Here is a 144,179-nt window from a genome sequence, read left to right on the forward strand (position 1 = left end):
CGATCACATGAAACTGTTGACACACTGTACCACAGCCTGTCAAACATCTGGCCCTCTGATCTGTTAAGATTGACATAAACACACAAAAGACACAAACATTCAGAGAAACCTTTTATCTGTGTATCTGGTTGCACAATGCAACTGCAAGTCCGAGTCGTATTTCTGATTCCCGAGATGCTGCACAGGGCTCTGAACAAGTCCTCTGGGATGGCGCTAAAAACCAAACCAGATGGGTGAAAACAATTCACAAAAGAACATATTCTCCATGTGAAATTGGGACATTGTTGGGGTTTCATCTCCTATAACTGGATACAGAAAACAGCTGGTTTTGGTCTCTGTTGCTTGCCATCCTTTATGTTTATTCTTTGTCTTTCTCTTCAGGTGCATTAACGTCATTCAAAGAAATACCAGGGCTTTTTTACATTTATGTTTTTTGTCTTTTGGGCTGAACTTACCATGATAGAAGAGGCACAGGTATTTCTAAAATCACGGTGGCATATTGATTAAATTAGTTTTATTCCATTTTATTAAGTACACATCATTCCCACATTTTCACTTCAATGCTTTAATGTACATATGTTTGAATAAGGAATTTTTATAATAGACTTTGCAGGCGTTTTGAGTCTATGAGAACACTGTGGTTAGGGGCCACAGTATAACTAACCATTTCAGTGTTTTCTTAAGTTTATAGTCAAGTACTGAAGATTTGGCTTCTCGAGGCTTTGCAAAAAAAAAAAAACAACAACAACTTCTGAGCAGCACACTTGATGCTTTGCTGAAGATGCACAATTTGTACGGATATAAATTCTTAACTTCATTTTCAGAGTCTCATATAACAAAAACGTATGCAAGCAGCGCAGGTGTAAAAAGTAACATAAATAATAAGTGCATTCCACGTATGTGTTGTGATGTGCATATTTTATCTTTCAGTATGGCTTTTTTTAATGGCTCTATAGAACCAAACAAAACTGTTGTTCATCACCTGTGCACTAGATGTCCTCAGCGAGTTTCTCACCTCTTTTGATTATTTGGCTTTCTGTGCCATAGCTTCACCTGCCTGCACACCTGTTCCTGTCTCCTTTTTTCCCCAATGTGTGGTAAAGGGATTATTCTGCTGTATGTGCTAGGTTTGTGTCGTAAAGTTCTCTTCTTAATTTATGTTCGCTGCAGAAAATTTTGTTTTGCGTAAGATTAGAGTTCATTAAAACTCTGGCATTGTATGAATACATTCACCTACAGGTGTTGTTTCTGTCTGATTCGGGCTGTGTCACTTGAAATTAACAGACTCAGTTATGTTATCCCAGCTTTCATATAAGTGAAGGGGTCAGATCAGGGGAAATAAATGAACATGATATAGGCTGAGAAAACCCTTAATGTCTTTCTAAATAGTCTTTATTCATCTTCAAGATGAAGAGCCCAACATTTCCATACAGCAGTTTTGGAAATCATTCACTGGACTACAAAATTCTTGTTTTGTAAAGGTGGAATTAATCAGTCTCTATATTCATCTATTTTTTACACAGCAGTGCAACCTTCTGGTCAGAAGTGGTAATTCATCATTAAAGCACAATCATTTTGTTTTCTTTTAGAGTATAATATTTACAGAGAATATGAAGACAAATGTATCAAACATTCACATGGATTTTGGAGCAGATTGGGACTTAAAAAAAAATAAAAACTAAAGAGTTACAAAAAAAATGGTCATGTAAAGGTAGTCATTTTGACGATTCCACTTGCCATAACTTGACAACATTTGCAGTAATTTGTCCTTTAAAAAAAACAAGAAAAAAAAACAAGTTACACCATGTAAATGATGTTTTGTCTATCTTTGTAGTCGTTTGTGGGACTGGTGGTGTTTCATGTAACATGAGCGCCCTCTGTTGGAGCCCTTGTAGACCTTGCCAATGTAACCTGTGTGTCACTGTTAATCTGCACTCCCACCTGGTTGACAGTAAGTTTAGCAAAGACAAAAAATGAAAGATGCCAATGTTCAGACTAAGAGGTTAACTATCAGAAAGCAGAGAAGGTGTTGATGAAGGGTGTGTCATTTTTCCTGATAAGTTATGAAATAACTCTGATGCCAACACACTTACATGTGGTCAAATTCTTGCGAAAGTGCAGACAAATTGAGTAACATTTCATGTTAATCCACACTTACTGTCAAAGAAGTTGATCTTACAACATCTTTTACTTCACAGACATTGCCCAAGTCCAGGCAGATTTATTTATACAGCCACATACTGTATCAATAAACATGTTAAACTATGTATACAAGTTTTATTGACACATTTTTTGATTAACCATGAAACAAACACACAGTTCATAATGGGAAAATGGTGACAAAAAAATAAATCAGTAATAAAACAAAAATGCTGTCAAATTATTTAAATGTTGAGTTTCCAAATTTTGTGTTTAGTTCAAATAAATCTAAAATTGTGTACTGCAAATCTATGAGACTGTTTTTCCATTGTACTACTTCCACTCAAGTTTCTTCTGGGTCGAGCATAACAAACACACAAACAAACTAGCAGCAAAGCTCAATCGTACCTTGTACGCAGGTAAAAGGAAAGACACAAACACACAGATGAGAGAGAACAAAGAAGAGGGACTGCATCTCCTGGCTGATGAAGATTTGAACCGAGGACAAAGACAAAGACACGCCAGCGAAAGCCACTGGTCTTGAGGTGGCTCCTAAACCAGCAACAAAAAAACTTAATTGAAAAGACCAGAGAGAAAAAGAGAAATGAGACAGAGAAGCGGCTCTAATGCTGCGGTGCAAACAAAGAATATGCTCCAAAGAGATATTATGAGGAGCTAATGATATGAGGGACCATGTATAAGGCATTTCAGAGAGCACTGCTTTCTGAGGCACTACAATGGATAGAAATCTGAGAGGAGGATTTTGTGTGAGAAGTGGTCAAGGAGGTCGAGGTGGTCAAGGAGGTCGAGGTGGTCAGCCAAGACAAAGAAGAGTAATATCTGATGAAATCAGAGCTACAGTGATTGACCATGTTTTTGTCCATGGTGTGAGCATGAGGGAGGCCTGACAAAGGGTACAACAACCAAACATCAGTAGATTCACTATGTCCACCATTATCCGAAGATTTAGAGAAGAGAACAAGTAATTAACTTTTTTGACATTATAGTATGTAAATGTTGACAGCAATTACTGTATGACTTTTTTTTCCTGGTGTGGATGAAGTCCTGTGGCTGGACCAAGTATGGAAGCATGATGCTGTGGCTTAGTAATGCACTTCTCATTTGTATATTTTTGTACTTTATTTTTACGTAGGCTTACTGTATACTGCTGAAGTGCTAAATGCACATGTTTTTTGTTTTGCGACATGCATTTAGCCTAGAGTGTACAATAAACATTTATTTCTACAGCTTCATGTCCTGAGCATTGTGTTTTCTATGTAGTGTTTAGTGATTGCTCAGTAGTGTTTTTAATTTTAACTGACTCGGGGCACAATTTGACAACATAGTTGGGGTTTGAGCACAGATTGAACTGTTTTGAGGTAAACGTTTGGTTTTGCAAGAGGAGTCCGAGGTTTTCTGAATGTAGCTTGACAATTGGGTTTTGTGTTCACAGTTTAGAGAAAAGGAGAGCAACTTTTGAGAAATGTGTCTTAGCAATCGGGAAAAACTGTAATGGACATGAGCGTCTTATGACTACTCTTTCACACTGCAGGTCACACCTACCCATTTCCACACTGCTGGCAGAAGCTGCTTTGTAAAGTGTCCACCAGTAGGCTATTAACTAATTCCATTCATACACACCCACATGCCACTGATGAAGCAGCAGAAGCAACTCGGATTTAAGTGTCTTGGCCAAGGACACATTGGACATGTGACAGCAGGAGCTGGGGATTGAACCTTCGATCCCCATCATCCTCCATCATCTCTCCACTTGAGAGATAATGGACTACAACACCTTAGCCACAGTTGGCCCTGATGATTAAGTTTGATTGTAAAAGCCTCAGCAGAGTCAGACTGTACAGATCAAAAGATTAAAAACAACATTTCTGCTTGTCATTTTGGAGTTCTTGTTTCTTGACCAAACGGCTGTTTATGTTGAGCAACTGATAATAATCAGCTTCTTACAGCTTGTAGTCTGTTGCTTCCTTTTTGAGAAGCACAAATAATATAAAGATCTGCATGTGTTTCTAACTCTTCACTTGATCCATCATGGACAAAACTGTGCTGATGATCGTGCTGAGTCTGCACACTCTGCTGCTCATCTCAACCTTCACTTCTTCTGAGGCAGCCGCTCTGGTGACAGATGATCAACAACTCCAAGTTCTGCAGCTGGTAAGAGGATTCACAGCTGGTCATTGAGTGTGGCGAGTTTCTTTTGATTCACTGAATGTTAACTGATGGAGTTGTTTAAGTTAAAATGATGACTTAATACAAATGGGAGGCGTTTAAGGTTTAGGATCGGACTTGACTCTCTTGTATCCTATGTTAAAAAACTGACTTACACCATCCTAGGAGTGAGTCGATCAATGATAAATATTGTGCTTAGTGAGCTTCAGCCACAGAAGGGATCACGACAAATAACTATCATTATTTATAATTATATAATCATTTTAAAAATCAATTAAACCGGAAGAAATGTGATCACAAATTAAAAATGTCTTACAGCATTTGACAAGTATCAATTTGTTTGGAGATCATCAATGTTTTTTGTTTTTTTAAGATGAAGAGACAAGTACATGGCAGGAGAAGAAACTACGGACCTTTTAACAATAGCTGGAGACCAGGAGCTTCTTCCCTGCTCCGAGAGATTCCAGAGATCCCAGCACCTGTGTTAACCTTTCCACCACCCAGGTAAGACATTATTCTCTTACTTTATTCTCAAAGCAGCTGTGAAAACACAAATGGTAAACAATGACTCATTTTATGTAACTGCACTCTCTCTCTCTCTCTCTCTCTCTCTCTCTCTCAGGTCTCCTGAACAGGTGGGTGAAGTGAGTGATGGATTCACTCGTCAGTGATAAATATTGTGCTTAGTGAGCTTCAGCCACAGAAGGGATCACTGGTGACAGAACTGAACTGCTGCTCCACAAAGAAACAAATCTTCTTTTAATCTCCTCTGATGTGTCATTTTGTCTTTTCTCAGACGTTGGCCTCTCTGCGTTCATAGTTTACAATCATTTAACAAAATCTTAATCACTGCTACCTCAGCATATCTTTGAGAAAGTTCTATAATGTTGATCAACTATATGGAGAGGATGACATTTGGGCAAACATCATGAGAAAAGACTGGCATATACTTTTATTAGATACATTTAGAAATGATGTTTAACTAAATGTAACCCCGGTGGAAATAACTAAAAAAAAAAGTCAGTTAACAGTTGCTCGATGTTTTGTATGGGGGTTATTTGTAGAGGACAGTATTGTAGGAAATTGATCCGAACTTTAGACAAAAGTTTTTCACAATGTAATTTCAATAAATAACGTTTTATAATTATAAAATCATTTTAAAATCAATTAAACCAGAATAAATGTAATTACAAATTAAAAATTTCTTTCTATAGCATATAATAAGTATCAATTTGTTTGGAGATCATCAATGTTTTTTTGTTTGTTTTTGTTTTAAGGTGAAGGGAAGAGTACATGGCAGGAGAAGAAACAACAGACCTTCTCACTGTAGCTGGAGACCAGGAACTTCTTCCCTGTTCCAAAATCGTAGAGGGAAGCCAGTACCTGTGTTAACTCATCCACCTTCCAGGTAAGACATGATTCTCTTAAATCATTCTCAAAGCAGCTGTGAAAACACAAATGACAATCAATGACTCATTTTATGTAACTGCACTCTCTCTCTATCTCTCTCTCTCTCTCTCTCTCGCTCTCTCTCTCTCTCTCTCTCTCTCAGGTCTCCTGAACAGGTGGGTGAAGTGAGTGATGGATTCACTCATCAGTGATAAATATTGTGCTTAGTGAGCTTCAGCCACAGAAGGGATCACTGATGACAGAACTGAACTGCTGCACCACAAAGAAACAAATCTTTTTTTAATCTCCTCTGATGTGTCATTTTGTCTTTTCTCAGACGTCGGCCTCTCTGCGTCCATAGTTTACAATCATTTAACTAAATCTTAATCACTGCTACCTCAGCATATCTTTGAGAAAGTTCTATAATGTTTATCAACTATATGATGGAGAAGATGACATTTGGGCAAACATCATGAGAAAAGAGTAATGAATATTTAAATGGTATATAGTTTTATCAGATAAATTTAGAAATGATGTTTAATTAAATGTAACCCCGGTGGAACTAACTAAAAAAGAAGTCAGTTAATAGTTGCTCGATGTTTTGTATGGGGGTCATTTGTAGAGGACAGCATTGTAGGAAATTGATCCGGACTTCAGACACATTTTTTTCACAATGTAATTTCAATAAATAAGGTTTTATAATTATAAAATCATTTTAAAATCAATTAAACCAGAAGACATTACATAACATTACATACAGAATTACGAATTAAAAATGTCTTTCTATAGCATATAATAAGTATCAATTTGTTTGGAGATCATTAATGTTTTTTTTGTTTTTTTTTAAGATGAAGGGAAGAGTAGATGGGAGGAGAAGAAACTACAGACCGTCTCCCTGTAGCTGGAGACCAGGAGCGTGTTCTTCTTCTCATCGAAAGAGTTCAGAGATGCGAGCACCTGTCCGAATCCTCCACCTCATCCACCACCCAGGTAAGAGATTATTCTCTAACTTTATTCTCAAAGCAACTGTAAAAAAAAGCAAATGGTAACCGATGACTCATTGTATGTAACTGTACTCTTTTCTACCTTCCTCTCTCTCTCCTCTCTTTCAGGTCATGACAAACATCTTCCTTAAACTGATATTCATTTTCTATCTTGTCCATGTAACCTGCAGTATTTGTTGTGTTTAACTTCTCTCTGCTAGTAACAATTTGGAGTAGATGACGCTCACTGCTGTACTGAACAAAGTTGATAATATTACTCAACAATTTGTCTTCCATCTGCCCACACATCACAGTCAAATGTGCTACTGAATGAAAACAAACGTGAAAAGAATTCCTTCTGTTTTACCTGGTTCATGTTTTCTCTGCCTCAGTTCTGCACAGTAATGTGTGATTAACAACAAACTCCTCTTAACAGAGCATAGATAGATTATAAAATGCTGGGCCCTGGGCAGTGGGCGAAATAATGTTGATCGAGTCACAAACCATTGCTTTTGGTCTGCAGGGTTGCAATGTTGAAAATGCCAGAAAAGATAATGCAATTTGATGAATTTGTTTTGCAATTTCAATGTTTTGATAATCATTTAATCCATTTCAACCAATCATATAATCACAACTGCTTTTGTTTAATCATACGTAAACACATATTCTTGCAAGCACTGTCTTTCTCTTCTTTTCTTTTGTTTGGTTTGATGATTTACCCCTAACAATGCCTCTTTTTTTCCCGTTTGTTTTAATTGATGATGTAACCTTGATGATGGATAAGTTTTGGTACACAATATGCAGTGACAAACCACATGCACGCTTATGAGAGCATGTGGTTTTATGATGTACCGGTTTGAACTTATGAAAGGCGAAGAAGTTCATGAATGACATTGTGGTGACTTCTGGGTGAGCGGTGTCTAGATGTGTGATCTTTTAGTGGTCTCTAGGTGTAAATGTGACATCAGTGAGGCAGTGGCAGATGCACCTGCAGGATTGGACATACTTACACAAAGGGCACACTTCTAGTTAAACATCCACGTGCACATGTGTGCATACACACACCCATACACAAACACCCTCACTCAGACAGGTGGTTGTTTCAAAGGTTGAAGACAAAGAGACAGATTGGCTATAAAAAGGCTTTGAAAATGTTGATCGAGAGTCTTTTTGACTCTTGCCAACTGACTCCATGTCACTCTGAACGAAAAATTCCCCTTTTTGGGGACTTAGTCTCCAAGACCGAAACTTTTGAAAAAATGTAGAGTTCAGGCACTTGGTTTTAAACTTTTTCGATCTTATTTTCAAGTTTTATTTTTTCCTTTTATATTTTTTTAACATTAACGGATTTGTATTGGAGTTTTAAAAGACTGTCAGATTTTTCACCTTTTTTTTTAAATTTTCAATAAAATTTCATAAATCATCCAAAATCATCTTTTTTTTCTGATTGGGTTTCTTCACAACGCCCTGAGAGCCTCGGAGGTAAGCATGGACCCACCACACCACGGCACACAAAAGAAACAGATTTTTACACCTCCTAGCATAGAAGAACAGTAGAATGGTGGCTGTTAAGGGGTTGGACCATAGACTGGTACCTATTATCCTAGGGGACAGATATTTTTAGGCAGTAAATCCAGGCTACGGTCAGATGGACCGTTTCTCCTTGTCTGGGTTTTAGGCTAATAGGGTGACCAAACGTCCTCTTTTTACGTCCTGTCCGGGGCGTCCGGGTTTTTTTTTTTATAAAATCGTGAAAATGTCCGGGGCTCACTGTCTTTCATGGAACCATCAAGTTTGTACTTAAATTGACCGGCGCAAAAAACTACGGTAGCTACTTCGTTGCGTGACGTAATTCTCGAGAGACTGCTTTGTGGGCGGCTCTGCGACGTGCACGTGCACAGAGAACAGCAGACAGCGGCAACAGAGCTGACAGCGGAGCAGCATTGATTGCACACAAAATGCCGAAGCGTGAGTGCAGCTTCACAGATGAACTACAAAAACACTATAAAACACTACAGCAGCTACACAGCTACAGCAAAGAGGTGTCTTGCAAAGACTTTTATGCTTATTTGTTGAGCAACTGGAAACTGCTGGGAAAGACCAGTTCTGCAGAAAATATGGATGGGCAGACAAGGAGGATGAAGAAGAAAAGTAGGATGAATAAGACAAAAAAAATGATTAAAAGTAGATCATTTTTGTTTGTTAAGTTAGTATTTTTGTGAGCATTTTTTCAAATTTATTATTTATCTTGTTACCTTGGAAAGGGAGATATTAAAAGCTGTATTTCCTAACACAAAGAGTTCATATTTTCACATTATTTGAAAAGAGAGCTATTATTTTGTTACAGGTAGTTACATATTTCATTTGATTTCATGACATAAGTTACATTTGCACCATTGAGGCATAATAAATCATGATCATAGACCTCTGAGAAGCCTGTCTGAATTTGTGTCTCATGGCCGTCCCGAGTGTCCTCTTTTTTGGAAATCAAAATATGGTCACCCTATTTTAGGGGATTTTAATGTGAGCGCCAATCATCTAGGAAATAGTAGACTAGAGGTAGGTAAGTAGGTAGCCCTCTGAGTTCTAGGCAATAGTAGACTAGTTAACTACAGCAGGGGAGTTCTTCTAATAGCCATAATAGGATTGTGCCCCTTTGTTTTTTTATATATATTTACCCATTACATGTGCGTCAAGGACGCGCAACAGCAAGACTAAGCAGTTTCCTGCCAAACAACCAAACTAACAAACATGGCTGTAATTACTGAGGATCTGCATGAGCTCTCCCCTGAGTTGATACCACATATTTAAGACCTGGCAGAGCATGTTGACGCTGGCATTTAGGACCCTGAACATGATGCTAGCAAAGCAGATGGATTTATTGAAGTTCTTTGAGTTATTTCTGCTCTCTGACCAAGATGTTGACTAACGAGTGTTTGCAAACTTAGAAGAAGTTCTCCAGCACTTCCCCTGTAGGCCTACTGGGCCACAACACCCACGGACCAGGGTGCCTGGCTTTAGACATACCAACTGCAGTTCTTTCGCAGCATTTCTGGTGTGTGGGCTACCAGCGAGTGAAATACAGAGAGGTTTGGAGTTCCAAAAAGGACAAACAGAAGGCGCTTGAAACATAGTGGCCTTAGGTATTCACAGCTAAGTTCATGGCTTTTATTAAGATTATTGCTTGGACCAAATATTAAGTTGGCTTGGTTAAATGTTACATTTAACTTAACACTTTTTTAAATGAATGACATCGCCAGGACACTACTAATAATCTTAATAAAAGCTTCAGCTGTAAATCTTAGTGGGAATGTGGAGGATCAGACAGAAAGGTTGACGCTTCCTCAATACTTGTTTTCATGACTCTGATAGTTTATGAAATAACTCTGATGCCATCACACTTACATGTGGTTTCTTGACCACACGGCTGTTTATGTTGAACAACTGATAATAATCAGCTTCTTACAGCTTGTAACCTCTTGTGTGATCACAATATATCTGCACATACAGCCTCACACTTTTATTTAGCCCTTAATGTTTGGTTGTTAACAATAAGGCAGCATTTCATTAAAAAAAAAAAAAGTTCATTTCTGAGATTATTACAAAGGTATGGCGTGAAAATTTTCCATCGGACGTCTCCCTGATGATGTAAAATCGTGGTGTCCTGTTGCTTCCTCTTTGCATACACGCACATGTTAAGCACACATAATATAAAGATCTGCATGTGTTTCTAACTCTTCACTTGATCCATCATGGACAAAACTGTGCTGATGATCGTGCTGAGTCTGCACACTCTGCTGCTCATCTCAACCTTCACTTCTTCTGAGGCAGCCGCTCTGGTGACAGATGATCGACAACTCCAAGCTCTGCAGCTGGTAAGAGGATTCACAGCTGGTCATTGAGTGTGGCGAGTTTCTTTTGATTCACTGAATGTCAACTGATGGAGTTGTTTAAGTTAAAATGATGACTTAATACAAATGAGAGACGTTTTAGATTTTGTTTTAATTTGTATTTAAAATATTTCTGTTCGAGTTTGGGAAATAAAAAATCTGAGAAGTCGTTTTCTATGTTTGATCATGCATTGTTTGCTCTCTTTTTTAGAAGGAAATTGCAGAAGAAAGAGTACCAAACTTTCGGTTCAGGGGAGGTTGTTCCCGAAGAACCGGAGCATGTAGCCCTTTTGGACATGTAAGCATGCTGTCCCTTGAATTAAATGTTCAAATCACAGTCTGGTGAAAACCAGTTGGGATCTTCATGGATGTAATGAGGCATCTTCACACTCTTTTCTGCTTGCAAACATGTTCTACTCCACTTATTTGATGATACTATGAACAGGTTCAAATACAAAATGAAAATCTTCTGGTTTTGTGTAAATGGGCAACACAGGCGAATGTGGAAGCAGTTTGTCATTTTAAATTCAGTGCCTCTTACTCTTTCTTTCTCTGTTTAGCGCCCCACTCCTCGAGTTCCCGACTACAAACAACTTCTTCAGCATATTAAGGGGAAAGACAGCACTTAGACATGATGGAAGCAGACAACTTCACTCACGTTTCCAACGATCAGAAGCTTGAAACAAGCGGTTATAGATCTGCTGTGCTATTTTGAAGATTGGAAATTTTACACATTAATGTATGTTGCATTCGATAAATGTTTGATCAAGTTAACTGTGAAAATGTGTATTAAAATAAAAGCTTTGCAATCAGATTATTTTTTGGGTTTGGTAATCTTGACTCTCTTGTATCCTCTTTGGACATTTATATAAATCGAACAGGATGAAATTATAGCTAAAAAAATGCTGCTGCTATAAGAACATTTCTAATTTCACCTTTGTTCTTAATACATCAAGGTTCTTGGCACAAGATGTAAATTCATATTCCCATCCTTGATATAAAAAAAGCAAACTGATTTACACCATCTTATGAGTGAGACAGTCAATGATAGATATTGTGCTTAGTGAGCTTCAGCCACAGAAGGGATCACTGATGACAGAACTGAACTGCTGCACCACAAAGAAACAAATATTTGAATCTCCTCTGATGTGTCATTTTGTCTTTTCTCAGACGTCGGCCTCTCTGCGTCCATAATTTACAATCATTTAACAAAATCTTAATCACTGCTACCTCAGCATATCTTTGAGAAAGTTCTATAATGTTTATTAACTATACTGTATGATGGAGAAGATGACATTCGGGCAGTCATCCTGTTTTCATAAGCAGCTCGTTTTCATATGTACACTGCTGAAAATATCTAGATAATTTCAGGACGACAACGTCATTTGTCAAAATAAAATGTGGTGGTGGGGGTTGCATGCAGACAATGTGAGCCAGGGTCAGCTGTAAATCTAAGGGGGAATGTGGAGGATCAGACAGAAAGTTTAGCTAATCAAAGGTAGAGAAGGTGTTGAAGAAGGAAGTGTCAGTGTGTTTCATTTTTACGTACATCTTGGTGTTTTTGTGTTTCTTGATGCTTCCTCAAAACTTGTTTTCGTGACCCTGATAGACTCTGATGCCAACGCCCTTACATGTGGTCATATACCTGTGAAAGTGCAGATAGATTAAGTAACATTTTACATCAGACCAAACTTGCTGTCACTTACTGTCAAAGACGTTTGTTACAACATCCTTTACTTCACAGACATTCTCCAAGTGCGGGCCATTTTATTTATGCAACCACACATAAAAAAACAAGGTAAACAATGTAGGGAGAGCGGGGTAATGTGGGACAGCGGACAATGTGAGACAACCCCTGTATCTAGGCAACAGAAGACGGTAGTGGTCATGTGACCATGATATTTTCAAGTCCTTCCCATTCCACACTTGCCAGTTAGAAAAAGTCGGGGCTGGAGCACTGATAAGTATGTTGTTGTTGTTTTTTTCACAAAAATGTCTTTTTCACATGTAGAAGTAAATTTTCTTGCTGAGAACAATATTAAGTGTTGCGCCATAGCAAATAGCTTCAGGTAGAAAAACTTATATCATACAAGTTGATGAACTTCCAACATGTACAGTCATGTACTTGATGCCAGTCAAAGATTAGCCTGAATTGCTAGTGAGGCTGTTCTTTCTAGAAAAGTGGCTACGGGGTAAAGTGAGACATTGTCTGTCTGCAGAGTATGAGGCTTATGTTATCCAGGTGGGTCTCGTCTGTGTCCGTCGAGTCCAAGGCTAACCTAACAGGTTCTGATGGTCCTATGTTCTGGGCCAAATACTGTACAAGCTGGTTCTGACTATGCGTCCATGTTCTGACCCAGAGGCTGTGTAGGCTATTAGCTGGCGTTGATTGCCCTTCATGCTGATCCCTAGACACCAATTGTTCTGATACCCACACTGTGAAGGTTAATTCATACATTTTGAGTCATTATGTTGTATTTCATTTACAGTCGCCTACTTTGAAACGTTTTCGTTGTTTAAAAATGCTTATTTGATGCCAAGACTGTATACAAGCTGGTTCTGATTGCCCTGTGCTGACCCCCAGACACTAACTGTTATGACCCCCACACTGTCATTGTTAATTAAAACATTTTGAATGAATTATGTTGTATTTGATTTTAGCCTACTTTTGATCATTTTCAAACATTTAAAAAAAATGCTTATTTGACCAATTCCCATGATTGTGTTTACTAGTCCAACATTAGTTTGGGAATGTGTGGTTGTCAGTCTAGTTTTTATTGCTACAACATGTGTCCTTATGGTAATTTTTAAGTGGTTCACTTTACCCCTTTCATTTCTCTGGTCTGTCTCAGTTTACCCCGATGGTGGGGTAAAGTGAGGCGCATGACCACTTTTTTTAAGAACAATTATATTTCCATGACCCTTTGACCTAAAGACATTCTGATTATTTCCATAGCGAGGACACATCCTGAATTATTGGGAAATGTGTTAATATTACTGATACATCATTTTAGCTCAGCTCGAGGGGAGCAAATGTTAAAAGTGTATCACATTACCCGCTCTCCCTATACAAGTTTTATTGACACATTTTTGTTAATAAAACCATAAAACAAACCAAAAACCACAAATCAAAACCTAACCAAAACATCCACACACATTTACACTATTACAAAACACTACAAATGTGGCGTATTCTGGTCACACAAAGGCAATGATACAAGGCTGTCCATAAGTTTAGGACAGATAAGAGATCATCTTTAAGACGGATTTAAGGCACAGATCACAAGATTAAAAACAACTTTTCAGCCTGTCATTTTGGAGTTCTTGTTTCTTGACCAAACGGCTGTTTATGTTGAACAACTGCTAATCAGCTTCTTACAGCTTGTAGCCTCTTGTGTGATCACAATATATCTGCACATACAGCCTCATACTTTTATTTAGCCCTTAATGTTTGGTTGTTAACAATAAGGCAGCATTTCATTAAAAAAAAAAAAGTTCATTTCTGAGATTATTACAAAGGTATGGCGTGAAAATTTTCCATCGGACGTCTCCCTGATGATGTAAAATCGTGGTGTCCTGTTGCTTCCTCTTTGCATACACGCACATGTTAAGCACACAGAATATAAAGACCTGCATGTGTTTCTAACTCTTCACTTGATCCATCATGGACAAAACTGTGCTGATGATCGTGCTGAGTCTGCACACTCTGCTGCTCATCTCAACCTTCACTTCTTCTGAGGCAGCCGCTCTGGTGACAGATGATCGACAACTCCAAGCTCTGCAGCTGGTAAGAGGATTCACAGCTGGTCATTGAGTGTGACGAGTTTCTTTTGATTCACTGAATGTTTACTGATGGAGTTGTTTAAGTTAAAATGATGACTTAATACAAATGAGAGACGTTTTAGATTTTGTTTTAATTTGTATTTAAAATATTTCTGTTCGAGTTTGATAAGTGAAAAATCTGAGAAGTCGTTTTCTATGTTTGATCATGCATTGTTTGCTCTCTTTTTTAGAAGGAAATTGCAGAAGAAAGAGTACCAAACTTTCGGTTCAGGGGAGGTTGTTCCCGAAGAGTCGGATCATGTAACCTTTTTGGAAAGCATGTAAGCATGCTGTCCCTTGAATTAAATGTTCAAATCACAGTCTGGTGAAAACCAGTTGGGATCTTCATGGATGTAATGAGGCATCTTCACACTCTTTTCTGCTTGCAAACATGTTCTACTCCACTTATTTGATGATACTATGAACAGGTTCAAATACAAAATGAAAATCTTCTGGTTTTGTGTAAATGGGCAACACAGGCGAATGTGGAAGCAGTTTGTCATTTTAAATTCAGTGCCTCTTACTCTTTCTTTCTCTGTTTAGCGCCCCACTCCTCGAGTTCCCGACTACGAACAACTTCTTCAGCATATTAAGGGGAAAGACAAGAAACATGATGGAAGCAGACAACTTGACTCACGTTTCCAATGATCAGAAGCTTGAAACAAGCTGTTATAGATCTACTGTGCTATTTTGAAGATTGGAAATTTTACACATTACAGTATGTTGCATTCAATAAATGTTTAATCAAGTTAACTGTTAAAATGTGAATTAAAATAAAAGCTTTGCAATCAGATCTTTTGGGGTTTGGTAATCTCTTTGGTAACTCTTTTGTTGGACAATTAAATTAACCAAGATAAATTATAGCAGCAAAAATGCTTTTGCTAAGATATGAAAAAAAAAATCATGATTTCACTCTCTCTCTTCACAAAGGTCCTCAGTGCAGGTCTGAATTCATTTTTTCGTCCTTGATTAAAGAAAGCATACTGACTTACACCATCCTACTGTATTTATCTCTGGTCACCTGCAGAGCTCTAAAATCATTCTGTTCTAAGAATCAATAAAACCTGTTAGAGTCAGGTTCTCTCACTCCTCTTAAGGTAAAGTAAGGCTTCACATCCAAAGACATCAAAGCTGGGGAAGTTGACTCATAAGAAAGTGATCTCACATAAAATGACCTTAGATTTAACTCTCATGTTTACTTCATTTTGTTTTGTTTTTAGCTCGAGAAGAAGTCAATGTGTCTCAAAAGATAGAAGTCGAAGATGTGTTGTAAAAATTCAGAACAATTTCTCAAGTCCTGTTCACAAATATCATTGGATAAGACATGCCTTTTCTAACATATTACTTTAAACATTGTCTCACTGCGAAGTGTGTAAAAAGAAAATCACAACATGAATCAACTGAGAGCACAAAAGTGAAGTTATATAACGTCTCTGTTAATCTGCTGGTTTATTTAAGTGATATGATCAGTAAATGTCCAAGGAGGGACTACAGCAGAGGAAGCAGATTTATCAGTTTAACAAACCAGAAGTCAACATTATTGGTGTAATTTGTTTGTGATAGAACAATCCTTCTTGAATTTTTCGTGTGCGTGCGTTATCTAACATCTGCATCCACCCTTTAGTTGCCTTTCCTCTCCACATGATTGTTGTGTACGACTGTAAGAGTATAAAGAACCCTCAGGTTTCAAAGCAGAATCAAAGTCTTCACGTCTTCAGTCATGGACAGAACGGTGCTGCTGGTTTTGTGTCTGCAGGTTTTCTTGCTCATCTCAACCTTCACTACATCTGATGCAGCCGCACAGTGGACGGATGCTGACCAGAGTCCTTATCCGGTAAGAAAATCCTCTGACTGTGACGAGCTGTTATTCATAAAGTTAATATCTTTTACAGGTTGCCCAAAATATCAAACATGTTGCTAAAAGAATTCTAAGAGACGAAAGCTGGTTATGCTTCAAGATTACAGATTCAGCTGATCGAATGTACAACAGGGTTGTTGGATGACATGATAATTAAAAGAAGATGTGCAGGGGGAGACTGGGTAATACAGTTGTGTATTCTATGAAATGTTGAATTAAATTACAAAATACAGATATCGGGAAAGTTTAAATGAATCATTTCACGTCGCGATGTGAATGATTCTGCATCGATGCAGTGATAGAACATTATCGATTGTAGCCAACTTTGTGTGTAGAGTTTTTCCAGCCCCAGCTCATTTATTTGTTTTGGTTTACAATGTCAATTCATTTATGTTGACTTTGATTTGTTGATATTTATCCGACTGCTTTCCTTTACTGATGAAAACGTAGCCACGTGCAGTAATATGGAAAACTGAGGATGCATTGTGATTGAGTCAGGGAAGATGCACAGTCCTGATGTTTACAAGGTTAAGACTTTCTAAAAAACCTCTTGATCTTAACCATCCAAGTTAAGATCAAATCATGTTCTTCTGATCATCATTAAATAAATTAAACCATCTTTAAATGTGATATTAACATTGAAAGACTTTTTGATTGTTAAATATAAACTTGTTTCAATGCTGTTCTTTTTAAACACTCATTTGTTACCGACCTGATTACATTACAACTTCCTTCCTTGTAAATCTCCCATTAAATTTACCCTGTAACTATTTCATTGACAGCCCATTAATACGATAGAGCCAAACTGAGCAGGAGCTGTACAACTGTTTTTCTAATTCATTATGGTGTGCAGTTAATAGATAATTCATATGTTGAGGTATTGCTGTTACAACTTGTTGCAGGCTGAGAGAGGATATAAGCACAATGAAAGAAGATTTGGAAACAGACGCAGATTTCAGGGTCAATGCAGGAGAGATGGTTCATGTGTAAACTCAGGAACCGAAACGCTGGATGCTCCGCCTCCTCCTCCACCTCCTCCTCCACCCAGGTAAGAAATGATTCTCTTACTTTATTCTCAAAGCAGCTGGAAAAAGGCAAAAGGTAACCAATGACTCTCTCTCTCTCTCTCTCTCTCTCTCTCTCTCTCTCTCTCTCTCTCTCTCTCTCAGGTCTCCTGAACAGGTGGGTGAAGTGAGTGATGGATTCACTCGTCAGTGATAAATTGTCTGCTTAGCAAGCTTCTATCTGTTAATTGTTGCTTTATGTTTTGTATGGGTGTCATTAGTAGAGGACAGTGTTGTAGGAAATTAATCCGAAATAAAGACTTAATCATATTATCATTTTAAGATCAATTAAACCAGAAGAAATGTGATTAGAAATGACAAATTTTCTACAGCATGTAATAAGTATCAACTTGTTTGGAAATCATGTTTTTTTCTAAAGATGGAGGAAAGAGTACAGGGCAGGAGAAGAAACAACAGACTCTCATCTTACTGCAGCAAGAGACCAGGAGGATGTTCGCTTTTAGGGTCAAGGGGTCAAGGGATCCCAGCACCTGTGTTCACTCCTCCACCTCCTCCACCTCCTCCACCTCCCAGGTAAGAGATTATTCTTTTACTTTAGTCTCAAAGAAACTGATGGTAGCCATCGACTCATTTTATGTAACTGCACCCTGTGTTTCTCTCTCTCTCTCTCTCAGGTCTCCTGAACAGGTGGGTGAAGTGAGTGATGGATTCACTCGTCAGTGATAAATATTGTGCTTAGTGAGCTTCAGCCACAGAAGGGATCACTGATAACAGAACTGAACTGCTGCACCACAAAGAAACAAATCTTTTTTCTCCTCTGATGTGTCATTTTGTCTTTTCTCAGACGTCGGCCTCTCTGCGTTCATAGTTTACAATCATTTAACAAAATCTTAATCACTGCTACCTCAGCATATCTTTGACAAAGTTCTATAATGTTTATCAACAATTCGATGGAGATGATGACATTTGTGTAAACATCATGAGAAAAGACTGGTATATACTTTTATTAGATACATTTAGAAAGGACTAAATGTAACCCCAGCTGAAGTACCGTAAATTCCGGACTATAAGCCGCTACTTTTTTCTCACACTTCGAGCACTGCGGCTTCTACTCCGGTGCGGCTAATGCATGGATTTTTTATGGGGGACAATGAGCTTCTGCCGCAAAAACATTTGACTTCGTCACGTCGGATCTTAATATCAGTCATTTTGCGCTTCATGCACGCACCCTCATCATGGAAAACACACGGAGAAATACATATGATGCAGCTTTCAAGTTAAAGGCGATCGACCTGGCTGTCAAAGAAGCTAACAGAGCTGCTGCACGTTAAGATGACACTGACAGCGACAACAGAGACTGAGGAAGTGAGTAATGAAGTCATTCTGAGGCAGTGAATGGATGGACTTTTTCTTGTGAAATATATTACGGTCATCTTTTTCATCAGCCGTGTTACAGACACCGTCGGCTAGGCTTCGTATTGTAACGGTTCATGTTGTAAAGTCAGTAGTTGATAATGTGTTCATAATTCCGATTATGTGGAGAGTCAGTGAATGCACCAGCGAGAACGTGTTGAGTGGCTGTATGAGAGAACGCTGGGGGAGAGAGTTGGATTGTTACGGCAAATTATGTGTTGCTCTCCGCTGTAAACGGCGTGGTCACGGCCGACAGTGATCGGATTATTAAAAGTTATTATTTGAACGCTCTCGTCGTCCTTTAACGTCCGTACGGACGCTACAGTATTTGCGGATGTTACCGGTAGCCTACGTCTGTGTAAATAGCTCTTGTTATAGCGTGGACACCTGCGGCTTATAATCAAGTGCGGCTTATATATGTACAAATACATTTATTTACTTATTTTTAGCCGGTGCGGCTTATATCCAGGTGCGCTCAATAGTACGGAATTTACGGTATTAAAAAAACTGTTCATTGCTGCTCTATGTTTTATATTGGTGTTATTAGTAGAGGACAGTATTGTAGGAAATTAATCTGAACTTCAGACACATTTTTTTACAATGTCATTTCAACAAATAGCTAATATTATTTATAATTATATAATAATTTTAAAATCAATTAAAGAAGAAATGTGATTACAAATTAAAAATGTATTTTTACAGCATTTAACAAAAATCAATTTGTTTGAAGATCATCAATGTTTTTTTGTTTTTTTCAAAAGAAGGAGGGAAGAGTACAAGGCAGGAGAAGAAATTACAGACCATCTAACTGTAGCTGGAGACCAGGAGCCTGTCGCCCAGGGGCAGTGCTTCCATGGCCTATGTTTACTCCTCCTCCTCCTGTCGAGTAAGAGATCATTCCTCATGCCAATTCAAACATATCTAACATGTATAGACACATAATATGAAAAGTGAATGAAAAGAGTCTATAGACAATATAAAGAACAAGACAATTTAATACTCTGATGATTTAAAAAGGCAGGTCTTCCATCTGCCCACAGATCACAGGAGATAAAAGGGAGATCTAACATTTCCCCCTGCATGAATGTTGTTGTTTCAGTGAACCTTTTGTCATCTCTAATATCAAAGCTACATTATTTGAAATGTATGGACTGTAGCATCTGTACAATGGGGCAAACAGACTAACCACTTGACCACCAGCCATCCAATTAATACATATTGTTGCTTTAAAAGAAAACATTATCAACAGCTGTCATTGGAAAATGCTAAAAAATGAAAGTTAGAGACAGCAACAGTCAGAGCAGAGATGATTAAATGCTAGATGTTTTTTTTTCCTTTCTGTAATCTTTGTCTTTCTTTCTCCCTTCTCCAGAGAAGACTTCATGCCACAGCCGATGTGGTAGATCAAATCCCTGTTGATCCACTCAGCAATTTTGGAGCGATTTTAAAAGAACTTAAATGTATTGATTATGTAACGGCTCCGACATGACAAACATACTGATCTTATTTTTCTATCTTGTCCAAGTGACCTGCAGTATTTGTTTAACTTCTCTCTGCTGTAACAAGTTGGAGTAAATGACTCAGAAAATGACTCTCACTGCTGTGCTGAACAAAGTCAATGTAACACAACTCCACAGTTTGTCTTCCGCCTGCCCACAGATCACAGTCAAATGTGCTACTGAATAAAAACACACATGAACAGACTTCCTTCTGTTTTACTTGCTTCATGTTTTCTTTGCCTCTGTCAGTAATTGGTGTTTACCAACTTTGTTGTATTTGGCCTTTTTTCCATGGTAACCCTGTTTACATAAGCCGTCATTTTCACATATGCACTGCTGAAGATATCTCGATCATTTCAGGAGGACTGCTACAGCTATTCTCGTGACCTGGCTGTTTATATAAGTTCACAGCTGAAGACTATCAGCGTAAAATGATAAGGAAGGAAGTAGCTACAAAGTCTGCTATATCAGTGGTTTTTAACTGGTCCAGCCTAAAGACCCACCACTGACTCCTTTATAAGAGTCCTGAACCAAATTTATTTTCCAAACAATCACATTTTATTGAATTAAAAAAGTGCAGTTTTGACCTTGGATGGCATGAAACATGTGATGGAACAAAGCCAACATGCTTAAAGAGCGCTTAATAGACTTTTTACCACTTTTTTTTCTAATCTCGACCCACTGAAAACAGCTCTGCGACTCACCGTTGGGTCCCATTGAGAACCACTGCGTTTAACGATGCTATGAGAATATTTGCCTTCATATCAATGTTACATGTAGTTTGACGGAAATACAATATAAACACAGGAAAAAACATTTGGAAGAAAAATTCTTTTAAACCAAAATGTTGTATTGAAAGTCATTATAAATAATTAATTCAGTGTTTAAAGGATCATCAGGGCCTTTATTTTGAAGGCATTAAGTGTGCTGTCACAAGTGCATGCAAAGCAATTTGGGGTGCGGCTACATTTTGGCCACCTAATATCTTTGGGCTCCATTGAAATAGAAAAGATGATTTAATAATCCTGCAAAGGGACACACATACACACACACACACACACACGAACAGGGTCCTGTGGACATGCACTCATAGAGAGATGTCAATGGCACTACTAGTAATGTACGAGTATAATTATAAATCCAACTGTCATCATGATAGCGTGGGAGTGCGTGTGCTTCTGTGTGCATCAGATGAAACAGATGAGCGAGCGTACATGAAGGAGAGCTTGGTGTTGTCTTCATTCTGAATACAACGCTTCAGTTTGAAAAGTGGAAACGATTTTTGTGAACAACTTGTTGCAAATGAGCAACAGTGAAACGTTTAGCTCCTACACTATGTTGATGCAGATGAAAAAGTCAATTTGAGAAGATCTGAGGAGGGAGTTCAGAGGAGGAAACAGATATATCCATTTAACATACCAGAAGTCTATCAGGGTTTAGATAGTTTGTGATTAAACAACCCCTATCTCATATTGTGTGTTGAAGCTATCTGTTATCTGAAGACACCCTTTAAATAGTTTCCTGTTTCTCCATATTAAAGAAGTCCTTATATAAAGAGACCTGTGTTTCTCAGCTGTATCAAAGTCTTCAGATCACTCATACACAGACTGTGCTGCTCGTCTTGTTTCTGCAGCTCTTCCTGCTCTTCTCAACCTTCACTTCTACTGATGCAGCCACCGTGAGGACAGAAGAAAATCCTCCTCACTTCATAACAATGCCTCATTTCATGTCTTAGTGAATGAATCACCATAAGAGCATATTGTTCAACTAATTCAAATAATGTGATGATGCAATATATATTCAGTAAAACAATTTAACCCTATCATCCTGCTTTAGTGGAGATTACAATTAGTTGGCCAAATGTTCAGCATTGTTTTATTTACGAGTTAATTTATTGCTGCAAATACATTGTGCTTGAGTATTTTTATTGGGAAGAAGGGATTGTATAACAAGAGCCCACATGTAAAGATGTTTAATGTCATTTCTTCAAATGGAATTCTTAAACATAATTCATCAATTTTAAAATAGAGGAAACGTAACAAACGTAATTTCAATAAGAAGATGAAGCACTTTGTAAAAATGTCCTGATTGAGGTACTGTCAGGTAGTGTATTCGACCCCTGACTTTAAACTTAAATGTACACATCAGTGAGAAGACGGGAGTGAGTGATATTTGATGTTCCAGGTCAAGATAATAAAAAAAAGAAGATACCGCCATCCACCATAACCAAGTGTAAAACTTAAAGTGCACTTATTTCTATCGTACAAAAATTATTATAAATAATAATAAATATAATTTCTATCGTACAAAAAGTCAACAGAACCTTCCAGATTTTACATCTCTATGAAAAGTTCAATGACTTCCGATTTCAACATTTGATTAAACTCTACCATCATTTGCTCCAGGGCAAAGGAAGTTATATGAAGTCATAAGTTAATTTTTTTAATGTTTATTTTAGTGAGTATAATTAACAGTCCCAGCTAGAGCACAATCTTCCTCCTCCTACTCCTCCTCCTACTCAATACAGCGAGGATATAGATTTATTAGAAGGACATAATTGGTTCTTGGTTTTTGCAGCCTCATTGTTTTTCTTTAGAAATGGTTGATGGTTACGACCAGAAATTCAACAGAGAAAAATGATCTAATCACTGTCACGATACAGATACATCATCAGTTCACAATAAAGCTCTTTTAGGTCTGCTTCCTTCATACCCTCTGACCCTCATCAGTCAGAAGAGTACAGGGACTGATAATCTTCAATCCCAGGACCTTACTGTCAGTTCATTTAATGACAGAATGAACTGAAACTTAACAAACCTCTCTCGTTTGACACTTTGAAAAGGGAAGTTAACTGACTTGGAGGCAGAGACATCTGGCTGTAGATGTTGAAGTGTATTATACTTGCGACACAGTATGATACGAACAATTATGTGAATTGTAACTGTGCTACTAAAATGTGAACTTTAGTAAAGCAATTTGTGTTCTTAAGGAAGAGTTTGGTTTAACACCAAAGAGCCTGAAGTGGAGAATTTGAGGTTAAAGGCTCATACTCCTTCCTTGAGAATGTGTAAGATAACAGTTGGGTATTGTTTGGATGTAACATAGATGATTGACTCATAGGGTGTAGGAAGAGATACAATAAAAGAAGTTACCTCTAAGTCTCTGTGCTGCCCAGAGAAGATAAAGGAGGGCAGGATGTGGACGATGATGTGGACTTAAATGCTAACTGTTGAACTAAGTCCAAAGTAGGACATAAATGTGCGGATGTTGCTTTGACCAATGCTGTATAAATACTAGTCTCTTTCTTTATTAATGAGGGATCACAATTGGCTGATGACTCTCCCAGGTACCATGGCTTACCTGGACTCATGCTGTTTCTTGACTTTGTAAAACAACTTTTTATACTATCAGCAAGTCAGTGTCAGCAGATATTTTTTTCATCATCTACACATCTTCGTCAAAGGAGGAGAAAATACAATGTTCTTCCTGGTGTGTTTATGGAGGATTCTGACAAACATTTACTACTCAGATGTGTTTTTTGTGACTTTCAATTGCCCAAAGATTTATTTCTTCTGTATTTGATGTATTTTTGTATTTCTATGTTTGGCTGCTCATTGTCTGTCTCAAACTCTGTTTCTTGTGTTGCTGCTTGTTTTGTCCAAGACACTCTTGAAAAAAGAGGTTTTTAATGTCCATGAGTTTCTCTTCTTGGCTAAATAAAGCTGAAATAAATACAAATAAAAATAAAGCTGTGTGGTTCAATCACAGTGTTTTACTGGCCTGACAGCGGACTCTACTGCCCCAGACAATATAGGAAATACAGTTAGAGACAAGACATGAAATATAACAGAAATTTATGCAAGTTTGGAAATTACTGAGGCTGAAATGTGAGCATTTGATGGTGTGATATTCAAAGCAGGTCCAATGAAACTTAATGAAAAATACATTTGTCAGGGTTTGGTTCAAAAGACATGTTTGTGCCGTCTTATTAAGACATGTTAGACAAATAGAAAACACTTTTAATTATTTACTGCAGATTGAAAACTATGCTTCCACAATGACGGATGTGTTCAGTTTTTCAAACTTTTTCCAAATCCACTCTATCCTAAAAGTCAAATCATCTTCAAGCAGTTACCACAACGATATTTCTCTTGAATTTATTGCAGGAGGGAGTTTAAAATACAAGGGAAGTTAAACGGAAAACATTTCTTCATGCCTCATTGTTATTACACTGTGCACTTCGATGAATCCTGGTTTTGCTTCCTCTTTCTCAGCATTTAAGTAGTTTGTTAGCAGTCAGACCTGACAGATTTTTCAGTCGTCAGGTCTTCAGTCATGAACAGAACTGTGCTCATGGTCGTTTTGTGTCTGCAGGTTTTCCTGCTCATTTCATCCTTCACTACATTGGATGCAGCCACACTGAGGAATGATACTGATCAGAATCCAGTAAGTAAAACCTTTGGCTGTCAGAATATCAGTTTAGATAGATAGATGGATGGATGGATGGATGGATGGATGGATGGATGGATGGATGGATGGATGGATGGATGGATGGATGGATGGATGGATGGATGGATGGATGGATGGATGGATGGATGGATGGATGGATGGATGGATGGATGGATGGATGGATGGATGGATGGATGGATGGATGGATGGATGGATGGATGGATAGATAGATAGATAGATAGATAGATAGATAGATAGATAGATAGATAGATAGATAGATAGATAGATCCTATTTATGTGGATGTACAGAGTGTAACATTCTCCATACTAACTAAACTAAACGTAAATGGGTTTGGTAATCTTGACTCTTGTTGAACGATTAAATTAACCAAGATAAATTATAGCTGAAAAAATGCTCCTGGTCACTCTTCACAAAGGCCTGAACTAAAAAAAGCTGTTCATTGTTGCTTTATGTGTTGTATTGGTGTTATTAGTAGAGGACAGTATTGTAGGAAATTAATCTGAACTTCAGACACATTTTTTTACAATGTCATTTCGACAAATAACTAGTATTATTTATAATTATATAATCATTTTAAAATCAATTAAACCAGAAGAAATGTGATTACAAATTAAAAATATCTTTTTTCAGCATTTAACAAGTATCAATTTGTTTGAAGATCATCAATGTTCTTTGTCTTTTCAAAAGAAGGAGGGAAGAGTGCAAGTGAAGAAAAGAAGTTACAGACCATCTAACTGTAGCTGGAGACCAGGAGCCTGTCGCCCAGGGGCAGTGCTTCCATGGCCTATGTTTACTCCTCCTCCTCCTGTCGAGTAAGAGATCATTCCTCATGCCAATTCAAACATACCTAACATGTATAGACACATAATATAAAAAGTGAATGAAAAGAGTCTGTAGACAATATAAAGAACAAGACAATTTAATACTCTGATGATTTAAAAAGGCAGGTCTTCCATCTGCCCACAGATCACAGGAGATAAAAGGGAGATCTAACATTTCCCCCTGCATGAATGTTGTTGTTTCAGTGAACCTTTTGTCATCTCTAATATCAAAGCTACATTATTTGAAATGTATGGACTGTAGCATCTGTACAATGGGGCAAACAGACTAACCACTTGACCACCAGCTATCCAATTACCGTAAATTCCGGACTATAAGCCGCTACTTTTTTCTCACACTTCGAGCACTGCGGCTTCTACTCCGGTGCGGCTAATGCATGGATTTTTTATGGGGGACAATGAGCTTCTGCCGCAAAAACATTTGACTTCGTCACATCGGATCTTAATATCAGTCATTTTGCGCTTCATGCACGCACCCTCATCATGGAAAACACACGGAGAAATACATATGATGTAGCTTTCAAGTTAAAGGCGATCGAACTGGCTGTCAAAGAAGCTAACAGAGCTGCTGCACGTTAAGATGACACTGACAGCGACAACAGAGACTGAGGAAGTGAGTAATGAAGTCATTCTGAGGCAGTGAATGGATGGACTTTTTCTTGTGAAATATATTACGGTCATCTTTTTCATCAGCCGTGTTACAGACACCGTCGGCTAGGCTTCGTATTGTAACGGTTCATGTTGTAAAGTCAGTAGTTGATAATGTGTTCATAATTCCGATTATGTGGAGAGTCAGTGAATGCACCAGTGAGAACGTGTTGAGTGGCTGTATGAGAGAACGCTGGGGGAGAGAGTCGGATTGTTACGGCAAGTTATGTGTTGCTCTCTGCTGTAAACGGCGTGGTCACGGCCGACAGTGATCGGGTTATTAAAAGTTATTATTTGAACGCTCTCGTCGTCCTTTAACGTCCGTACGGACGCTACAGTATTTGCGGATGTTACCGGTAGCCTACGTCTGTGTAAATAGCTCTTGTTATAGCGTGGACACCTGCGGCTTATAATCAAGTGCGGTTTATATATGTACAAATACATTTATTTACTTATTTTTAGCCGGTGCGGCTTATATCCAGGTGCGCTCAATAGTACGGAATTTACGGTAATACATATTGTTGCTTTAAAAGAAAACATTATAAACAGCCGTCATTGGAAAATGCAAAAATACAACAACAGTCAGAGCAGAGATGATTAAATGCTAGATGTTTTTTTTCCTTTCTGTAATCTTTGTCTTTCTTTCTCCCTCTCCCTTTCTCCAGATAAGACTTCATGCCACAGCCGATGTGATAGATCAAATCCCTGTTGATCCACTCAGCACTTATGGAGCGATTTTAAAAGAACTTAAATGTATTGATTATGTAACGGCTCCGACATGACAAACATACTGATCTTATTTTTCTATCTTGTCCAAGTGACCTGCAGTATTTGTTTAACTTCTCTCTGCTGTAACAAGTTGGAGTAAATGACTCAGAAAACGACTCTCACTGCTGTGCTGAACAAAGTCAATGTAACACAACTCCACAGTTTGTCTTCCACCTGCCCACAGATCACAGTCAAATGTGCTACTGAATAAAAACACACATGAAAAGACTTCCTTCTGTTTTACTTGCTTCATGTTTTCTTTGCCTCTGTCAGTAATTGGTGTTTACCAACTTTGTTGTATTTGGCCTTTTTTCCATGGTAACCCTGTTTACATAAGCCGTCATTTTCACATATGCACTGCTGAAGATATCTCGCTAATTTCAGGAGGACTGCTACTGCTATTCTCGTGACCTGGCTGTTCACATTAGTTCACAGCTGAAGACTATCAGTGTAAAATGATAAACATAAATGAAAAAAACCAAAATATAAGGAAGTAGCGACAAAGTATGTTATATCAGGGGTTTTTAACTGGTCTAGCGTAAAGACCCACCTCTGACTTCTTTATAAAAATCCTGAACCAAATTTACTTTAGACAGACAGACAGACAGAGAGAGAGAGAGAGCGAGCGAGCGAGCGAGAGAGAGATAGAGATAGATAGATAGTGTCATGTTTTGGTTTCTGTGTGCCTTCCCACGTGTGTTTGTTTTGTTTTTCCCTGTCTGTCCACTCCCTCTGTGTTTTCCCTTCACCCCTTAAGTACTCATTGGTTTCAGGTTGGCTCACAGGTGTGTTCACTTCAACCAGCTCATTATTTAAGCCGGCTCCCTCCATGCTGCCGGCGCCAGATTATTGTTCTTCCCTCAGTGGTTTGTACTCTCCGTGTCTTTACCAGTTATTTAGTGGCTCTGTGATTGCTCGTGTTTTTCCCTGTCGTGTTTTTTGACCTTTCGTGTTTTTCCTCCCTCTCGCTAGTTTCCCAGTCCAACACGAGGTTGCAGGACGGGCAGGTCGTCTCGTTTGTCTCGTCTCGTTTGTCTTCATCTGGCTCTACTACACGCGTGTTTTTGGATCACCTTCGAGTCACATTTTTCATGTTACACATTTAGAGTCACATTACATTACTTGTACACATTATTGTCACTTTAGATTTATGCTACACATTAGTGTCACTTATTTTCTTGTACATTTATTCACCGTTGTCTTAATTATTTAATTAATTACTATAAATTATTGTTCGTTGATTCAGTCTCTGAGTCGTGCGTTTGGTTTCAATTCTGAATCGTAACAGATAGATCCTGTTTATGTGGATGTACAGAGTGTGACATTCTCCATACTAACTAAACTAAATGTAAATGGGTTTGGTAATCTTGACTCTTGTTGGACAATTAAATTAACCAAGATAAATTCTAGCTGAAAACCTCGGTGCAGGTCTGAATTCATTTTTTCGTCCTTGATTAAAGAAAGCATACCGACTTACACCATCCTACTGTATTTGTCTCTTGTCACCTGCAGAGCTCTAAAATCATTCTGTTCTAAGAATCAATAAAACCTGTTAGTCAGGTTCTCTCACTCCTCTTAAGGTAAAGTAAGACTTCACATCCAAAGACATCAACGCTGGGGAAGTTGACTCATAAGAAAGTGATCTCACATAAAATGACCTTAGATTAAACTCTCATGTTTACTTCATTTTGTTTTGTTTTTAGCTCTAGAAGAAGTCAATGTGTCTCAAAAGATAGAAGTCGAAGATGTGTTGTAAAAATTCAGAACAATTTCTCAAGTCCTGTTCACAAATATCATTGGATAAGACATGCCTTTTCTAACATATTACTTTAAACATTGTCTCACTGCGAAGTGTGTAAAAAGAAAATCACAACATGAATCAACTGAGAGCACAAAAGTGAAGTTATATAACGTCTCTGTTAATCTGCTGGTTTATTTAAGTGATATGATCAGTAAATGTCCAAGGAGGGACTACAGCAGAGGAAGCAGATTTATCAGTTTAACAAACCAGAAGTCAACATTATTGGTGTAATTTGTTTGTGATAGAACAATCCTTCTTGAATTTTTCGTGTGCGTGCGTTATCTAACATCTGCATCCACCCTTTAATTGCCTTTCCTCTCCACATGATTGTTGTGTACGACTGTAAGAGTATAAAGAACCCTCAGGTTTCACAGCAGTATCAAAGTCTTCACGTCTTCAGTCATGGACAGAACGGTGCTGCTGGTTTTGTGTCTGCAGGTTTTCTTGCTCATCTCAACCTTCACTACATCTGATGCAGCCGCACTGAGGACTGATGCTGACCAGAGTCCAGTAAGTTAAAACCTTTGACTGTCAGAATATCAGAGTAGATAGACAGATATAGATAGATAGATAGATCCTGTTGATGTGGATGTACAGAGTGTAACATTCTCCATACTAACTAAACTCAACGTAACCTCGGTGGAACTAACTAAAAAAAACTGTTAATTGTTGCTTTATGTTTTGTATATGTGTCATTAGTAGAGGACAGTATTGTAGGATATTAATCTGAACTTCAGACACAATTTTTAACAATGTCATTTCGACAAATAACTATTATTATTTATAATTATAAAATCATTTTAAAATCAATTAAACCAGAAGAAATGTGACCACAAATTAAAAATATCTTTTTACAGCATTTAACAAGTATTTGTTTGAAGATCATCAATGTTCTTTGTCTTTTCAAAAGAAGGAGGGAAGAGTGCAAGTGAAGAAAAGAAGTTACAGACCATCTAACTGTAGCTGGAGACCAGGAGGATGTGGCGTAGGGTCAATGCTTCCAGGGCCTATGTTTACTCTTCCTCCTCCACCTCCTCCTCCTCCTGTCGAGTAAGAGAACATTCCTCATGCCAATTCAAACATACCTAACATGTATAGACACATAATATATAAGTGAATGAAAAGAGTCTGTAGACAATATAAAGACCAAGACAATTTAATACTCTGATGATTTAAAAAGGCAGGTCTTCCATCTGCCCACAGATCACAGGAGATAAAAGGGAGATCCAACATTTCCCCCTGCATGAATGTTGTTGTTTCAGTGAACCTTTTGTCATCTCTAATATCAAAGCTACATTATTTGAAATGTATGGACTGTAGCATCTGTACAATGGGGCAAACAGACTAACCACTTGACCACCAGCCATCCAATTAATACATATTGTTGCTTTAAAAGAAAACATTATCAACAACTGTCATTGGAAAATGCTAAAAAATGAAAGTTAGAGACAGCAACAGTCAGAGCAGAGATGATTAAATGCGAGACGTTTTTTTTTCCTTTCTGTAATCTTTGTCTTTCTTTCTCCCTCTCCCTTTCTCCAGAGAAGACTTCATGCCACAGCCGATGTGGTAGATCAAATCCCTGTTGATCCACTCAGCAATTTTGGAGCGATTTGTACCAAAATTGTAACACAACTCCACAGTTTGTCTTCCGCCTGCCCACAGATCACAGTCAAATGTGCTACTGAATAAAAACACACATGAACAGACTTCCTTCTGTTTTACTTGCTTCATGTTTTCTTTGCCTCTGTCAGTAATTGGTGTTTACCAACTCTGTTGTATTTGGCCTTTTTTCCATGGTAACCCTGTTTACATAAGCCGTCATTTTCACATATGCACTGCTGAAGATATCTCGATCATTTCAGGAGGACTGCTACAGCTATTCTCGTGACCTGGCTGTTTATATAAGTTCACAGCTGAAGACTATCAGCGTAAAATGATAAGGAAGGAAGTAGCGGCAAAGTCTGCTATATCAGTGGTTTTTAACTGGTCCAGCCTAAAGACCCACCACTGACTCCTTTATAAGAGTCCTGAACCAAATTTACTTTTTTTCAAACAATCACATTTTATTGAATTAATAATAGTGCAGTTTTGACCTTGGATGACATGAAACATGTGATGGACCAAAGCCAACATGCTTAAAGAGCGCTTAATAGACTTTTTACCACTTTTTTTTCTAATCTCGACCCACTGAAAACAGCTCTGCGACTCACCGTTGGGTCCCATTGAGAACCACTGCGTTTAACGATGCTATGAGAATATTTGCCTTCATATCAATGCTACATGTAGTTTGACGGAAACACAATATAAACACAGGAAAAAAACATTTGGAAGAAAAATTCTTTTAAACCAAAATGTTGTATTGAAAGTCATTATAAATAATTAATTCAGTGTTTAAAGGATCATCAGGGCCTTTATTTTGAAGGCGTTAAGTGTGCTGTCAAAAGTGCATGCAAAGCAATTTGGGGTGCGGCTACATTTTGGCCACAATCCGACATGACAAACATACTGATCTTATTTTTCTATCTTGTCCAAGTGACCTGCAGTATTTGTTTAACTTCTCTCTGCTGTAACAAGTTGGAGTAAATGACTCAGAAAACGACTCTCACTGCTGTGCTGAACAAAGTCAATGTAACACAACTCCACAGTTTGTCTTCCACCTGCCCACAGATCACAGTCAAATGTGCTACTGAATAAAAACACACATGAACAGACTTCCTTCTGTTTTACTTGCTTCATGTTTTCTTTGCCTCTGTCAGTAATTGGTGTTTACCAACTTTGTTGTATTTGGCCTTTTTTCCATGGTAACCCTGTTTACATAAGCCGTCATTTTCACATATTTTCACATTTTTACAATATTTTTTGTATTTCTATGTTTGGCTGCTCATTGTCTGTCTCAAACTCTGTTTCTTGTGTTGCTGCTTGTTTTGTCCAAGACACTCTTGAAAAAAGAGGTTTTTAATGTCCATGAGTTTCTCTTCTTGGCTAAATAAAGCTGAAATAAATACAAATAAAAATAAAGCTGTGTGGTTCAATCACAGTGTTTTACTGGCCTGACGACGGACTCTACTGCCCCAGACAATATAGGAAATACAGTTAGAGACAAGACATGAAATATAAAAGAAATGTATGCAAGTTTGGAAATTACTGAGGCTGAAATGTGAGCATTTGATGGTGTGATATTCAAAGCAGGTCCAATGAAACTTAATAAAAAAATAAGTTTGTCAGGGTTTGGTTGAAAAGACATGTTTGTGCCGTCTTATTAAGACATGTTAGACAAATAGAAAACACTTTTAATTATTTACTGCAGATTGAAAACTATGCTTCCACAATGACGGATGTGTTCAGTTTTTCAAACTTTTTCCAAATCCACTCTATCCTAAAAGTCAAATCATCTTCAAGCAGTTACCACAACAATATTTCTCTTGAATTTATTGCAGGAGGGAGTTTAAAATACAAGGGAAATTAAACTGAAAACATTTCTTTAAAATGCTTGCATCATTGTTATTACACTGTGCACTTAGAAGAATCCTGGTTTTGCTTCCTCTTTCTCAGCATTTAAGTAGTTTGTTAGCAGTCAGACCTGACAGATTTTTCAGTCGTCAGGTCTTCAGTCATGAACAGAACTGTGCTCATGGTCGTTTTGTGTCTGCAGGTTTTCCTGCTCATTTCATCCTTCACTACATCGGATGCAGCCACACTGAGGACTGATACTGATCAGAATCCAGTAAGTAAAACCTTTGACTGTCAGAATATCAGTTTAGATAGATAGATAGATAGATAGATAGATAGATAGATAGATAGATAGATAGATAGATAGATAGATAGATAGATAGATAGATAGATAGATAGATAGATAGATAGATAGATAGATAGATAGATAGATAGATAGATAGATAGATAGATAGATAGATAGATAGATAGATAGATAGATAGATAGATAGATAGATCGATAGATAGATAGATAGATAGATCCTGTTGACGTGGATGTACAGAGTGTAACATTCTCCATACTAACTAAACTAAACGTAACCTCGGTGGAACTAACTAAAAAAAACTGTTCATTGTTGCTTTATGTTTTCTATGTGTGTTATTAGTAGAGGACAGTATTGTAGGAAATTAATCTGAACTTCAGACACATTTTTTTACAATGTCATTTCGACAAATAACTATTATTATTTGTATTTATATAATCATTTTAAAATCAATTAAACCAGAAGAAATGTGACCACAAATTAAAATTGTCTTTTTACAGCATTTAACAAGAATCAATTTGTTTGAAGATCATCAATGTTCTTTGTTTTTTTTTCAAAAGAAGAAGGGAAGAGTACAAGGCAGGAGAAGAAATTACAGACCAACATCTAACTGTAGCTGGAGACCAGGAGCCTGTGGCTTATCGCCAAGGAGTTCAGGGCGTCCATGGCCTATGTTTACTCTTCCTCCTCCTCCTCCTCCTCCTCCTCCTGTCGAGTAAGAGAACATTCCTCATGCCAATTCAAACATATCTAACATGTATAGACACATAATATAAAAAGTGAATGAAAAGAGTCTGTAGACAATATAAATAACAAGACAATTTAATACTCTGATGATTTAAAAAGGCAGGTCTTCCATCTGCCCACAGATCACAGGAGATAAAAGGGAGATCTAACATTTCCCCCTGCATGAATGTTGTTGTTTCAGTGAACCTTTTGTCATCTCTAATATCAAAGCTACATTATTTGAAATGTATGGACTGTAGCATCTGTACAATGGGGCAAACAGACTAACCACTAGGCCACCAGCCATCCAATTAATACATATTGTTGCTTTAAAAGAAAACATTATCAACAGCTGTCATTGGAAAATGCTAAAAAATGAAAGTTAGAGACAGCAACAGTCAGAGCAGAGATGATTAAATGCTAGATGTTCTTTTTTCCTTTCTGTAATCTTTGTTTTTCTTTCTCCCTTTCTCCAGATAAGACTTCATGCCACAGCCGATGTGGTAGATTAAATCCCTGTTGATCCACTCAGCAATTTTGGAGCGATTTTAAAAGAACTTAAATGTATTGATTATGTAACGGCTCCGACATGACAAACATACTGATCTTATTTTTCTATCTTGTCCAAGTGACCTGCAGTATTTGTTTAACTTCTCTCTGCTGTAACAAGTTGGAGTAAATGACTCAGAAAATGACTCTCACTGCTGTGCTGAACAAAGTCAATGTAACACAACTCCACAGTTTGTCTTCCGCCTGCCCACAGATCACAGTCAAATGTGCTACTGAATAAAAACACACATGAACAGACTTCCTTCTGTTTTACTTGCTTCATGTTTTCTTTGCCTCTGTCAGTAATTGGTGTTTACCAACTCTGTTGTATTTGGCCTTTTTTCCATGGTAACCCTGTTTACATAAGCCGTCATTTTCACATATGCACTGCTGAAGATATCTCGCTAATTTCAGGAGGACTGCTACTGCTATTCTCGTGACCTGGCTGTTTATATAAGTTCACAGCTGAAGACTATCAGCGTAAAATGATGAGGAAGGAAGTAGCGGCAAAGTCTGCTATATCAGTGGTTTTTAACTGGTCCAGCCTAAAGACCCACCACTGACTCCTTTATAAGAGTCCTGAACCAAATTTACTTTTTTTTTCAAACAATCACATTTTATTGAATTAATAATAGTGCAGTTTTGACCTTGGATGGCATGAAACATGTGATGGAACAAAGCCAACATGCTTAAAGAGCGCTTAATAGACTTTTTACCACTTTTTTTTCTAATCTCGACCCACTGAAAACAGCTCTGCGACTCACCGTTGGGTCCCATTGAGAACCACTGCGTTTAACGATGCTATGAGAATATTTGCCTTCATATCAATGTTACATGTAGTTTGACGGAAACACAATATAAACACAGGAAAAAAACATTTGGAAGAAAAATTCTTTTAAACCAAAATGTTGTATTGAAAGTCATTATAAATAATTAATTCAGTGTTTAAAGGATCATCAGGGCCTTTATTTTGAAGGCGTTAAGTGTGCTGTCAAAAGTGCATGCAAAGCAATTTGGGGTGCGGCTACATTTTGGCCACCTAATATCTTTGGGCTCCATTGAAATAGAAAAGATGATTTAATAATCCTGCAAAGGGACACACATACACACACACACACACACACGAACAGGGTCCTGTGGACATGCACTCATAGAGAGATGTCAATGGCACTACTAGTAATGTACGAGTATAATTATAAATCCAACTGTCATCATGATAGCGTGGGAGTGCGTGTGCTTCTGTGTGCATCAGATGAAACAGATGAGCGAGCGTACATGAAGGAGAGCTTGGTGTTGTCTTCATTCTGAATACAACGCTTCAGTTTGAAAAGTGGAAACGATTTTTGTGAACAACTTGTTGCAAATGAGCAACAGTGAAACGTTTAGCTCCTACACTATGTTGATGCAGATGAAAAAGTCAATTTGAGAAGATCTGAGGAGGGAGGGCGGAGGAGGAAACAGATATATCCATTTAACATACCAGAAGTCTATCAGGGTTTAGATAGTTTGTGATTAAACAACCCCTATCTCATATTGTGTGTTGAAGCTATCTGTTAACTGAAGACACCCTTTAAATAGTTTCCTGTTTCTCCATATTAAAGAAGTCCTTATATAAAGAGACGTGTGTTTCTCAGCTGTATCAAAGTCTTCAGATCACTCATACACAGACTGTGCTGCTCGTCTTGTTTCTGCAGCTCTTCCTGCTCTTCTCAACCTTCACTTCTACTGATGCAGCCACCGTGAGGACAGAAGAAAATCCTCCTCACTTCATAACAATGCCTCATTTCATGTCTTAGTGAATGAATCACCATAAGAGCATATTGTTCAACTAATTCAAATAATGTGATGATGCAATATATATTCAGTAAAACAATTTAACCCTATCATCCTGCTTTAGTGGAGATTACAATTAGTTGGCCAAATGTTCAGCATTGTTTTATTTAAGAGTTAATTTATTGCTGCAAATACATTGTGCTTGAGTATTTTTATTTGGAAGAAGGGATTGTATAACAAGAGCCCACATGTAAAGATGTTTAATGTCATTTCTTCAAATGGAATTCTTAAACATAATTCATCAATTTTAAAATAGAGGAAACGTAACAAACGTAATTTCAATAAGAAGATGAAGCACTTTGTAAAAATGTCCTGATTAAGGTACTGTCAGGTAGTGTATTCGACCCCTGACTTTAAACTTAAATGTACACATCAGTGAGAAGACGGGAGTGAGTGATATTTGATGTTCCAGGTCAAGATAATAAAAAAAAGAAGATACCGCCATCCACCATAACCAAGGGTAAAACTTAAAGTGCACTTATTTCTATCGTACAAAAATTATTATAAATAATAATAAATATAATTTCTATCGTACAAAAAGTCAACAGAACCTTCCAGATTTTACATCTCTATGAAAAGTTCAATGACTTCCGATTTCAACATTTGATTAAACTCTACCATCATTTGCTCCAGGGCAAAGGAAGTTATATGAAGTCATATGTTATGTTTTTTAATGTTTATTTTAGTGAGTATAATTAACAGTCCCAGCTAGAGCACAATCTTCCTCCTCCTCCTCCTCCTCCTACTCAATACAGCAAGGATATAGATTTATTAGAAGGACATAATTGGTTCTTGGTTTTTGCAGCCTCATTGTTTTTCTTTAGAAATGGTTGATGGTTACGACCAGAAATTCAACAGAGAAAAATGATCTAATCACTGTCTCGATACAGATACATCATCAGTTCACAATAAAGCTCTTTTAGGTCTGCTTCCTTCATACCCTCTGACCCTCATCAGTCAGAAGAGTACAGGGACTGATAATCTTTGATCCCAGGACCTTACTGTCAGTTCATTTAATGACAGAATGAACTGAAACTTAACAAACCTCTCTCGTTTGACACTTTGAAAAGGGAAGTTAACTGACTTGGAGGCAGAGACATCTGGCTGTAGATGTTGAAGTGTATTATACTTGCGACACAGTATGATACGAACAATTATGTGAATTGTAACTGTGCTACTAAAATGTGAACTTTAGTAAAGCAATTTGTGTTCTTAAGGAAGAGTTTGGTTTAACACCAAAGAGCCTGAAGTGGATCATTTGAGGTTAAAGGCTCATACTCCTTCCTTGAGAATGTGTAAGATAACAGTTGGGTATTGTTTGGATGTAACATAGATGATTGACTCATAGGGTGTAGGAAGAGATTCAATAAAAGAAGTTACCCCTAAGTCTCTGTGCTGCCCAGAGAAGATAAAGGAGGGCAGGATGTGGACGATGATGTGGACTTAAATGCTAACTGTTGAACTAAGTCCAAAGTAGGACATAAATGTGCGGATGTTGCTTTGACCAATGCTGTATAAATACTAGTCTCTTTCTTTATTAATGAGGGATCACAATTGGCTGATGACTCTCCCAGGTACCATGGCTTACCTGGACTCATGCTGTTTCTTGACTTTGTAAAACAACTTTTTATACTATAAGCAAGTCAGTGTCAGCAGATATTTTTTTCATCATCTACACATCTTCGTCAAAGGAGGAGAAAATACAATGTTCTTCCTGGTGTGTTTATGGAGGAATCTGACAAACATTTACTACTCAGATGTGTTTTTTGTGACTTTCAATTGCCCAAAGATTTATTTCTTCTGTATTTGATGTGTTTTTGTATTTCTATGTTTGGCTGCTCATTGTCTGTCTCAAACTCTGTTTCTTGTGTTGCTGCTTGTTTTGTCCAAGACACTCTTGAAAAAAGAGGTTTTTAATGTCCATGAGTTTCTCTTCTTGGCTAAATAAAGCTGAAATAAATACAAATAAAAATAAAGCTGTGTGGTTCAATCACAGTGTTTTACTGGCCTGACAGCGGACTCTACTGCCCCAGACAATATAGGAAATACAGTTAGAGACAAGACATGAAATATAACAGAAATTTATGCAAGTTTGGAAATTACTGAGGCTGAAATGTGAGCATTTGATGGTGTGATATTCAAAGCAGGTCCAATGAAACTTAATAAAAAAATAAGTTTGTCAGGGTTTGGTTGAAAAGACATGTTTGTGCCGTCTTATTAAGACATGTTAGACAAATAGAAAACACTTTTAATTATTTACTGCAGATTGAAAACTATGCTTCCACAATGATGTGTTCAGTTTTTCAAACTTTTTCCAAATCCACTCTATCCTAAAAGTCAAATCATCTTCAAGCAGTTACCACAAGACAGACAGACAGACAGACAGACAGACAGACAGACAGACAGACAGACAGACAGACAGACAGACAGACAGACAGACAGACAGACAGACAGACAGACAGACAGACCATCTTCAATCATTTGTTGGAAGATAACGTTTTATTTTTTTGTAGGGGAACGGGAGAAATGGCAAAAGCAAACAACCATCAAACTGCAGTAAGCACCCTGGAGCATGTTCCCCGGTAAGACTTTGTTTCGAGCTGAAATCTCTGAGAGTCTAAATCTCAATCATCAGGCGCTTAAGATCATTACGGTCAGATTTCAAGCACTTTCTTATAGGTTAAAAGTCAGAGGTGGTGGTGTCGATGAAATGTGACGACCCGAATGTTTGCTGGTCTTCTTCCTCTTGAGCCTTGTGTTTAATTGTGACAGTAAGGAGGCTGTAGCTGGTTTCTGGCAGCTTCATTCTTTTGTTCATTGACAGATACCACCAGACATCTAACGTATTGACCTTTAAAAGTTGTATAATTACCCACGACTTCAGGAAGTAGCAAATCCAATGAATTAATGTCATGTACCAATTATAGTTTTGTCCTGTTAATACATTTTTCCTGTTTTTCATTCTCTCTAGTTTCACAGATTGTGAGAAGCAAAAAACCTCCAAGCATGACACCTTCGCAACTGATAAACACACCCTGAGCTCTCTACTTGTTGCTGCTCATCAATTATGACCCCAGAAAAGATCTCAGCACATTCATCAAAATATAAAATATACCTTTTCTGAAATAATGAAACTGATTTAATCAGTCAGTGTTTAGTTGTTTACTAACTGTCTGCTACATATTTAGTCATGATCCTGCTTCAGTGTTTGTTGAAGTGGATGTCCTGGGTGCAGATCCTGTTTATGTGCATGTTAAAGTGTGACATTCTCCATTTATCTAATGAAAATATATTGGGCCCCAAGTTTTTTTTTTGTTTGTTAAATATTTATAATTAAAAGAATCAGATGCATACATTTGGAGAGTCAAAGTAATAGTTTAACTACACTGACATTATTGAGATGGCCTGCCTCTGTATAAAGGCGAAAACGTCTTACACTCACTGATTAATGCTGAAATGTAATTCAACTTTTTTGTTTAGAGTGTCAAAAAATAAAGAGAGTTGCTTACATTTTGTTTGCTCTTGACATTGGTTGGTGTTATAGTTTTGTGTGCTCTGCCTTGGTAAATAAAAAACAAACATGAAGCAAAATATCTCTTTATCCTCTATTTTTACATACCTCAATGGGGTGAGTGTCTTGCCCATATGTTGCTCTCAGGACAGCTGAGGATCGAACCCTCAACCTTTAGATTGAGAGACTACGACTCTACCTACTGAGCCTGGCACCTCTCCAGCAGCCAGACCAACTTCTATATGTCAGTCCACATCGGGTTCCCAAACCGGACTGGGGTACTGCCCCCTATATGTTATAAGTTATTTAATAGATCTTTCTGTTAAACACAGTCCAGCAGAGAACTTTAAAGGTACATGTGTTCACAGTTAAACAGTTAAGAGGAAAATAACACAGAATATATTTTAGCCAAGCTTTGTAACTCTTACTTGTCAGGGTGCTCTGTGGCCTTGTATTCACCTCTCACTTTATTTCTTACATTTCCAAATCAAACCCAGAGGAGGTCTGGTTGGCCTGGTCGGGAACTGAAAGCGTAATAACAGGAAATATCTGAGGGAAAGAAACAGATGTTATCACTCTGATGAGAAAAAAACATCCACCGCCTCCTGGTGTGGCATTAAGATCCACTTGTTGTGTTGTAAACATTTTGTTCTGGTGGGACTATTTTTATATAAATCATGTTGTCCAGAAGGAGTCCAAAACAAAAAGGCTATATTGTGTTTGAATTTGTAGTTCAGGTCAAACAAACACACAGTGAAGAAGACCGTTTTAAAAAAAAAAAATATCATCATAAATTCTGACTGTTTCATAAGAAGAGATAATATCTATGATGATTCTCAAATGAAAGAAGGTCTTACTGATACTTACAGCATGCTAAAGCATGACTCTGGGCGCCTTAAGTAAAGTGAGGTCATTAAAAAGGATATTTTTACACATCTATAAGGAGTTATAAGCAGTAGGGCGTATTTGTTGGCTAAAAATGCTTCACACCATTAAATCAAGTTGTAGTCATAATGGCTTCTCTGCACATTTCTAAGGGCTAAAGATCAATGCCTCAATGTTCATGTAACAGCTCTCATCTTCATGTCTCCTGATAGCCAATCGCCCTTCAGGAACAAATAAAGTTGAGTTGATAGCAAGATAAGCACACAAACTTACAGCCTTAATTTAGATTAATCAGTCCTCTATTCCAAATCTCTACCACTTTAGCAGTGTCTCAGAAGCACATAGGCTAAGTGCTTTCATCCATCCTCACCCCCTCACTTGTTGCATAGCAAGAATAAAAATATTTTGAATATCAATTTTTGTATTCGAGATAGACAGAAGACGTTCCTTTCTGCAAGCGTTTTTCTTAATAATATCTGCTCGAGTTTTGATGAGTTGTATATGCAATCTTGAGATGCGCTATGTGGCCACTAGATGGAGTCAGTCCCGTTATAATAGTTGCAATGCTGATCAGTGCGTTTGGAGTTAAGTTCTCAGGACCTCTTAAAACTGACTGAAGGAAATACAGTATTATCGCTCTCTGTATATTAAATGGTTGAAAACTGAGTGGAAATTTATAGAAGCAGGATATTGTTGAGAGAATAAACATATTCAATGGATCAATGGATTTACTTTACATGCTACTGAGAAACAATGACACAACAGATACTTCTGTGCTCGTTGTATGAATACTGCGAAAAGATACTTTATAAATCCCGAGAAGAGAATTGATATTTTTTTTAACACACGCACTTATGGATGTAGAGTTTTATTTTGTTCATTAACATATAAAAAACATATAATTAGATCTTTAACAAACATACACAAAGCTGGTGGCTCGACTAAAGTGCGTTAAATATACATGTATGGCTTTTCAAGGTTATGTAAAAAAAAAACAACAAAAAAAACCAAGTGAAAACATTTCTATTTTTTGTGTGCATTTTTTCTATTCTACATTTGACTTAATTTCACTTTTGTACGTACAGTACAAAACTACTATTACTTGTATTTTGAATAATAACTTGGTTGTAAATGAAATATTTATATATTTTAAGTCGGAATTTTAACTTAAAGTAACAATCACTACTCTTTTTATGACATGCATGGAATCCCCCCCCCCCACAAAAAAAAACAAAAAAACAAAAACCAAGAAGCTATTTTCAGTAATTGAATGTCACTGACTTGTTGTCAGTGTGATGTCATCAATTGCACCTTAACATGCTTTAAAGTGTCCTTGTTGTAACCTCATATCGTTTTGGTTAGATGGATGGATCAATATGTTCTTTTCTGTCTAGCCACTGTGACACCGCTTGTTTACTGGTCAGGACAGGGAAGTACCTGGAATGATTGCAAACAGAAGGTAAATATAGTAAGAACATTTTTCTACAAAAACAAACTATTTGGGAATGTGTTACTTTCCTGCATTACATTCTCTAATCCCTCCCCTTAACCCACTTAAAGTAAGTCTATAAAGACGTGTGAAAGTCTTCAGGTCTTCAGGTCAGCAGTCATGAACAAAACAGTGCTCCTGGTTGTGTTTTGTTTGCAGGTTTTCCTGCTCATCTCAGACTTCACTTCATCTGATGCAGCCGCTCTAAGGTCATTTGATCAACAGCATCAGTTTGTTAATATGGTAAGTGCAGGAGCTTTTCAGGTGCTGTTAGAGCTTTGATTTATATTTATTATATTTGAGTCTTCTTAAAGACATGTGGCAGGGCTGTGAAACATACAGTGATTTGCTTCTGTGTTTGATTCACAGTCACTGTGGAGATGAAAAGGCTACTTTGAAAAGTGTTACTGCTAAAAATATGATGTTTCTCTGTTAAAAATGACACCTTTCTTTGTTCTTCTGTTGTCACAGATAAAACACAGAGATCGACGATATGTGTCCAACTGCATTTGGAGGCCAGGTGCATGTGCTTCCTTCTCCAAGGTTAAATTATTTACAGTATTATAAGTGCAACAGCCTTACAGAACTACTAAAGCTCTTAAGTTAATTTGCAGTTGAACACCGTCCTTATATCTAACAAATAATGTGTTCTTATATCACAGGAACACCCTAACTTGAAAAACAACACAAAGGATGCAAAGGTAAACTAGATTATAATAAACAACAAATAAGTGAGGTTAAGTGTGTAATACCAGTCATGTGCAGTTAATTATTCTAAAGATAAATAATAAAGTAAGATGATCCCACCTGCTCTGGGTATTTCCGAGCCCTTGTGAGTCTTATGCTGCTGGTTGGGCTGCTTTCATTACCAAATCTACAGACAGAAAAAAACAACAACAAAAAAAAAACAATAACCAATTAGACGTTAAAGTTACTGTTTTGTTTTACTTTTTGTTTTCTTGTTTTTAAAATGTGCTGAATTTAGAAACTTCTTTTGAAACTCTCTCTTTCTCTGTGTGCTTTCAGAGTCCGGGTGACATAGACCTTGAATTGTTAAAATTGAGGTTTGTGTTTTGGCTTTCTGAAATGTTAAACATTTAAATAGCTTTTCATTTTACTGATTTGTGTTTTTCTAATTTCAGCGTCATTCATCAACCCAATAACTTTAATTCAAGACTGGAGGTCAAAGATTTAAGACACGAGAGTCAGCCCTGATGATATCTCCTCTTCATTCCTGCTATACATATATGCAAAAGCTCCCAACATCTGTATAGTCTAGCGCATCATGATACTGTATCATATGGAAATGTGTTTTTGCAGCTTTGTTGCAACCTTGTCACAAGTTTTAAAGCAAAGGAGAAATGAGGCTACACAATCGACAAACACAACATGCTTTTACCATTATTACTGTGTTAGTTGTATGTTCAAGATTTGTTGCTTTGTATAATCTGTATTATCTTCATGCCTACATGATAAAATAAATAATTCAAGAAGAGAAAAAGGGCTATATGCAGCTAAATCTAAGAACATGTAAACAGAAAATGATTCACATTCCTGTGGTCTTTAATTGCTGTGAGCTTATTAACATGGGTGTGGATGCAAACTTAGAAACACACCACATGTTCAAGCTTGTTGATGCTGTACGAAAAAAATCTTAAATACTGGCTTAAGCCTTCAGTCGATTCCTGTTTCTTTTTAATGTGCAGAGATCAAAAGTCTCCAATAACATCGACGTTTGACAAAGTTCAGGTTTCACTTGCAGGAGTTTTGATGTTTGGTGTAAAGTTTCTTGTTGCTCTGCTGCTAAAGTGTTTTTGTGTCAGTGAAGACATGCTGATGCTTATTTAAAGAGCAACATATTTTTCTCAATAAACACTTTAGACAAATGAGTTTGTTCTGACTCAGTCTGCGTTTTTTTTCTTCTTCCTCCTTCTATGTTTTCTCTCTGAGTCATCTCTCTCAGAAGTATTTAAAATATCTCTGTGTGTGTGAGGCTACAGAACTCAGCTGGATTTCAACAGTCAGACTCTCAGACCGAAGAGGAACAGCCGTGATTGAAGGTAGGACTGACCGCTCAAGGGATTATTTGGGTGTATTCACACTACAGTCAATCCTATTGTATACTGATGTCCTATGTTAACATGAACATGTAACTTTTGATTTAAGATTAAATCGGACTTTTGGACAACTGCCAATGTGTTATTTTTAACTTCGGGTAAAGTCAGACTTACATTTAACTAGATCAACGTGGGAACAGGTTGTAGCACTTTTTTTTAGCAATTCTGTCTTGCTTTATCTGATTCATGGGGAAAATAAGAGGACAGCTAAAAACTAATAACAGTACGTATAAAGAACTTACATTACACCATTGATGTCAGTTTTCCTGTAAGTTTTTCTTCTGCTGAGAGCCATCAGTTCACACCTGCTGATATAAAACTGTTACAACCAATCATCATTAGAGCAGTAAAGGATGACAAAACTTAAACATAATAAAGTCACTAAATCAATCGCACATTTATTTTTCATGGATTCATTAAAGTCCAGGTCAGTGCAGACCTTTATTGTCCCTGGAAGGGAAATATAATTCACAGCAGTGGACAAAAAAAACCCAGATAAAAAGACATAAGATAGTGTAACATAACCTGATATAATACAACCAAGAAAAATAAAACATGTCAGTGTTCATTATAGCAATTTTTTATTGAAAATGTAATGAAATGTATTAAAAATTTCACTGGAATGGTAGGATTATAAATAAAGTGCTATCGTGCTTCTTGAAAGTGCTTGTTGTATCTCTTGGCTCTGGGCAGCCAGTCCTCCAACCAGAGGGGAGAAGAACACATTCCTCCAAGAGAGGATGGTCAGAGCTGGCCAAGATCGACTCATTGCTTTATTGTCTGTTCCAGACATCTAACATTTTACTAGCTGTTTTAACGATACTGGAAGAAAGATTTTTGTTCTGCACTGAAAGTTTACCCATACTACAAACTAAAACAAAAGGTTAAAATGGACTCAATAAAAGATCGGTAGAATAAAACTATCAGTGTCTTATCCACATTAAAAGTGTTCATTTAGTGCAGAAAGTAGAGTCTCTGCAGGCGTGATTATGATTCATGTCAATCCCTGTGCCCAGGTACAGTTAATTGGGAGGTAAATCAGATCGTTTTCATGTAGTGTATGTAGTTACACTCTAGATGACTAAACTGTTGATCGTGTGCAGATTTAATCACTTTTAGCCGTCACACTGTTTTTACAGTCTTTCTGTATTTCTCCTGTAACGCACCTCATCAGGCTGTGTTTACTCATGAAGGTTGTTTGGACTGCAGGCTGAACAGAGTGCCTGCAGACAGGATTCAGGGCAGAAATGTCAACATTGCTTTATACACACATGATGAGACTAATTGCCCAGTACATTTACAGCTGGGCAGGTAGGTATCATCTCTATCCATAATAACATAGAACTGAATTTCACCACATGAAAAGAATGTTCTTCTGATTTGTAGAGGACTACATGAAGTAGCAGAAAATGGGAAGAACAACTTCTTCCCAAACTCAGAGGCAGAAGAAACTTAAGAAAAAAAAAAAAACAACCTCAATCAGATACCCACATAAAAACATTGAACAGCACGGTAGTTTGATGGTGAAATATGGAAGATTAGAAAAGCAGGTTAAAGGATTATTTGATGATTGTATGCACATGTTTCTCTGCTTAGCGCTACTGATTTGTTGATTGATGTTTTATTTCTTGATTGTGTGTCTTTTGTTGTGTGTCTGAAACTTTTATGATGCTGTCTTGGCCGGGACTCTCTTGAAAAACAGATCTTGTATCTCAATGAGAATATTTTCCCGGTAAAAAGAAAAACATGTCCAGTAATGAATAAACAGTTAAGAAATATACCAATATCAATAACTTCAAATATTAAATTAGTTGAGTTTTCTCAGAGGCTGCAGTTTCTTAATTAACTTTTCTGTTTGGGGACATTTTCTTATTATTTTCTTTATTTACTTTATATTTCTTATTATTTTTTCTTATGCATAACACAACACTTTTGTGGTTGTTAAATTCCTGCAGAGGACACAAATCTTTCAGTTTTCAGCATCTGCAACTGTGGGAACTGCCCTTTGGACGTCAACTCACACAAATCAAACAGAAAAGGAACAGTTCAGGTCAGGACATGATATCTCCATGTCAACACACTGACGTTATCACAGAACAATAATTAGTCAGAAAATCTCTTGCAGATGGCAGTGGTTCAGCACAGTACAGCGATAGCAAGCTTGTATTGGGCAATTCAAGGGAAGATCAAGAGGAAGGAGGAGGGGTGGTGGTTAAGAAAAGTGGGTTTGTGCTGGTCAATACTTTGAGATATTATTTTGTTTTCTACATTGCAGAACAAATAATGATACCACTGCATGTATTGTTACTGGCAGTTGTTACTCGTGGATGCACTTCTTGCCAAAATAAAGAGAAACACAACTTTAAAAACGCAAATGTGTTAAATTAAAAAAAAGTATTCATTATTGTAAGCACATTATTTAATGAAATGTACATTAAGGATGACAGACAGCTAATTCCATGTCCTCCCTCACAGTTTCATCTCAGGAAAATGGAAGTCTCGGAGGAGGTTGACTACTTTTACCATGAAAACATCAGCTTCAACTTCAGCTATGAAGACTACCCCGCCCTCTGTAGGAAGGGTGACGTCCGTTCCTTCGCTGGCGTCTTTCTCCCCATCATGTACACTGTGTGTTTGGTGGTTGGCGTGGCAGGAAACGCTTTAGTCGTTGCCGTCTACGCCTACCACAAACGCCTCAAGACTATGACAGACACCTTCCTGACCCACTTGGCTGTGGCTGACCTACTATTGCTCTTCACACTGCCATTCTGGGCTGCTGATGCAGCAAGGGGCTGGGATCTGGGCGAGGTCGTTTGTAAGATTGTTTCTGCCTGCTACACAGTCAACTTCACCTGCTGCATGCTGCTGCTGGCTTGCATTAGCCTAGATCGCTACTTTGCATTAGCTAAAGCGCAAGGGAATGAGCAAAGAGGGCGCTTGGAGAGGATGTTCAGCAGAAGACACTGCTGGAAGGTGTGTTTGGTTGTTTGGATGACAGCTGTCTTCCTCGGGCTTCCTGATCTGATCCTCTCAGAAGTAAGATGGTCGTCCAGTAGGAGCGTCTGCCTGGCTGTCTACCCTCCGTCAATGGCAGGAGGCGGGAAAGCTGTTTTGGAGATTGTAGAGGTGCTGCTGGGATTCCTGCTTCCTCTCATCATCATGGTGGTCTGTTACTCCAGAGTTGGCTGGACACTCAAAGACCTTCCGGTTGAGAGCAGAGGAAAGAAGTGGAAAGCTCTGCGTGTTCTCCTGATAGTAGTCGGCGTGTTTGTGGTCACCCAGCTGCCGTATAACGTGTTGAAGGTGTATCGAGCGATGGATTCGGTCTACATCTTAGTGACGCACTGTGGGACGAGTAAAGTGTTGGATCAGGCGGCGCAGGTGACAGAGAGTTTGGCCCTCACTCACTGCTGCCTCAACCCCGTCCTCTACGCCTTCATGGGATCGTCTTTCAGGCAGCACATGATGAAAGTGGCGAAGAAAATTGGTGAGAGGAGGAGGAAGAGGAGGAAGGAAAATCCTGCAGTGGAGGAAGGAATGGAGATGTCATTTAACTCCCATAGTGTGTCCCAAGAGACAAACACCTTCTCAATATGAGACGGGTATAAGATGTGTTCTTCAATCACTTTTTATAGCAGCACGAGTGGAAATCATTTAGCTGTAGTTATTTTTAACAATCTCACTGCATCTAAAACAATGGTTGGTCTCTGCCTGCATTCTGAGCAACAACGATCACAACAACTATTATAATTGATGATGTGAGGAATACGAACGTCTGTGCCAAATTTGATGGCAACTATAAAGAGGGGCCAATCAATCAGCCTATCAAACAACTCTATGAACCCATCAAGAAGCATTTTGTTGGAGCAGATTAAACATAAGTGACATAAATAAAATGTGGCAGTGGACAAAAGCAATCACTCATAAGAGGTAAAATATAAATACTGAGCAGACTGATTGGGGCGAGTAACTAGAAGGACCAGTCTTAGAAGCATTTACATTTAACAAAAAAAAAAAAAAATCTGATTGCAGAGGGGAACAAACACACAAAACACACAAAATATCCTGTTTGCAACAGAGAAAGCTCATTTAGCACATATATTATACATGTATATACGTATATATTCCCAAACACTGTTCAGTCTGTGTATGCGTTTAACAACAGAGGCTCTCAATGACTCAACACTGAGTAAAAACATCAGGGATTATTAGGCGCACCAAAATTTAATTTAGTTTCTGTAGAAGCTGAGTACTCTGTTCCCCCTCTAGTTTTTGCTTTTTTTAATTTAAGTTCAATTTGTCATAGACTGACCACTGCTGTTAAACAGACCCCGATCCAGAAGAGACATGTCATTTATCTTTTCATGCATAAAAAAAGGAAATCAATTAATTTCTCTTTTAAAAGTTGAATTCAGAAGAGCCACAGCATGGTTGACCAGGATTATTCACAAGCTCAAAGACAAATATACTGTGGTTCATTTGGCCCCTCCCACCAGATCTAATAACAGCAGCCATTCCTCTCCGATATTTTCAGATGTTTAGATGTTCATAAGTTAAGGTAAGGTATAAGCGTGAATATGATTAGAAGAGTCTTTGACATTATTTTTAAGATGTTACTCATACTTGTTAAAATTAAACAGTTTTTGGTTTATCCAGGAGCTAACTGTGATCTTTCCAGGATTTCACAATAAACCTTTGACTCTTTCCAGGTGCTTACACAGAACAAAGTACAGAGAAGATAGAATTCAGAACTCGATACCTTGCATAAACACAAGTCTGAGACAGCAACTTGCTCTACCTGCTCTCAAACAGCTGGTTTACAATAATCCTTCTACTGTATCTATGAGCTATGCTGCTAACCCAGCCTGTTCTTATTGTCAGGTTTACAAATAAATTCTTATCAACTGCACCAGCCTAAACCAGATGTAATCAACATGCCTACACCCACACTTTAAAGTATTTTTTTTATAGGATCCATTAATAATTCTCCAAATAAACATTTGCTGTCGGCTCAGAGACTTTTTTTTGATTTTCCTAAATTTTAAAGAGAACTAAATTACTTGAAACATTTAAGTCTAAATGTGGTGTAATTTGTAGTCTAATCTTGAGAGATTTATCTCCCTTAGATGAGGGAAAGTCACGGTTTTGTTGTATCCCAAATTCTTCTGAACATCTGAGACAAATTTCCTGCTTCACACTGCACGTGATGTTCTTTGGCTTGTAGCAAAGTCGTCTCTTTTAAGATTAGCTTCCACAGACGTAAGGGGCCTGTAGAAAAGAAACCCTATCAGAAGAGATGATCATTCAAATTCTTTATTAAATATTCTCAAGTAAATGTACGTTTCTTCAATTGTTTTAATGGGGGTCGCCTGTCAGCAGCACAACCAAATTATTATTTGTCACAGTGTCTAACACAAATGTTTGCACTTTCAATGTCCACTGGCTCTTAACATATTCAGAGGCTCTTACACTGGGGGAAAATCCTATTTATTTGGTTTCTTTTGTTTTCCTGTATTCCAGCTGGGACAAATCAAGTTCTTTACAAAGAGTTGCTGCAGGTCAGAATCTGGCTCATGGTCAGTCTCATGTGGAAACCATTTGAAGTTTTCCATCTGTTAACTGAGCATGTGAGTCTGCTAAAAAGAAAAAGGTGTTTCAACTTGGAGATGAACTGTAAACTATTGTTTGGTAAACCAAGTCTTCCGAGTACATTGACGTCATTCTCTAAATCACTTAACTAGAATCATTATTTTTCTGAAAGGAATAGTTTGGAATCAAGAGTAATCTTTTTATTGAAACACTTTCAAGAAATATGCTAATTAAAATTACAGAAAAAAGAAATTCCTTGTATCAAATACTATACCAATACAAAAATGGCACTTACAGCTCTCGATTTCAGATTGTTCAAAAATATATTTAGGTTTAGATAATAAATTAAGGCAGTCAACTAGCATCAGAATTAACAAACTAGAACAAACTATTATTTTTAAATTAACTAAAAAATATTTTCCCAATCAAATGTATACCTTCATTACAAGATATCAACTTAAAACAAAAAAAACAACAAAACCCCCCCCAAAAAACTCAACAAGGCCATAAACGGCAGTGCTACAATAATTTAAAAAAGAAAACTTGCATGGCATTACACGAGAACAAGTTCACAAAATGTAAACAAAATACTCACTTTTAAATACAATACAGCTTTTGATAAAATATAAATGGTTTGGTTAAGTTTTTTACACAATTAACTCTCAAAGTAAAGAAAGTGACATATGTACATAACCATGCACATGTTGTGAATTACTGTTAATATAAACTCAAGCACAACAGCCACGAGCTGTTCATTAACTACAGAAAATAAAAAGGTCCAGATCTCATGTTTCCAACCGATACAAAACAATATAAAAAGGTATTTACATGCATAACAGAAGTAAGAGGGATTTTGTGCTGGCTGCCTTCCACTCAGGCATCGGATCTCTCATGAAGCATGCAGATATATTTACTCAGGAAACCATAAAAGAAACACTAAACATGACGACTCTGGCCTGCATGAACGTCTGCATCTTCTTTTTACAGGCACTTTGTTTGACGTTGGCTGAGGGGATAAAGTCAGTACACTAAAATTAAGTTGTACGGCAATATTATCTTATCTCAATAGTGGAGAAGCCCAATGTGTGTAGAGGGATTTGAGAGATGATCATTTTATGTATGATTTATCATCTGTGAAAGTGGAACAAAAAAGGGCTTCAAACTTCCCTTATCTTGGGAAGTTTGAAACTTCCCAAGATGCTATTAGTATACAGCAGAGGCTCTGTTTGACTTCAGTAATCGAGGATCTGCACATCAAAAAGGTCACACACTCCCTCGTTGTCATCCAGGTTGAAGTTGTAGTACATACCTGTTTGAGGATACAGGAGAAATAATGTGAAAATAGAAACCGAAAACATGTTTAAGGCAAAGACAGACAGAAAGACCATGGGCAAGTTTTTTTTTTTTTTTTTTTTTTTTTTACAAACTCGCAAGAGAGCTCCAGGGAAGGCAACAACAGTCAACCGATGAGACTGACAAACTGTGGATTGGATTGCATTTACATTTTGCTAAGACAATCTCTGATCCTTGATTTGTGCCGGCAGTAGATGAAATTCTACTGCACCATCAGATAAGGTAATTCTGATACTCTGTCTACACATCATTTCGACTAGAACATGTCTTTGTCTAACCTCCGGGGAGAATATGCTAACTCCACTCAGAAAGGCCCCAACCGCCGGGGGAATCGAACCAGGAAACTTCTTGCTTGGAGCCAATAGCATTAACCACGGCACCTGCAGCCTTTAATCAGCGTAACCCTCAGTGTCACTTTATTCTAGTGCTGACTGGCAGGGTCAAACTGGGTCTTTGTTACGTGTACGCAGTCATTCCAAAATAATGCTTTGCCAATCTATAATCTCACAGCACTGCTGTTATGGCTGTAAACTCTTCCAATGGTTCGATACACGTTTCTGTAAATATTTGCTGACATACAGTAATGTAAATAATTAGAAGGTAAACTAAAGCAGGTTAAGACGCTCACCATCAGTAGACATGAGCTCATCAATCAGGTCGACAGCTCCTACAAGACAAACAGAAACTTTTATAACCTATGGAACATAAACTCAAATTAAGTAGCATATAGAGAGATTGGATTATTAATCAACATTTCACTGCTCCAATTACTGAAGCTAGAGATAAAACCTCTCACCTTAAACAGCTGGAGGCCTTCAATAACTTCAATATGTTTCAGCCTCAAATGAAAAAGCAGAATAAACTGATTTCTGTTTTGAAGGACTGTGTTTGCGTCCCCGTGCCATACCTTCTCTGTCGTCCTTCATGTGGTCTCCGGCAGTATTAAGCTTCAGCAGGCTGCTCACTTCTAGAACAGACTGGAAGTCCGAGTCCTCCAGGTCCAGCTGATGCTGCTCAAATACGACTGATGACTGACTGTGACAGTCTGCAGTGAGAGTGGGACGTCAATGAGAGCACGAAGACGCACAGGAAAGCAAGCTGAATAAAACGTACAAGTACACACAGGTCATCTCTGATTGGTCAGAACTTTAAGTTTGCCTTTACTATTAATAACTCACCTAATCACACTGAAGCATCAGCTCAGTACCTGTAAACTAATAAAATGTGTCCAACAAATATTCCTCTTTGACCAGACTTAAGCTAAAACCTCTTGGCCAAAAAGTCATCCGTAGCATAACTGTGATATTTATTTAACAGTCAATAATTCATCAGTATATTTTCACGGTGCTGCTGCTCATGTGACTTCATGTTTCACTTTAACAGTGCTGAAGCATCGTACCAGTGACTCATCATTTTCTTATAAGCCAGAAACCGATTAGGAAGTGCTGAGTTTGTTAAAGATACTGGAAGACGACAACAGAATTGTATTTTTAGCAGGTTCCCATGACTCGATCAGGGAACAAACACAATCTTGTGGTCTGGGGTGCAAAACTAGGCAACGTTTCAGAGGACCTGTTAAAGTGCCGTTTGATGAGTTATTTATAGGGAGCTAAAAAATTAATTTAACTTCTGCAGACTCTGCAAGTCATTATGACTGACACATTAACACTCACACTTTGTTTCAAGTAACATAATACTCACATACAGGTTTTTTATTTACATTTCCTTGATAGACAGCAAGCTTAACCTAACTCACATGACTTGTATAACAGCAGTTTTTTTAAAATTATGTATCTCCAGGTTTAATTTCCTGATCTTCAATTCTAAGTTATTGGATTTTTCTGAACACAACACAATTGTGTTGATGTATATCTGCTTATAAATCGTACTTCTTTTGTAACAGCAGTTTGCATGAAGCTAAATACGAGGCATGTCGTGCTTGAACATAACTGTATGTTGCAGTTCCAATGCTCTTGCTATTTTCATGTCAAATCTAATTAACTTCAGCTGGACCAACAGCGAGGAATACTTTTGGAAATAAGCAGTCATTTTTGGAGGGGGGGGGGGGGGGTGTGGTTCAGAAACCACAACCTCCTCTGGATTCATGTGCGCGACGACTCTTATGGTACACAAACCAAAAGTGATACTGTACATGTCAGCTGTAAGTGGGAGCAACATCCTGTGAGTCATTGGGTGGAGGATGTTTATTCAGCGTGATTTCTGGAAGGAGCTTTGAGGAACGTAGATGAAAGAGCGTGATAGAGCATCGAGGTTAGTGTAGGACAAGGCTTCATGCAAGGGAAACCGTTTCTTTAACAGACAAGGGATTCTTTTATATGTGGAGCTCTTTCATTGTTTTTGTTTTTTAACTTTATTTTAGAATAAATAATACTCACTAATATTTTCTTCATTTTTATACATTTAAAAAGCTCCCATAGGGTTATGGTGAACACTTTTATTCTGATTGTGACAGATTTTCATGTTTGTGGAAAACTTTTCTATGCACAAAATATTTGAGTCTCAATGTTACTTTAAATGGACTCTGACTTTTGTTTTTGTGTTTTTTCCGTCTTTATCTCGGAGATGGGACAGTCGATAAGAGTCGGAAACGACATGCAGGAAAGGATACAAACAAGATCCACTCGCTTCGAGGTCAGCAGCCTCTGGACTTGGAACTAACTACCCGATACAGCCGCCTCTAGAGGTTTACGATGATGAATTGCAAAAACCATTCCACAAAAAAAAATCTATCAAACAAAATAATTTCACAGAACGTAAAAAATATTCCACAATGCAAATATCATAACATATCTATATATGGTTTTGCTTTAGTTTTTGAGTTTCATTTCTTTCTTTCCATTTAATGAAATGTTTTTGCCTTCCTTTATTTATTTTTGTTTCATTCAATATTATAACTTTTTCTTCTATGCTTCTGGTTATTGCGTTTCGTAAAATGTGCATTTTCTCATCCAGACTGGTTAAGCATTCGTCTCCCGTTTTCTTCTCAGTGCACACACTAACAGTCTGTTGTCCTCCTCTTCTCTTATTTTGTTTCTACATCTGCTCGTTGATGACATCAAATGAAATCATACGATATGAGATCATATAAGATGGCACACAGGATACTCTGAACATGCTGCAGTGTGAGTTCACTAGTCAGTCTCTTACCTTACCTTAAAGAGGAACAAATATTTAAAAGTGGTTTTGCTTACCCATCTGTACATCTGGAGGGCTGGATGATGGCGTCAACACTTCGTGTTCTGGCAGCACCATCTGGTGGTCTGAGCAGAGAGAGTCCTGGCTGCAGTAGGAAGAGGTGGTGTTGGAGGTCGAGTACTGTGACGAGGTGAGAGGGAACCTTTGCAGGCTGGCGGGGGTGCTGGGCGGAGTTGGCATTGGACAGATGTCGTCAGTGGGGGGAACAGAGAAGACCACAGGGGCTGCTGAGTCCGAATCTCTGTTGATGAGCATGACCTGGATTGGAGCCGAGTGACTGCGAAGGTTCACCTGGTACTTCTTCTGACCGCTCTGACCCTGAGGAGACAGATCAAGGACAGAAGCAGAAGAAGAATCATTATCAAAGCAGTTCAAACATCACATCTTCATGTTTACAATGGAACACATGAAGACATAAATCACAAATAATGATTAGTTAGCATGAGAATAAACAAAAGTGCAACAGATTATTTAGACATATTTAAACATATCTGGCCTGCCATTGAAATCTTTTGGTTCAAATTACTGCTCTCTTGGAATTATGGCCTGCCTTGTGTTAAAATCAAACTTTTAATCCCCTCACATGGCTGCAGGATTTATGTCTTCAAATCAAAAGAGAACTGGCGTCATTTATTTTGGGATGTTGGCCAAAGTCTGGATCGAACCTTTGGCCTGAAACCACTGAGCCACTGGTTTTAAAGCACATACCCAACAGCCTGCACAGGGTTAGTGTTAGGGTTACCTCCATCAGCTTTGAAGAAATGACCCACCATTTCAGGTAGTGGAACCTCCAGCTGAGTCCCAGCAGGAGCCACCACGGCGAGAAGAGTGTCTCCGCTGAAGGCACTGCAGATGTCTTCATGAGTCACAAATTTATATGTGTGGAAGTGTTAAGGAAACAGGGAGCACGTTTTCTCAACGGAGTGAAATGGAGACAATGAAGTCAAAAAAACAAGATTGAGTGTCAGGATTAAACCTGGCTGTGACAGCACAATAGAGAATGACAAAAGCAATTAGATTCATAATCCTTCCTTTGTAGGGTTTTCTCTCTGCAATATGCAAAGACGGTGAAAAGGGATCAAGGAGGAGATTCCCCCCCCCCATGTCCGTGAGAATGAATGACGCCCCATTTGGACTCGAGTTACAAACTGTGTGTTCCAATCCACACCAAGAGGCATTTAATGGGAACAACATCAAATGTAAATCCTTCAAAGTGTTTTTTTTTTTTCCCCTTTTGCTCTTACATGACATCCAGACTCAAGTTACTATTTGGAGTCATGGGATGTGTCCACTTTTAATTTGTCTCAACATGACATGTTACATCAAAGTACAGTCCAAATTAAAGACAACTATTCAAAGTAAAGAACAGTACACTGAACAATATTGTTAAATTATTACAAGCAGAATAAAGGATATGTACTGGTGAGGGGATTGTGGTTCAGCTGCTTGATGTTCTCCTCTAGCCATGCCTTCTGGTTGTCCAGTTCTTTCTCTTGGGCCTCCAGCTCAGAAATTTGGCCCTTCAAAACATTCACCTGCTCCTGCACCTCCTGAGTTTGGCTGCCTGAGTTCTCTCCCCTGGAGCCGGGGAAGGTTACACATAAAAAGGTGAAAATGCGAGGTGTCAATTCAGATGTAAACTATTAAAGTTTTCTCCTCCTCATCATTATTTGCTCTGTATTTGTTACATTTTGGCAGGTCAAAAGCCAACATAAAATTTCTGCATGAATCATTCAGCTGATGTTACTTTTCATGTGCAAGTGGTAAACTCCACAACTTTCAGAAACTCAACAACACTGAAGGCTTTTTAAATTCAAAAAGTTGGAAAAAAATAGAAAATGATTTGTCAAACCTCCACTGGATTATGTTCTTGTTTTTCTTTTCAATCAACCCCACGCCTTCCAGCACGTTGGTGATGTCGTATATCCTCCTTTTCTGCCTCACTGCTAAGCTGTCAGCAGCCTGTTCATTCACACAGACATTAAGTATATTAGCTCTTGTTGACAAAATGAATCACTTTTAATAGGAGGAAACCTCATGTTTATTTTGCAAACATGTTGAGAGGTGGAATAAAAAAAAAAAAAGAGAGAGACTAGAAATCAAGGATTAGGCAAATGAAGCTGCACAAACAGAAAATCAAACCCTTTGACAGAAGAGGACAGTTACACAATAGCAGAGGAGGAAAGTGGTTGGAAAAGGGTCTAAGGACCCTGCTGTGTAAACATTACCCAGCTTTGGCGCGCAAGGAGAGAGGGAAAAGTACTGATCAGACAGTGAGATGAAAAAGAAGGTATATTTGTGGAGGACACTTCAGGTAGGTCTAACAGAGTCCCATCCACAGGTCAAAACAAGAGAGCTTAGTAAGAGCGCTTTACAGACAGCTTTCCCACCTCATGGCAGGATGGAGACTTTCATAAGCCCACAATTAAGACTAATAAAGACAAGCCAATTGTCCGTCAGCTTCTTGATCATGTTTTTACTTCAATCTGACACTGTTAAATATTTCTATCATGACTTAGTAAGCTCCAAAGGGATCAGGAACCGGTTTGCTTGCCAGCCAGACTGGTGTCAGACTGTGAACAGAGATAAAATACTGTGGTTTCCCACAATACACCTCCTCTGGGGATCTCCCTTATCATTAAAAGAGGGTTTCAAGGGACCTGGTTATTAAATTCACTGTGATTTAATGAGGCTAATTCTCCTTTAATCCTCTCTAAAGAGACTTAATAATATATGCTGCTCAAGACACTTAATTATAATCTTATGTCGTGTTGGCCAATGACTTTAAAAGGTTGATTTTTTTTTCTACCTCAAATCAAAATACGAGATGATTAATTGAGTTTATTTCATGTGAATAAAATACAACAACAGAAAGCTAAATTACCCTCTGACAACTAGTAAAGCTGCTTCACTGCTTGTTAGCTTGTAAATTGACGTTTTTTAACCCACAAACGAAGACGCGAGGGGGGTTAATGGCGGCCAGTTTGTCCACCTGTTAAAAGGATCAATGCACCTGACTGGCTCCCTGGCAGCCTTCTTTGTTCACTTCCTTTAAGAAACCCGTTAAATTGTCCCCCCACAGTAAAACCCCACACACGAGCACGACGCCTGCCAACGTTGTTTCACTGACCACTTTCAAATCAAGGACGCCATCCTTCGCATCTTGAAGCAGACTGACAAACTTCATCGTCAGGAGCCCCAAACTTTTCTCATGGCGACTCGGTGTTGAGCGAACAGTCTCCGTGGTTTCAAACTCCATCTTCTTTCTATGAGAAAGGCAGTATTTTTTTTCTTCTAATTAGCTTTCTGTGTTCATCTACTATAACAGACTTTTCTTGACTTTCATTTCACTTCTCTCGTGTCCTCAGAAGCTCGACGGCGGACAGCGATACCTGTACGGCTTTTAAATCAACGAACGTTACGTTAGGGTACAGTTGCCACGGCAACCCTTGTTCCTAACGTGCCCTCACTGTCAGCGACGCCCCTTCTCAAATTGACCCCGCCCTCCCTTTTCAACCCGACCGGTACCTTCCACAAGCACTTTTTTCTACTTTTTCTTTTGTACATTTTAACTTACGTTTTACATTAGTCACAGTGTTTACTTCATCAAAGGCGATCACATCGCTGGTTGTTCTCCTCGCTCCTCATTTGAATAGATAATGATTAACTTTATTGATCCTCCAATAGGGGAAATTTAGTTATAGCAGCTCAAAAACAGTCAAATAAACAGTATCAATAGCATAGCAAAAATATAGCAAAAAGTAAAAAACAAACAAAAAACCCACAGGTACGAGCATGTCAACATTAATTAAACGAAGAAAAGCGCTAAGTACACTACACGGATCAGATATTATTAGAAACACACAGTGTGTAGCATTAATGATTATTATACAGTCATGTGGTGGTGATACTGTTAAACAGCCTGACTGCAGATGGAATTAAGAACCTGCGATAGTGCTCAGTCTTGCAGGGTGGGTGTTTCAGTCTGCTGCTGAAAGGAGCTCAGCCCACCCTCCCCTCCAATTTATGTTAACACCATTTTAAAGACAACGTTTAAAAAAACAAATCCTCTTCAAAGAATTTATTTTAAAAAAATCATGATACGTTAAAATAAATAGAATCAACAACAAAAACTTTGTACAATTCTGGGTTGCTTAAATCTGTTCTTTGCCGTAGCTCCTGAGAAGAAACCTGTCCAGTGTTAGAAGTCTTTCAGTACACTTGTAAGACGCTTCATTTTCTCTTCCATCATTCTCTTGTTAGTTTCTGTCTCCTCCAGTAGCTGACGCATTTCCCTCTCCACTTCAAAAACCTGAAGGAGACATAAACACAGATCAATAATATTGTTCAGTACAGAGACCTGGAAATAGTTTGTTTTCATATCGGAGCAGTTTAAGACTTTCAAAGGATAAAGTACAAGAAATCACAATGATGAATGTAAGTTAAAACAGAGTCCAGTTTCAGACAGGAAATTGCCAAAATGAAAAATCAGTATGACAGGTTTTTTTATTTCCTCACATACACCTGAGGAAACAAAATCTATCTTAGTTATATGCATAGATTTCTTGGAGATTTTAAAGAGGATCACTGGAGATTAATGATCAGTTTTGTCAAAATAATTTTTAATGAAAAATCTTTGTCATAATAATAATAATTAAAAAAAACAGAGTTTCTTAAACAACAGAGCCATTAGTAACCAAATAAAATAAATCTAGTTTGAAGCTCAATGAAGGAGGGCACACATGACATTATATACATGACATTAGACTTGTGTCAAGTATCAGACAAGACTAGTTCAATCCGAGCCATGATCTAGATTTACTTCATCCATCCATCCCAAAAGAGCACAGAGGAAAAATATTGATTTACTGATGGTTTAATACAGCTGCTTGATGCATATTGCCGCAATCGTAACACAAACCTTTCAACATCTTCTGTTCATGGTCAGTACTAATTCCAGCTCCTTGAAATCAAATTATCCTTTACAGAACATGACCACACAAAGCAGGCCATTCTTGGCTGTGTTGGTAAAACTCCAAATCCTAAAGCTGCTCCTTTCCCAGTGTGAGCAAGTCTGTCTTAGTAGTCCAACACTACATGCCTTTGAGTGAGAGTCAATTCTTCTCAGTTACCTGTAGGGAAACGATGCATTACCTTCTGATTGGCGTGCTCAATCTGTTTCTGCTTTTCGTTTGCCAGTCGGAGCAGCTGAGCTTGATGAGCAGCTTGGCAGGATTCCAGTTGTCTTCGAAATGCATCATCAACACACCGTAACTTCTCCAATGCAGTTCTGCCAGACAGATGACATAAAGCAAACATAATAAAGCATCTTGAGGATGTTTAAATGATCAGCCTGCCAATCAATCAATCAATCAAGTGTATCCCGAGACACTTTCCAACAAGCATGTGCATATATATATACACATACATATACATATACATATATATGTATATATAAGCACGCACTCCTGTTTCTGTTTTGACTCACACATATGGGCCAAATCACTTAGGTATTATAACATTACAGCTGTGACTCTTTAAAGTTCTGTATCTTCTTGGTTAAGGATGGAGATGGAAGAGTTTTCTTTTTTTACTGTTAGCTTTTAAAGACTTAAACGTCTACTTTTTTAGGATTGTAAACTATGTATTTTATTATCTTTTTTGACCAAGGACATAACTTGCCTCTCCTCCGCCCTTAAGGAGAGCTGCAGAGCTGTTCTAAAGTGTTTCCACTAGGTGAACAATAACGGGACAAGCACATGATCACATGCTCCCATGCACACTCAGATAAAGAATGAAAAATCACTTGATTTTATGGTACTTTTTGTAAAAAGATAAAATACCACAATGTTTTCAAAAAGCTCATCTAGTGTATGCTTTGGTCTCAATTGGGTGATGTAAATATTACTCTTTCATTTTAGACCAAATAGTGAGAATTCTGTACTTGTGTGCTTCTGCTGCTTTATCTCTCTCCTCCAGGAGCAATTGTTCTTTGGAATCAAAGTTCTCCTTCATCCGCTTCACCTGGCTCTCCAGCCGAGTGAGCAGTCCAGCCTTTTCTTGCCACTTCTTACTGGAATCACTAAGAAAAAGAGAGACAAATTCAACTTCAGAAGAACTGTGATAAGCACAATTAATAGCGAATACTGAAGGTTTGGCTTTCATTTGAAGCTCTATAAAAGTAAAACATTAATTTATGCTATTAAGTGAAAATGTTGCATTATTGTATCAATGACACTCAAGTATAGAAAACAATGCAGCAGTTTTTTAGCAGGCATGTCTGTGTTTTTGATATAAAACTTGCCTGTAAACAGTTTTGACCTCTGCTAGCTCTGCCTCCTTATCCTCCAGCTGCTGTTTTAAATCCTCTTTGCGTAGGCTCAGATGCTCCACCTGCTCCCTCAGCTCAGCTTGCCGAGCAGTTTCCTCCTCCAGCTGCTGCTGGAACCTCTTCTGGCTCTGCAACAGCTCCTCCCGCAGCCTACGGATTTGATCATCACGCTCCTGTAGGGCCTAAGACAGCAGGAGTGTATACGAGATATTACTCCAAGGTGAGGCAGATAAAAGCAGGATAAGATTGACAGATGTTACAATTAACATTCATGTGGAATTCCCCTTGGAAAGAACACAAATGGGAACAACGATGAGATTGTTGATTTTTAGAAATCAGTTGACCACCTCTTTGAGTTTGCGTATGGTCTCTGTCTGGTCATCAATGATTTTGGATTTGATTTTCAGAGCATCATTATCTCTCTCGCTGTGTTTCTTCTGAGTGTCCAACTCCGTGCTCAACACCTCGATCCTGGCCTCCAGGCGTCCACGGTCCTGAGACAAGGATGCTCCTACAAGAAATATTCATCAAAGTGTTGAATTGATTTTGTGTCTCATGATAGCACTTAAAATCAAACTCTACTTCTCGTTTTTTTGGTTTATCAGTACTGAAATATTTTGTTCTAAAATTCTAAAATTGTATTTTAAGCCTGTTTTCTTTTTCTTTGAACTTTCAATATTTTTTCATTATTAGGCTTTAAGGTAAACTGACTTTTTTGGTTAAGTGTGTTTCTTCCAAATAGCCACTAGATGTCAGACTTTACTCAAAACAGCTCCAAGTACAGAATTAAGTACCGGTATTCTTCTTACTCACTCCAAAGTCAAACCATAAAAATGTAAAGTGTGGTTATCTTTTCCTACAGCCATTAAGAAGCTAACCCCTGGTTAATGCATTATCTAGTTAGATGGATCCAATGGAAGACCTGTGCAAGTGTTAGTTGATTTTCATATGTTTCATGCAATATGAGGTTAATTTAAAGTAAAAAACAAGTTCCCCCCTGGATTTTTTTTCCACCTTGCTGAGCGAGCTCCTGACCCCAGATCCTCCTTTCTGCTCTCAGACCATCTATCACCGACTCCTGAGCTGTGAGCTGAGACAACAGTCGAGACTTGTCTTTCTTCAGCAACTCAAGCTGCAGGCTGAGACGCCGGTCCTGCTCAACCTCTGCTTCCAAGGAATGCATGCGGCTCTAACAAAGAGACAGTATGACAATGATCATCGGCCATCTGTCCCAGACGGAAAGGCAGCAGGACAATTGTGCATTCCTGATGACTACAGCAGGCTGGGTATGAACATTTTTTAATGGGCAAAGGAATAATGCCCAAAAGTGATTATCTCTACACATCTCCCTGAAAAAGAAAAACCCATCTTAAAGGAGATGGCAGCACTAAAAAAATCAGTTTGATCTCTCTCTCAACTGTTGTACCTTTAAATCAGTCACAGCGTCTCTCTTGGTTTTGATGAGGTCAGAGATGCGACTCTTCTGTTCTTTGACCATGGCTGTAAGCTCCTGCACCAGCGAGCCTGATTTCTTTTCCCTCTCCTGGGACTTGGTGAGTGAAGCCTTGACCTCCACAAGCTCTGCAGTCATCTGATCACAGGCCTCCTTCACCTACAGAGGCAGAGAGAGCACGTGGAACTGAATGTGAATGAGACATCTGGGACAGTGAAGGACTCCAAACATTTACTGGCTTGACAATTGTATCAATTATTTTCCCATTCCAGGTCTGACAGACAATCTTTGACAGTTACAGGTTTAGATAAAGAAATATTTCAAACATTTCAATGACTTATTGTTTTTTGGACAATTTGTGTTTTGTAAAAGTCAGACGTCACTCACAGTACAGTAGAAGACTGTGCACGCTTCAGTAATCAAGACGAGATTACATTTCATGCACAGGAAGAATATAAGCTTTAACCACAACAAAAATGTGTCGATTGATAAAGATCCAATCTTTTTGGAAAGTTTTCTTCCTGTGGCAATCACAGAGTACTACACCGTGATGATCTTATTCAATCTCAGCTTTCATCATGCTGAAAGAAACCCACAGTCCTGCTAGATTGGGTTCAATTCCACTTTAATCATATTCCCTTTCTTACAGGACACAGTCGTCAATTTCCAGATGGTCTGTGCAGAAGGGGAAAGATTATTGATTGATTACGGTTCATTTGTAAGGTAAGTTTCTATGTTTAAAGCAGACCTCAGAGAAGCGAGCGGCCTCGATGGTTAGCGCCATGCGGAACTCGTCCTCCAGAGCAGCGTAATGTTTCCTTCCTTCAGCCAGTTTGTCCTGTAGCTCCGCCTCCCTCTGAGCCAGTCTCTGTTCAACTAATGCAACTTCTTTGGATACTGCCTCATGGAAATCAGCCCCACCAGGCTGCAACCGCAACTCCAGTTGTTTTCTGTGTAACAATGCAAACAAAGATGGCACATTAAAATAGGTGAAACACGCTTTACAAATCCTAAGACTAGTTCACGCTGTATGTCAATGGTGTGCTATTCAAAGGCTTCGTCTTTCTCATTGAACAAAACATGGCTGAGTCTCATTGACGTTTTGAGATTAATGATTGGGGTCGCCATATTGTAAAAGCTATCTCCACCTGTCGTTTGATCAATCTACCAACAGGAGTTGAGAGGAGGAGTTGAGGTGGGCCTTAAAGTGACAGTAAACGAAAAAAGAAATATCGCTTGATCAAAAAATATATTTTTATATACAAGACTGTGAACATGTTTGATTTCAAAATGGGTTGTAATAGAGTTTTCTCTATTTCTTGGCCAGCCTCAAGTGGACACTTGAGGAAGTACAGTTTTTGCACTTTAGCATTGGCTTCTTTTTTTTTCTTTTCTTTTTTTAACGCCTGAGATTGCTGCTTCATGTTTCCTGTGCTTAGTGTTTTAATGTAGAGCTTGTGAGGAGGAACAGGTTGACTTGTCGACTAACTCAGGCTTCTGGGGCTTCATGTGTTAAAATTTGGAATCCATTTTTTTGAAAACAAATGTCTCCAAACACTTCTTACTGAGAGCCTACTGTGAAGTATGAAAAGGAGAACATTTACGGCAGGTAATAAAGTTTCATGGTTCATTTGGGCACTTCTTTTGATTGATGGCATTGCTTGGTAAATTTGCATAGCAGCTTAATACTCAAAAAAATAGTCTATGAAGCTTCACCCGATCTATCTTGTTCTGGTTTAAACTGATGTTTGATTGACAACGCTCATTTTGATTCTTATACTTTTTGGTGCACAATAAATACAGCACACACTTAAAACCAGTCTACCAGTCTAATTTACTCAAACAAAATCCCACATTTAGAAGCATCTCATATGAAAAGTATGGAGCCCCTTACACATAGAATTCAGGAGTACCTGTGCTCTTGTTCTCTGCATGCCAGCAGTTCATGCAGCTGCTGTAGTTTGTCTTTATGTTGACGCACAGAGGCTCTCTGGATGTCCAACTCTCTCTTGAGTGCGGCTGCCTTGTTCTCCAGCTCCTGCTGTCGTTTCATCTTAAGAAAGAGACAATGTTTTACAGCAGCCTGTCACATCCTGTTAGAGCCAAATGACCCTGTTTGGCCATATCTTTACTCGTCTACATTTATTTATTATGCAGGAAGGCAAACAATATTATGAAAAAATGATGGGCTTCACAGGATTTTAATGTGTTCAGTTGTATGTAGAGACTGCATGTTTACCCCTGTATGCATCTAAACAAACTAGCTGTACCAAATGCTTTGTGCACTCAGGCATACTAAACCAGCTTCTGTACCTCCTCAGCCTGCCTGCCAGCCCTGAGTGCTTCTCCACTGGCGATGCTTTCCTCCAGTCTGCACAGTGAAGTCTTATGTTGTTCTTCACTGCTGCGGGCCTTCTCCAGCTGCTGGGTTAGAGACTGACACCTTCCCTCCAGCTCCTCAACACGAGTCTGCAGCTCAGATCGCCCTGATCGCTCCTTTAGCAACATGTCTTTCAGCCTGAAAGGGGAGAAAGCACGTTTTTTTATTGTGCATGTAAATTGGTATGCAACCAAAGCCAAGTATGGCATAACCCTCCATCTTTTATTTCCTGCTATTAAAATATTACAGCTTTTAAAATTGAGTGAGTGTCACATGAGAGATGGGAAAAAAGTTTATCTCAAGGGGTGAGAAAATGATAATGTGGAGAACATTGAGAAAGGGGCAACAGCAACACATACAAGGGCAACCTGGGGAAAAGAACAAAACAAGAGAGGAGAATTCAAGACACACATTACAACTATGAAACCTAAAGAGCGTGAGACCACCCACAGTATGACAAGTCACCTCTCTGTAATCTATCTCCTGATTAATGAGGGAGTTAATAGAAGCAGGCACGTTCTGTGTCATTAGAAAGTGACAGTTAAGATTGATTCATGTAATAATGCTGACATGTGCTTGTCACCAGGCTCTAATCACAACCGTAATGCAGATTTATCTAAGCAGGGCGTGATGCAACCAAGAATAATGTGCATTATAGCTGCATATGGCTCTATCTGTGCAGGGCAGGAGGAAGAACCCACACAGAGAAATGCTTTCACACAAGTGTAGGGAAAGAGATAGTCATATTTAATTATGGATAATTACAGCCTCTGGAATTTAAATACAAAGCATTAAAAGCAGGAAGGATGCGTAGGCTAATGATCTTTATACTAAGTAGCGTTATTATCACAGACAACTGCAGGCATGCTTTAAGGGTAATGGAGCCAGATCATTTCATGAGAATTCATGGGACCAGCGATGACGAGAATTTTAATGGTGGGATGGATACTCATTGTTCAAGAATAAAACAGGCAGTAGGACCGGATCTCAAGAGAGCCAAAACAAAAGATGAAGAGGGCAAAATGAGAATCCATTATGCATTTGACTACTAAAATCCACAGAGACACTTTCACTTATCCTTTTTCCTCATAATATCTGCTTTAGAGATAGTGAGCTGATTCCTGTGGAGTTCAGAGTGTGTCCTCTTGCCTGTCAGTGGTGTGCAGGGCCATGCTCTGAAGGTCCTTCTCCTCGCTGACCTTTGTCTGCAGGCATTTCAGATCTTCTGTTAGTTTCCTCACAGCCTGCTCAGCCTTCCAACGCCTCTCCCTCTCCTGGTCTCGCTCCTCCACAATAGTCTGAATGGTACACATATGTTAGCATGGGGGTAGAAATAGGTGAAATAATCAGCCATCTATGACCGGCCAGCCACTACAAAAACATATATGCTCTATGGGAGCATAGACACAGAGTAGGGCCACTCCCCTCCAGAAATGTGAACATGACCTTTTTTTCACACTAGATTCAATTATTGAAAATAGAAGCTGCCAGATATTCAGCAGGTGACCTATGCATGCAGTACCCTGTAGGTTTCTTCGTCCTCGGCCGATTTTCTTCCCATGTCGCTGGAGGTCTTGGCAGCTTTCAAAGGTACCCTCCTTGTTGGACTCCCGGCACTGCAAGCCTTCTTTGTTGCCCCCACAGCAGACTTTAAACTCCTCTGTTTAGGATTCTCCTGATCGCTGCACATAAAAAAAAAAGTAAAAAGTATTGAGTCAGCTGTGTTATTGATTAAAGGCCTCTAGCTAATGTCTGGCTCTATAAAGGTCAAAGCAGATTACTTCTGCAGGTAGGCAAAGTTTGAACAACTTCGAATTGAACTCGGGCCTAATAGAAGAAAATCACCTTGCTTTTGATGAGGACAGCCTGGAGATTACTAAAGTTAAATTACTGAACCCTGAGAGCACGTCATCAGCAGCTGATGAAGTAAGATGAGGGGGTTGACCACAACGGTGTGGCCATTAATCACAGGAGTGAGTAGACAGTTGTAATTTCTAACAGAGAGTAGGAAAGTTTATCACATGGCTGAGAGAGGAAAATTGAACACTTTTAACCCTTTAGATGAAAGAGACAAAGAGTTTTGTAAAAAAAAACAACACACCTGATATTTTATCACAAATCGGCGGAATGAAAATAAAAATACCAATACAACACGTTATTATTTTAGGCTTTTTCAACTCCTACATGTGAAACATTTTTTTTTGTTTGATGACTTTTGTAAATGTATACATGTAATAGTTACATCTTAAGCTAAAACTCCCTGCTTGTAATTTCGTATCTTAAAGTGCCTTCAATCTTTTAGCACTGTTGATTATTAACTTATATTAACAACCTTTTGGAACTTTGCTTGGTATGTATTTGTTTACTATTACAAAATTAGGTTGTGCATACATAACAGAGACATAAATATGTTTCTTTCCAGAGTCTTTAACTTGCCAGATGAAATGTGTTTTAGTGCAGCTTCACCTGTCTGATCGGCAGCTCTTCGCCCCCTTAGAGTTCGCCTTTGATTTTATGTTGCTGTGATGCTTTGGGATCCTCGTGCGTCTCCTGTTTTCCTTGCCGCTGTCACACTCACTCTCTGATGTGCGATCTGTGTCCTTCTTCGCCTTCCGTACCGTCACCACAGGATGAGCAGAAGTACTGGATTTGTCATCTGCAGGGGCCTGGGTTAATAAAGCGGGAAAAAAAAGTCACAATATTGGACAGGAAAAAACATTTGACAGCTTTTATTTGTCTATATGTTGGAAGAAATACAAACAAATGGCTAAATGTAAAGACTGCAGCTAAAGCTTAACATTAACACCTGCAAAATCAAAAGTACATGTTTGCTTTTAGACCACAAATATTAAATCTAAATTCTTATTGGCACCAATGGACATGTTTAAGAACAGTGTTCTTTTGTGGAATTGTTGCAACATAGCATAGCAACATTTATGTTTTTGTATGTGGTTTATAACAGAGATGACCCTTATGTGGGAGGATCCTTAGCTAGTGTCGGCTTAATACTATGAGTACCTGACTAACATGTTCAGCACTTACATGTTATATATCATCGCACAAAAATAAGTTATTGGTGTTGAATATGCACCTGCTGGATGAGCTGGGACACCTGGTGCTCCAGTTTCCTGATGCGTCGTTCATTAACAGGGTCTGCCAGATCAGCCTCAGTGGAACCAAACGGCTGGAAGCTCTGCCGACCCGGTTGTGTGACTGGATCTGGGTTAGCTTCAGAGGCAATCCTCTGTCGAAACTGGCTCAGCACCTTATCGATGCGGGGTGTGGTGAGAGGAACCTCCCCTCTACCCTGCAATGAAAACTTCTATTACCCTTTTTTTTACATTTCAATAGGAACATTTCCTAACTTCAGTGTGACACTCCACTGCAGCTCGTTGACTGACTCATGTGAAAAACAGATGGATAATGCCATCTGGTGCAACAAATTTAAACGTATAAGTAAAGACAGAAGATTTCACTATGATGGTATAATAACCTTGAATAGCAAAATATTCCAGCAATTCACTTTCAAATGTGAATTTTCTATACACATGAACTACGTGGGCTTCAGAGGGATGGATGACCAGCACAATCACGTCACAGCTTCTTACAAACATGTTTGACGATAAAAGAACATAGTTTGGCTAAGAAAAAGAAACGATGGGCTGCATGTTGGAAAGAGCAGGACTTGGAGGACTCGTTGGTGTCTCTGTAAGAGTTTTTTTAGATACAAAATACATTTGAACAATGAAAGACTACTATTATTTATCTTCTTTGTCTTTAGCATTAGAGCTATTCATGAATACTAATTTATAGTGATTTCCTGCACACGCTCATATAAACGGAGATTCTGTCATTTTCAAACATTTCCCAATTTGCTTGGACTATTTTACAAGATTTAACCTCATATAATGTATTCCCTTATTAAAACACCTACTTTTAGTATAGTGTGTCTTTTTAATTCTATTCGTTTGTGTTACAAATGAATGTAGTGAATAAACTGTGTTTGGAATCTTCTTGGAGTATGTGCGCACCGTTTAATTCTGTTGCGTTAGCTATGTGTCTCTTGCTGAATTTACACTTTATCAAAAGGGACTCCCTGCTCGAACAAGAGTTGCTCATTGGTAAACGGGCATCGCTTCTTACTGCTTCGTTGTTACTGGTATCTGAGGACAGTAGAAGGTCCACATAGTCCTCCAGTCCTGGGATATCACAGGGACTCCCTAAACTTTGATGGGGACGATTTCCCAACCGGTCCAGTCCATCCAGAGCAGAGATCTGTGGTAACGACTGCAGAACAATCTCCCTGTAACCTGCAGACAAACACACACCATTATTCAGTATAATCACATAAGGAGTTTATGACCTGGATATAACATCTGGTGTTGTTGTGGTTTTGTTGCCTTAAATCAAATTATCTTAATCTTGTTGTAAAATACTGGATCAGATCTGATATGCTCCACCCTCACCCATCTTAGTTGGCTATGAAGTCCCTCTCTTCCAAACCCATGTCACTAACATCTTTGGTACACTCTCTCCATCAACAGTCCATTCTCCCGCTAGGTTTAAAATATAATTGTCAAAACTACCGTAAAAATTTTGAACCAATTTAAACCTAATTTTAGTCTGCATATTTTCTCAACATCTGCTTCTTTGTCAGCTAACCCTGGGTTTCTTCCCTCCATATCTGATGGGGCTTTTGGTGGAATCTTCCAATCTTGGCATTCAACTCCAGGAGCTGGAGTTCATTTTTTTCCATTACCTACAAGCTTGTAGTTTTGCTCACAACACATATGCCCTATGTCCAAACCTGTCGATACATGCCTACTGTAAATACTTTTTTTTATTCAAATCCCAGTCATGAGAAAAGGCATGATTTCACATAATTATAATTCAAGCCCTTTTCCTCAACCTCTTTGAATATGGTTAGGGCTCTCTGGGAGGAGGAAGAGATGATTTCAGATGAGCTCTGGAGAGGTATTCTTAAATGGGTGCATACCTTATCATTATGTGCCAGCATTGGTTTAATCCAATGTAAATTGCTTCACCGCACTCACTGAGCTACGGTTACTCTCCAAGATTTATAACACGGTTGACCCATACTGTGAGAAATGTGGACAGATGCCTGTAAACCATGTCCATGTGTTCTGGTCCTGCACATCTTTGTCTAATTATTGGACTGCAATTATTAAAAGTCTACAGGAAGTAACGAGGACATTTCTACAACCTGATGCTGTGACTGCCTTATTTGGCATCTCTAAGGTGACCTTACCCAAACCACAATCAGATATAATAGCTTCTGTTTCTTTATTGGCTTGAAGCTTCATTCTGATGACGTGGAAATCACCAACACCCACCTCCCATACAAGAGATAAAACTCGAAAGAATGTAATCAACATGAAAAGGATCTGTGCTCTGCGCTCAACATCCTCACATGCTCTATCGATGCGGCTCATCTGATGAGAAATGAGCACAGCTAATATAGACGTATCCACTCATATTGACAGCATGGGTTGTAAGAATGCTTTTAAGTATGCCCACATGGACTGAAACACACACTTTCAACACTTACTGCTGTGCATTAATCATGAACATGAAGATAAGGATAATGAGTTCAGAGCATCACAACATTTTCACATTAATAAAAGCTGCCATCAATCCAATTATGAAGAGACAAGAACACAAGATCCACAAAGAGATAAATGGACCACAGTGTGTGCTTGACTACCACTCATTTTCATTCCGATTGTTATTACAAGCACAACACAGGGGATTGTTATCGGCATGCTGTTGTGTGAGAGAGTGTGACTCATCAACAACAAAGGAGTGAACAAAAGAATCAGCTTATCACACACAATGAGGATGAGGTTGATAACTACAACGCCTTTTTAAATATCAAGCACATCAAATCTTTCCCAAACACAGAGCAATCTCAAACAGGGTTAGAAACTGTCATGTTCAAACTGGCTTACAAAGTACAGACTATATATATACTGTATCTATATACTCTATATTAATGTAGAGAACTGAGTCAATAATGTTGAATCTGTCACTTTACACTCTATTTACACGCTCACATTACAGACTATCAGACTTGGGAACACTGATCAGATCAGTATACAGCCCTTCAGAAAGTCCCCATTTTTATCAATTTAAATAAAAAGATGGATCTGATATTCTCAAGTTGATGTAACCACTTCTGACTCTTCATCTGATTATTGTCAAAAATTTACAGGACAGATATGGGTCTTAAAGTTCAAGCTGGTCTCAGATGCTCTCCTCGTGTCTTACCTGATGACCTACACACAGGGTTGTCTTTGCCATCCTCTCTCAAAATGACCTCCCTTAAATTGTGCAATCCCAGCAGACACTGCAGGAGGTGGTCGATGCTGTCCACATTGTTGCCATGGAGACTGAGGTGCTTTAACTTAAAGTCCGGGCCATGAAGATACAATAAGCCTAAATGACACCACCAACACTGTCAATCACCAGTTGGGGTATTATTTGAGCATATACACATTTTAAAACAAAGACTGTTCAGGTGCTTATGAACTCACCAGTGAGGTTGTTTATCTGATTATAGGACAACTTTAAACTTGTGAGGTTCACAAGGCCGTTCAGTCCTGAGGTAAAGGGAGGAGACATAAACAACTGAGTGATTTTACAGCCCATCATGTCAGGCTAAAAACAAAACACAGTAATGAAGAATTATGAGTTGGAGAACACCCATAAAGCTGCAACACTAAGTCACAAACTATAATGGTGACTAATGACTCACCTTCAACCTTGTTGATTAAGTTACATGATAAATTTAGAGTCCTCAGGGAAGTGAGGGAACTTAGACCCTCAATCTTAGAAATATAATTGGAAGAGAGGTCTAAGTGCCAAAGGTGCCAAGCTGACGTCAGACCTTCGATCCTTGGGATGTGATTGCAATGTAGATTAAGCGATGTTACAGTGGGACTTAGAGGGACATCTCGCAAACTGAAAAGAAAATAAGGAAGTGAGGCAATAAACTCACCAGACAAATAAACTCACATAGTCCCATTACCACTGCTGTAAAGTATTTCCTACATTTTTTTTCTTCAAGAAACATTTTTAGTAAAATAATAAACGTCAATTATTGAAACAGTTAAACAATGCTTGAGCTTGTGAAACCCCACAAATCAGAAAAATGACCATCACAAATTGTGTAAATGTGTTTCATATGATTCAAAAATATGAATAGAGGACAAATTAATATACTTCTGTTTTGTCATGGGTTGGGTTTAAGATCTTGTTTTTTCTTTGCAGATGGAATGGGGTATGTGTGTGTGTAGGTGTGTGTGTGTGTGTGTGTGTGTGGGGGGGGGGGGGGGGGGGTAATTGTGCTAAAAATCAGTATAGTTAAAACTGTTAATATAAAGATTATTACAACGGCCGTGAATAGATGAAATAGGTTACTTATATGAACTTTACCCACAACCACACTGAGAATTTAGGTTTTTTTGTTTGCTTTGCATTGCATTGGATTTCATGTATTAGCCAGTGAAACAAAGTTGTTTTATCAAAGCCCGGCAATGCAAAACTGAACTACAAAAACAGCTGTAGTTAGTAAAAACAACTTTTACCTTGTTATATTCTTGTCAATAAGACTCAGCTCCTTGTCTCCCATAGCAACGACATCGAGCTGACGTTTTACTCATCAACCGTTTGTGCTGTGCACTCTTTTATGTAAACGCGTCAAAGCTCAAAGTTAGCACAAACAAAAAAAATAAAAATAAACATGTTAATAAAAACTAACCACATTTGACATCCCGCTACTAACAATTATTGGATGCAGCAAGCTAGCATGTTAGCAAAAGTTTGACACCGCTCAGGAGGCAAACTTATCCCGAACATTTAAACGGTGCGTTACTTTAAAGCAGAATAAGCAAGAGATGCTTTTAATATCCAGTTATAGTCCTTAAAACAACTTTTATAAGTTGATAAAAGCTTTTGTTGTTGTCGCCTGCGTCGAGTTGAATCGACCGCGTACAGTGTCTAAGTTCCTGTTTACGTGACGTAGTTAGCGGCAACATCCGGGACAGTTTTACTTCCTGCATCTGACCTGTTAGTAGTTTGTGTATGTTATTGTTGTATTTAGTTGAATGAATATGTCAGGATGTCCACAATATACATGTATATGTGTAAGTCCAGAATATAATATACAAACGTGTTCTGAATCAGAAGAGGGACTAAAGAAATCAATGTTAGTTTGTTCTTTAACTACTTATTAATATGCTTTTATATGGCTTTATATAGTTTGTTCAAAGTAAAATTAATAATACATACACATGTTTTCAGAACATGAAATAGGTCAGAAATTATAAGCAATATACGTTGTTTGTATTACCCCATTAAACCAACAGTAAATGTAAATTTTTTGTGCTTTGCAGAAGTGCTCATGATGGATTAAGCCGGGTCCTTGTAATATAGCAATAAGTGAGGACCTGCTTTTTGTTAGTGTCTTGAGATAACACCTGTTATGAATTGCACTGTTGTGTCTTTTAAAGACTCGAAATACTAAATGGTAATAATTGGGAGCACTACAGACTGATATTATTTTTCAGATCTATTTTTGTTTCAGGTGTTGGACAATCTCCACATTTGTTGTGATACATTCCAACATGATTTTTTAATACCCTCCCTTTCCTTTAGACTGAGTATACTCTTCTTTCACATTCAACATTCCTGAATTTGTAAAACAAGTCTTGACGCAGGTTTTGCATCAAGACCATGACTTATCAGGTGAATTAGAAAAGATCCTGACCCCTATTATTATACTAATTTCTCCAGCAGCTACGGGCTCGTCATCACAAGTTAAACATTGTCCATATTAGAGGAGCTAAATGACTGATCATTGTACTCACAGGAAGCTAGCCAGCAATGATAGAACCAATTATACCTACAACCCAGCCAGCGACCCTCCTTAACCTGTGCAAATGATGACCTGGTGCTAATGAAGTGAGTGAAATACTAATGCCATCTGCTGCACCACCAATTATCTCTCATAGGCCGGAGTTTTCAAGGGCACTGTGTTAAAAAAGAGATGAAAAATCTCACAGCTAATTAGAGCAGAATTAATGTAAAGGAATGCTATAATTACTGGAGTGCTATTCCATGTCTTTATTTCTGCCTCCTACTCCTAATTTGTTAAGACCATCATTTAAAGATGGAGAACAATTCACAGAAGTCAAACTTCAATGTCAGTCCCCAGCCTGTTGGATTCAAAGACAGTTAGCTGACCACTGCAGTAACGATTTGAGGTACTTGCATGTTTACTTTTAAGTTGAATGAATTGGAACTCCTCTGGTGGAAACAAACTTCTGAGTTAATGAAAAATCTTTAGATCCTTAACTTTACTTCTTACCCCATTTTAATTTGTCTTTTAAAAATGGAAGGTCTGAGTCCTGTAGTGAAACATTATTCAAGACTTCTTAAGGGTTGGTGAAAACTATCATATCTTTGAGATTATTTTCCTACTAAACCAATTGTTCAGATAATAAGCTGTAGTTGAGCAAAATAGTATAAAATGGTAAAAGCAAGAACAGCAAGAACAGAACAAGTACCTCAAATGTGCACCTACTGTAGGTTCAGTACTTTGAGAACACGTTACATTTTCTGTATCATCTATAAAAGCTGTCTATCCTAATATTTTTTGAGAAATGTCTTTCAAAACAACAAGTGACACCCTCATGGTGTCACTAGAGGAAAATACATTCATCCCTTTAAATAAATTAGTATTCCTTTGCTGACAAAGGACTGTTCAGAAGTTAATATCATAAAATAATCTATCATTTAGTTGTTGGGATATTTTGGTCTGGATTAAAGTTCTGCACTGACCACCTAAAGAAAATACATTTGTATTTATAGAGGAATGTTGCCAGAAAATCAAAATCTACTTTGGAACTAGAAGAAAAGTTTAAATTTTAGTTTGGTAGCAACGTTCAAACTCTGCTGCTCATGCAATGCTGCAAATAAAAATTTCAGTTATGATAACTTTCAGTGCAATAATGTTGATGTTTTTCACAGAGAAGAAGACTGCAAAAGACACGCTGTGTGCACTATCAGGCAGGCAGGGTGTTTTTTGGGGGGTTTTTTTTGGGGGGGGGGGGGGGGGGGGGGTGTTCCGTTTTTTGGGAGGAGGAACGGGTTTATTTCAAAATCTGATGTCATCCAGAGCTGTACAACAGATGCAATGAATACAAATCATCTATAACAGCAAAATTTTTAACATGCCAATAATAAAAAATAGTCAACTTATTTTAGATAATTAAACACAAGCAACTTATGAACTGAATTACCCCCTGGGGACAAATAACGTTTTTTTAATTGAATTGAATGATTTAACAAATGATATGCTTACAAAACAATGTGGAGACAATGTGAATAAATTAATTATGTACAAATCAGCCAAATGTATAGCAAAAGCAAAAACACATACATGTGAAAGAAATCCTGTTCCTCTTACATTCATATTTAGCTCTCTGCCGGCTTCACGGCTGGTCACAGTTTTCACAGAAACAGAAAAAACAAACATTTGCAGTACAACAAAGGATATCCTGGTTGATCGTGTTGTTGATCATGTTACTGTATTTTTATTCACAATACAGATCTGTTTATATCATATTAAGCACACAATTTATTGTCCATGTTTTTCAAAGAGGCAATATGTTTGAATGGGGGATACTGATTTCTCTGTGCAGTGGATCTTGCAGTAGTCTGGAGATAATTTCCTAACCAGCATTTGGATGAAGAAGTACTGTGTTCTAATGAGGCAAACTAGCAACACACAAGTTTGAGAAACTCGTCTTCAGCTGCCAGCCGCTCCCGGCATAGCTTTCTTAATTTCAAATACACCCTCTTGATGAAGAAGGTTTTGCTGGTATCAGTTCTCCCAACTTCTTGTCCAGGTAGTCTTTACCAACTTGAAAAAAAGAAGAAAAGAACAGAAGAAATTGTGAATATATATATATATATATTTTTTTTTTAGTCAAGTTTCCAATTTTTAGGTTCTTTATTTGTGTGGTCTTTGACCTGAGTGGAAAACAAAAAAGGTGTTGAGGCTGTGACAAAAAAAAACAAAAAAACAATGCTCTTGACGTCACCTGCTACCTACAGTTAATTATACATTCTTCCTAACGATCTATCTCATTTAGAGCGGCAGACAGTATGATTTCTGTTATCGGGCACTTGAGAAGAGGAAGAAAGGAAATGTCAGCCAAGAGGCAAATTCAATCTCAAAGCTATTTGTTCGTACAAAGTAAATCACATAATTTAAATGTTCTTTGATGGAAAATGCAAACTCCTATCTCTGCAGCTTGTCAGACTGTCGTCACTGATAATCTCAGAGATGCTTTTCATTACACAGACAATGACAAGGCATTAAGAGAAGGGGAGAAGGCTCTGCTTGATCATAGAAAATGTGAATTTACTGTTTTAAGTTCATGTTCATGTGAGGGAACTGTTGTCCAACAATCTAGCCTACAATATATAGCCTATTCAAATAAATATATAATAAAGATATGCTGCGATGAGCAGAAACAAAGTACTTACCTTTCTCAGTTGTCAATGTCTGATATGTGGTTCTCTATCTGCAATTCAAAGATAGAAACATCGATGAGATACACATTTTAATCCATTCTTACAACTGGCCACTTAGATACTGTAGCGTCCTTTTAACTTACTTTCCTTTTGAGCTAGCTAGCTAAGGTTAGTATATCAACTTTAAACAGTTGGCTGTCACTGTCAAAGTGAAAACATCTGCAAATACTTCAAAATGGTGATGAAAACCGGACTATTTCTTGGATGGGATTGACTTCTCGGTATCTGACTTTTTCTTGGATGGTAGTAATATTTTTGTGGTTATCTGGCAAATACTTTGAGGCAAAAATTAAAAACCCATCATCCTGCTAGAAGGTTTCAAACACAAGGTTAATATAGTAGAAGACTAGTAGATGGATTTTGTTATATTCATCCACATACTCCAGCTAGTTCTTCTTCATGTTTCCCTTGTTTCGACTAAGCTAAGCACACTAGATTCAAATTGTAGCTTTAGTTTTGCTGAAGACATGAGTATAGTATAAATCTTGTAATTCCACACCCAAAAGGGATATTTCACAAATTGTTGGACTACTATATTTGTGCCAAGAATAATGACTTTATTCTTGTCAAATAACACATGCACTGCATGCTACGTTTCTGCAAAAGAAACCACTTAAGGAACTGACCAATACTGAGCAGTGTAGCAAGAGGCATGTCATTAAACCAGACAGAGATGTTTACACACCGTCAGCCCGCTCACTACTTGTTCTGACTGTAAAAGGCTGCTTGGCTTGCTCACCATTTCACTGGTGCCTTCATCTTCATAGTCGTCTTCTCCACCGTCTGTCATCTCCCCCGCCTCCACTTCAGCTGCCCCCTCCACTTCCTCTTCACCAGAGTGGTCTACTGCGTTGCCATGGAGACACTCACACATCTCCTCTTGTTTCCTCTGCATATCTGAAGAAAAGAGAGAGAGCGATGAACAGAGAACTTGACAGCTAAAGTCTGAGCTTGATCTTTACTCATCTCTTTTTCTAGGTCATTCATAAAGTTTTAATGTTTTCTGTATCCCTCTGCCTTGTGTGGGACTTTCATTTCAAACCTCTACATGTCTTCCCCATTTGTATGTGTATCAGTTTGCATGCAGAAAAATCCTCCCCTCCCTTTGCTGTCAAATCTTACCCCCTTCAGAGCGATGTTGTCTCTCAATCTTCTCCAGCCTTCCGAGCAGCGAATCGATCTTGGTTTTGATCTGTGACAGCTCCTTTTTGATTGTTAGGAGCTGGTCCGTCTTCACTGGAAGCATGCATTAATAAAGAAAGAAGGCATAGTTAATGTGATGTCTGACAAGGAGACAGCAGACACCATATTTCTAACACTTGTCTGAGAGCAAAGTTCACTACCAGATGTTTGTCTATGGTACAATAAGTAAAATGATTGAGGAGCTGAAGAAGTTTTAGGAATTAATTTTATTATTTAGATTACTTATTGGGGGTGTAAGTTGAGTAGTAACAGTGAGTGAATAGAGCAGTGCATGACAACAGTTGTAAAATTTACCAGTTTTACACTACTTTGATTTTACATGAGAATCTTTGGTCACAATCTTTGGTCACAATCCTATCTCTTAAAAGCATAAATAACAAACAAAAGCAGGGCCAAGAGATAAAGGCTGAAAGTGAGTTTGAGTTTAAAAGTCACAGACACTTTTCAATTACATCCAGTCTTTGTGCTAAGCTAAACTGACCTGCAGTGATCATTCAAATACAAGACAAACAGAAGATCATCTAAAGTTCAAAAAGAAGGCCAATACGCACATTTCCTAAAATGCTAATCTTGTCCTTTAATTACCATTGATTAATTTACTGGGCAGTATATGACAGTATATGAACTCAACAATAAAAATGTATCATGCTGAAAGATACTGAGCAGCAGAATCAGAGTTTGGACATATGCTGACCGTAAGTCTGATATTAATACTCTTTTTAAAATGTTGAAATATGTAGCGGGTTGACTGCTGCCTCACTTGGTTACTAACTTTTTTCCAGATCTTTCTTAATGCTACATGTATAGGGCTGTCAATTACAGCAAAAAACAACAACATGCTGACCAAATAATTAAAGTTGGGGGTCATAAATCCAAATAAACTGGCCATTTACAAATTGCGCTGAGGTGAGGTTAGCTGGCGAGCCTCAGTTAAACAATTGGTGATATAGGAATTTTAATTGTGGAGATACAGAAACAGCCCAAATACTTTAAAGACAGAGGATCAGACTGGTTTCAAACAAACCTCCCATTTAGCAAAACAAAGACAGCTGTGAAATAACGAGTTACAGATTTTACCTTGAAATAACATGGTCCGGCTTAAACAATACAGCAGCTTATAACCTGCAATACTATTTGGATTTATAAAAGAGATAATAAGATGGATGACAATAGTAACCTGATCTTTTTTTTTTTTCACAGAAGCACTAACTAAGCAGACATGCATCTTATTCACTCCGAGCAATGTGTAGTGAATAATTAATCACAAAGTTCATCAGCAGCAGTGATAAAAGATGTTGGATTTTTGAAGTCATATTCTAAGATAAAAGGTGTTCCAGCTTTTGTGAAAGAGAAGATGTGCTGTTTCTTTGATCTCTAAATTTTGGTTAGATTCATTAAAAAATGAAAATAAACAAAACTATAAATGATTAAATACATTGTTTTATATCGTTACTATAAATCTGGCTGAACGTGTTTATTGGCGTTGCTGCTGGAAGTATTTTGCAGAGAGATTCCATCACTCATACTAACACATAAGTATACCCCAAGTTATAATAGACAAGTTTAATAAAAAAAAAAAGAAATATATATATACATATATATATATATATATATATACATATCTATATATATATATATATATATATATATATATATTTTTTTTTTTTAAACAGAATGAGAAAAAGTAAAGGATCAAAAAGGGGAAGCTATTGAAACATACGCTTGGGGGCAGTTATTGAAGAACCAACATTCAGAACTCGAGAGGACGAATAGGAGGATGAGGAAGAGGATGAACAGGCCCTGACAGGAAAGGAGGATTTGGCTCTGCGTGTTGAAGGGACAGCTAGCCGTGAGCGTTTGACAGGAATCACAGCCCGAGTCGGTGGCACAACACGACCGTGGTACTCAAAGAGTCTAAAACACATAAAAGATAAAAAATAATGCAGTAGGAAAACAACACATTTCTCAAAGATTCATTACAGTCGTTTTGTGTCATCAGGCTGTTGTTTTTCTATCCAGTGGTCACATTTTGGGTGGGTGGGGAGGGGGTGGCAAAAAGCACTTACAAACCACTTTATAGACAAGCTGCAAAATATGTTTGAATGAAAGTGGTACATATTGTACAACGCCACAACCCTTCAATCAAATCATTTCTCTGTTCTCTACGCCACGCCAAAATAGCAATAATGAGTCAAAGCTGAGGGATTGGACTTGCAGTGATACTGCAAAGTAGAGGAAGTAAACAAAGCAGTGAAAGTGTCAGAAGGAAGATACATATTTTGCCTCACTGGTGCAAATGACCAGCCAGGGGACTATCTGACATTCTGTACTTGCCTATGTGGATAAAAGCATCATTAGTAAGCCCAGCAGAGGGAAATAAAAACCTCCCCAATATGACATTCATTATTCCTATGATAATGTAGTTACTTTGCCTCGGATGGAAATGGGGCCATTGTGCTCTGAACTCATTTTGTTTCAAGTAGTGAAATTAAAGGAGGATTTATATGAAGAGCAAAAATCAGTAAAAAGCCAGCTTGCTACGCAATTTGGGAAGTTACACATCACAGGCAGTTTTATTTCCGAAGTATTAGTTTCACATACCTGCTGTAGAAATCATCTCTGTAGTAGTCATAGTCAAACTCATAGCCACTGTTAACACAAGAGAGACTTGTATTATTATTCTTTCTTCTGTTTTAGTGTTTTACTATGAGCTATATAGCCTACATTACGGTTTTTTTTAACATGGAAAGCCCTGACACATAAACAGGCAAAAAATATTTTACACACATAAACTAAATTATGTTCTTTTGTTAGTTAAAGACGTAATTACTAAAATCTTAAGCATACTTTTTTATCTATACTGTAGCCAGTAGCCATTTAGCCCGTGTTAGCCACAGCTAGCCTAGCTCTTTCAAATAAGAATTGTACATATCAGCAACTCTAAAGCTTGAAATATCACACTGAATGTTTTTTCTTTCACCTGCTCAAAGCCAAGTGTACAAAGAAAACCTTGCAGTTCATGGTTAGGCTTGTTTATGAACTGTGGTATTCCCGGGCTAAGAACTGAGTTAACTAATCAGATTAGTTGTAGCCTGCATTACATTACAGATAAGGAGTGGTAGCTATTTTTTTTACCGACAGCTCTGCCAATAAGAAAATACTGTACATGTATTCAAGGTATTATCCCCTATTTTGTTAACATTGCTAGTAGCCTAATAGATAAATGGGTTAGTATGAGTTAACTCTGGCACAGATTACAGTATGCCCATAGAATTACAACATCACATTTTGTAACATGCTGTTTGTTTACCAAGGCTAAACCAACAAGCTTCAAAGTTGCCATCAATATGAGTGTGGTATTAAGTGACCTAAGTGATTGAGGGTATTTCAATTTTAAAAAGATATCTAACTATTGCCTGCAATATAAAGCAGCTATTAGCCAATTAACAAAGTTTAGCATTGCTAAGCATAAACACTGAATAGGCCACAGACAGATCGATACAGAGGCACTAATAGGGAATTGTCAGTTTTCTCCAGAAGAACCAGGTCCACCAGTGAGGATCACAAGATGTTTTACAGAAAGCAAGAGTAAAGACAAAAAGTAGGTCAGCAAAGCAACATTTTACGGTCACGGTGTGATAACACATGTTTAACTCTGACCTGTAAAGGGATGAGAGAGGCCTCTTGGAGACGATCTTAGGCCTGTATGGTTTTGGCTCACCTGCCATGTTGATGTCTGGAATCAGAACACAAATCACTGTAAAGTTTTGTTCCAGGAATTATTTAAAAACATGGATTTAGAAATAATGTTTTTTTGGACAACAGCTAAATATCCTTTTGATATTCAATGGCATATATGTGGGTGAGCTGTCAAAGTTGTTTCATGCAGCTCAAAAATATATATATATTACAACAATCTTGTCAAAATTGCATGTACAATTATGTACAAACAAATACTGGTTACGGATTAATCCATGAATTCCTTATATATATATTAAGCATTTGTTACTTTGGGTTCAGTGGAAAATATAGACATAGGGAGGCCTTGTTCATACTTACCTACTGTATCTTTAAATTAAGACTAGAACTTTTGTTAATGAAATCAAACTCTCTGTAAGTATTTTTTATGTACAGTATGTAATTCAAGTCAGCTTTCAACAGCTGTGTCTGCACAAGCTGGTGCAGAGTAAATTCCGTTTTCCCAGCAATGCAACACATAACAATTTCAAATCCCAAGTGAAAGAAGTACATCACACCAGGAAGTTAATCATCCTGCTATGAGCAGAATGTGTTCCAGCCTCCTTCAGGAGCACTGCAGTGCTTGACAGCGTGATTTTTAAGGGAAGGCGCCGGACCTACATACAGCATGCTTCTGTCTTGGAAGGCAAATCAGCTATTGTTCGCAGTTAGTAATGCCATTTTACTTTTCACAGATAGTTTGGTATTGTCTGAACACAGGACTCCAATGTGGTTCTTCTGACTTCACATATTTCAACACAAACCCAAGAGCAATTTAAAGACAGAACGTATCCCTCCCTTTGAATTAAAAAGATAACACTCTGCATCCATTCTCATTTTTTTCTTTGGACAAAAGAAACGTATAAAACTCCACAGAGCAACTTTTGGTGTCAAAACTTTTGGGAAATGAGTGACACCTACTATTAGAGGATTCTCCTTTGAGAGGAGGATGAGGGTGCGTGGTGGGATTACAAGAAGAGCGTTGCTGACAAATGCTTGAGAGCTGCTTCCTCTGAACCACTTCGCTGACAAAAACACATCAAATAAACTTCATTCTGTCTGTCGAATAAATATCACCTCTTGGATAACCTCGCTGTTTTTTAAAATTTATTTCCAAATCTTAAAGGAATGGATTTCACCAGGGAAACTTTCCAGGGCTGCGTCTTTGCAACCAACTCATTGGTAACATGCAGAAGGTGTCTTAATAGGCTATGCAAGAGGAGACCAGAATGATGAGATTTTACATGACCTCACTTTTACATTTTCATGAGAACTACAGCAACAAAACTAAAGGAGCAACAACAGATCCAACAAGACTGTAAATAATAGTGAAGCAAGACCCTAACCTAACCTAGCCATTGGTTACTGCAGGGGTTTTTTGAATTTCCGTTGGTAGCAGTCACCATGGTACCATGTCTTCACCTAAATTTAAGTCAACTCATAGAGCTAAAGCTGAGGCAGGTTTTAAGCCTATTGACGACCATTTCATTGTGCCTGTCCATCAGTCAGGTCAGACTGTGCAGCAAACTATGCAGCTTTATCTTTCATAAAATGAAAACGGATACATTTCACCAAACACTCAACACAAACAATGTTTAAAACCCGGCTGTTAACACGTTAATTTCTGCTGTAAAAACAGGCATTTTTGAATGGGGACTATGTGACTTCAGAGTTTTTTGGAGCCGGTCTCCAGAAGACACTGGAGGAGTTGTTTGTATTTCTGCTTGTATTTCATGGCTTACACTTTCAACACTGGAACCTGCTGTTCGTCTATAGTATCAGAAATGCTCATTATTTAAAACAAAAACCATGCTGGGCACAGTGACTGTTTGGTACTCAGATTGAATCTTTTAGTTGGCATTTGGCAGAGGTTTTTGAGTTCTATGGGATGAGACTAACCAGGGAAATTAATTCAAAAAGCATTGAATCATTGAGTGATTCCCCTTCAGTCCAATTACTTGCGGAAAAAAAGCAGCAGAGGTTGCTGAGAGGTGGAAAATGTTTTGAAAACTTCTTTTGGCGACAGTGACATTAGTTGCTTAAAACATTGTTCTTAACATTTTCTGTTTAATTAATTCAAGCAGCAAAAAAGAAATCCACTTCAAAAGCATTAGCAAACCTGTGTGACTTATCTGTACGCAGCACACGGCTCTACACATGACTGACAGTCGATTCTACCTGCCAAGATCCACACAGAATTACACCAGTCTGTTATCACTGTTCACTTTGCCTGCTTTATTTCTCCTCAAACTCAATCAGCCTTGAGTGGTGCTCAAGGTCATACACGGAAACATAAACAAATATCAAACACTGAAGCCCACACTGACAAAGCGGGATCCCTGTCTGATGGATGAATCACCCTCAACGGCTTCATAAAGTTGTACAGATAAAATAGCAGCTTTGAACCAACTGCCTTGGGGATGATGCAGCAGCAAATGTCATGACAGGAGCTCAAGTCAAGTCTTAGAGTAAGCGTTGCAGCCTGAACCCTTTTTTCCTTGACGACTGGTTACGATGATAAGTGTACCAACTCACCTGATTTGATTAGACTGAGGTTTTAAAGTTACAGGACGCTACAGGACGTGGTTGCTATAAGTGACAAGTTGTTGCTACCATCTGTCTTCAAACTCGGCTAATTAAGTCACGGAACTGAACATCTGCTTGTTTTGTTGTGCCTTAAGGGGTTTTTTCACAGATACATAAAATCAATCATAAGTCTTAAACATATGGACCTACCCCTTCTGATTATAGCTGCCCTTAACTTAAAGGTAATGAGCATCTCTTTCTGTCTAAAGTAATTTAGCTCAAGCAGTAAATGCAGTATACTGCATGTCTCACTGCATAAGACCTCTGATTTTGTCTCTCAAATATTTTCTTTCCCATATTTTTACTGGGGTAACTCCATCTGTATCTAGCTCGTCCAATTTTTTTGTCTGCAGATTACCCATGTTTAAACCTCGCTCTCTCCTTTCCCTCCTCAATCCTTCTCTAATGGACTAATGGATCGGAGATATATGAGGAAATCACAGGGCCAGCTGTGTCATTATCATTATCAAAACGCAGCAGGAAGACGTGACGAATATTTCATATGAGAGGGTTCTTTCCTTTGCTTCCATACTGGGGTCATCAAAGACAGAAAGAGTACTAAAACGCACTCTCACACCAACACCAAACCCTACACACTCCTGACAGACACACACACACACCGTCTCTGATTAATTACAGTTATTATAAAAATCATATACAAAAAAATTGCATGAATATGCATGTGCGTGTGTGTGTGTGACTGTGTGTGTATATTTATGTTTAACTATACAAAAAGTTGGGCCTGGAGAAAAAAAGAGACTGTGTTGCTAAGCAATAGCCAGTTAGGACCTGGTTGATACTGCAAACTGTGAACAGCATTACATGGAGGAGGGAGATAAAAAGTTACTTTATGCTGGAGCCATTATGAGCAGAAGAATTACACAGACATATTCATAGAGTGCATAGAGAAAGACAGGTTACTTTGAAGCACTGTTTTATCCTCTCAGCTCGCTTTTTTATGAATGATTTGAATTTACTGCAGTCAGATGACGTTGTGAATTATGTTCGACAGTAAAGTGCTGGTTGAAATTTGAAAATTGTGGTGATTTCTGGGAGTTCTCTCTGCAACTCCAGTCCCACCCTGATGAAAACAAACTCCAAGTTGAGCGTGGTCAAGATGACTAAAACCCAGAATATGTTTACAGACAAGCTAATGTGTCCAAGTTTAATTTACGTTAGATTTTTTTTTAACTGCATACAGAAACAGTATGGCATCTTTCAGTAGTAGTTCCCAATCCTGAAGTTGTTGCTACGACAACAATAAACGTGTCCGTCGTGGCGGATGCCCCGATAAGCCACATCCGTTACAACTATAAAATGGAAAAAAGGATATCTCTTGTTTTGATAACTGAGGTAAACCATTAACTAATAAATATAACATTGTTTTATACATTTTTTATTGTAAATTGAAGGTAAGTAGATTTTCAAATTAAAAAGACAAATTTATAGTTTTTTTTTTACAAGAATTCTGGTTTTTGAAATGATAACAAGCAAACAATTACAAAAGACTGTAAAATGGACAGTTATTAAAGTTGTCATTTTAAAGTCCAGAATTAACTCAAGTTTGGTTTAAATCCTCTTTGTGGCTGAGCTGAGCTGTAAAAGTCTTCAGCATGTTGTTGACCACAGTGGATGACTTTTTCACTGAGAATCTAATTATCATTGTTTTAATTAATAATTGTTTGAATGCCATCATTTGCCTGGTAAGTAGAGCTCCCACTGTTTGTCATCTAACAGATGAGGAAAAATCTGATGATATTTTCTCCCTAAATGATTTGCTGTGATGAGTATGCAGTGTTTTCCTTTTCCTTTTCTGGATTTGTGGTATTCGCTTATATGCTGCATTTTTGTGGTTCATGTACACCATTTTGAGGACATCTATGTTTTGGTACCATGTCCTTCTTTTGTAAGTCAGACCATGAGCTGAAGGTGCTGCTATCACTCTGTCTCTCTCCTCATCTATGTACCACATAAAAGCATCAATCTCAGACTTTACTGCATCTTAATTTAATTAAATTTCCTCTATCCTAACGTTGTGGCTGAGTTCAGTTACAGCTTTATCCATCCACTGTTGGATCTTTTAGAAATACAAAAAAGTCAAAAAGGCACGCACATAATGGTAGAAGGATAAGTGCTGGGTGCTGCACCAAAGATCAAAGAAAAATAGTCCATTAAATTTCATTTATTGGAGCAACTTCTGGTGTGCGGACTCAGTACTTTTTTCTATCCTTTTCGAAATATTATCATCCGCACAGGTCCTCTAACACAGCTTGGCTTCATTCATATTAACATGTGCTAAGGCAGATGCTTTAGCTCATAGCATCCTTAAGCACTTTGCCCGTGGAGCTGTGCACAAGACATTTTAATAAGAGCTGGACTTGGATACAAAAAAAAACATTGACTTTGAACTATTCTGCTCTGATGAATAAAACTGAACGACTGCTTATGTTCAGCTTCCTTTTTAGCAAGAGCACACAATGTATTTTATTTCATGCCTTTTTCCATTCAATTTGGCCTTTTAACTGCTTTTTGCTGGCCTAATGGATGTTCAGTCAGGCAGATGAAAAAGATTCCCATTCAGTATTTTTGAGGGCGCTCTGACTGCATAGCTTGCATTTTTTCACCAGCACATGAAGCTGAACAGACAGTAATAATGTTACACATCTTCTTTTAGTAAATGCTTATGAAGCAGGCAAGCAGTCTATGTATAGGTAATGAAGCAGCCCTCTGAGGAAAAACTGACCTCCTTAGGTTTGGACAGTTGTGTTTATTAAAGCTCAGCTGTGTCTCCACTTGGAGCTTCTTCATCCTCCCAAATCATCTCATTGAATACTTTCCTCCATAAATATAATTCACTAAACTAGTTCAATTTAGCTGAAGAAAAGAGACGAGAAAAGGTGTTTCCTCCATGAACTAATCCCGAAACATAATCTTTGGCAGGCAGAGGCTCACTAACTGGCACAGAACAAACTTTGAGAGCACATCCTGAGGAGCAGGTGAGCAGTGTTTGATGAAGAGATCATCCAGGCGCCCGTGTGAATACAAATGTGCGACTAAAAAGACATCCAGCGTGACAGTGATCGCAGATTCAATCTAAGCTGCGTACCAGCTCCCCTGTAAATCTGACAGGCAGGACTTGAATAATCTTTGATCTCGGCTCAAGGGCACCACGGCCTCTGCTTTTTATTACGCCCGAGTGTGTTTTCTCGAGCAGTGCAGGATGAGTGACAGGCTGAGAGGAGAACGTGTGAATGGGTATATGCATTCACGAGCTAATGATCTACTGCTTTCATTATCTTCTGTCACTGTAATAACAAATATACACAATCCATGAACTCTTCAATGAAGAGTCTATAAAACATGTTTTCATAAAGTACGTCACAAAGACAGACTTTTACATACATTCATATAACGCAGAAAGATAAAGAGGCTGTAGCCTAGAGAATTTTTAGTATCGAAAAAATGACTAATTTGCCATGATGATTTTTTTTTTTTAAACTTCACATTTAGCAATCCAGAAAGCAGCGATATTTTTTTCTCTTCTCTTCTCTGCATTAGCAGGAAATAAAACACAAACCATAAATTATAAGGCAATGTTTTTCAGGAAATGCCCTTGATTGTTACCATGGACTTAGCACAAAGTATGGGCAAATAACACTTGAACGTTTTAATCCTTCATTATTTATATTTGTGTTAAACTGTCAAATTTATATTCGACTGACCTTAAATCAAAGGAAAGAAAGGCTAACACCCCCGGCTGCTCTTAAAGAGCTTTGCGAAACCTTCCTCTGTATGAGCACGCCTGAAGCTCATCAAGGTTTCACTCATATGAGCAGAATGAGCATTCTAACCACTTTTTATGTGTATGCCTTTTCTCGTATCATGTTATGTTTAGTTAAAATTGGATGCTTTGCCACTTATTGAAAATAGAAAGAAAAAAAATCAAGTCTCATTTTGTCACAGGCAGTAGGATTCAATTGAACATTCTGTTGCTATGGTGATCCCTTCTGTTGAAGTTCTTTGGTACACCCCCTCAGCTAAAGGTAGGGGGTGGCCCTGGGATGCTGGAGCTCTCTGTCCAGCCTCTTAAGGTGGTAAAGAGAGGTTTCTACTTGACAACCCCGGTGGTGTCCTGACTCTTGCTGCCACATACTGGAGTTGGAGGGCCATGATGGGCCATTTGGTAGGGTAGGTGGTATCAACATTGTCACTAACTTGAACTAGCATGTCTGTTAAAGGGGCAATGCTGTTTGAGTTGGGCCATAGGTGATGAATCTTTCTGGGACAAAGGGACATTATTGGGAAAAGGGGTCTCTTCACTGAGCATGTATCCTTTCATTAGGGCACACTTATCCTGGTTTTATTTCAAACTAACATTTCATAAAAATCAAATTAAAAATTTACATTTTCATCATTGCAGAACAATATTAAATTAAAATGGTATTTTGAAAAAAAAAAAAAGGTTATCTGTATCTGTGAGAACCCTGTAAGTGGTTTTACTTGGGATTAGCTTGAAAACAGCTCGTCGCAGAGACTCTGTAAGAAAGAGGTCGGGTTGCATTGAAGTGACAATGACAGTTTCTCTAACTGGTGTGATTTTTTAAATTGGTTGGTTGCTGTTTTATATCAAAAAGGATTATTCATTTTGACCAGTTACAATTCACCAGATGGAGAAAAGGAATATGAGTTTGAACTTCAAGTGTGTGTTGCTCTACAATACTCCACCTAAGAAATGCAGAGTAGATGAAATGTACCACGATGTGGAACAAGAACAAATGTTGTAAATGCAGGAAATATAATGAATTATATTATGTCACCTAGCGGACCAATCACAGGGCCTGCGTGGTTGTGACTCATACATAGTTACATAACTTTGTCAACTCTCCATTAGCTTAATGTACATAAATATATATATATATATATATATATATATATATATATACACCCAGGCCACACAGCGTCTAGAGTGAAGTATGTTCGACTGATTCCTATCATTAGAGCTTTAAGGCTTTAACAGTTTTGTTATGGTTGAAAGGGACTTTTAGATTAATTACTCAGCCGCCTGTCCTTATTTAATGACTTCCTTGTACTTTGCTCTTTCGCCCTCTGAAGGAAAATGGTAATTTGGCGGAACATAAATTTGGCAGCCGGTCCCCAAGCTCTCTGAGCTCCGAATAAAATTATTTTAATAAGACCTGCTGACTGTGGTCCATTAGGGAGAACTTAATGTGGGATTGTTAAATTTGGGGGTTGACAGTGTTTCATATATCACATTGGGATTATTAACTCTCAAGAGGAGCATCTTTAGATGCAGAATAGCATTACAAAAGGGATACATCTTAACATCAGTAAATGTAGATTTTTGCATTAATCATAATGAGCATAGTGCTGAGGTTAACATCATTTAGTCTTCCATCTCTCCTAAGCTGTTAATACATTTTTCTTCCTTTTCGGGTTTTCTTTTTCTTGTGATGAAACTATGTGCCCCTTTAGTGCAACACTTTGAAACATTTTAAGCCCCTCGGGTTAGTTCATCACTTCAACCTCAACATAAACTGTAAAAACTCGACGAGAGGCTCGGAAACCAGCCAGCAGCAGTCACCTGCTTCAAACCACTTGTACATCTGGGCTCAAGCCGGACCTCCCCATCTGTGAGGTGACCGTAGAATAGAAACACTGAGCAGAAAACACAGAGCAGAGTGACAACAGGGAGCCACAGCATGACACATCTGCACTGCATTTTGTATCACTGAGTCACAGTTTCTATAGGACTACTACAGTAAATAATTGATTGTGAAAACTTTGGAAGGCACAACAACAGTCATGAAAATATAAGTTCTGATCATCAATCAAAACATGGAGATTTAAAAAAAATATGCATGATTCGTCAGTGTTATAAATTTCAATTTCAGATCTTCAATCACATCTCCTTCCAACCCTTTCACGTCCACAGGTGCACAGCACACCTGCAGCTGCACCACCTACTGAACTGCATCAGAGAAAGCCACCACACAGTACAGACAGTGTTTTTTTTTTAAAAACTCACTACCACCATTTTCAGTTTATAGACCTTAGCTACCAAGTAGATTTGAATAAATGATGTGCATGGGCTGCAATCTCCTGCTTCCAATTAGTCATCAGTAACTTAAATTTCATTTTGCATGCATGACACTATCGATGACACAATATTCCAAAGTGAAACCAAAATCTTCAATAATTTACGAATGTAGACATAAATCCCATCATGTAGCCTATAGAGAGAAGCACAGAGGAGATATAGTACAATCAACTGACAAGGCAAAACGAATTCACTGCAAAGCTGACATCATATTTCACGTGTATTTTGGACATTAATGAGTAGCAAGTTTCTCAAAAATCATCCCTGTAATGGAAGACAATAACAGAAAAGCTTTCAGAGTTTGAAGTAAATGAAACATGCCACACAAATAAGTCAGAAGTATAGCTTCATTAACTGCGCGACATTAACTCTTTGTCGTCATCAGTGATTGACGGCTCTTACTCACATCTGTGGTTACGACGCCTGCCTTTAAACATGGTCATACCAAACGGGGAAATAAAGGATGTCAATTCTTCTGTAGCCGAGACGACTTCGCTTTCACTTTCTGCCTTGCTCTCTCTCTCCCTCTCTCCTCCAAAATGCAGTCCCACCGCCGGTGTGCACCTCCAGCTCCTGACTCAGAGCAGAGCCGCTTCAGACTGTACCATTAGTCAAACTGGTCCAGGGGGAGCTCTCTTTTTACATTCTCCTCCAAGCCCCAAATACAGGGGCAGAATCTATGAAGAATTACAATGATAAAGCTCACGCATGATGTTTTTCCAACTAATCTTTCTCCATTTAGATAACACGTGGCAGGAAAAGCATGAATTTAAAGCTCGTGAGGAGTTTTGAACTGGCTATGAAAAACACTGATATAGCCAGTTTTGTTTAAATGGTTTTTTTTAAGCAAACCGGAAATGAAACAGAAATATTAACCTTATGTAATTAGTTTGCCTATTTGAAGTTGCCGAACCCTCTGCGGTGGGTTGGTGTCAGATAAAACCTCTGTTCACTTTTTCAATTGCACGGATTTTCAATGAGCGTTTCATTAGACTTACTTATACATCAGTCCAAAGCTCAGAGATTGATTTAATATCGAAATAGTTGGATATTAATAAATAGACAAATAAGTATTTTGATGGTGAGTTATTGTTATTTTGAACATAACACAGAGGGTATGAACTCAGTGTACCCATGGCAGCTACTATTAGAATATGAAATACATTGTGCAATATATTTTTAAGTTACAACTTAACAACCCGCATCTGTCTGTTTATTACTATTCACACTGTCATATAATATCAACTATAAGTTAGGATGGCAGTGGAATACATAACATGTAGTTTTGTTTGGACAGTTGTTGAAAGTATTACTATTTTTATGAGTTACATTTTTTATTTGCACATACATTCAGCTGCATGAAATCTTGATAACTGAAAAGAAAGACGTGTCGTAGAGTAGAGGAATAAACGGACTACAGGATTCTGCACAGGGCTGCAGAGGAGAGGAAGAATATTCACACGTTTCACGTTTTACAAATGTGAATATTGTGTTCTAAGCAACTTGTCATTTTGATGGTGACATTACATTTTTTTACAGTGTTCAATTGTAGCCATTGTTCAGATCTTATGAAGAGACAATTCTCCAAAATCCAAAAGGTTATTTGCTCGATTTTTAGTTAAAATAACAAGTATATGAGAGTATATGAATAAATAAATGCATAAACGGAAATTATCTATGGTTCATGGGATTAATGTGCATTTGTTCAGAAGACGTAATGAAAGTGAGAGAGAGAAAGGAAAGTGCTGTGTTTTGTACTATTAAAAAGTCTAGATAAAAATGTCTCACTTAAAAGCCTGTCTTGCTTTATGATCCTCCCAGACTCACAAACTGTCTGTATAAAATTAACAACAAACCTTTTTGAGAAAGTGTGAGAGGCGAATGATTCCTGTTTGATATTCATGGATCAGCTTAAAAATACATCCTACTTTTCATTCTGATAAAACCTGCATAAAGTCGAGTTCGACCTGACATGTCTTCTGTACTTTTTCTTTCATCCAAAGGAAAGGCAAATCAGCTTCTTATTGTCATCGTCTTTTTTTTTAATTAAAAGTGGATGGACTGTGGACTTAAGTGACAGACTGACGTGAAGAGCAGCCGAGAGGGAGGAAGAAGCTGCTGATTCTCCAGCTGTTTCAGAGCCTGGGCTCCGCTGTGTGAAGCCTTGTAATTGTAATATCTAATTACACTGACACAGAGTTCTCAGCTGTCTCACATTCACTCTGATGTTTTAATCGTCCCTGAGCTTCTTTTATCTCGAAAATAAAGACAAGAAACTAAAAGCTTTTGAAATATAAAGACTGAGTGTGACACATTAATTATTTCAAGGCCTAGTCGCTTGAATCAAACGCCAATATCCTCAAACCCCTGTCTCACGTTGGCTTCTTTGGAGAAATTTTGAAAAATACATCTTTAAATATTTGATGTAGGCAGAGAAACAGACATAAACCATGCTCTATGTGCTTGCTCTTTTGGGTTTATCTTTATCCTCATTTTAACCAGCAGCAAGAGTGGCAGCGGCAGCTTAATCACCATCATAACTTTATATATAAAACAGCCCAAGTGTCAACAGTTTCCAAGCTGCACAAACAGCACAGACACACTCTGAATAAATTCAACTTTTAATGCCACATAAACAAAAAACATTTCATTAAGTATTCAGAAGTACATGCAGTCTATTCCTGTATGAGTTTGACTACTGAGGATATAAATGAATCATACATGCTGAGGGAGGATTAAATATGTCCCAGTTATGATGGTGCTGCCCTCACTGCTTTCCTTTCAGCACCATCTAGTGTTCATGCAGATGAAACATTCATGTATGCAGTAAGGAAAAAAAGAAAGACTGCAGAGCAGAAATGTGATAACATTTCAGTTACCTAAGTTAAGTTTAGAAGTGGCATTCAATGAATATCAAGTTAACATTTAGATAAAGATGACCTTTAATTCTCAATTAATGTTGCACAATTTGAATCTGGGTTCCCACATTTAAGAACCTTTTAATTGATTGGTTGACTTATTTTCTTTTTTTAATATGTTGCTAAAATAAAAGACAGATAAGTGAATTGATATGGAAAACAAGTTTAAAAAGCTGAACGGTAATGTGAACTCTAAAGTAAATAGCACATGTAATAAGATTTATTCCTCTCCCTTATTAAACAGATCCATAGTTTACTCTCTTATATTGCTGTTTTGGATGACAGACCTGCAAACATTGTTTTACTTGTACCTATAAACACCTTTCCAAAAAGTTGTCTCATGTTTTAAGTCTTGTCATCAATATCTTAAGAATGAATCAGAGAAGAGATCAGCTTTTGCACCCTTATGCATGGAGACCTTGAATAGATGAAGTGTACATTGTAGTAAGATTTTCAAGCAAAGTGACATGAAATATTAGATTTATTCAATAGTCTTCAAAAGATTATTATTGGGCCTGTGTCACCGATTATTCCTGAGGAAATAATTCAGCCCTCCATTATCACATCCAGGTGAGTTCGTCTATTTACTCTTTAAACATCCAAAGTACTCTACATTAATATGAGTCTGTATTAACCATGCGTAGTTCCATCTTAACTATGGGAATCTGGCTTTTGGATACGTTGAAACTGATCTGGTTCTCTGCAGTAAATGTTTCAGCCACAGAGAGACGCTCAAAGACCAGCAGACAGCACTCACATGTAAACACTCTATAACACTTTCAACAGAAGATGATTAGGAAGCAGATCACACCACTCTCTGATTGTAAAAAATGACCCTTAAAAATATCAATACATCTTTGTCCAGATTTTATCCACAACAGCAGAAAGTAAAGAATGCTGAGTCGGAGAAATAATAACCCTGCTTATCCCCAGCAGATATCTTCACATCCCCAGCATCTAAGTAGCTGCTGTCTGAGGCCAATAACAGTCTGATTGAATGTCACTTTTATTTGCATGAACTACTTCTAAACCATTGTCTCTGCAATCCAGTCATGTCAAAAGGAATTAAATTGAGTAAAGCAATCTCTGGAGCTTCGTTCTCTGGCAGGCGATTCAATCTACTCAGGTGTGAGACGTCCAGGTCGCTCAGCAGCCCGAACTGCATGCTGGGTACTTAGGACTTCAAAAGGGTTTACGTCTGACCCTCCCTCCTGTCACAAGTCATGCCTTTAAACAACCACCCTGAGAATTGCCTCCTTTTGGTTGTAATCAAAAAAAAAGGAATGTGTTCGAGGAAATATCAAGAATTCATATCTTGTGCAGGATGCACTCACCTCCGGCGTTATAGTCCCTGAGCCTAATCAAATACAAAGTTCATGTTTAAAAGATGATGACCAAGAGGGTTAAATTTCACTGAGGCAGCAGAATAAAGTTAAAAAAAAAACTAGAGTTCCAAAGCAGGGTGAGATATTACCATACTGTAGGCAGCTTTCATATGCCTCTGACACTTATGGTGCAAATCAGTAGACAGGATTTGTGTGTGCATGTGGGTGCACGTGTGTCCACAGACAATATAAGAAGTGCAGCTGTTAGAAATGCAATATGCAATGCCATGCAAAGGAATATTTAATTTGGCTATTGTATAAGGCAATTATCTATTTGTTTAGAACTCTCGTTGCTGTTATATGAAGCATGTGCAGGTGCAACTGATAAATCCTTTTCTCTGCACACCCTGTTGTTGTTGTTATTGTGTTTCTCAGGAATCAAAATATTGTTTCAGTTTGTAGGTGCAGGTAAGCTTCTTTAAGTGGATGCACTGATGCAGAGAGGACATGTGAGATGTTGACACTAATGTGAATATTCCTGGAGCTTTGAAATAGCAAACACGGCAGTATTTATGAGTATGCTTTATGTGTCAGTGATCAGCTCCCATTAATGAGCAGCCTTAACATGCAACCTTGCACTTAGCTCATTTACCTGATTTCCATATTTTAACATTTGTAGAGCTTGCTGTTCACAGTAAGAGCTCCTGTGGTGCTTATAAATATAAAACATTTCTTCATGAAAGTTGGATTAGATGAGTAGTGGTACATTGTAACCCATCGGGAATAAAGAAACATTGGGCAGGTAAGTAGCTCAATTTGTAAGAAAATGTGGCTGCTGTTCCTCTTCCTAAGGTTTTAAAAATGACAGCAGTTCGACAAGATTAACTAAACTTCTTTATATGAAGAAAAGTAAATGTATGTGAAATTTGAGCAATAGTCCCTAATTGAACTCAAAAATTGTGAAAGGGAAACTAAACATACAGAGGTTTTCGGGTTGAAACTTCGCAGAAGGTCATCTTGTAATCTGTGATGAATGTTCCCAGTGAGATAAATTTGGCGAACATTTGTTTCAAACCTTTCTGACAGCTTATCATTCTTTCCTTATCTAAATTGTGATCTTGAAAGAATTTTCCATATTCTCAAGGTGATGTTATTCTAACTAACAAAATTACACTCCCCCCAACACCTCCACCAGAACAGATACAACCTCCAGTGACAATCCATCCCCCCTCCCCCCCACCATCACCAGAGACCAGGTGAGCAAGGAGCTGAAGAGACTCCGCCCCAGGAAGGCAGCAGACAAGACAGACAAGGTGTGTCCCAGGATGCTAAAGGCCTGCTCTGCTGAGCTGGGGGAGCCACTTCAGCACATCTTCAACATGAGCCTGCGGCTCGGGAAGGTTCCTGTGCTCTGGAAGACCTCGTGCCTCACCCCTGTCCCCAAGAAGAAGAACCCCAGTGAGCCAGGCGACTTCAGACCAATCGCTCTGACATCCCACGTTATGAAGACCTTCGAACGGCTGCTGCTCCAACACCTCAGACCCCAGGTACAACACGCACAGGATCCCCTGCAGTTTGCATACCAGGCAAAGGTGGGCGTGGACGATGCCATCCTCTATCTTCTACACAGGGCTTACTCTCATCTGGACAAAGGGAGCAGCGTGATGAGAATCATGTTCTTTGATTTCTCAAGCGCTTTCGACACCATCCATCCCCTCCTACTGAGAGACAAGCTGACCGAGATGAGGGTGGACTCGCACCTGGTGAGGTGGATCACAGACTACCTCACAGAGAGACCACAGTACGTCAGACTGAAGGACTGCACATCTGACACTGTGGTCAGCAGCACTGGTGCACCACAGGGGACTGTGCTCTCCCCCGTCCTGTTCACCCTGTACACCTCTGACTTCCAGTATAACTCTGAGCTCTGCCACATGCAGAAATACTCGGACGACACTGCGATAGTTGCTTGTGTCAGGGATGGACAGGAGGAGGAGTACAGGAGCCTGATCGAGGACTTTGTGTCGTGGTGCAGTGCCAACCATCTGCAGCTAAACACCTCCAAGACCAAAGAGATGGTGGTGGACTTCCGAAGGAACAAACCACATCTAGAACCTGTTTCCATCGGCGGGGTCGACGTGGAGGTGGTCAGGACCTACGGGTACCTGGGGCTGCAGCTGGATGACAAGCTGGACTGGTCGCCTAACATGGACACTACCTGCAGGAAGGGACAGAGCCGTCTGTACTTCCTGAGAAGGCTGGGGTCCTTCAACAAGCTGCTGCAGATGTTCTACCAGTCTGTGGTGTCCAGCGTCCTCTTCTACGCCGTGGTGTGCTGGGGAGGAAGCTGCAAGAAGAGGGACGCAGCACGCCTGGACAGACTGGTGAGGAGGGCCGGCTCTGTGGTGGGCACAGAGCTGGACTCACTGGTGACAGTGGTAGAGAGGAGGTCTCTGGACAAAATGCTCTCCATCATGGACAACACACACCACCCTCTGCACAGCACCTTCACCGGGCAGAGGAGCATGTTCAGCGACAGACTGCTGTCACAGTCGTGCTCCACGGACAGGCTCAAGAACTCTTTTGTCCCCCTGGCCATCAGATTGTGCAACACTTCACTGTCACGGCAGGGAAGAAGCGCACGGTGATCCCTGGACTCTTTTTTCACTTTTTTCTCATTCCTCATCTGCACTGCTGACCTCAGAGTCAGCCCCCAGTTGGACACTGTAATGCATATTGATAGTCACCTTACTGAGCACAGGTCACTTTAAAGATAATCACCCTAATCATGTCTGGTTTCATCCTACTCTTGTGTTATGCTACATCTGTAATGGTTGACATGATCACCCTAATTAGGTCAAGTTTCACTCTATTGTCTTCAACACTTAATGCTAATCTGCTCCTCAATAGTTGGGTACTTAATGATGATAATCACCCTAATCACTCCTGGTTTCACCTTATTGTCTAGGACACGTAATGCTAATCACTGCTCCTTTAAGTTGGTGAGCCAATTTACATTCCTGCATTGACTGTTTAACGACTGTACTCACACCTCTGGCACTATCTCAAACACCTCTGTACATGCACATGTAACTAGTTTCTAGAAGGTCAGCACTTTGTTTCTAAGGCTCTTTAACTGTTTACAGGTCTCTTTTAACCAGCACATGTTTTTCTCTCCTCACAGGTTATGTACATTATGCTATATAAGTTTTAAGTCTAATTGCTAATGCTAACTGCACAGGTTTAACATATAATTATGTTTATTCTTAGTCACATAGGGGCTGCTAAATCTTGTTTGGGGGATTTTGTATACAGAGGGGAGGGGGGACAGCGGGTGTGTATTGTAACTAATGTCTTGTGTCCTGCCTGTCTGTATACTGCTACTGGATGCCTTGAATTTCCCTCGGGATCAATAAAGTATCTATCTATCTATCTATCTATCTATCTATCTATCTATCTATCTATCTATCTATCTATCTATCTATCTATCTATCTATCTATCTATCTATCTATCTATCTATCTATCTACAAACAATAATAGAAAAAGTTTTAAATCTGTAAGAAACTTGAGGTGGAAAAGTTCATTGCTGCACCTATAAAACAAAGCTAAAGCTTTGTTCAGACCTGCAGCAAGTTTCTGAGTCCAGTTCACTAAATGTACTGAAAGATTATGGGTTATCAATTTCTACAATAATAGTTCCTGACTTCTATGATTATGTATCAAATCAGTGTGAACACACAACTCAGCCAAGCAGTCTCACCACTCCCACAGGAAAAATGCATGGACCTGAGCAAACACATGGTGGAATTGCAGACGTGACCCCTGAGAGCTCTGATTCATATTTAATGAGAGAGTAGGGCTCGGGGAAGACTTTTATTTTCTATGAGAGGAGGCTGTGGACTAATCAATAAGTAATATAAGGAAGATTTACAGGGATCCGCTGTAGGCCCTGAGGACCTGACTGTTTCCTCCATGTTTTTCTCTGTCTGTATAAGTTTAAGTATGACTGTCTGCCTGTCTATCCAAGTTTCAGGATGTCTGTCTGTGTCTGTCTAGCTTTACATCATTCATACAAATGAATCCATGTATTTTAGCAACAATGCATCTTTCTATCATAATATATATCATTTTTTTTTTTTTCTGATCAAATGTAATTTTGCCCTGAAGATTCCTCACAGAACTTGAGTCTATAATCGCTCAGAACCAGATGGCAGCCTGAGGTCTGCTGGTAATATTGATCAAAATGAGATTTGACCAATTTTTGTTTGAAGCAACAAACTTAAAAAGTCTCCAACAGATTCTTCTGTAAGTTATTTACAATCTTATATAAAATTATCTTTTATTAATGATATTGATCTTTCTTTTATGACACCTCCCTGGCTTTCACTGTCCTTCATGTTTAGTTTGTATTTCTTTAAGAATCTTGTTCCATACACAATGCACTCTACAAAAAGAATAAAAAACACTAAAGCATTTCTAACACTTCAGATTAAAACTAAGAAACTACAGTGTACGTTCTGCTTTCATATTGGGTAACCATGCTTTTTTTTTGAGAACAAGAAAAGAAGATTGGAGATTAGGGAATAAGTCTTGTAGGTATGTGGCATTAACCCGTCAGAAACCTGCTTACAGCAAAGTAATACCCTTGGAAAGGGTAGTCGAGCTGATTTTTCAGCAAAACGGATCTATTCCACAATACATTTAAAACATATACTATGTTGTGAACTACAGAGGTTACAAGGTTTTTCCATTAGCGTTACTGTAAGGTCGAGGGGGTTGTCGGTACCTATGGGCCAAAGGTTCAGGTCTATCAGAAATGAGCACCACATTGTTGAACTGTACGTCTCCTCTCACCTGTCACGTTCCATGAGGTTAAGCATTATGTCACTGCTGCCACATGGTGTTTTTATGCATGTGAGGAGATTGTAACATGGAACTGCTGCTGTTGTGTGATGTCATGTAGTGTTTTTTTATGTCTTGTTTTTTAGTAACTGCAGGATGGAGTCCAAAATATCTTATCTTAATCTACCTTTGCATGCAACTCTGTGCAGACTGCAAGCTAAGAATTCAAAGGACTATACATGTAGTTAATCACTGATAATTCCAGTTAGTAAGTTGTATCCATAGACAGTATAAAACATCACCCATTAGATTCTGAAGATACATTTTGAAGCCTAACAATCTCAACCTCACATCCAACTGACTGGAAAAAGCAACTGGCTTCATTTTTCAACGCTGTAGGCTGCCATTCTGTTGTTACAGAAGAGTACATAAGACTGACAAAGAATGGGCCAGACTTGAAGGTACAGTGACCTTTGACCACAAATATGCAATTACTTCAGTTTGGAGTCCAACTGAATTTTTGTGCAAATTTAATGAAGTTCTCTCAAGCTGATTCAGAGATATCTCATTCACTAGAATGTGACATTCAAAAAGACCCAAACACAAAGCCTCTGGCCCCAACTGCCTCTCGTGTTGAATCTTAAAAAAGCGAACGCAAAACTATCCTGAAGAGGTCTGAAAATGTTTCTGCTGTACACTGTTAATTAAAAATAACTTGAATGATTTAAATCCTCATAATTTGCTTGACAGCTGAAAGCCACGAAACAAACTGATAATCTGCACGAGGTTGATGATGAGCTGCTTCACGGCAGATCTTTTGCCAGTTTGATCCTCTTCCTGTCATTTGTATCAAGATTAACTGTGCTACTGCAGTGGTGGTGGGGTCTTAAAAGGTTTAAAGGGGTTTATGTGCATGTTTTAAAAATGATGATGAAATGTTGGGGAAACAGTGATTACCTTTAATGATACATCTAACAACCAAAACTGATAATAGAACAACACAGGGGAGTTTTTATGTGCTTTCACAGGATGAAAAACAAGTGACAGAATGCGGAAGAGACGAGTCTTCTCATAAAGGAAGTCCAGTTTGAGGCTGTAAAATAAAGAAGCTCCCTTTATACATTGTTGGTAATGTGTAGTTTCTTTTTGAGTTCCTCTTCCATGCAAATATTATACCCACATATTCACACTGTATATCATAGTAAAGAGCACATTTGAACATGTTTACCCAGTGGTTGTCCAGCGATGACCCTGGTGTTCTCCCCTGCCACGGCGGCCCTGGCGTTCCTCTCACTGGCGTACTGAACGAAGGCGTAGCCCTTGTGCACTGAGCAGCCCAAGATCTTGCCGTACTTGGCGAAGAAGGCCTCGATGTCAGCCTTGGATACCACGGCTGTGTTTAGGTTGCCAATGAAGACTCGGGAGTTGAGGGAGCGCGGGTCATTCTTGTTGGTCACGTTGCTGGTCTGGGTCTTCCCAGTCATCCTAGTCCTGCAGCAATGCCTGCTGAGAGACACAGTTGCACAGTGCTCAGAAAGCCTGGAAGGTTAGACGGTGGAGCTTAAACACAGAAAGACAAACGGAGAGGGGCAGAAGGAGGTAAACACCAGTCTGAGCAAGAAATGTTGGCGATCATTACAGGGTTTTTCACTTCTCTTTGTTTTGAATAATCCACTTAAAACATGGCTGGATGGTCAGAACAAAGAAAAATGCTTTCTTATTTCTGAACAGCATTTGAAGACTTCTTTTAACTGCTCCAATTTGCCGCTAACAGGTTTGATTTATGGTTTATAAAAACAGAAAGGCTATAATCTATGTGAAGACTGAGAGGCAGAGACTACTCATCTTTTACAATGTAAATATTTCTAATGAAAGTCAAAAACGGCGCAAAACGTGTATCACAATTTCTCAAAGTGCATCTTCAAAATGTAGTTGCAACTAGTGATTTGTTTTAATTACTTGTCATTATTGTTCTCTCCAATGATTGACAGTCTTGAAACAATTATCCACCATAGCGACATCAAACTTTTGTTTTCAAATGTCTTTAATCTTAAATTCAGAAGAGATGGGACATTGTGTAAAATGTAAATTAAACAGAATATGATTTCACATTGTAATCCCATATTCAAATGAAAATAGCACAAAGACAACACAACAAATTAGAATTTAATGAACCCCTTCACACCGAATCCAAAGAAAATACTGGAGCTCGCACTAATTACCTACAGTATGTCAGATTATTAAAGTGCCATAGAGTAAGTAATTTGTGTGCGCCAGTATTTTATTTTTTATTCTGCCTGTGTGAAGGAGTTCTTTGAATTATATTTGAAATGTCTAAGGTCTTTCTCTGAAAGCAACAACCTCCACCGTGTTGAAGATCAAGAGGTTTTTTTTCTACTTTTTCTATACACTTTTTCTTAGAAATGTTATTACTTTTTAAAAATAAGACAAGATTTTAATTTTTTAAATGTAAATGTTCTTTATCTGTGTAAAGCCCACAGGCATCCACTTCATAAGTTCTTGGAAAAGCATGCAAAGAAACAAAATATTTGTGAGGTTGGGACATATAATTTTGGTTCTAGTTGTACATGCAAATGCAGACCTTTAACACAAATGCAAAAGAGCAAATCTTTAAATGAATATTTTAAAATTTTAAATCAAAGAAAATGAGCAGTTTTCTCTCAAAAAGGATTATAATTAGTTTTCTGTGTAAATATCGACTATTGATGAAATAACAAACAAATGCAATGTGCTTTCATAGATGATGAGGTCAGGCAACAGAAGTCTACTTTAAAAGAGGAGGATCGTGTCTACAGTAATGGAAAAACTTTGTCAGGGTGTTTTTGATTCAGAAGTGTGAGTCTCACAGTATATGAGAACTGTGTTCTCACATCTGAAAATAGAACCTAACAGCAAGGTCACACAGAGCCGCACTCACTGTTTCAACGCTTTTCTTCCCTCAAGTGCAATTCCTTCCCATGTGGGTAAGACATCTTTCAGGTGTTCTAAGTGTGAACAAGTGTTTGACAGTAATTCAAGAGGTCCTATTTGATTTGATTTTTATAAAGGATTTTTTTTTATAAATGAAACTTCAACTTTTTTTTGTTTCAGAGTAGGTGCAGTGCCATCACCAGATTTGGAATGACATAAGTGCAAGATGATTTGTCAATACATCAGTGTATGCCAGTTGGTGGGGCTGTGAAGCCGCACACAAACAATTTCTTTGAGTAGATGGAGGTACTGAGCCTTCTTCAACAGCACCTTGGCAGCAACCTATATCTCAACTTCCATACTGGATCTGTAATTGACCTGAAGACATTTCAGATTCAAGACAAACTGCTATAGACTGGGCAATTGCTGTCTCCTTCTTATAATTTGCACTTAAGATTCAGAAAAAAATTATTCAACCTCTGTTACAGCATCATTACAGAATACAGAAACCTCAGGATGAAGCTTCTTAACTGTCAAAAAAAAAAAAAAAACGGCAAACAGAAGGAAGAAAAGCCCGGACACTCCAGCAGGCACTCAATCACCCAAACTAATTTGCAGACCTCCTGCACTCTTTGTTGTTTGTGTAACAATCCTCTGGAGGGGGATCAGGAAGTGTCACCATGGTGATACTTCCACTTACAGAAGAAGGAAGTATCTTTCAGTTTGTTGCACCTTTAAATTCCCTGCAGGTGAGGATTTTGTGTTTGTGCACGAGTGTGTATGTATGAGTGTGTCTAAGTGTATCTGAGTGTATGTTCTCACCGAAGGGCTTTTAAATTTAGATTTAACAAACTGTTCAAACATTATTACCTCAGGAGGATCTCTCCTGAGTTTTGAGGAGAAAAGGTCTGTACAAATGTTCAGCAGCAGCCTCAGTGGTGACCTGTCACCTTAAAGTAATATATTGTGCTTTATATTTGAGCTGAAAAAGGTTTTTACATTACAGTTATAATCAAATGCAATGTGTTAGTCCACCTGTGTTTGTCTGTTTTGATGATAAGTAAATCAAGTCATTGGTGAAAATGAAGATAAATGTCTTTTCTTCCAGGATACCTGCAGTCTTTTGAGGTTGTTTCCTTTGATATTAAGTTTATTATATTCAAGTTATGAAATGTTAATCTGACACGTACTGGACATGATAACCTTTTTTAATGAGTTTGATTGGGATTAATTATTCTCTTTTCTTATCAGGTCCTCAAAGATTTTTTTCATATGTTCTATAGATAAGGGTTTCTGCTAATAATCAGTTTTTTTTATCACTTTATCTGTTGGTTGATTGTTTTGCCAACAAAATGTCAGAAAACAGCATAAATTGTTATTTTCCAGAGGTCAAGATAAAACACATTTTACCTTGAGCTAAATCTTTTAATTCAATGCATACATTTGGAGTTTCATCCCTGCCTCTCAGTGATTGGGGTTTCCCCAGAAATTGTATAAACATGGACAATGTCTCAGTAAAGTCACCCAAAAAAAGAGCTGTTACAAAGCCTAACAATTGTGGCTGCCATGTTGGAAATGCTGACTCATATTACCTTCCAGCTAATCTAGACAAAGGCAAAGAGGTGGAGTTGAGGCTGATAATGTGAACACGTCTTACTAGCTTGTCTTGCATGTCATAGCTAGCTATTTTACACAATACAAACAACTGGACGAAGCCAACCTTTTAGGGTCTGTAATGGGATTTAGCTACATGAAGCCGAGCCTCCTGTCTAACAGCTCCAATGCACACACCTGTCAGTAAAATCAACCACGTACCTCATTGTGTGGGAAGCTGTTATAGTGTTCGTTTGAAGATTGACGGAAACTATAACTCATTGCTCATGGCAATTCTGTTTGGAAGCAGCTTTGTTTAACTGACAAAAGGCTCTACACATGTGAATGTATCTAAATGTTTATTTGAATGTTATATATGGCTTTAGACTTAAACCTACCAAATAAGTAAGTGCACAAAATTATTAAGTCCTATAATATGTATGGTATTTTATAAATATATGTCACCCACACTCACGCACAAAAATACACTAACACATTCACCTACTCATTCACAGTCGATCCTCTCTTAGGCAAACTTCCAATCACAATTTTCCCCATCCTACCTGATCTTCACTTCCATTCGTTGTGTCCACCTCCACATAATTTAGTAAAAATCTTCGCTGCTGTTCTTTAAAAAAAATTCTTTTCTCCTCACAGACTGAAAGTTAATCTTATTCGGCTTTAGCCCCGTAATGTGGAGATGCCATCATTGAGCTCTCTGCAGCTGATTAACGTAATTATCAACAGAGCTGGGAACTAAAAAGCCCAACAATCCGACCCAATCAGATCTCATTCACTCCATCTCAACCTCTGAACAGCTGCACAGTCTCTTCACCCGGCCAGGTAAATGACAGATGTTATCAAATAATGTGATAATTTTTCCCCATTGCGTCTGTGTTCATTTTCACCACATGCTACAAATGAAAATGCCAAAAACATACAGTTTAAGTAATTTTATACTTAGTATTATTAGAAAAGTATAAATGCTGATGGACCAGCAGTTAGCACACACCAAATGTAGAGAGTTTTAGTCCTCCGAGTGGGCGGCCGGGGTCCAAGTCCAACCTTTGGCTCCTTTCCTTTATTCCTTTGCTACCCTTCATTCTTCGATCTAAATTGAGATAAGGGTTTTGTTCACTGATCATCATTTAGAAGAGCTTATATTCTTTTTAATGCTTTTGCAAGAGATGTGAGATGTTTTGTATGTTTTTTTACTCCAGTTTTTTTTATGTATGTGCTTTTTTTCAAACAGGGCCCTAATTACAGGAACTGTGGCAATGTAGCGGAGGAATACTGTAGCTAGAACAGAGTGAGCACTCAGGTCAGACTTGTCAATTCAACAGTAGATATAGTATGAACACATCATTTGTGAGCTTGATTGTGCATCATGAATGCTTTACTCGTACAGCGTGTGCTGACATTGTACCATATTTACACAATCGTAAAGTGTATAACCAGCCAAAAGCATTTTGAAAAGAGAAAACTTTCTCCAAAGCCTTCAAGTTAAGTATCATAATGGAACATTAAGAAACAGTCAGAATTTCAAAGCTGCTGCAATCTTACTTGTAGACACAAAAAAAATAGCTTGGGTGATGGTTCGTAGTTTCCTACAAAGTCACTAAACTTGTCAGGCTTGTATTAGAAGCTGACTGCATCAATTGGTCACTGAGCAACCACTGAACTTCTTCCTTAAATAACCACAGGCTGCCGCTGGTTTATAAAACAACTGCAGGCAATCTTTAGCCCATTAAACAGCTCATAAGCGCTCCTCTTTCTTCCTCCACATATATCATAGTCGATTAACACCCCAGAGTTGCCCAAGGATTATCTTGTTAATTACTCTAATTGACATGATTATAATGAAAACGGTCACAAGATAGCAGTTTACTGTATTCCTCCACTTCATTCAACTTTGAAAAAAGAGGCTCACCATGCCACTCTTTTACAATATTCATGAGTCTCTAAGATTCTTGAAGCCTTTAAAAAAGAACATGTGGCATAACTGCTTGCAAACGCTGGTGGAAAACGTCCTAGACCAGAAAACAAGCTCACACAGAATTCAAAGCAGCCTGATAGGAAAAGACAGGATGGAGACAGCTGAGTTTGGATTCATCTTGGCATTCTTAGTGCTCTGGAAATTTATGCTAAATAACATCTTCATGCATCACTAAGGCTGTGGACGCGTCCCAACTCATCACTGGCATGTTTTTCCATGCAAATAGTTTTTTGTTTTTCCCTTGAAAGTCTTTCCTAAAAAGAGAAGCATGTGCCTGACAGTGATTTTCTACAGCTTCCTCCTGCGTTGCAAAGGTTCCAAGTGTAAGTATTTCATGGATCCTCTCTGCTCCTTTCACACCGTCTGTCAGGGGCTTCAGAGTCTGAATTCTCCTGAGATAAAGAAGCAAGGAAGTGGTGAAAGTAATCATTTTAGCACTTCCTCTCTCCCTGATCTCTCCTCGCTGACTTGCACTCAAAGATGAAAACTCCTCATCCAAAGTGACAAATACATTTGGGCCAAACTAGCCCCACTCTATTCAAATGTTGCTTTGCAGTAGTTTACCCTACAGCACACTGACAGTGTACAACCAAAAGCTTCAAACCTGATCTGTCTTCAGAAATGTGAATATCTCTGAGGGTTCATTTGCGGACGCCTTCATAGCTTGCCTGCGGACACATCAGCATGTCACCACTATCAGGCTCATGAGACAAACATCTCCTAAACTATACATCAACTTTTAGTGCTTCATTGGGAAAAATATGTCTGCTCAGAGAATGAAGTATGCGTCTATAATAAGTCTTTTTTTCCTCTCTGTGCCTCATTCGAATTTGAATGACAGCCAAACGCATTACAGGGGAATAAATGTGGACTGAAATCTAATTACATTTTTATACAGTCTACATTTACACACTGTGCTGCAGTGTAGGTATGTGTTATTTCCTCTTTTACTCTTGTTTTGTGAGCTTATATACAGCATGAAAAGTGACAAATAATCGTAATACTGCTTTGAATAATATGAAAGCTTCACAGTGATAAAAATCACTCACTGACTGCCCGACTGGTAGATGTTAGAAAAGACTAAATTACATGACTGCTTAAACATTTTAGTTTTAGGTTTAATTGGTGCTAAATTACACTAAAGTGGTGAAAAACGACTGATTAAAAAAACGTTTTTTGCTAGATTTCTCACTTGGTGGTGTAAAGACTGATATTCCCCTTTTCAGCGCATAAATAAGAAGCTTTTTAAAGGTTAAGCTTAGCACATAAATGAAGTAGGGAAAGCTAATAACATGTCAGTCAGACTAAAACAACAGGTACCTCCTTTAAATGTTATTTAAATAGCAGATTTGATGAATGATTGTTGCTGATTTGCTACAGATGTTCATTTTTCTGTTAAATAAAGGGGAAGCCATCATAAATGATCAATAAAATACTGTTGAAAACAAATTCAAGTTGTTCAAGGAGATGAGAGGCTAATTGTAAGCTAAATGGACAAATTGTTTTTTAATTACATAACAACTATGAATTTAACTCAGACAAATTAAAAATGTTTTATTCTTAGCTTTATTTACTGCACAGAGATGAAAATATGTATCTTTCCTCAGGTAACCCACTAACTCTCACTTATTGCGAACTTAACACCTTTTAAGCTAAATGTTAATTCCAGAGAGCACTGTGTTAACAAGTCATTGCTTTATTTGCAGTTTGCCCAAACTGTCATGCTAGGCTAACTGCAAGACTTATGTTGCTATCGCTAAGCTAGAGCAACACACATCTGGCTTCCGCTTTTAACACAGGAGCACATAGGTGTTATCAATCTTTACATCTAGCAATTTTTCTCTTTCTTTAAAGCTACTGACAAGTATTAATATAAAATAAATACTGACAGTAGCTGGCCTGACTGCTGGAGTTTCCAATTGTCATTTGGAAACAAACAAAAAAATCTTCTCTAAAAACAAGGTAGAACATACACACGGACAAAGAGAATGACCAACCATAAGAGTCTTAACAGCTAACTTGCAGGACATGTCAACACTGAATCAATGAACTAAACTCAAGTAATTGCAGATAAATAGTAAACACTTGCCGTATAAAGGCATTGTGCAGACATTCGAGGGTTAACACGAGTTGGTGGTTTGATAACAATGCAGTGCAGGCACCAATGTCCTGTTCAATAACAGTTTCATGCCCTTGTTAATTTTTCCCATGCAGCCATAAATTACTCAACTAATGTCCCAACAGCAGCAGCTATTGCTGAATCATTCAAAGACCTCAATTAGCAATTAAGGGCTTAATGAATAGAGGTCCTGGCTGGGCCATTCAGCTCCCCACCCACAGCAGCCCAGCGGAATCTAATCTCTCCTGAAGGACTTGTACAGTAAATACCAGCTAACGGTGCGCAGAGGATGGAGAATAGCCAGTTTCTGCACACATATAATGAGTCTTGCAGTTTTGAGGCCTGTTTACTGCAGTGTATGTTCCTGGAATTTCTCTAAAGAATGTGTGCTGCAGATCTCTACGAGGGAGAATGACCGTCAAGCACTCTATTCTCATTTTTCCCCTTCTGTTCCTGCACCCCATTACCTTCTGCATAATACCTGTCCTGAGTTTAAATTGGAGAAAGAGAGAAGAGAATGGCAACAAAAGGACAGAGACAGACAAGCAGAGAGGGAAATAAAGGGGTGAGACGGAAGGAGGGAATGAGAGAAGTTCAAAAAAGAAAGAGCGAGACATTTGCAATGCCAATCATCTTCAGGGAGCTTATAGAGCTGGTCCTTGGACCAGAATATCAAAGATGGAAAACGCAGACATACATCATGCGGTAGGTAGGCAGGTAGGTAGAGCTGCTTTATAAATTATTACTATGACTCCATCCTTTTATATTTCAGTGCTATCAGCCTTTTATCATTTATATATTTTTCATACCTTTAATGAAGCCACTTTTTGAACGGGAAGGCTGTGCTCCCCCTTTGTGAGCTGTGTCGTTATACAGAGCTCCTGTATGGATAATACATTCCAATTTCCATCAGCTTTATCTCTCCCCTTCCCTCCCCCCTTCAAAGTGAATTTATGGGGGATTCTGTGAAGCGTTGCGACTGAGGGCAGACGACCAACGGGCCTAAAATGAGTTGTACCGTAATCTGATTTGGAGCAACCTATAGCCCAGGCCGTCGATGACAGCAGGCAGATAAAAGCACAATGTGACCTATACAGTTGGACGGGAAGATGCCGTATCTCTGTAATACATTTAAGATTGCATCTTGCAAAAAACAGAATGGCTGATTATCTCTGAAATCAAAGTGTTTGTGCGTGCTTTAACACACCTAATCTTTGAGGTCAGTGTGCATAATTTGTGAAATTTAAAACAGTGTTCTCTGCTTTTGTAAACAGTTCATACAGTTGAAGCGATACAGAGAACAACTTACAGAGTTTGGATTCATCTATGCTTTGATGACAAACAGATCCTTAGATGTTGCTTTGTTGGTTCCACAGGGACATATTGTTTAAAGTGAACATTTTTAACACTGCTTTCTCACTGCCAGCAGCTTGTGCCAGCTATTTTGCCTCAGAATTCCCTTGTTGCATAATCATGCATCACATTGTTGCTTTTTGAGTGTTCTTAAAGTTTATTTTTTTATTTTATCTGGAGGCTTTCCCTGTTTCCCGCTATGATTAAAAACTCCAAACCAGGGATTACTTCTGCGTCAATATGTGCCTTCGAAGAAAAAAGAGAGAAGACTCCACCTGCTGTTGTAGCAGGGGAGTCCACAGTGATGGTATATGAACATGTGCCATGCTTTCTCATATCTCCTGGCACTGAAACATTTCTCCATTTCCTTAATTCTCCTCTTGTGTGACTGCCAAATATAGCATTCGCTCCACTAGGCTAAAGTAAGTGGGTCACTAGAGCTGCGAGCAATTAGCTGGTTTCTGCTTTAAAGCACGAGCAGGCTGTAGAGTGACAGAGACATGCAGAGTCACATGGAGCGGATGGTTTGAAGGGTCAAAGGTGAAAATGGGCGAGAGAGTTTAATATGCATGAAACTTAATGAGTTCAACTTGGAGTTTTTCCCAGTGAATACAAAAACAACATCACTAAGACTTGATTATGGATTCATTTTGTGAACAATTTGCAATTCAAATGGTGAAATCTGCTCTGCTTTCAAACATTAAAAGCCGGTAGTGTTTTCAGCTTCTTGTATTACAGAAACCGATTCAGTAAACATAGTGACAGTAGAGTGAATATATGCTGCTTAAAGACTGATAAACAATGCACATTTTAAACAAACATTGACTGTCTCTGGACCTGGAAAGATCCAAACAAAAAAAGATGGTTTCTAGATCCGTTGTCTTCCTTATATCTTCTATGTATTTCATAGCAGTTACACCTGACAATATAACGCAATCCAAACCAATATCCATGCAACACATGGGACACTGTTAAAGCTCAGAGTGTCTTATTAAGCTAGGACTGTGTCAGTGTGTAACTGTATGGTACATTTGTGTCCATATGTTTGTTTGTTGTTCATAAAACAATGCAACAGCTGCTGCATACATGCTGTACTTCTGGTCCTTCTGTGCCAGATTGCAGGTTTGTTTTTCACAAGAGATTCAATAGAAAGAAAAAGCTGCTGCACATTTGTCAAAAAATCTCATGAAAAGACAGACACTTGCTTTATTTTATTCCATCTTCGACATGTTAGTTAAACCCATCTGTGGTTCAAACCCTGAAGCTCATTGGCTTCTGCAAACAGTAAAAGTCTTCATATCTAAACATGTTAAATAAATAATGTAGTTCATAGAAAGGTAAAGGTAAATAAGACAGCCGGACTTTCTGTAGATTTTGCAAATCATACTCACTTTCAAATAAATAGAGTATTTATTGGGGACTATTGATTATTACTTATTACCTATCAGATATTACTATGATAGCTGGTCTGATAGTAGAGTGATTTAAGTAGCAGTAAAGCATGCTTTGGATTGATCCAAAATAGACTGTCAGAGTATTTGTAATTATTAGGGAAGAGATTATTATTATTTGACATTAAAGGATGGAAATGTTTTATAACATCAGTTGTCATTCTTCCATTGTATTCGTTTAGGCCTTAATTGGATAAACTGCAACACTATGTATTATCTTAAAGCAGATGGTGTACTTGGAAAAAAAAGCTCCAGTGTCCACACAGCGAGGCGGTTTGGGTGGAAAATTGGATCAAACAAACAGACATTCATCATGTAAAAGAGTCTGTGTAAAACCAAACATCCAATTCATTTTACACAAACCTCATTAATCTATCCATAAATCTGACCGCATTATTGTGTTTGATTTGACACAGAGCACAAACAGACCGTAAGAGATGCAAAAAGTAAATGTGCATACATTTTAAAAGATTGTTTATAGATATTAATAAACAACCTGAATCCTTTTTAAAAACTGATGTAAGAAGTGAAGAGAGAGAAGAGGGAACATGTCTTTACGCATAGTGCTGCCTTTCTGGAAGTTCTTACTGGAGAGTCTGGCAGGCTGGCTTAAACAGCCTCTTCCAGATTATACTTATATACATATGAATGTCTATGCAGATGCATTTGTAATTGAATGAGATATTAGACTGCCAAGTTGTTCATGCGTTTCTTTTTCCGGTTGCCTTTTAAGCATGTTTGAATCTTTTAGTGGCTCTTCTCCTGTTCTCTCTGTGTGCTGTTGTGAATCCTTCATCATGTTTGTCTTATTAGTATTTCTGTTTTGTAGTCAATATGGTATTCTAAATAAAAACTTAAATTACAAAATAAAGCGGACAGGACTCAAAGGGCAGCCGCCAAACCACCATTGAATCCAGGGTTGAGAAATTACAATGTGGTAATCAAGTCTAATTTTACAGATTTTTGCAGAAACTTATGTGAGACAAATTTGCGATATCACAAATGACAGATCTTAAATGAACTCTGGCGAGGAAAAGCTCCCCCTTAGAAATCTTTTATATACTATAGAATACACCTTTAAGAGCAGCAAGACTGTAAAAAAGGGGTTGGACAGTGTTACAAGAGGAGTGAGAAACTGAGGTTTATTCTGTGCAGCTGGCCCATCACAGCTGGTAGTTTACTGTTTCAGGAGACAACCAATACAGTCAATATGATCAACACCAATTTATAATCCAAGTGGTATGTTGGACTATCATATAAATTCCCCGAGAACCGTTTCTGCTGCATTACTCCGCAGGCTCGTGGGTTTAAAGTCAGTTTGGAAAATAATATTCTGTGAAATTCTGAGAGTTAACAAAGTGAAGCAACTTAAAGTTCATCGTAGGTGTAGCCTGTTTAATCTGGGTATTTGTAATCAGGATGCTTACTGTGTACAATATGATCTCTGTCTGATAGCATATTCATGTTATTAAAGCTAAATTCAGTGTTTCATTATTTTAGTGGTTTGACAGCGACGTGTCCATTCAGCTCTCCTGCTGATAGTTTATGAAACTGTGTTTGTTGTTTTACTCTCATTTTATTAAAACACAACACAGCTGTTGTACACATGTATTCCAACAGAACATGGAATCCAGTTTTGATTTAAATAAGATTTAAAACTTTTTTTTGAACAACTTTGAATAATACAGGGAGTCCTTCTGTGAAGGTTTTATCATTTAGCTCTTTATCTAGGGTTCACCTTCTGTTTTAACCTCTTAAATAAAGGGAAGCGAGCATGAAATAGCTCAGAATAAGACGCGTGCGGTGAAGAGGGCAGGGGTTAGTGAGAAGAGACTCGTTTGACTTCCAGGCAAGAATCAGCCTGCTCCAGCTGCCAGAGCAATGAAGCACTGGCAGCTGTCTGTGGTGCTGAAATCAGGCACAATCTCTTTGAAGGGAGAATAAAAAAAAAAGGAGCTGGCCGTTGTGCTGAGATACCGACGCTGCCGGTCTAATGGCAGGCATCACAATGAAACTGAGCATCAGGTGCGTGCATACGCTTTAGCAGTTGTTTATCTAAACTGCTGAAAATGTGTTGAATATGACTAACGCAGGCACGGAAGTTTGTCTATGAATCCAAGAATAGAAGACCTAATAAGAAGTGGTGGGTACTGCCAAATACTTAATGTAGCACAGAACTGTTCTATGAGAAGTTGTTAACATACATGTGGATGAATTCTCACCCTAGAGAAACACTGTTTTTGAATCTATATATTATTGTTTTTGTCTACTGACTGCCGTGTGTGTGTGTTTCTCTTTGGTTATCTTCCACATGCAGGGATATAAAAAGAAAACCGAGAGAAGTAGCTCCCCTAATCTGTTCTTTGACCTAAAGTCTGAAAGCTGGAGCAGCTGAAAAATGTTTTTCATCCGTATCTTTTAGAAGATGGACTCTATGGTGCATGGCTTTGAGGCGGCCCCCGCGTCCTACACCTGCTAAGGGTCAATGATCATCCCAGAGCCCACGGGTGCAGAAGACTGAGCGGGGACAGATTACTGACCGGACCCGAAATGCTGGAAACTTTATGCCTAACCTTCCTTCTTACTCTCCCCTCTGGGCTCATATGTGATTCAATGCATGCATATATAGGCTGGCTTTTCCAGAACCAGTCTCCCACTTCATCCCCCTGCCAGAGATAAGTATTGTTTGCGTAGCAGCACATTTCATGCTCGACTTCCCCCACCTGTTCCCTGACCTGCAAAGTCTGAAGGCTGGAGTAGCTGTCAAATGCCTTCACTTGTATCTGTTGAGAGTGATTGAAAGCTGTTTTTTTTTTAAAGAGGACAAAAACAAACTCATGAGATGGATGAACCTAGATGTGAAGCCAGCAGGGGGGGTCTGCTAATTTGAAGAGATTTTAAGTGTTTTTTTTTTATTATTATTTGCCCTAGGTTTGTGGCACGTCAAAGTCACAATATTCAACAAAATCAGTTTCATTTGCATAATGAGCTGCTACAAAAATTGCCACGGCCTTAAACAACTCCATCCTCCAACCTTTCTCCCCTCCTCCCCATTGACTCATTCAGCAGGTTTCAGTTTCCAAGCCTGTGTGTGTGTGTGTGTGTGTGTGTGTGTGTGTGTGTGTGTGATGTATCCCCAGTTATCACACTAACATATAATACAAGGTTTGTCTTTGTGGTGTAGCAGGAGAAAGAGGGCGGAGGAGCACAGCTGTGTCTGGTTCAATTGGCAGGAGTCTGTTGTTGCTCATGTTTTGTTTTGCACAGCAGTGATTTGCATTCATTATACTTGTTTGAAATGTTTCTAATTTTTGTTCCTGAGGCAACTTTGATCTAATAAACCAAAGAAAGCAGGATATTTGTCCCTCACTTTTAATCAGTAATCAAAAGCACAATTACTATAGATGGTTATTTGTACTCCTGAGTATTCAAGACACTTCTTCATGTTTTGAAGATGAACAAATCTATTTGATAATTTAGCACAAATCCAGTTCTGTCCAAGCTGTTCATTTGAAAAACAAAAAGTTTCCATTGCTGGTCGAGGCTGCATTAAGAAGTACAAGGGAAAAGCCAAAACAGACTCCAGGAAAGTTTAATTCCTCACCTATTTGAAAAGCAAAATCCTCAAAGAAGAAAATCAAAACTGTTATGTTTGCGCCCTCTGAGACGCACAGTCTCCAACACCAGAGACACACTGCAAGATCAGAGAAAAGCACCAAAACAGCACCAAAACAAGCCATGATAACGGAGAAAAAGGCTGAAAATAAGCAAAAGGTCTGGGATGGGTAACACCTGAGCTCGCAAAGAAGATGCTTCGGGTGGAGAAGAGAAAGAGAGAAAGGAAAGGGGGAAAAATATCAAGAGCGTCCACAGGCACGTAGGGAGATTTCTCAGTGGATGTCGCCGGAGCAACAACACTCAGCATCCAAAGATTTAAATCACTGCATGCAGAAAACGAGAAAACAGTTTCCCCATGTCGCAACACCAAGACAAGAAAGCAAGAAAAAAAAGGACAAAAATATGCGTGAGAAAATGTCAGTGGAAAATGTACTCACCGAGAGGGAGTAAAAGGTTTCAATTAAAAAGAAATTAGGCGTATAGAGGTGGTGGTTGGTGGTGTGCAGGCTGGTATGCACCGAGGCTCTGCGTCCAAGCTTTTTGCGCTCGCAGTCGCTGCCGGTGGTTGGGTCACGTGACTCGGGATTGGCCAGAGTTTCTGAATCAGTCTGAGCTTCACAGGCGCAGGCATTCAGCGATGTAAATAATACGAGCTTCTCTGGTAATTGAAATGTTTGTCTTCCCTGCACTATCGGACTTTCTCAAACTAGTGTCCAGGTAACATCCTCTGAAAATGAATGTATAATTCGTCAGAAGCTTTATTAAATTATTTGTCATCTTAACATTACTAAAATTTATAATTGCTTGATTGTTTTCTTGATTATTTTTGTAACTTTAAACACCTCTATTGGAAAGTAAAGGCAAAAATGGATTATTAATGGATGATGTGATAACAAAACAGTGACCTTTATAAAATAAGTAAATGTGACTTCTTGTTTTTTTTTAATTTCTTGTTTGGATTTTGGTTTCTAATGGCAGTTTCTCTAATGACCACTTTAGGCTTAATCCACAAGTGAGTCACTTCCCAGAGAAGTCTAGTTTGTTCTCTTTTGAATCACCTGAGATTCAAAGTTTTGCACATGGTCACAGCTGTCTGAGCCACATTTGGTTGCTGGTTTGAAGTCTCTAAATGTGACCGTTCTTCAAACCTTGTGAAGAAAGACTGGGGATTCAACAGACTGGTCTTTTTTTTAATTGTGTTGGTGATTACCATACTTTATGAATTAGCCTTGTGCCTGTTGTGGTCGGTTTTTTAGCCCCAACGTATCCTTCATGTAATCTCTGGTCAATTATTACTCCAAAAGAATAGCTAAAATCCAAAACTCAAGGCAAAAACAATAAATCAATCAATCTTTGTTTGTACAGTGCCAACTCATAAAAAAATGTATCTCAAGACACAAAAGAGGTCTAGACCTTAGCCTTTGTTATATTATTTATAAAGATCCAACATCAATCCATTATGAGCACAGCCCTTAGCAGCAATTAGAAAAGTTAGAGTGGCACGGAAAAACTCCCTTTAAGAGACAGAAACCTCGAACAGAACCAGACTCATGATGCACAGCCATCTGATGAAACTGTGTTGGGCTTGTGAAGGGGTAGAGGGAGATGCAGGAGAAGAGAGAGAGAGGATGAGGAAAAGAGCAAAACAACAGCAGCAGCCATTAAGATAGATTTATAGATATTAATAATGGCAAAAATGTGTGTAGTTTTTGTGGTAACAGCTAAGTTTGATAATAGACTTCAGTAATATTAACATTTTTGCAAATGTAATGGTGATGAAATGGGGAGGACAGATTATTTTAAATTATAGAAGTTGAAGATGAGCAGCTCTAACATGTATAATGATAATATTAGATTTTAGGCTGATCTTAACCGTTGTAGTCAGAACTCCCTGAAGATATATGGTTATTAACTTAAGTGGTACATGAATATAATATTGAATATACATTAGAGAAATGCAGTTATATGATAAGAATGCATAAAGGGATAAAGGGAGAGAGTGAGAGAGAAGAGCTCAGGATGCTAATAGTCTAAGCCTTTAGCATAATAACTACAGGAGCTTGTCTGAGTGTTAGTCAGCCCTGACATAAGCTTCATCAAAAAAGGAACGTTTTAAGACACGTCTTCTTCTACGTCCAAATGCAACAAAAGGAAACGTAGCATCCCTCCAAAGTACCTCACTTCCTTATGGTCAGATGTCTTTTATTTTGAGGAACAGCCAACTGTACACATACTTGAAATGCTGGTAATAATCCCACTCCTCACTGGAGATGTGAAGTAGGTCAAAGTGAACGCAGAAGTCAGTAAACTTGTATCTACAGTATGTTCACAACAGACCTTTGGAGACACAACTTAGCCTTTTCCTGAGTTTTCTCTCCCAAATAAGTTTGGCTGACCAGGGATTCATTAAAAACCTCTGTGATGATCTAAGTGCTTGTGTTTCTTTTTAGGCTTCATGTTCCCATTTCTTAAATAATTACATTGGGAGCTCAGCGAAGTCCCACATAGCAGAAATGACACCCAAAGCTAACTAACAAAATAAAAGGGAATATCTTGTCACAATTCAGTCAAACAACATTTTTCATCTTATTGCATCTTAATTATTATTTTATTTACATAAATTTGGCCCCCTTTACTAATTATCCTGGTCGCTGAAGGCTGTTATCTCCCACTGAATGATTGAAGAAGGTTTCAATGTATCATCACAACTCAAACGCCTGGGTTCTCTCTCATTAAAAACAACTTAAAGGACAAATCAAGGAGTTTCTACAGAGCCTTAAAGAACATTGATGGTTAGTGAGAATATCAGCACCCAGGGCCGTTTTTAAAAGAGATTAAAGCTCAGTTAAAGTGAAGCAATGAGTTCAAATAGAGCCCAAAGTTGAAAGGAAATACTGAGTGAGCATTTTTAAAACAAAACATTAAGGTAGCTCCAGGATGTAAAAGGTGCACTTTCAGTCAGACATCTTATACTCCCGCCTTTCGGCTTGTCATCATGTTTCATTTGATCCCGCTCTGTAAGGTTGACAGCCACAGGGTTCCTGCCCGTTCTTGACGGAAACTCAAGTGGTCGTGCTGTCAGGGAGGAGCAGAAGTCTTTGCTGCTTTAGCTGCAGCGTCTGCCGGGCATATGCGCAAAGGGTCTGTACGGATCAATGACTTCTCAGGGGGCTGATAGGCACAGACAGACAGATGCAACGGCAGCACGCTCTCTATCAGGCCTCTTTGTCTCCTCTTTACAAGGACAAATTGTTTGATAGATTTTGGAAAACGTCACGGTATATACGTCAGATGCGTTTTTGTGCTCTGGTGGGTTTATAAGGTGTGACTCTTGATGGTGTTCAAGTCCCATGGTGTGTTAAAATGCTGTTACTTTTTATTTTGTTGTGTCAGACAACTTGTCCTTGAATTGCGAGGACCTGACTGCATTTTAACTTCTTTTTTCCTCCTTTAGTGGTGAGATAAGAGAAAAAGTGACTAAGGAAAAGGGAAACAAGCGAATAGACAAAAGACAATGACAGACGTGCTAACAAATACAACCCTTCCAGCAATGTATGGATCAGTCAAGTCCAATGCAAAAGAGAAAGACAGAAAAAAACACAGCGAATAAAATAAATGCAGTTTTTGTAGAAAGAGGAGATGCACTTTAAATTTCAAACCATACCTTATTATGATTTAACTGTTTGCTAATAATGATTTACTCTATCAGATTTATTTTTTGCGTGTTAATTGCTCTTTTAAATTGTACCATTAGAACCTGAAACATCCCGTTAGTTGTTACATAAAGATCTGTCTTTATGACAGCTTTCCTAATATAAAGCTTTCAGTTTAAAATGTTTCTCTTTCATTCATTTGACTGCTAAATGTGCCAAATCAAACCAACATGCTATGCGTTCTTGCTTCTTGGGCTGATAGTCCGACTGTGTGCTACCACTGGCTACACTGCAGCGCTTGGAAGTGTGGCAGCATCCCCAAAAGGCTATGTGGCTGTCTGATGAAGGCCGATGCTTTCAAGATTACAATGAACCTAAACTTTGAAATTTAACTTTAAAACAAGTGAGTCGTTTCATAGAATGTAAAAACGCAATACACACACTATATGACAGATAAAAGGTGGATCAACTAATGCTGGAGCTTGTTTCAGTGGTGCATGTCGACCCTGTTATGGAAATATGTGGCCTGCTATTTCTACATCAACTCATCACAGTACTCTGAGATGCCAGTTCGAATCACAGCAGTTCTCCCTTCTCAGTGTCACAAAAGTCCCTGAGCAGATGCCATAGGACCAAGGATTTCTGTATCTATTCATCTCCATCCACCTTCCTCCACCCCAGTGCACATGGTGATTTCGCTGGCTGGTATCCCAACGCTCTTTGTGCAGAGTCCAACAATATCTGGCACTCAGCTCATCTTAGCTGATACTCTGGCTGACACTCCCAGCTCCCAGCCAGGCAGGAGAAGGAGGTGATTGCAGGCAAGGTATGTGTGTTTGTGTGTGTGTGTGTGTGTGTGTGTGTGTCTGTGTCTGTGTCTGTGATTTTCAGGCCGAGGCCGAGTCTTTCTCATAACACCTGATACGACAGGATTTATCCTGCGCCTCAGGTCGAGTCATGAGTCTGCACTCTGATGGAGCGAGAGCTGTAATTATAGTGGGAGAGAGGACATGTAATGTAACGTTAATGGCAAAGGGACTGCTGCTTCGCCCACAACGTCCCCCTTTTCAAACACGGATAGTGCATTAGCAGCAGGGATTCAACATCCGCACACTGATTGAAGCTATTTAATACAATTTAGGGTATGTAGACAGAGAAGTGAAAGCAAGTGGTTGAGTGGTTTGTATATGCACAATAATTGAGCTTTGTCCTGGTATAATGCTGCCAGTATTATTCAAGACTCTCTAAAAATGTGCATTTTAATGGTGTCTAAGTTACAGCTCTGAAGAAATTTTGAATCTCTGTTCTCTCCTGTTTTTTTCCCCATTTCTTCTCTGCCCCATATTTTAGGCATTTCTTTGCATGCTGTGCCATTTCCCACATAAATTACCCAAAACAAAGTAGTTTAAATGTTTGCAGGATTCATGAAAACACCATTTGTGCTGCTTATTCAAAAATAATGATTAGACAAAAGGTCATTCACGAGTGCAGTAGCTGTTTGTGTATTTTGTGTATTTAGTTCTCCGGCAGATCGTGTTTGTGCATCCGCCGCGTGCACGTGTCTGATGAAGCGTAACCTTTTAATGTGTTTACACATTGACATTTCCCCAAGATCTGTTGCATTCCTCTGTGAAACTGAGACCCTTGACATTTTTTTATGCTCACATTTCCCTGAGCTGCTGGTTCTGTCAGCTCTCACATCATGCAAAGCCGCTATCAACAACATAATCACATAAGCTTCACTACCTCAGCTGCTCCCTGTCAGATATACATTCAAGTTAAAGTTTTTTTTTTCCTTTATAACAAGTGTCCCACCTGTCTGTGTTCATGTATTTAATTCTGACATATCTTGATTTCATCCTTGGAAAAATATTTACATCCTGGTCAACCTCAGTCAAAGGCTTGCACCGTTTTGTACATTTTGAACTGAAACTTAATCATCCAGTCTCTCTATTCATCAATGTTTATGGACAGACTCTGGCTGAAATGTGAAAGCAATACTAACTTTTTAAAATCACACATTCAGGCAATGGTGCTGACTCTTAAATTAGCCTTAACACCTAATGACTATGTGGGTTTTAGTCCATCTGTTCATTTTGCTCCTCAATATGGCCGCCCATATGCTGTGATTTTTTTTTGTATCACACTGTGAGTTAACCTGGCAAACCTCCCCTCATGATATTATTATTCTTTGTGAAAAAAAGATACAAAGTGAAGCTGCTCTCATCTATATAAAAACGGCTTTAAAATTCTGAAACACAAAATGCTTCAGCTGACTGAATCTTTGTAAAACTGCAACTAAAAAATAGATCCTATAACTTTTGAAAATTAAATTCACCAAAAGGATATGGAAAGTCACCAGATATAGTGAGAAAATCGTGAAGTTGGCAATTCTGCTACACCCAGCCTCAAACAGACACTCGATGAACTGCAGTTTTTTGTACTTTAGCCAGTGTTGCCATCTCCTCCGTACGAAAAGTAGTTATTGGCTGTCCTAAGAGTTGCTAGAAGTTGCTAAATGGCATTATTTGCATAATTGGCAATAAGCATGCAATCACACCTAAATACGTTAGAACTACTAATGAACTCTCTTCTGTCAATTTTTTTTTCAGTTTTTAATCACTCACTACATTTGTAGTCTTATTTGTTGAATATATACGCGTGAAATATACACCTACATTTTCCCCAGAGCATGAATAAAGTATCCGTATGTCTGTCTGTCTGTCTGTCTATCTGTCATGTTCTGTTGGTCACACCATTTTTTTCACCTGTACACAAACAAACCACCAAACAAAAAAACTGACCTCAATAAAGTGTTGTATTAACTCAGAGAGAGGGCTCAAAAGCAGACATGGATGTGCTGTATAAAAAAAATTCTAAACAAAAAGCTTACCTTTATTTTGAAAGCCCAAGAACACAAAAAAGAATCACAATAAGGTAAGAAACACTGAAAGCACTACAAGGAAGCCATCATATTTGACATACATTTGGAAGATGAATATAGAGCACCTTTCCATAGCTCTGGAAGGGTGAGGATAATCAGGCACAGGTGCAAACAAGAAGGCGGGGCTCACAAATCACTCAGGCAGGAAGTAAAGTTATACTATATGAGAGTGAGAAGTGTGTAGCAAAATAAAACAAGAACATTTTAAAGATTACAACAAATAAAAAACTTAACAAAAGGCTGGTTCACACGGCAGGATTTTAAAATTGTCGGCCGATTTCCCAAACTTTAGAGACCACACACATGGCGATAAATAATCGGAGGTTTTACAGTTTCGGTTGTACAGTGTGTGGTGTGCGGCCACACGGCAACATCAACACACCACACACCAACCGATTTCACTCGCGAACATCCCCCGATCAGACGGGAAATCTCGCAAACGGACGAAGAGGATGTAACAGGGATCGTTTGTGCTGTTTTTATGTGAAAAATACGTTTTAAAAAGAGGCGTAGGTCAAAGGAGCGGAGACAACGGGAGCATGAACTGTACTTGCTACATGATGATATGGAGGTGAGTAGTTGTTGTTTTGCTCCCGGTGTTTTCGCTACTACGTCACCTCGCTTTCTGATTGGCTACGCGTCACAGTAAACAGGCTCGTGCTCGTTTTCTCCTCGGGGGAAACACCACACATGATGAGAGATCGGGCCAAAACAATCCAACATGTTGAATATCCCCGATTTGAGATCGGAGCGGTCCCGACATTCTTCCGACCAGACGAGAGCGGTCTTAACACACCACACACGGCAGGATGATTTTATAAGATTATTTTATGATGATCGGGGCGTCTTTAAGATTATCGGAAGGGGAGAATCGGGGCCAAAATCGGCGTAATTATCCTGCCGTGTGAACCAGGCTTTAGCCATACACCTCTGATAGTTAAAACATAAACCTGAAATATTTCTATTTTTGCTGCACAGGTAACACCTACTGGAGAATGAAATGAGAGATGTGTGAACAGCTCCCCAAAAGGGCCATAATCTTCTAAAAAAGTCATTTTTTATTATTGTTTAAAAATGTTTCAGTTTTATATTTTGAGATTTTTTTCATCATTCTAGTTTTCGATTTTGATTTATTCTTCATCATACTGATACAAAATATAACGATATAACGAAAACTCAAGTCTTTTCTTTTTTAAATTGTCCATCAGTGACTTTTGAATCCAAACTTGTGTCTGTTTTTGGATACGTCAGCTGTGTGAACACAATTCCATCATACTTTTTTTTATACAAACTTGCATTCTTTTGCTCACAAATGAAACCTTAAAAACTGGCAAAATTCTGTCACAAAATTTCCTCAGTCTAACTTGCTTTTGCTTTATGTAAACAACCCCTAACACCTCAAATGGCCTGATGAGAGCCTGTTTAAATTGACCACTCTCGAGGAAGTGACATTAAAGTAGCAAACTCAGCCTTCTCCCACAGCGTTCAATCCAAGGTAACGTCAGCTTTTACCTTCACAGCTGTCCCTTGTGTTTCCAATTTGGAAAACATGCTTACTTTCAGTTGGACCCCAGTGCTCTTGTCAATGTAAATCAGGTAGGAATCACGGGCCGATCAATACAGACGTGAGAAAGGATTCGCTCCGTGCACTCCCAGGACCCATCAATGACAGGAGTCTATTACTCCAGAGAGCAAGCAGCAGACGTGTGAGGGGAGCTGCTTTGAATTGCAAATGTGAAAATACCAACCTGCCTGCTATGCAAACTCCATGATGTATTATGGCACACTTGGGAATATGTGCCTATTGTACTAAAGCAGGCCTTACTGCACAATGAGTACTCGTTCCCTAAATAACGTCCATTCAATAAGAATAGAGTCAAGACACTGCAGCTATACTCTAGAAACTGACGTGATCTGCACACCCAGAGGATTTGTCTGACTCTCACTCCTGTGGAAATGTCTGATTGCACCTTTAACCCAAGCATGAACTTGTGTCTTTGTATCCCACAGAGAATTCAGCCTGATCTTTTACTCTGCTGTGTAATGGGTACTCAGTGTAATTTCTGTCCCTTCGCTCCTTGTATTTCTTGAGTGTTTGAGGTTCAATTAAGGAGAAACTGTGCTCAGATATTCAGTCATTAGCCGTTATGCTAGTCTGCACTCTAAAGAGGCTCCTGATTAATTCAGCTGATGGACAAGCTAGATGCTCTTGCTCATTTCCCCCCTCTCTTAAGCTCACAGGGAGATCATCACGCTTAATGATGGGATTTCATAACATGTTCATAATGTGTCAGACACTGCAGTGCATCATTTTGATCTCATGAAACCAATGCTATAAAGGTTCTGACTTTAATTGTTTTTATATTGTTTTCAATTGAAAATGTAAACTACAGCTGTCTCTGCAGCTTGCTAAAAATGATCTTGTCTGATGCCTTCCCTGTGGCACACATTAAAAATTACTGTCTGGTTTTCTTACTTTTGGGTTACTTGTTTAGATTTTAGTCTGTTTGAAAACCATTAACAAACTCCTCAAAGTTCACATGTTATACTAATTTTCAACAAATTTGAATACACCTCAGACGTCTCCAAAACATCTCTAAAGTTTCTTGCTAAGAATCCACTCTAATCCTGTATTTTAGCATGTCTATAAACCCCTTTATTTAAGCCCTGCTCAGAACACACAGCTTTAAATACAAATTATCCATGTCTGACCACGGCCCTCTTCCATTGATTGGGAGGAGGAGACAGGCTCGGAGGGCATGAACAAACACCTCACTGTGGGCTTATCACCCAGCTGGGGAAGGACTCACTGCCCTTTGTGATGTCACAAAGGGCAGATAACTGGAATAAACAGCATTTTAAGGCACACATGTTTGGGAAAAGTGGAGCAGGGTAAAGACATAGAGAATAATATGTTACCTTTAAGTCTACTTTTCTCACTCTTTGTACATGTGAATAGAAGTAAAACAAAGTTTGACATTTTGGAAAATATTTCCAGTATAACAAGTCATGTACATAGACTTCTTTACAGCAGTTAAAGCTCCTATGAGAAACTTTAAGTATGTGTTGATTTTGCCCCCCCACAAAGTGGTGATTCATGCCAAAATAATCAGTTTCTTGCTTTATTCCTGTTAACAGGGTCTTTCTTCAAGAATCTTTGCAGTACAAAAACAAGTTTTTGGCAGAAAGTAGTCTGTCTCCTTATCTGCAATGAACCCTGCAGGAGCTGCTTCAGACATTAAAAACATAAATGTAGTAAAAGTCAAGATTGTCTCTGACGGTCTCATTTGCTTTTATGGGTCACAAACAGGCCTCAGTATCAATTTTAGTCTCTTTTACAACCAGCTATATCCCTATCAAGGGCTTAAAGTGACTACATATTGGTTTTGCACTCTTAGTGGGACAAGCTCTGTCAGAAACAAGATATTAAACAGACGAAATAAAAGTCACACAACCACCCAAAACACATTTTTAAAGAGTGAGAACAAGCTAGAAATTGTGTGACATGTCTTTGCAATATCTGCAGCACCAGGACTGCAACATATTGCCTTGTTCAAACCAAGATACCAAAATCCCTCTGTAAAGATAGAGTTAATCCTAGATCACAATCAACAAGGCCTTCTCTTTCTCAGCGCATTGATCAGTTCTTTTTATTCTTTCTAAAACATGACTGTTAGATAACACAATGGTGCTGATGGCCATGAACTGGCTCATTTTAACAGGAGATTTCTCACAGGAGAAATCTGTCTCTTGATTTAGACCTATGTAGGCTGCCTTTTTTAGTTGGGTAAAAAATAACCTTGGTTGGACATTTGGAGTAGCTCTATTGATTGAACAGGGAGACCCGCTTCAATGTAAGAAATCTGGGCATCCTAAAACGTCCTCAATCTGTTCCATATTTCCATCATACCACCAACAAACACCTGTAAAGCATTCTATTTAACACAATGTACTTTACTCGTTCCCTGAACATTGTAAGAAAAAATAGAATGCCTTTATTGTCATTATACAAATTGTACAACGAGATTACTGAATATAAATTGATGTTCTATTGCAGCTGTGAAGCCAAACTATTTTTTGGCAGGGACTGGTGCCAGGCAACAAGTGTAGATTGCAGGAAGTAACTAGACTCAGCCAAGAAATAAATTGGCACATATTCGCTTTAAAATTCGAAAGAGTTGGGTTTGGGTTTTTTTTTCAACACATCCGATTTTGGACATCGCAAACTAAAAAGATCTTATAGGAGTTAATTTGGGAAATTTGCTTAATGGCTCAACTTTGAATTTAAGGAACAAGGTGGAATATCCATCTTGTCTTCTATCAGTAGATAGTTACCACATGTTAAACTTTATCTCTTAATAACAATGTACATGACCGAGGTGTCAAACCTACACTCCTCTGTGTGTGCTTTCCACTGTCCACAGGTCTTCATTTATCTCTCTCTACTCATGTCAGGTCATTAGGCTCATTACCCGTCGGCCGCTGATGCTGAGCTATAAGCGCCTGGCTGGAGTTTAGTGTCCTGTGCTTTCTCCTGTGTGTGACATGTGGGTCCCAGCCCTACAGTCCAGTGCTTGAATTATTGAACAGGCTCTGTTGGAGTGACCTGACGGTGACCTGGAGCCATGGCACAGTGTGAGAGGTGGACAGTGCTGAGTCCTCCCCCCTGCAGGTCTCACAATACACAGGCATGATTTAAAGCTATTGTTGAGAATGTATTAATAAATTAACAGCAGTTAGCATCAGAAGTGAGGCAGGGTTGGCTGAGGATAAGTAGAGAGAAGGATTTAGCATTCATACTTACTGCATGGATTGTACACCCAAGGGCCACCCGTTTCCTTTGCTGCTCGCCTCCCATCCGGATTTGTCCTACAGCTTATTATCAAACACTCAAAGAGCAAAGCAATTCCCTCTGTGTGTGGCATGCCCTGCTAAGCATCAGGTGGGTCATTTTGCAGGAGGCCTAATCATGCCCCCTCTTGCCTTTCCATAACAAAGACAAAGCTTTGTAAATTTTCAGGTAGTCGGTTTGTATTTATGTAAGCGTTAATGTCAAGCAACACAACAAAAAACATGAAAAACTGTTGATCGCTAAAAGCTTTCAATATAAAGACAAGAGTTGGGAGCGTAAACAGAAATTTAAGGATCATTTAACGCTGGCCTTTAAATAAGCTCTGACGACTAGTTTGTGCATGTAAGGATAGCTGAGAGCTAATATTAGTCCTTGAGCTAATGGAAGGGCTGCCGTGCTGAGAAGTTGTTACTGTCAAAGATGAAAAAGTAGCTGAAGCATCCCTTCTGGCTCTATAGTACCATACATCTCAAGATGTCACTCACAGCATCCTCCCAGAGTTTCCGTATAATTACACAGAATATTGATCACTCCTCTTTTTTTCCCTTATAAAAGTCACAGACATCAGTATGCAAATGTGTTCTATGTGTGTCAAAAATGTTCGAACAAAGCTGCACGAAGAGTTCAACTTCTCTGAGAAGCGAGAAGCCCAAGTGGGTTTCTCAGAGCACTGACAGCTTCAAAAAGAGAAATCTGTCTTTTCTGCGTTCCCTGTAGGGGCTTCTCTCCCACATGTAGCCCGTGAAAAGATGAGTGCTGGTCCTTTTATAAGTTTTACGAGGCAACAGGGCTCCATCGTAAATTTAATCTTGAAAAATGATCGTCTCCGTGGCAGCCAGCCAACCTGGGCGTGAGTGAGCAGTGAGTGTCGTCTCAATCCATGATTTGTGTACACAGTGAAAGCTCACTGTTCAGACCTGCAGGTTCTTTCTTTTTTTTTTCATGTCAAACCTTAAACGATTGAGTGGAGAGTTTTGGTTGCGAACAACTACATAGAAGTGTCTCATGTCTTTTTGGGTGTTCACTCAGTATCAGAATCGAAATGAACACATACACTCTCAAACGCACACGTTTTTCTCACTCTAGCCCTTAAAGGCATGTTCACAGCAGCCAGTTAAACAGAAAGTGATTTCCTCCAAGCACTTTTTAACCTTGACATCTGCCGAGCATCTGTTTCTGTGCCTCTGCCTCCCGAAGCTGCAGACTGGTCAGCTCCGTGCTGCAGAGACAGACCAAATTAAAAGCACATAAACTGCAAGATAAAACAGCCCTACTACTGCGATAATGATCAGTTCTGCAATTTTCCAGGGATTTTTTTTTTATATTGCTGTAATACCCAAAGACGCTGCAGTGCACTGATTTTGTTTAAAAAGGTAAATAATGAGTAACCAAAAGTGATGTTTAAAAAAATGAGAACGGGAGAGAAAACTAATTCCAGACTACGGGAGAAAAGCAGTCAAGTTGTTGTCTTCAATAGAGAGCTGCTGCAGTAAAGTGTTTTCATGCCATTTCTCTGTTGTTCACGTTCCAAGTGCATTACTAAAGAGAAGCAATATTGTAACTCCCTGCTTGCAAAAGTTACGTGAAAAGATTAATACCACTCTGATATCTACTTTCACATTCAAAGTTTCACCTTAAGGCCTGTTTAATGCAAATCAAACAACTCTAATAAACTCTCTTGGGTAAATTGGTTTGGAACCGCTTGTGCATAAAAAAACATAAATAAAACACATAAAGACTAGAAACAAGAAAAGGAGCCTTGACTGTGTCCAGCAGTGTTTGGGTGTAGATTTTAAGAACCTGATTTTTCACTATCAGATCGTGGAGATCACAACAGTCCCATAACTGCACAAGCCTCATCAGGAGATTTTTGTTACGTTTCGTCTCCCAAAACCTCTCCACTTGATCAGAATGCCTGCTATAGATGGAGTTTGCCCATAAGACATTGTCCCGTTCCCCTGGAGCAATAGTCAGATGTTCTGTCTGTCCATGTACATGCGAGGCGGAGCCATCACACATATGCATTGGGCCAGCAGCTCTACCAAAAACAGAAGACATTATGAAAGACTGGCCAACCACCATCGGTCATCTGCACTTTTATACACCCCAGGGAAGTGTGGTTGTGTATGTATTAGGGACCTATCACTCTGGGTTGGATCCCACAAGCCGCCTCCCAGTTCATCAATCTGTTTTTCAGTGGCATTTAGACTGAAATAAGGGAACCAGTTTGTCTGGTTTAAACTTTAGTTTTACATGACTAACATCCTAAGTGCAATAGTGAAGAACATATCTTTGTTGTTTATCAGTGTAATAGCCAAGGGCAGTAATGGTTAAACTTTGTTTTTGTGCAAAGCAAGCTGTGGTCTAAAATGTAACTGACAAATAAAAGAGGGATGTTAATATTCATGTAAAACTAAAAAAAACTATTGGGGCTTTTATTCGTCATTTGAAATTACTTTTAATAAGACCGACACGAAAAAATAAGTATCCTTTGTGCGCAGTATGCAGGCTGTATTGGTGTAACAGTGGAACCTTTCATGTGCAAAGAACAAAAGAGGAGATACAGGTATATGCTATGAAGGAACCTCAGGGGCATTGAATAAGTCATCCAACTGTGAGTGAACAAAAAAGCACTCGGAGTCTGTTCTTCCAAGGTTGCTGCTGCAGAAATGAGAATGGCGAAATAAGATGGCTTTGCCACTTATCCTTTTCTCAAAAAGTCGATTGTGTGTTTCACATTCAAAGATTGTGTCATATTGTCATATCGCCCTCTTTCCCTTCAAATCTACTGCAGCAAACTATTGGCCTTTTGTAAATGTGATTTGAAATACAAGAACCAGGAGAGAGAGAGAGAGAGAGAGAGAGAGAGAGAGAGAGAGAGAGAGACGTACAATGTGAGTCACGTAAATTCTGCATTGGTTATTTTCCCAGTTTCCTTATACAGGACAAAAAACTGAGGCATATGTTACTTTTTCTCTTCACGTAGAGTAGAATTAGCTACGCCTGAGACGACCAGAAGTGTGTTGCTCTAACGTTGGTTTCACTACAAAAGCCTACGTTCAACATAAATGTTTGTCCTCTTTGACAGCAATTTGAGAGTATTTGGGTCAAAGAGCTGCAGAGAGCTGGACCTGTGACGTCTTTTTCTATCCAACATCAAGAGCATGAGAGTTAAAGATGTAACAACTATGAGAAATTCATACTGAGAGAAAAATTCTGGGCAGCAGATGCTTCAAAGTGAATGCTAAGCAGTTTGTGTATGGACTGTATGCGAGTGTTTTTCCATCCTTAATATGTTCAATACGACTGGGCTCTAAATTTCCAATTTTCATGCTTCAATCCACAGTGAGGGGGGGGACTTGCAAAAAAGTGACTTTTTTGCAAGTCACTTTTTGTATGTACATTTTTTTTAAATAAAAAGCCAGTTTAAAGTGAATTCAAAATGAAACAAAATATAGTATAAGAAGATTGTAATGAAGCCGAGTCAATTTAAAAGAAAAAATAGAAAACAAAAATGCTGAAAATTTTTAAATTATGTATAAAACCCTGCGGCAGAGGAGCACTTTGACAGCATCACTGTCTTTGAACATAAAAAACATTTGAATGAAAAGGGTAAAAAAAAATCCTCCCTTCCATTAAGTGTTTAAAAAATGCCATGTGACTTCTTCTCTGTACGTTCTTTTACATTTTAAAGGCGTGTTTTGATGTCAGTGTGCTGCTCAGGGATAATTTCCAACAGGACTTCCTTAAAACTTCCTGACAGCTGCCGTCCCGAGGCTACAAACGTTACAGACTCGTCTGGCTCCATGTTGCACTTAAAATTATTTTAATTTCATGGCATGCTAGAGCAACTTTGTGAATTTACAAGCACCAGAACATTAACTTTTTCCAACACAAGTCTGTGAGCGCAAGCTCTCTGTTGTTGACTGTGGCTCACTCAACAAGCAGAACATCAAATGCAACAGTAATACACTGCAAAGACTTTGTTTGCTGTTTTTGGTGAATATCTTTACTTCCTATTTACAGAGTTTATCTGTCAAGATCCATGTCTAAATAACGTACAACGCAGCCAGTTCTCAAGTTTCATGCAGAGAGTGAATCATTTAACTTCACTTTGAAACAGCAGGACTCACGCGGAAGCTTTTCATTTTTCACTTTTGATGAACAGCTCTGCGTGTGCTGAATCGAGAATGTCCCGACAGATTCAGGCAGTACTGCTGCGACCATAGTGTAATGAATGTACAGAGGAGATCATTTCACTTAGCTAATTCTTTAGCTCTGGTTTCACCTCATTGCCATTCATAGGTTTGATTGGAGGTAATGATATTACTCGTGCTCTCTGGAGATGCAGGGTGCTGAGGCCTCGCCGAGCTACAGTCAGCACAAAAAACCCCTCCACATGTGCTGACTCAAGGCGTGGAGAAAACTCCCACAGCGCCCAAGTCTCCCACCCAGCTACGAGTCCAAGACTTAGCGAAGAGCTGTGTTTGTAGAAAGTCAGCTAAAAATTATGTCCACAAACCCTGGAGGAATGCCAGCTGAATAACAATAAGTCACACTGTGTTGGGCTATCACTGCTATTTGCCAATGCACTAGACAGCAGCCCTTTTGTGTCTGTCTTGAGCTGCAATCTCAAATGCTTTTAAAAGTTGCACTTCTTTATGCCACATTGTAAGTCCTTTTGGTTAAGGGCATCTGACAACCTCTTATTTAATGAGAAATTGAATAGCAATTATGAAAGTCTGCTGAACCGGTGAAATATTTCAAGATAAAACAACATATTTGACAAACCATTAGCAATAAGGTTAAACCTTATAAAAAGCCATGTCACTTAGCTCAAGTTAATGCTAATGTTAGCAGTTGCTTATAGAAAATGGTTTAACATTTCATTTTAACCTATTATTAAAGTGATAATAATGAAAATGTTAACAGCTTGTGTACGGACCCAATAGCAGCACAGAGTAGAACAGGGATCAGTTGTAATTATGTTTTTTAAAAACTTCAGGTTCAGGTTACGTTTTTAAAAATCCAAAGAGAAAACCAAGAGTCGCGAGGAAACAGATTGTCCCTGCTATCTCCTTTCACTATCCTTTTTCCTTTAACCCTGGAAGCATTTTAGTGGCGGCCATGATAAGAGCGGTTTGAATTCTCTAAAAGTTAAGGAAAGGTGGGTCAATGCTTCCTTTATAACCTCCTTTACAGAGTAAACACTGGCCCTTCCTTTACAAAAGGAGATGAGAAAGTGCTGCCCCACAAATCATCGCAGCCACCACTATTAAAGCCACTCGCACATCCGACCGTTCACGAAAACTAACGATTTGTTGGAGGAGAAATGTGGATACGATCTGCATTTGGTTTTTATATTGATTTTTATATTGAAGGAAAGGGCTGCAGATCATGAAAGTTAGCAAGCCAACAATTTGTCTTAAACAACTTTGAACAATCTTAAACCCAGAGGTGATGAACAAGGTGTGGATGTTGTAAAACGATCAAAGTGAAATAGCCTGGTAGCCTTCCTTATATTTTCATTCACACCTCATGATTATGAGGATTATTTCACTGCTCTGCAGGCACAGGGAAAATATTTTTAGATGAGCTTTTTGTAGTGTCCTTTCTAAAACACTGTAGTTTCACCACGGCAGACTCACTGCTATTACGAAATGTCGGACTGTCAAAACAACGCCATCACCTTTCACTGAGTCCTTTATGAATTCTCCTAACACCTTTCCTTAACCCCATGAAGTTTTCACAGGATTAAGGTAAAGTGGACAATGAAAGTAGATAGGAGGGACAATCCAAATGCACCCTATAATTTGCAGGAGGCAGCTGACAGACGAGACACAGGTGAAACTGATAAAAGGCATTCAATAAGGGAGAGAAACATCCAAAGACAAGACATTATTCTCAAGAGCAGGGACTACAAAATAAAATAAAAAATATATATAACAAGGAAATAATAACAATAAAAAAATGCAAACTATAGAGAAACAAGCAACACCATGCTAACAAAACTAAATATACAAGATTAAACCATGACACCTCATAACAGCTTATAACAGCCAATGGGAACCTGCGTTGAAAGGAGGTGCTTGCCCCTGTTCTGAGGGGAAATGCACGTGCCTGTGCTGATGACTGACATTTCTTCCAGCAAATAAAATTCTCAAAACATTGATAATGCTGCTTCAATACTTGGGGGTCATTTCTTTATGCACACAAAGTACGAGGAGTTTTCAGAACTGCTTTAAAAGTATTTATAAAGTTATATTTTTACCAAGATAGTCTACTGTATGAGTCGTGATTAATTCAGAGACAGCAGACTCATTTATGTAAACTTAGACATGAAGCATCCCGATATAGCTGGAATGAAATGATGCTTGTGTTTGACTGTGAGACTGGCAGTCATCTGAGGCTGCATACTTAAGCTGTTCTGGCATCTAACTTGAAATATGGCATGACTTTTCACAAGATGTTCACTCTTTATTGTCTTTTCCTAGTAGCTAACCAGTTTTGAGGCAATAGAAAAGCACAGTTTTAAAATGGCCTACATGCATAACTTACAATTAACATTGGAAAAATTACCACTAGTGAATATGCCCCCATCACCCACCCGACTCTGCCACACTCAAACACTTTTTGTTTGTTGGTATATCTGTCATTTCCCGCATTTTCTCTATCAGCTTCTCTCTAAGTCTCCATCTGTCCATGTGTGTTTGTCTGTCTCGATTTTTCTGTCTACTCCTTCCGCTCTCTCTGCCCACAGTATATCCATGCAAATATCCACCATAAACCACAGCTTTCCCTTTCCTTTGCACTCTGACGCCTGAACCCTCTGTCTCCACCCTCATCCATCTCGGTCTTTGCCAACACTGACTAACGGGGGGGGGGGGGGGGGGTAATGCGTCTCCAGGTTTGCCCATGAGTCTGATCTTGCAGACAGAGCCGCCGTGCTGCGTCACATCGATGACAAAGCCTGTCAGGGCAGCTCACTGTTATTCAAGACTAGATTGCATCTGAAAGACCGTGCGCTATGCGGTTAATGAATTAAAGAAGTGGCAAGCCAACATTGATCAGATCAGCTGACAACCATCAATATGTTCCTTTTTTATGGAGGTTTATAGGAGCAAAGAGAACATGTGAGAAATGTAGCCAAAGCTTGATTTTCTTCTTCTTTGGCTTGTTAATGAATGTATTGTTTACTCATTGTCAGCTTAATAAACAGATTTTTTTTTTTTTAAGTATCGTAAGGGGAAACGGGGGACAACAGTGTGGGAGTTAAAAACGAATTCTGGTATAATTATTTTATTTAAAAGAAAAAAGTCAACCACTCTACTCTTGTTAAGCATCATTAATCTATTATTAGAGGAATGACCTACCTGATAACGTAGATATGAGGGTAATGGTATAATAGGTTACCATATAGAAACAACAGAGATTTGAGTGAAAAAGACAATAACATAATGGTAACCATGGGTTTATATTTGTGTTTTTAATAAAACAAACATATATACATAAATGTATGAGTGCTGTCTTAAAGTTATCCTTAGGCCTTTAGCAATCTATAGCACTGAAACCAAACTTTACATTATAAAAAAAGATCTTCTTTCTCCCACAAATGTTATAGTCTCACTTAAAAATGCTTAATCCTAGATTTTGGACAGCCAAAGCTCTGACATTAACGTTGCCAAAAAATATGTCAAAATGTGGCAGAGCAGGCTAGCTGAAAGCTTTTCCCTCTGTCTACTGAGTCTATGATCCCTCTAACATGGCATCAAACGCATCAAACACATTTTTAAAAAGCATACCCAAATTGCTCTGATTAAAACGACAAAATAGCTTTATAATTTCAAAAACATGGACCGGCCCTGGCAAGGGGAAGAAGCTCTCAAAACGTCTTGGTGCAATTACTCTGTTACAGAGCTGCAGGCTTTTTTGTTTTCTCTCTTTTTAAAAATATAGAAAGCTGCATTTATTGAGGGGGAATGTTTATGTGATAAAACAGATTTTAGGAACAGAAGCTGCACTGTTCAACAGCAGAGAATCTCTGTGGGGGTTCTCTCCATGTTTGTGGTCTTGCTGTGACCTACTGCTGAGTTGAAACACAATGAATGTTGATCAGACTACACGTGCCATAACAGAGGTGCAGCTGCTCCTGCCACACTTCTTTTTGTTCATTAACAGCACTGCGGTATAAGACCACCACAACTGCCACAGAAAATTATACATTAAGATCATTAACAGCTCGTTTTAAGATAAATTGGCTCTAATTCACACTAAAAAAAAAGAGCGGTGTTCTCACACAAACAAGAACCAACAGAAACCTTTAAACCAGCAGAGTTACTGATGAAAACACAAATATATGCAGAACGTTCATTACATTTATTCAAAAAAAAAAAAAAAAACATGCAGAGAGCTTCGACAGCGCTGACCTTTCAAATGACTCACTCTCTCTGCCTGTCACACTCACTTTCTCACACAACTTCTAGTCTCCCACTCTGCTAATCATTTGCATTTTTCATCATCTCTCTGAAACAGCAAAGTAACATGGAGAGCAGAGATCGGTCCACAAAACACATTATCATCTGAAGCACAAGTGCAAAGGTGGTCCCTATAGACAGACTGCTGGATGCAAGCCCCTGTCAATGTTATGGCTTTACTGTACCTTTTCTTACTATATTGCCTCTCTCATATGAAAAGCATTAGAGAGAACAGGGCAAGGAAAATGAAAAAACTGCTTTATTGCTACTTTAGGCTCAGTCAGTCCACTGGTATGAAAAGGGTACTCGACACTAAAGGGTGGCGTAACTCAACCAGTCTGAGCTCAGGGATCCATTCAAGACTGAAAAGTATATTCCAGAGAGAGTTATTGATTCACATTTGTCCATTAGCTTTGTCAGCCCGCCTCTGTGCAAAGAATGGATTGAGGATATAAATGGTTGTCCAGGTCTGAGTTATGGCTCCGATAGACTGCATGCCAAAAAGTTTTGTGTTTTGTGTTTTTTTCAAACGGATATCCCCGAATGTAAATCAGACCATGGGCACTATATGCATAATGTATTTAAATCTGTAGCACACATGTAAATGTCCTGATATGAATAATTCAGGAAAAATGTCAGGGGAATAATCTATCTATCTATCTATCTATCTATCTATCTATCTATCTATCTATCTATCTATCTATCTATCTATCTATCTATCTATCTATCTATCTATCTATCTATCTATCTATCTATCTATCTATCTATCTATCTATCTATCTATCTATGTTGTCAGACAGCAGGAGGAGTAAGAAGGGTTTTTCACGGCAGATAAACCCATCAGTTATTTAGTAATTAACAGTGCAGATAACGCAGTAGACTGAATGTGTTCTGCTGTGACAGGCTGAACAGGGCTTATCTTAATATCATAATGTTTAAAATCCACACCAATTATTCTTCACAGAGGCGTGAAATTGATTCCAAACATTTTCTTTTTTTGCTCCTCACACTGTTTGATCTCTGCTACCCCGAGACGACCTTTGATTAAATTCAATTTTGAATAATGTCTCTTTATGCAGCTTTCTACATATCTCACCTTCAGGTATCAAACTATCATGCCTGAAAGAGTGTAATGAAATGTTTACATTGCAAAAAAAACAAAAAACGTCTGCACTTGTATCACAGAGTTGGGAATGAAGATTTCTCATTGAATGTTTTGTGGGGGTTTCTGTGTAAAAATGTTTAGTCAAAGTCAGTGAAATATCTCCTCCATCCGCTATGTGAGTTTTATTAAAGTTAAACAGCCATGACAGTCAGACTGTGATGGAGACAGTAGAGACAGCAGGTACAGACAGATGGTGGACCTGCATTAAGTCTCAGCATTTGGGGCTCTGGGAGATCAGAGCCACCTGGTGGAAGCTGTGAGTAAACATAGAGGCTCACACTCATGGTAAAGTGGGAACATCTCTTGAATGAATGACTTTACCTGAACTACAATTTTTACTTCATGTAAGACATTTCTAAAAATTATTGTTTTAACTTTGAGCAGAGCAAAGTAAACATTCAATTGGAAAGTTTAAGCAAAAATGCTATTTCTCTTCTGAAACGTTTTCGTTTATTTCAAGGTCAATAGAATATAAAGTCTCCAAGCAAGTTTACACTTAAGCCCAATCACGAAACATCAGCTTCATAAATGCATGTACATGTTTATAAGAAAGTTAAATTGAGATCATAAAACGACGGGTCATGATTTATGATTGGTTATATGCAGTTGTAGAAGGTGCTTAAAGAACATTATTACATACCTGAGTTAGATAGTTGGTTTTGATCGACCAATTACACAGAACAATGATCCTTGATTACTCAATAGCCGACTGGGGTGTCCTAAGCCCCCTTAATGTTTGCCCAGACGCCGCCTCAGAATCCTAAATTATGATTGGCTGTTTGCCTTGTTGGAGGCAGGAACTGTGTCAAAAATAACTGTTTAGGATGTGTTGCAGTAAGCTGCTGGTAGCTTTCTTTGCATTTTAATGAGGTTCTTTAGTTTTGTAAGTTTATATGAATTGTGAATTTGGAAGAAGAATCCTTTAAGAATAAATCTAAATTGATTCATAAAAACGATTAGATAAAAACTTAGATACTTTAATGTAATGAGTTTTAGTATGATTACTTTTTTTTACTACAATCTTGGCAGGTACTTAATGACTTTTAACTTCCTGTTGGGAGAATTTGACATAATTAAAAGATATCCTGCAGTATTGCTTGGATCACATTGAAAACACTCACAGGGATTACATTCAATGGACTGATGGGCTTAACAATATTTTAGATAGGGGTAGACTACAGCAACAAATTGATATAAGTATATATATATATATATATATATATATATATATATATATATATATATATATATATATATATATATAGTATCCGATGTTTCACTGTTACAACTTCAGCACTTGAGAGCCTGCAGGAACATCAGAACTCAATGTGAAGTGTTTTGCTTTATAATCCTGATTGTACTTGAATGTAACTTCAGACCACAATTCCTGTACCCCATGAGTACTGAGCACATACATCCAAACTTTACAGGACAGCAGCTACAATTAGGACCATACCTCCAAGAGGCTTTCTTGAGTGCATGTCGCGTTCAGGTGGTCATTACTGGGCCCGGCTGTGTATTATCTGCCTATAAAACTGTCAGCAGCAGTAGTGTTTTTCTCCTTATGGGGAATGCAGGAAGCTGCCAAAAAGAGTTCAGCTGTAGGAGAGAAGACAATGTGGCTCATCACTTAAACTCTCCTGATCAAAGTTTATAGAAAATACCTTGATTCATTACAAGAGGCTTAATTTGCGGTCTAAATGTTGTTCAGGTGACTAATGTCCAGTATACACAGGGACAATAAATCTGCTGTGTTTCTGATGTTTTGACATGGGAATGTTGTCGTCCTGTCACACAGATGCCACACAAATAGGGACACAAAATGTGAATAACCTTATATAGAACGGATAACACTGTTATAACTTAAGGTAAAGCAGCAACTAAGCCTTCAGGAATAAGATAGTCGATACAGTACATGTTCATAGCTAACAGTTATAACCCTGCTAGCAGTGCAAAACTGACAATGTTTTGTTGCCGACCTTATCTGTCCAAAACTTTGTTCTAAAGCTGTACTTTTTGATTTAATGGTTAAATGGTTATTTATCTCGCAGACAAAGAGAGAAAACGGAGAATGTTCTCAAAGCTTTGGTCATATTAGCATGCTGACAACAGCTATTACCTTTAATAGCTTCACCTGGATGTAGCATGGCAAAACTGCTTGCATGTCCTCTCTTATATCCGACTTGTCTGCAGGATATTTTTTTGCTGCATACATCTGAATGAATGGCTAGCGATAAGAATGGTTCTCTGATTTATCTTAACCAAAATTAAAAGAAAATGGATTACAGTAGCATAAGATGAGACCAGCTGCTGAGATAAATGTGTCAGGTGTGTCAGGACAAAGGATGGGGAGTATGTTGCATGACATCCACTCTTCAACTCTGCATTACCGGTCTATCACTGCATATTCAAAAACCTACACTCATGCATTTATAATTCATTAGGGGTTTTAGTGCAATGTACTATCGTGCAAAAAATCTTGTGATTAAGTCTGAATATAAAATATGCAGCAATAAGCAGTTTTTATATGTTGCAGCATAAATATGATCACTACATGCCATCTGGCACAATGAAAGTATGTGTTGCATGTGAGATGCAACATCTGGGCACTAATAATGCAGGGACACAGTGTGCATAAAATAAGCATGTTTTCTTTAGAATAGTTGAAATGTCCATAAATCGTTGTTTTGTTGTTATGAGGAAGTTTTATTTTTCTTTGTCTTAAGCTTCCAGAGAGATGGGTTAGTGTGCTATTGGCATTATATTTAGATACAACAGTTTCAATGTTTTAAAAATCCTTTTTTATTTATAACTTTATAAAAACTAAACAGATGAAAATGTATGAGTTGTTGAGATACAGAAAAATGTGGAGAAAAAAAAACATTAAATACACTTTGGCTAACTCAAATGAAAACAGAATGTACAACAGAGAGAAATTCTTGCAGATGACAAAAATTCAAACTAGCCCTTAGCTATTACACAACTATACACTTTTCTACAAACATACACACATCAAGAGTTTAATCCACAAGTTTCACATAATGCTGTTATATTATACTAAGCCCCCCTGGGATTGTTTCCCCATAATACAAAAAAACCAACTTGATGGATCTTGTTTTTCAAATGTATGATAACGTGGAAAGTTGTGGTCCATAAGTTCCATTAAAGTTATGACTACAAAGTGAACTCCATCTCTTGCAGGTAGTTCATCAAGTAGGTGTAGATGCTGTTATCAAGTTAATCATAAAATCTACTTGTGCTGACTCATGACATCTCTAAGGAAGTCTTCAAAGCGTGGGACAGGGGCCTCCTTAGCAGGCTCATCAGCTGCTGCGGGCTCATCAGCAGCTTCTGCAGGCTCAGCGCGTCGCAGGCGGCAGTTGTAGTCAAACTCAGGATCGCAGTCAGGGTCAGGCATGATTATGCCATCCTTGCTGGGCTTCGAGGCAACAATGCCAGGGGGTGCAGCAAACTTTCCGCAGTTTGGGTCGAATGGATGGCAGGCGGGCTTGGCTGGAGCTTTGATGTCAGCCTTGGCCTCAGAGCCAGACTTCACTGGGGTGCAGTCTTTGTCATAGTGCACATAGCAGTCGTGGCCATCCTTGGTCTTGCCGGGGACCCCAAGCTTGTAGCGGACCTGATTGATTGATTGATTTGTGTATTTTGTTCAAGACAGATGGAAGACAGCAAATGAAAGCATCATGCAACACCCATTTCATTTCACTACATCATTTAATAAACCTTATGAAAGAAAAAAGCACTAATAGAACAATTCAATAGGCAAGATTACACTAGATTAGTCAAAATATTGAACTACTGTATGTAATCCTAGAAGCAGGACTTTTCAGACCTGGTGTTCGGGGATCTTCGGAGCAGGCTTGCGCAGAGCAGCAGCAGCTGCCAGTATGCAGTATGGGTCATAGCGTGGGTCACAGGACAGAGGAGCAGCAGGAGGTGCAGGCTCGTCGTTGGGGGCATACTCCAGCACGGGCTTGGTGAGGCCGGACAGCTTGGTGGCAGTCAGGGGGTTGCAGCCGGCATCAAAGAGAGGGTTGCATTGTTGTTCTTTAGGAGCTTCCTCTGCAGCGAGGGGAGCTGGAGCAGCAACGTTGGTCACACACAGAGGATCGACTTCTGGATCACAGCTTGGGTAGACCAAGTGGTAGAAACCAGTAGGGGCTTTTTGCACCAAGGTTGGCATGCAGTAGGGGTTCTTTGGGTCACATTTGAGGGCGGCATAGGATGGGGCAGGGCCAGGAGCTGGGCGGTAACCATAAGCTGCCCTCAGGTGATACTGCAGACACTCCACATCTTCAGGATTGCAGATCCTCAGCAGCTCAGTCCTCTGCTCAGCACTCAAGAAGGGCTCCAGGACGGGGGCGTAGTAGTAGAAGCCGGTGGGGCTCTTCAGAGGCATTGGCAGCATGGGGGTGAGGATGGGGGCTGGGACCTTGGCTGGAGCTGGCTCAGGGGCAGCTACTTTGGGAAGGAGGGGGAAGAGACAATAGGGATCGAGGTAAGGGTTGCACATCCTTACAGCAGCAGACTTTATGGCCTCAGGCATCACCACGGCAGCCTTTGGCTTGCTGGTAGACTCGGCGATGCACTCTGGATCATCAGAGTCAGCACAGATCTTGTAGACTTCACTGAGGTGCTTAAGGTAGTGGTTGAAGGTAGGGCCCTCCTCTGACCTGTGTTTGTTTTGCAAAAATGCCATGTAGAGACGATCTAGATCCTCCACCTAAAATACAGAACAGAGAACAGCAAAGCATGAATAAATCTGCTCCAAATCCATATCATTTTCATAACATAGAGAGTGCAAAAATAAACTAAAAATAAACCATACACATTTAAACAAAGCCTCTGATAGAGGAATAACACCAATCCTCCAAGGGGGAATGCATGTACTTTTTCAGCTCTCTGTTATATTACTCAAACCACACTGCTGACTCCGAAACCACAGAGCTTCCACTCTGCTGCAACATGACTTGCATGGCAGAGTAACTCAGAAAAGAGGCCAATGGCTTATTAACACTTTTATATAATCATCGTTGGAGAAATAAAGTATTTATTGCTGTGAAAAAAATAAGGAGTTAACATCAAACAGAAGTTTGGCCAAAGTTGTTGAGTGCTTCAATGATAAATAAAAAAAAAAAAAACAAGAACATTTTTGATTGTTGTTTCATTTTTAAAGTAAAAACAAGCCGTGGTTGAGAATCCCAACTGGGGGAGACTGAATAATTAATGTGAGATAAACTCCACTCACTCCCTCCTGGTTGTGGCTGTCCATGAAGTACTTGTACCATCCCCAGAAGTCCGGCAGGCGTTTAAACTGGGGCACAGGCAAGACGGGGAGGTTCCTTCTGTTACGAACAAGTGTGGTCAGGCTCGTCATGGCCTGTGCTTTCACATCATCAGACTCTGCAGGCACTGAGGAGAGAAGAGGTGGGAAGTGAACCTAATGAAGTGTGCAGGTTCTGTAATTTACATGACACATGAAGAAGAAAGTTTCAGTTATGTAAGCAGACCTGATCACAGATTGATGAAATAATCAGGGGGGGGGGGGGGGGGTTATCATATTGAAATGCTATTTGCTTTTATTCACGTCATGCTATCTTCTATGTTTGTATTGTGATAGATTCACAGATGTGTGAATGGTATCAGTCTTTTCATGTGGCTTTTACAAGACAGCTGATAGTACGAATTTCTGTTGATACGTTCAGTTTGGATATATCTTGTAGAGAAAACTTTGCTGTGAGCAGACCATGATCTATTTAGAGAAGACATGACCATATTGGGAGAGACACACGAGGTATCATGAAAGTATAAGGTTCTGCCTCAGTAGACAGTTCAATGTTAAAGTGTTCCTCAAATATAGGAATGACATTCAAAGAGTAAAGGTCATGTGTTTCTTCATACCATGTACAGAAGTATCTAAAGTGGGAAGGAATTTGTGGCATCTGTTGTACTGTATATAAGGGCTCTACCTCCAATCAATAAACGTCTATTCCTCAGCCTGCACAGCGTCTCAGTGTATCTGTCAGAATAGAACCACGGCCGTGACATGCTGCATGAGTACAATCCAGTCTGTTGATAGATTCAGCTTTAGGGACAGTTATATTATTCAACCCATCAACAGCAAAAAGGCGTCTTTCCAAAATGAAAAATGGGTTTTTTAAAGGTGTAAGCAATTAATGTTTTGGGTTTGTGTTTGTGTGTGTGTTTCACATGAGTTTAAGCCTCATGCATTAGCCTTTGCTATGCAATCTTTGTTTGTAACCAGAGGAATGTATTTTTTTAACCAAGATGGACAGTACAGTATGTTTCCTTATATCTGACAGAGAACCTCATATTGTTTGTCTCTACTGTTATTTTATCTCAGTATGTAATGAAATGAAATGAAGCAGTAACAAAAACAATAAGCTCACAATCTGTTGCCTTAATAGAGTTTGACTCTAAGGCCTGACAACAAGGGTTGGTTCAAAACAGGCATTACAATTTATGCCTGGCTGAAACATGGAGTGATTATGACTGAGTTTTGTTGTCTTGTTTCCATATCATTATCAGTATTTCAGAGTTAAAAACCAGCAGGCCACCCCATGCCACGTCTCAGGTCCTCACCTTCCTCCTCCCTGTGCTGCTCCACTGGAACTGCCCCCAGAAACTCTGTAAAACAGAAGCAGAAGCCACATTAGCAGCAGCAGGGACATTTGCTGACGAGGACCAGATGTTGAGCTTTCTCTTAACATGAGGGAAAACGCTGAGCTGCTAATAAGCCCCTGGGTGAAACACGGCAGGTGCTTGGGCTCTGGCGCCCCGTCATAGGCAGCATCCTGCAGGATAAACACCCCCATACTCTTCCTGTAGACCCCCACCCAGACTTTTGCAGGCTTAGTTAGGCTTTGAACAAGGCTGGTGGAGCTGGTGCAAAAAAAACTGGGGGCCTCTTTTACCTGTAAAACTACAAAGAGAGGGCCCTCACACAAACCAATTACCCCTTCACTGTAAATGTGGAAGGTGGGAGGGAGGGGACATGTCTACAGTATGTGCATCCCCCTCTCTACATGTGGAGTGTCTTCTTGCTCAAACAGGCTGATTTTCTTCAGAAGTTTACAACTTTAAGATTAAAAAAAAAACCAAGTAAGCTTTTTTTTTTTTTTTTTCCTTCATCCAAGTGAGAATATGGAACAAACTTCCTGACCTTTTAATTTATTAATGTGGAGACTCTCCCAGAGGTGCAGTGATAGCTGTCTTTTATGACTATGGAAGGATTTTGTCGTACTAACAAGCTGCCATGATGTTTCAGAGTTCAAAAGATAAGAGTGAAGAGGTGTTTAAAAATTTGCCCCAAGGATATATGAAAAGCTATTGACAGTATCTTAGATATACACAGCCCCGACTTTCCCAGTACATTTCATTAAAATCAGTGAACAGAAAGAGCTTTGATATCATCTCAGAGGAAAAGTTGTAAATCATCGATGGAACGATCCTACTTAAAAAGTATGATTTTAAAAAAGGATCAAGTTTAGAAGTATTCACAGTATTATAAGAACTATTAGTAAAGTGTTTGAGCCGCAAAAAAATCTTCGTCATTGATATTTATATTGTGATTTTTGAGGGGTTATTAAGGTACATGTAACCTAAAGTTGTATTCAGGGAAATAAACTTCATTCAACCAAAATCAATCTTTTTTTTAATATTTCTGTGACTGAGGAGATTTTTCCAACTTTTGCTCTGTTTTTATCATATGCTGGCTAGAACGCAGGCTATTTTAATTTCCTAAGCCTTTAGAAAATCATTCAAATGAAAAATTTGGAGAAAACATGATGCTTTTAACTTGTGAAATGAGGTGCATGTCCTGTGATGAGTGATTTGATTGAGAAATTGATCTGTCATAGATGGAAGATTTTCAAATAGTGCACATTGTTTAACAGACATAATCATAATCCTTTTGTGTGAAACAGGAAATGCAAATTATTTTACTTATTATTGCCTTTCAGACATTTTACTTATTTCAGACCATCTCATCTGATCACATTGGAAGACCAGATGTAAGACATATAGAGTCCTTCTTTTTTGTAGTATTTCTTTTATATTCCTGACTGAAAGGTTTCATTTTATGTCAAGAAAAAAAACTTGAGAATAAAATCTCATTTATTCCAAAAATAATATGACTATCTTCAAAACATCTAAGAGGAAATACCCCTATTACATAAGAGGAAGCTCAAAACTGTCTGCCAACTGCCAGTTAGGAAGTCACATGCACATTTTAAATCATGTCAAATGCTTGGATCAAGTCTCACCTGGTAATAAAACAATAGCTAGCAGGAATCCTGTGTGGATCAGAGAAAATGAGGGTCGTCCAAAGCGGGCCATTTTGAGTTTAATGTGCTTCCTGAAGAAAAAGATAGAAAAAATGTTCATTGGAAAATGTATTAGAGGATGGATTAAACAGCATGAACTTCTTGCATTATACTATCTTCTAACAAAGCAGCTACTTGGATTATGTCATGCTTCATCTTGGGGGGTTTTTCAGCAAACTGTTGGATATAAAACTAAGAAGACAATGTACTGAAAGAGCTCCTCTTTAACTAGGATGGATTGGGGACAAACTATGCAGAGCTTTTCAGGGATTACGTGGAGAAAAATAAGTCTATAGTTATGAATATCAAATTATCAAACAGAGTGACTGAACTGGTGTATGAAAAAGCCTAAATGTTCTTCTACATTAATGCATGAATGGCTGCTGAATTCCAGCCTCTGTGCTCAAAGGAGAGATTGTCCTCTTCAGTTTCACACTGGTGAATACGTCGGAGGGCTTTATTACTTTTCATGCTGACAAACCAAAGTTGCAGGCCTTTTCGTAGGCTTTCTGAACATTGTATGGACTGAACTACATGCAGCATGCACATTGGTCCTTACCTGCAAAGGTGCTGAAGTCGTGGCCTCCTGTGATCAGGTGAGGCTCTCTGGCTCTCAAGACAAGGGGGCCTCACTGCGGTGTGGTTGTTTGAGCTGTCTAAACGCTCTACCTCTCTACTCCCCTGTATGGGATGGCCAGGCAGGGGAACATTTTTAAGGAGCTCTCTTGATCATTAAAAACAAAAATGCATGTCATATGGCTCCAGCGTGCTGGTAGGCGCTCCAGGATTGGCTCCAGCACTGCCATCCATCCAACCAATAGGGGTCCTATAATTAGTGGAGGTGAGCAGCACGACTGCTTTCTGTGGAGAAACATTAACAAGGTGCCACTTAACACCGCGTTTCTTTCCTCACATGTTTGGAATTTGAGGTCAACATGTAAAGTGACAGTGTGTATCAGTCACTAGTTGATTTTGAGATTTAAAATTTACATAAATGACTCAGTGGGCGTAAACCTTAAAACTGTAAGCTGTTAAATTCAGTCATCTCGAGGCCTCTGTTACAGTAGAGCAGAATTATATAGAACTGCCTGCAGCTATTGCAGGGGTGGCACTCATAAAGCATTCAGTGGAAACTATGGCAAGAGAGAGTCCTCATGTTTGTGTACTTTACTGATGATATAAAAGAAGAAGAGATGCATAAACAGGAATCTACTGGTGAATAAGAAGCAGTAAATCACAACATTACACTGCACTTCAGAAGAAATAAGTCATAAAATAAACCTTCATCTTTTTAATCCCTGTGCTTCATCTTTATTAGAACCGTCTCTCTGAAAACAATAACTATTTCTGAAATAGTTCCTGTGTTGCATCAGTATATTGACAAATGTATGAGCC

General features: G+C 38.6%; 6 protein-coding genes and 2 long non-coding RNA genes across 13 annotated transcripts; 4 read left to right on the plus strand and 4 right to left on the minus strand.

Moving 5' to 3' along the window:
* The first annotated feature begins 10,454 nt into the window (after window positions 1-10,454).
* On the plus strand, window positions 10,455-11,402 carry LOC306826978. The gene is made up of 3 exons (XR_013779556.1): window positions 10,455-10,573; window positions 10,803-10,886; window positions 11,149-11,402. It is a non-coding gene; the product is annotated as an uncharacterized lncRNA (long non-coding RNA).
* Window positions 11,403-14,250: 2,848 nt separating this feature from the next.
* On the plus strand, window positions 14,251-15,203 carry LOC306827293. Of its 2 annotated transcripts, none has more exons than XR_013779610.1 (3): window positions 14,251-14,375; window positions 14,602-14,691; window positions 14,954-15,203. It is a non-coding gene; the product is annotated as an uncharacterized lncRNA (long non-coding RNA). The 2 variants fall into 2 exon arrangements; XR_013779611.1 differs by having other exon boundaries at window positions 14,257-14,375; window positions 14,605-14,691.
* A 920-nt stretch (window positions 15,204-16,123) lies between these two features.
* LOC306827396 (uncharacterized protein) lies at window positions 16,124-27,148 on the plus strand. Of its 4 annotated transcripts, none has more exons than XM_079349181.1 (8): window positions 16,124-16,244; window positions 17,171-17,316; window positions 17,438-17,459; window positions 17,712-17,866; window positions 17,968-17,980; window positions 24,580-24,651; window positions 25,364-25,488; window positions 26,829-27,148. In XM_079349181.1, the coding sequence occupies exons 1-8, from the start codon at window positions 16,131-16,133 to the stop codon at window positions 26,830-26,832; spliced, it is 651 nt and encodes a 216-aa protein (XP_079205307.1). In that variant the 5' UTR covers window positions 16,124-16,130; the 3' UTR covers window positions 26,833-27,148. The 4 variants fall into 4 exon arrangements, with proteins under 4 accessions (XP_079205307.1, XP_079205308.1, XP_079205309.1 ...); XM_079349182.1 differs by having other exon boundaries at window positions 17,438-17,450; XM_079349183.1 differs by lacking the exons at window positions 24,580-24,651; window positions 25,364-25,488; window positions 26,829-27,148 and adding exons at window positions 19,468-19,592; window positions 20,079-20,409.
* A 14,434-nt stretch (window positions 27,149-41,582) lies between these two features.
* On the plus strand, window positions 41,583-48,506 carry ackr4a (atypical chemokine receptor 4a). The gene is made up of 5 exons (XM_079349479.1): window positions 41,583-41,723; window positions 41,952-42,023; window positions 42,143-42,181; window positions 42,623-43,540; window positions 46,073-48,506. Exon 5 carries the CDS (start codon window positions 46,088-46,090, stop codon window positions 47,192-47,194), a length of 1,107 nt encoding a protein of 368 aa, XP_079205605.1. The 5' UTR covers window positions 41,583-41,723; window positions 41,952-42,023; window positions 42,143-42,181; window positions 42,623-43,540; window positions 46,073-46,087; the 3' UTR covers window positions 47,195-48,506.
* An 865-nt stretch (window positions 48,507-49,371) lies between these two features.
* Window positions 49,372-57,209, minus strand: e2f5 (E2F transcription factor 5). The gene is made up of 8 exons (XM_079349480.1): window positions 56,886-57,209; window positions 55,608-55,717; window positions 55,168-55,333; window positions 54,526-54,630; window positions 53,752-54,073; window positions 51,447-51,584; window positions 51,168-51,206; window positions 49,372-50,495 (listed from the first exon to the last, which is right to left on the minus strand). The coding sequence occupies exons 1-8, from the start codon at window positions 57,012-57,014 to the stop codon at window positions 50,419-50,421; spliced, it is 1,086 nt and encodes a 361-aa protein (XP_079205606.1). The 5' UTR covers window positions 57,015-57,209; the 3' UTR covers window positions 49,372-50,418.
* Window positions 57,210-57,821: 612 nt separating this feature from the next.
* Window positions 57,822-71,979, minus strand: lrrcc1 (leucine rich repeat and coiled-coil centrosomal protein 1). The gene is made up of 19 exons (XM_079348957.1): window positions 71,527-71,979; window positions 70,695-70,900; window positions 70,474-70,539; window positions 70,208-70,375; window positions 68,063-68,229; window positions 67,011-67,226; window positions 66,386-66,585; window positions 65,442-65,601; window positions 65,069-65,217; window positions 63,853-64,057; window positions 63,453-63,592; window positions 62,288-62,489; window positions 61,513-61,698; window positions 61,101-61,275; window positions 60,434-60,597; window positions 60,060-60,268; window positions 59,700-59,837; window positions 58,910-59,045; window positions 57,822-58,067 (listed from the first exon to the last, which is right to left on the minus strand). The coding sequence occupies exons 1-19, from the start codon at window positions 71,568-71,570 to the stop codon at window positions 57,957-57,959; spliced, it is 3,042 nt and encodes a 1,013-aa protein (XP_079205083.1). The 5' UTR covers window positions 71,571-71,979; the 3' UTR covers window positions 57,822-57,956.
* Window positions 71,980-74,064: 2,085 nt separating this feature from the next.
* On the minus strand, window positions 74,065-113,887 carry LOC306827569 (RNA-binding Raly-like protein). Of its 2 annotated transcripts, none has more exons than XM_079349482.1 (9): window positions 113,771-113,887; window positions 99,501-99,775; window positions 80,405-80,480; window positions 79,346-79,393; window positions 78,465-78,658; window positions 76,664-76,777; window positions 76,281-76,438; window positions 75,497-75,531; window positions 74,065-74,865 (listed from the first exon to the last, which is right to left on the minus strand). In XM_079349482.1, the coding sequence occupies exons 2-8, from the start codon at window positions 99,754-99,756 to the stop codon at window positions 75,499-75,501; spliced, it is 879 nt and encodes a 292-aa protein (XP_079205608.1). In that variant the 5' UTR covers window positions 99,757-99,775; window positions 113,771-113,887; the 3' UTR covers window positions 74,065-74,865; window positions 75,497-75,498. The 2 variants fall into 2 exon arrangements, with proteins under 2 accessions (XP_079205608.1, XP_079205607.1); XM_079349481.1 differs by having other exon boundaries at window positions 99,501-99,778.
* A 23,784-nt stretch (window positions 113,888-137,671) lies between these two features.
* and2 (actinodin2) lies at window positions 137,672-143,590 on the minus strand (the record flags this gene model as incomplete). Its single annotated transcript, XM_079348877.1, has 6 exons — window positions 137,672-138,058; window positions 138,272-139,162; window positions 139,688-139,851; window positions 141,043-141,087; window positions 142,725-142,816; window positions 143,454-143,590. The coding sequence occupies 6 exons, from the start codon at window positions 143,588-143,590 to the stop codon at window positions 137,672-137,674; spliced, it is 1,716 nt and encodes a 571-aa protein (XP_079205003.1).
* Window positions 143,591-144,179: the final 589 nt, after the last annotated feature.

This window comes from Symphodus melops, assembly GCF_947650265.1.
Source record: "Symphodus melops genome assembly, chromosome: 7".
In the NCBI taxonomy this organism is placed as follows: Eukaryota; Metazoa; Chordata; class Actinopteri; order Labriformes; family Labridae; genus Symphodus; species Symphodus melops.

Bases quoted from the DNA above. Each gene is read 5' to 3' on its own strand.
- ackr4a (XM_079349479.1), top strand. From the start codon at position 46,088: ATGGAAGTCTCGGAGGAGGTTGACTACTTTTACCATGAAAACATCAGC.
- e2f5 (XM_079349480.1), bottom strand. From the start codon at position 57,014: ATGGAGTTTGAAACCACGGAGACTGTTCGCTCAACACCGAGTCGCCAT. The intron at 51,207-51,446 runs GTATGGCACGGG...TTTGTCTTGTAG, and splicing joins CATGAAGGACGACAGAGAAG to GAGCTGTCGACCTGATTGAT. The intron at 50,496-51,167 runs GTGAGCGTCTTA...ATCCTCAAACAG, and splicing joins TGAGCTCATGTCTACTGATG to GTATGTACTACAACTTCAAC.
- LOC306827396 (XM_079349181.1), top strand. From the start codon at position 16,131: ATGGACAGAACGGTGCTGCTGGTTTTGTGTCTGCAGGTTTTCTTGCTC. The intron at 16,245-17,170 runs GTAAGAAAATCC...AACTTGTTGCAG, and splicing joins CTGACCAGAGTCCTTATCCG to GCTGAGAGAGGATATAAGCA. The intron at 17,460-17,711 runs GTGAGTGATGGA...TTTTTTCTAAAG, and splicing joins CTCCTGAACAGGTGGGTGAA to ATGGAGGAAAGAGTACAGGG.
- lrrcc1 (XM_079348957.1), bottom strand. From the start codon at position 71,570: ATGGGAGACAAGGAGCTGAGTCTTATTGACAAGAATATAACAAG. The intron at 67,227-68,062 runs GTAAGAAGCGAT...TTTTCATTGCAG, and splicing joins ATACCAGTAACAACGAAGCA to GGTAGAGGGGAGGTTCCTCT. The intron at 60,598-61,100 runs GTGGAAAAAAAA...TATTTCTTGTAG, and splicing joins TCAGGAGCTCGCTCAGCAAG to GAGCATCCTTGTCTCAGGAC.
- LOC306827569 (XM_079349482.1), bottom strand. From the start codon at position 99,756: ATGACTGGGAAGACCCAGACCAGCAACGTGACCAACAAGAATGACCCG. The intron at 79,394-80,404 runs GTCAGAGTTAAA...TTGTGTTAACAG, and splicing joins CCTCTCTCATCCCTTTACAG to TGGCTATGAGTTTGACTATG. The intron at 78,659-79,345 runs GTATGTGAAACT...TATGTGTTTTAG, and splicing joins AGAGATGATTTCTACAGCAG to ACTCTTTGAGTACCACGGTC.